This window comes from Piliocolobus tephrosceles, chromosome 21, assembly GCF_002776525.5.
Source record: "Piliocolobus tephrosceles isolate RC106 chromosome 21, ASM277652v3, whole genome shotgun sequence".
NCBI classification, from domain to species: domain Eukaryota; kingdom Metazoa; phylum Chordata; class Mammalia; order Primates; family Cercopithecidae; genus Piliocolobus; species Piliocolobus tephrosceles.
The window spans coordinates 19912500-20040526 of record NC_045454.1 but is presented as its reverse complement, the minus strand read 5'-3'; the positions used below and the strand labels follow the sequence as shown (position 1 = coordinate 20040526).

Here is a 128027-nt window from a genome sequence, read left to right as displayed (position 1 = left end):
AAAAAAAAAAAAAAAAAAAAAAGAAAAGAAATAGATACATGAAAAAATAAATAAATTATTGTTGGTACATGTTGATTGCTTCCAGTTGTTTTACTTTTGTAAGCAAAGGTGAGATGAACATCCTTGTACCTTTAGTTTTTATTTTAGTGAGACGAATTAGTTCCTAGAGACACATTATTGGATGTTGAAGAGTGGTTTAATGAGTGTGCACTCTAAAAATTCTGATAGGGCCGGGCGTGGTGGCTCACGCCTGTAATCCCAGCACTTTGGGAGGCCGAGGTGGGTGGATCATGAGGTTAGGAGATTAAGACCATCCTGACTAATGCAGTGAAACCCGGTCTCTACTAAAAATTAAAAAAAATTAGCCGGGCGTGGTGGCAGGCGCATGTAGTCCCAGCTACTGAGGAGGCTGAGGCAGGAGAATGGTGTGAACCTGGGAGGCGGAGCTTGCAGTGATCCCAGATCTCGCCACTGCACTCCAGCCTGGGCGACAGAGTGAGACTCTGTCTCAGAAAAAAAAAAAAAAAATTATGGTATAAATTCCCTTCAGAAAGCTGTAATATCCTACCCTCCTACCAGCAGTGTAAGAGATATGACTTCCATCTTTACCAATCTTGTAAGCCAAAAAGACCATTTTAATCATCTTATGGAAAAGACTTTTACTGAAAATACTACCAGAAGCAGAAACTATAAGGGGAAAAAATCAACAAGTTGACTATTAAAAATAACCAATAAAACTTGTTTGGTATTTGGAAACTAATAAACCCAAGTTTAAGGACAAATAACAAATAAGGACAAATGTTATCTATAAAAACATGTTTATAACAAATATAACAAAGGATTAATAGCCTCAATATATAAAAAGCACTTGTAAATTAATTTTTGCAAGTAACTCAGGAAAATCATAAGTGCATAAACAGATTGTTTACAAAAGAAATGCAAATGGCCAATAAATAGATGGAGAAAATGTCTTTCTCCATTAGAAATCAAAGGAGGGAGGCCCGGCGCGGTGGCTCAAGCCTGTAATCCCAGCACTTTGGGAGGCCGAGGCGGGCGGATCACAAGGTCAGGAGATCGAGACCATCCTGGCTAACACGGTGAAACTCCGTCTCTACTAAAAAATACAAAAAACTAGCCGGGGGAAGTGGCGGGCGCCTGTAGTCCCAGCTACTCTGGAGGCTGAGGCAGGAGAATGGCGTAAACCCGGGAGGCGGAGCTTGCAGTGAGCTGAGATCCGGCCACTGCACTCCAGCCTGGGCGACAGAGCGAGACTCCGTCTCAAAAAAAAAAAAAAAAGAAATCAAAGGAGGGTAAAATAATAAATAAATGATGGGGATATTGAGACAAAGAGAGACTAAGTAACTCATTTCAACATCACACATCAGTAAATGGCAGAGCCTGCATTTGAACCCAGGTTTTCTGGTTTTCAAGTCTGTTTGACAGCCTCTTTCTGTTTTCACAGATGAGGAAACAGGCCTAGAGAGGTAAAGTGTCTAGCCCAGATTCTCTCAGTTAGTCAGAGGAAGTGGTTGGCTTCAAACTTGTATCTGAGTCATTCCTTGGCTCCGGGAGTGACTCAGACACAAGGGTCTTTATGGCAGTTCCCCGTGCCACAGTCCCAGAGCACAGCCATCACTCAGCGATGTCTCCTGCACAGCCTCTGCAGGCTTTTCCCCCTGAGGCCCCAGGCAGTGTTTGGGGAGGGATGAGTGGATGACTTTCACCGTGGGATCTGCTTATCTTCAGGTTCTCTGGGTGCCCTGCAGACCTATGGATCCTGCCACCTTGCTGGACGTTAGGGTTCTCTAGCTCCTGCCAGCCCTTAGAGCCACAGGACCTTGGTTACAACATCTACAGAAGGCCCTACAGCTGAGTGTGAATTACTGTTGAGAGATGGAGCTGTGAGCGCCTGGGCAGGCCAGATTAAAGACCCTCTGTCCAGGAGAAGGGAACTTGGGATGAAAATTCCCCTCTGAAGGAATGACTGAGACCCCATACCTCTTTGTCAGAGCAAAGACTCCCACATAAAAGGAAATAGCTTCATCCCTGAGCCAGAAGCTGACCAACCTGAAGACGTTACTCTTTCCAGGGACTCTCCATGGCTACATGAAGGGAGGAGGGTCAGCCCAAGATCCAGGGAGACAGAGTGAAGGGAGAGGTAGGGAGGCCAGAGTCTCACTGCAGGTGCGATAGGTATCTTTCAGGAGAAGGGGACATCCATCTAGCCCAGTGCATTCTGCTATCTTGTGGTATGGGGTATAGCCCATCCGCGCCTTTATTCTTGCTGGACCTTTCTAGACTTGCTCTCCTGTCATTTTTGGCACCTCACCTTGCCTCTTGGAATGTGATGAGTTCATTCCATCCTGACTCAGAGGCAGAAAAGGCCCTGGATTCTCAGAACGGTGGTGGTGGCAGAATTTATGGGCCTACTGTATATGATTTTGTTTTGTTTTGTTTTTTGAGACGGAGTTTCACTCTTGTCACCTAGGCTGGAGTACAATGGCGCAATCTCTGAATTACAGACATGCACCACCATGCCCGGCTAGTTTTTGTATTTTTAGTAGAGACAGAGTTTTACCATGTTGACCAGGTTGTTCTCAAACTCCTGACCTCAAGTGATCCGCCCACCTCACCTCCCAAAGTGCTGGGATTACGGGCATGAATCACTGTGCATGACCAGTTTTTTTTTTTTTTTTTTTTTGAGACGGAGTTTCACTCTTGTTGCCCAGGCTGGAGTGCAATGGCGTGATCGTGGCTCACTGCAGCCTCCGCCTCCAGGGTTCAAGGGATTCTCCTGCCTCAGCCTCCCGAATAGCTGGGATTATAGGCACACATCACCACACCCGGCTAATTTTGTACTTTTAGTAGAGATGGGGTTTCACTATGTTGGTCATGCTTGTCTGGAACTCCTGACCTCAGGTTATCCACCTGCCTCAGCCTCCCAAAATGTGGGATTACAGGCATAAGCCACCGCACCCAGCCTTTTGTTTTTAACTAAACATTTTATTTGGAAATTTTTTTCCAAAAAAAAGCAAGAGTATTACTGTGGTCTCCTATGTATTCCTTACCTAGGTTCATCTATATAAAGCTATGTTTGCATGTGCTGTCTTTTTATATACAAATATATATGTATATAGATGATTATGTTATATCATAAATATATCATTCTTATTCTTTCTTTTCTTTAACTACTTAAGACTAACTTGCGGACATGATGCTTCTTTACCCTTAAGTACTTCAGGGTATATTTCCTAAGAATGAGAACATTTTCTTATATAACCGGTAGTTTTCAAAACCAGGCAATTAACACTGATTACTAAGTCAGTGTTATAATGATTTAATAATCATGATAACTAGACTAATACAGAATATAGACTAATCTAGTCTACAACCAGATGTCAACTGTCACTTTATAGCAACTTTTCTTTTTTTTTTTTTGAGACCAAGTCTCACTCTTGTCACCCAGGCTGGAGTGCAATGGCGTGATCTCGGCTCACTGCAACCTCCGCCTTCTGGGTTCAAATGATTCTCCTGCCTCAGCCTCCTGGGTAGCTGGGATTAGAGGCGCCTGCCACCACGCCTGGCTAATTTGTGTATTTTTAGTAGAGACGGGGTTTCACCACCTTGGCCAGGCTGGTCTCAAACTCCTGACCTCAGGTGATCCGCGCACCTCGGCCTCCCAAAGTGCTGGGATTACAGGCGTGAGCCACTGTGCCTGGCCCTATAGCAACTATTCTTTTTCCATCCCAGGATCCAATCCAGGATCATATGCTGCCTTCAGGTGACACATCCCTTTAGTCTCCTTTAATCAGGAGCAGTTTCTCAGTCTTCATCTTCCATGAAGTCGACATTTTTGAAGAGTATAGGTAGGTTATTTTGTATATTGTAACTCAGTATGGTTTTGTCTGATGTCTCTCTTCATTGATTAGGTTCAGGTATGCATTTGGGGTGTGAACACCTCAGAAGGGATGTTGTACCCTTCACAGTGCATTATATCAGGAGGCACATGATGTCTTATATCTCATTACTGGTCATGTTAACTGATCACTTGACTAAGCGATACTGCCAAGTTTTTCCAAGGAAAAGTTACTTCTTTTCCTTTTATAATCATTAAATGTCTTGGGGTGTGGGGCATTTAGATACTATGGCAACCATGCTTTATGGTCTACGCTTTATGACCTGTACAATATGTCAAAGTATTTCAAACAAGTAAGAGATAAAGGATATTTATTTGTTTATTTATTTAATTTTTGAGACAGGGTCTTACTCTGTCACCGAGGCCAGATTGCAGTAGTAGTAGGATCATGGCTCACTAAAGCTTTGACCTCCTAGGCTCAAGTGATCCCCCCACCTCAGCCTCCTGGATAGCTGGGACTACAGGTGTGCAACACCATGCCTGGCTAATTTTTTCTCTTTTTTTATAGAGACAGCGTTTTGCCATATTGTCCAGGCTGGTCTCTAGCTCCTGGCCTCAAATAAGGTGTGAGCCACCACACCCAGCTAAAAGCATGGATTTTTGTACAAGATTTACAAAGGAAATTTGCAATTTCCAAGACAGGCCTAGTCCCTTACACTCTGTTCTCTGTTCTCTTTCTCCATCTTCTTCCCCCCACATGTCTACAGGTGTCAGATCTTTTTCCAAGAACAGCAGAAAATGATTGAGTACCAGGTGAGTATCACATTAAGTAACCCAGTTTTCCTTCCTGGGGAAGCTATCCTAGAAAAAAAAAAAAGTATGCATTGTAAGTATGTACCGTTTGTACATACAGGCTGGGTTCTCAGGGAAGCTGACTTATAGATGGAGATTTTTCTCACCAGAGGTTTATTAGGCAGGCTCTTAGAACACCTGTAAGGCAGTGAGGGAAGCTGGATTGGGCTGAGGGAGTTGTTGAACAGAGGTCTCAGCGAATCTTATACTCTGGAGCTGGGATGGCCTTCAGCATTGTTGTGAATGGAGGCAAGGAGGCTTTTACATTCTGAAATCAACTAATCATTGATTGTAGGCTGCCTCAAGGAGGGTAGATATCCTTGGATGGTGCAGTACCCTTTGGCCAAGGATAATTCTCAGAAAGATTTTAAGCTGGCCGCTAGCGGTAGCTCACACCTGTAATCCCAGCACTTTGGGAGGCCAAGGCAGTTGGATCACCTGAGGTCAGGAGTTTGAGACCAGCCTGGCCAACATAGTGAAACCCTGTCTCTACTAAAAAAAAAAAAATACAAAAATTAGCTGGGCATGGTGGCGTGTGCCTGTAGTCCCAGCTACTGGGAAGGCTGAGGCAGGAGAATCTCTTGAGCCCAGGAGATGGAGGTTGTAGTTAGCCGAGATTGTGCCACTACACTCCAGCCTGGGCAATACAGCAAGACTCCATCTCAAAATTAATTAAGTAAGTAAGTAAGTAAAATCAACCACGGGAAGAGGCCCATGAAGCAGAGTTTAGGAGAGTTCCACACATAGAACTTCTGTCCTCTCCTAAGGGAGCCCAAAACAGTGCTAAATCCTCCCAGCGGTAACGTGTGCCAATACACATGGAGTCTTGCCAACCAGGAAAGTGCACCTAAGCCCTGGTGTCCACTTTTTATTGGTGGTTGATCATGTAGAAAGGCTTGACTGTTCCCACTGCTGACCTCAGTTTCCAGCCCTTCCAAGAGGTTAAGCTGATGCCTGTGACCCAAAGCCCTCATTATAAACCACATTATTAGACTATCTAGTGTGGCCCAAGGCCACTAGGTAAACAAGGACACTCTGAGGACATTCCAAGAGTATAGAGATTACTTCCCAGGAGCTGAGGGCAAAGGCCACACCTCTCTTTTGGCAAGGTCAAATTCTTTACCACACAGTCACTTAAAGACAGGATCACCAGGACCTTCCTAGGCTGGTACCCATGGGTCTCCCTCAGTGACTGTCCTGCTCCTTCACAACTTACGCTGGGATCTCCAGGGCTATCAGTTCTTTTTTTCTTTTTTTCTTTTTTTTTTTTCTGAGACAGAGTCTCGCTCTGTCGCCTAGGCTAGAGTGCAGTGGCGCTATCTTGGCTCACTGCAAGCTCCGCCTCCCGGGATCACGCCACTCTCCTGCCTCAGGCTCCTGAGCAGCTGGGACTATAGGCGCCCGCCACCATGCCCGGCTAATTTTTTGTATTTTTAGTAGAGATGGGGTTTCACCGTGTTAGCCAGGATGATCTTGATCTCCCGACCTCGTGATCCGCCCACCTCGGACTCCCAAAGTGCTGGGATTACAGGCGTGAGCCACCGCACCCGGCCAGCTATCAGCTCGTTAGAGAACTTTTGTTCTCTGTGCCCATAACCCGAGGCCTGCCAGGCGGTCAAGACTCCTTCTCAGACTATTCCTCCTTTGGATCCCCTGCTGAACTCATCTTCTGCTGCCTTCTTAAATATAAGTGTCCCTTGGGGCTCTGGCCTGGGTACCCTGCTCACCTCGTCTTCTTGCAAAGGGATCTCACTTCTGTGCTGATGGCTCAGCATTTTAGCTCCATTCCTGATCTTGCTCCTGACACAAAACCCATATGTCCACGTGGTCCCCAGGCAGGTCCAGCACAACAGCCTCCTCTTTGTTCCTCCTGGTTTCATCATCTCCAGGTTTGGTGCCACCATCACCCGGTTGCCTTCACGATACCTGGGTGTTATCCTGCCCCTACCCTCTTTCCCTCCCACGACCAGCTAAGGTGCAGGTTCTGCTCTCCTTTTTGTTTTGTTTTGTTGTTTTAATTTTTAAAAAATTTTTGTGGCTACATAGTAGGTGCGTGTATTTATGGCAACATGTTTTGGTACAGGCATCATGCAACGTGAAATAATCACCCCGTGCAGAATGGGGTCTGCTCTTCGTTACGGCGTTCCATCTTTCTGTAATGGTTACTGTCCTGCTTGTGAACATCACCTTTCACACAGGTTACTAGAGGGTCTTTCCTCTCACTTCCCTCCAGGTCACCCACCACACTTCTCTTTCCATCCATTGGCTTTAAAACTGCCTGAGTTTACATTGAAAATGCATCTCTTGTAGGCAGCATTTTTTTTTTTATTCAGTCTGACAATCTCTGCCTTTTTGGAGTGTTTAGTCTTTTTTGAGACAGAGTCTCGTTTTATTACCAAGGGTAGAGTGCAGTGGCACTTTCTGGGCTCACTGAAACCTCTGCCTCCCAGCTTCAAGTGATTCTTCTGCCTCAGCCTCCTGAAGTGCTTGGATTACAGTCATGAGCCACCGTGCCTGGCCTGGAGTGTTCAGTCATATATTAAATTATATTACATTTAATGTTTATTAAATTACATTATTGGTATAGTAGGATTTATATCTGTCATTTTCATGTCTGTTTTCTATTTATCCCATCTACTCTTTTGTTCCTCTATTTCTTCTTTCCTCTCTTTTGTTGTGCTATTGTGGATGAATGGAACAGTTTTCAGAATTCTGTTTATTTATATCAGGTACACCTCTCATTATGATTTAGTGGTTACTCTAGGGATACAATATTATGTCTTTAACTTTTCACAATTTAGAGTTATCATTATACCATTTCACATAGAATGCAAGAAGCTCACCTCATGCCTTCTAGAATATGCTTTCTGCATACACTTCTTCTTGGATAGGGTCTCCATTGTCCTAAAGTCCATCATTTCTTTCTTTCTTTCTTTTTTTTTTTTGAGTTGGAGTCTCGGCCTGGCCTCCAGGCTGGAGTGCAATGGCACAATCTCAGTTCACTGCAACCTCTGCTTCCCGGGTTCTAGCGATTTGCCTGCCTTAGCCTCCTGAGTAGCTGGGACTACAGGCGCCCACCACCATGTCCGGCTAATTTTTCTATTTTTAGTAGAGATGGGGTTTCACCATGTTGGCCAGGCTTGTCTTGAACACCTGACCTCAGGTGATCCACCCACCTCGGCCTCCTAAAGTGCTGGGATTACAGGGGTAAGCCACCACGCCCAGCCCTAAAGCCCATCATTTCATTGCTGGCCAACCTCTGCATGCTTTTCTCTTGTTACGAGGTAACTTGCCACCCCTAAAGTTGCCATTTTGCCCCCCAGTCTTTGTTCCCACTGCTCCCCTGCATAGAATGCAGTTTTCCGTCTTCCTGGGGAGACTTAGCTTTCCATATCCCTGGGCTCTGAAGCCTAACCGGACCCTAAAAAATTTAATAGACCATTTGCTTCTCTGTATGCCATAGCCTAGATGTCCTGCCATCACAGCTCTTGTGACACTTTTACTCTGATGGCTTTACATGTTGCTCTGTGCCAGTGAGCTTCTTGAGGTCAGGACCCATCTATGATTGTGATCCCAGCAACACACAGTAGGTCTTCAATGTTTGTTGACTCAAAGTATGAATGGCAGTGGTAGATAGCTTCCAATGTGATTTTCGTTTTCCCCACCATATATAACACAAAGCCAAGAATATAAAAGACATTCCAAATAGATAATAAGCTCTAACTTATAAACATTATGGAAATCAGCACCATCTCTTGCACAAACTTTTTTTCTTTTTTTGAGATGGAATCTTGCTCTATAGCCCAAGCTAGAGTGCAGTGGTGTGACCTCGGCTCACTGCAACCTCCGCCTCTTAGGTTCAAGTGATTCTCCCACCTCAGCCTCCCAAGTAGCTGGGATTACAAGTGTGCACCACCATGCCTGGCTAATTTTTGTATTTTTAGTATAGATGGGGTTTCACCATGTTTGCCAGGCTGGCCTTGAACTCCTGATTCTCCTGCCTTGGCCTCCCAAAGTGCTGGGATTACAGGCATGAGCCCCCATGCCTGGCCATGCACAAACATTTTTTTCTACGTGACTCAATGTCATTTTTGTTTCAACAGACACCTGTGTCATTCAAAGATGTAGTTGTGGGCTTCACCCAAGAGGAGTGGCACCGGCTGAGTCCTGCTCAAAGGGCCCTATACCGGGATGTGATGCTGGAAACCTATAGCAACCTTGTCTCAGTGGGTAAGAACACCTTCACCATACAATGCAGATTATGTTTGAATGACCACCCTTCCTTTCTCAGCTGCTAAAAGCAACTGGAGTACTTTGGGAGACCGAGGCAGATGAATCACCTGATGTCAGGAGTTTGAAACCAGCCTGGCCAACATGGTGAACCCTGTCTCTACTAAAAATACAAAAATTAGCTGGGTGTGGTAGCAGGTGCCTGTAATCCCAGCTGCTTGGGAGACTGAGGCAGGAGAATCGCTTGAACCTGGGAGGCAGAGGTTACAGTCAGCTGAGATCACACCATTGCATTCCAGCCTGGGCAACAAGAGTGAAACTCCGTCTCAAAAAAAGAAAAAAAAAAAAAGCAACTGAAGTACCTAGAACCTCTGAAATATTTATTTAATAATTATCTAGCACTTTCTATGTGCCAGAAACTGTTTTAGCCACTTTTAAAATATTAACTCATTTCATCCTCATAAAAGCCTTATGAGGTAGTTACTATTAGTACCACTTTTTTACAGATTTGGAAATTGAGGTACGGAGAGGTGATGTAACTTGCCCAGAGTCACCCAGCTAGTAGATAAAGAGTCAGGATTTGAACCTCAGTGTTCTGGCGGCACAGAATGCATTCTTTCCCTGTGCTGCTGCCTCAGTGGGTATGGCTTGAGTTTCTGTGGTCCTGGATTACTGATTCCATTTGGTTCTGGATAAAGTGTGTGTTTAGTCCCCTCCCAAGTATAACATCTGTTGTGCAGCCTTTAAAGCTGCCTGAGAGGCCCTGAAGACCAAGGAGCTCAGTCCAAGGCCTGGATCATTTCCCTGGAACAGGTTATGAAGGCACCAAACCAGATGTGATCCTCAGGCTGGAGCAGGAAGAAGCACCATGGATTGGTGAGGCAGCATGCCCGGGCTGCCACTGTTGGGGTAAGTGTAATAAATCTAGCAAAAGGGGTACTGAAGGAGGCTGGCACCTCTGGAATTTTGTTCAGCGTTCTTCTCTTAAAAGCCTTGACATTCCTCCGAGAATGCCTCTTTAACCTCCATGCAACCCCAACGCCTGAATCTGAGTGTTTTTCTCAGCTCTACTTGATTGCACCTCTGCCCTTATGTGCTCGGTCCATCTCTCTTTCTCCAGAATCTTTCACATGCAGGTATTCTTACAAATAAAAGCTTCTATGATTCTCCTGTTCCTGCTTCCTATTCTGTGTTCTGACACTTTCCAGATGAAATGCTTCAGAGCTACCTGCTTTCCCTAATTTCTGCACTCAAATTTAAATCACTCCCATAGACAGATGACTGTGGGATCAGAGAAGAGGAAGCGGTGAATTCCATGTTGGGGTGGGGAGGTGTGAAGGAAATGCCTGAGCTGGGCCCATCTTAACCACTGCTGATTAACACTCAGACTCACTGCCCCTCTCCCTTCAGCTCTGTGAGACATTCCGGCAATGCCCATGGTACCCTGAGGGGTGATGAATGGCCCACTCTTAGTGATGCCTCGGAACTTCTGCTTCTGGCGCTCTCTGGTGTGTGTTTCTCCATTAAAGTGTGCTCTTCAGCCGTCCTCAGACTGTGGTATCCTGGTTATCAGTTGCCCTGCTTTTCTTTTCTTCTCCTCATCTGAAAATTTCATAACTGCAAATTCCACAAGAATGTATCTAGTCAGCCTCTGTTTTTCCGACTGCTCTGTTATTATCTATTTCCCTGGCTCAAACCCAGCGTTTTCCTTCCAAGGAACTATATTGCATTTTCTGTTTTCCATAACTTGGTTCTCTTTCCAGTGGTGTAACCCTCTCAAAGAACTCACCCATTCTGAGGGTACATGATCCTCACAATCAGCCTCTTTGCCGTGTTGGCCCCTTTCTCCCCCTTGCTCTGCCCAGCCCCACATTTAACCAGTCTGTGGATTACACTACAGGTGTGCACTTACCCTGTTCTTTGTGTGTCAAAAACTAAAATCATCTTCATTTGTCCTTGCTACCCCTGCCACACACTCACACTCACACACACACACACACACACACACACCACTTCATCTTGCTTTTTATTCCAGAGCTTTGCTACCATGTGGTCATTTTGAATCTTCTGCCTTTACCATTCACTCTAACTGTTCCATTCATATGTGTGGTTTTGTTGATTGTTTTTCTTCTGAGAAATGGCTTTAAATCTTCCTCTCTGCCTTTTTTTTTTTTTTTTTCTTTTTGAGACAGGGTCTCACTCTGTCACCCAGGCTGGAGTGCAGTGGCATGATCATGGTTCACTGCAGCCTCGACCTCCTGGGCTCAAGCGATCCTTCCACCTCTTAACCTCCCGAGTAACTGGGATTACATTTGTGCTACTACACCTGGCTGGTTTTCATATTTTTTTGTAGAGAAGAGGTTTTGCAATGCCACTCAGGCTGGTCTCAAACTCTTGGGCTCAAGCAGTCCACCTGCTTCGGCCTCCCAAAGTGCTGGAAATACTGGCATGAGTCACCATGCCCAGTCCTTCTCCACTTTTTTTTTTTCAGATAAAATTTCGTTCTGTCGCTCAGTCTGGAGTGCAGTGGCACCATCTCAGCTAACTGCAACCTCCACCTCCTGGGTTTAAGCAATTCTCTGCCTCAGCCTCCTAAGTAGCTGGGATTACAGGCACATGCCACCACGCCCGGCTAATTTTTGTATTTCTAGTAGAGATGGGGTTTCACCATCTTGGCCAGGCTGGTCTTGATCTGACTTAATGATCCACCCGCCTTAGCCTCCCAAAGTGCTGGGATTACTGGCATGAGCCATTGCGCCTGGCCCCGCTTTTAATTTTCCACTGATATCTCCTAAAATCAGAGCCAGATTATCTCATGACTGAATATCTTTAAGTGAGGGGTTATTAATTATTTTTGTGCCATGGACTTCTTAGGCATTCTTTTGAAGGCTGTAGACCTCAACTCTATGTATAAAAATACAATAAAATTCGTAAGATTATAGAAAATAGTTATCAAAATATTTTCTTTTCTTTTTTTTTTTTTTAGATGGAGTTTCGCTCTGTTACCCATGCCGGAGTGCAATGGCCTGATCTCGGCTCACTGCAGCCTCCACCTCCTGGGTTCAAGCGTTTCTCCTGCCTCAGCCTCCTGGGTAGCTGGGACTACAGGCATGTGCCACCACACCCAGCTTATTTTGTATTTTTTTTTTTTTTTGAGACGGAGTCTCAGTCTCGCTCTGTCGCCCAGGCTGGAGTGTGGTGGCTGGTTCTCAGCTCACTGCAAGCTCCACCTCCCGGGTTCACACCATTCTCCTGCCTCAGCCTCCCGAGTGGCTGGGACTACAGGCGCCCGCCACCTCGCCCAGCTAGTTTTTTGTATTTTTTAGTAGAGACGGGGTTTCACCGTGTTAGCCAGGATGGTCTCGATCTCCTGACCTCGTGATCCGCCTGTCTCGGCCTCCCAAAGTGCTGGGATTACACGCTTGAGCCACCGCGCCCGGCCTTATTTTGTATTTTTAGTAGAGACTGGGTTTCACCATGTTGGTCAGGCTGGCCTCTGACTCCTGACCTCAGATGATCCACCTGCATTGGCCTCCCAAAGTGCCTCATACAGGCGTGAGCCACCATGCCCGGCTTCAAAATATTTTCAAAATGTGCAATATAATAGTAGATGTACTTTTTTATTTATACATTAATGAGACCCAGCATCAGGTCTAATAACTGTCATGATCTCAAAGAAGAGATGATTATAAACATAATAATGTGACATGAAAATAATATTCACAAACTAGTATCAAGTCACAGGAAGTGCTGATACTACTGTGTTTTGTTGCTTATATTCATAGTCAAAGGAAATGTTCAATTGTAGTTGGAACTCAGTGAAAACAAAAATGTAATTTCTTTTCTATCAAAGTTCACAAGCCTGCTGATTTCTGCCTACCAAGTTAAGAACTCTTGCTTAAATCCCAGTTAGCTTTGTTGATTTTATTTTTTAATCTGGTTCACCTTAGAGTGCTTTGCCATTTATATTGTAACTAATTAGCCCAACATGATACACCCTTGGATGACTGCTATACCAGTGCTTGTTAAACTCCAAGGTGTTTGGAATCACCCGGGCATCTTTTTAAAATGCAGATTCTGATTAAGTAGGTCTGGGGTGGGGCCTCAGATTCTGCACATCTAACAAGCTCCAAGTAAGGCCAAAATTGCCACTTGAAAACCCACATGCTGGATAGCAAGGTACTGTATAACATTTCACCTTCTTTCTTCTGTAACAGGGATCAGCAAACTATGGCCTGCCGATTGGCCACCTGCTTTGTGAATAAAGTTTTGTTAGAACACAGCCACATTCTTATGTTTACATATTGTCTATATTTTCATGGTATGGTGGAAGAGTTGAATCATTGTGGCAGAGACCATATGGCCCACAAAGCCTTTACTTTCTGACCCCTTAAGAATAAGTTTGCCAACCTCTGCTCTGTAATATCCTATTTTCTTTGAAATTATTGGTCTCTATACTCTATGGTACATTGTATTCCATTTGTGCCAGTGTTCAGAATCCTCTTTCCTCATAGAACACTCTTCCCTGCGTTTGTGCTTTGGGTTATGGTTCATGTTCTCTATTTGTGTGCTGTGCACTCTTTAAATTTTGAGAGCATTTCTCAAGTAGTATGAAGTTTCATAAGGATGATTCACTGTACTTTCTCCAGAAGACATCTGGCAAGTTAATATCCAGAGGAAAAGACGGCAAGACATGCTTTTGAGGCAAGGTGCAGCCATAAGCAAGAAAACACTGCCCAAGGAAAAAAGTCGTGAATATAGTAAGTTTGGGAAAATATCACTTCTGAGCACTGACCTTTTTTCTTCAATCCAGAGCCCTAACAACTGGAACCCTTGTGGAAAGAATTTGAACCGTAATTTAGACTTGATTGGTTTTAAGAGAAACTGTGCAAAAAAGCAAGATGAGTGTTATGGTTATGAGAAATTGCTTCAGCGTATACACCATGGTAGACGACCTAATGGAGAAAAGCCCTGGGGTTGCAGTCATTGTGAGAAAGCTTTCACCCAGAACCCGGCACTTACATATAAACCAGCAGTAAGCGATTCTCTCGTGTACAAACGGAAGAGGGTTCCACCTACAGAAAAACCCCACGTCTGTAGTGAGTGTGGGAAAGCCTTCTGCTACAAGTCTGAATTCATTAGGCATCAGAGAAGTCACACTGGGGAGAAGCCTTATGGCTGCACTGACTGTGGGAAAGCCTTTTCACATAAGTCAACCCTCATCAAACACCAGAGAATTCACACTGGGGTAAGACCCTTTGAATGTTTCTTTTGTGGGAAAGCCTTTACCCAGAAGTCACACCGCACAGAACATCAGAGAACACACACAGGAGAGAGACCCTTTGTCTGCAGTGAATGCGGGAAATCATTTGGTGAGAAGTCATACCTCAATGTACATCGAAAAATGCACACGGGAGAAAGACCCTATCGTTGCAGAGAATGTGGAAAATCCTTCAGCCAGAAGTCCTGCCTCAATAAACATTGGAGAACTCACACAGGAGAGAAGCCCTATGGGTGCAATGAATGTGGGAAAGCTTTCTACCAGAAGCCAAACCTCAGCAGACATCAGAAAATTCATGCTCGGAAGAATGCCTACAGGAATGAAAACTTAATAATTGTAGGAAATACTTGAGCAAAAGATCTGGTTTCATGGTATGTAGGGAATCTATCCTAAGGAGAAATCTTATCATTTTAATGAATTTGGACAGTGTATATGTGTGGTTTTTTTTTTTGTTTTTTTGTTTTTTTTTGAGTTGGATTCTTTCTCTGTTTCCTAGGCTGGAGTGCAATGGCACTATCTTGGTTCACTGCAACCTCCGCCTCCCAAGTTCAAGCAATTCTCCTGCCTCAGTCTCCCAAGTAGCTGGGATTACAGGCACCTGCCACCACACCTGGCTAATTTTTGTATTTTTAGTAGAGATAGGGTTTCACCATGTTGGCCAGGCTGGTCTCGAACTCCTGACCTCGTGATCCTCCTGCCTCGGCCTTCCAAAGTGCTGGGATTACAGATGTGAGCCACCGCACCCAACCGACACTGTTTTATCATAATGGAAATCATGATCTAATTGTGATACAAACTTTTCTGGAAAATACTTTATAAAACATAAGCATGGTCACCCTGGCATGTAAACATTTAAAAATGTATTAAATGGAATAACAACAGAATACAAAATATCTATGAAGAGACTTAAAGGCATACTCTGGTATATTCCACAGTAAGCCATACAATCAGCACTATTTGAATTTTGGAGTTGTAAATGTGAAATTAACATAAAATCTGAATAGCAGACACATGTCACACAATATATAGAATGCCATTCAGAAAACTTTTCCACTTTAAATATCATCATTGCCGGGCGCGGTGGCTCAAGCCTGTAATCCCAGCACTTTGGGAGGCCGAGACGGGTGGATCACGAGGTCAGGAGATTGAGACCATCCTGGCTAACACGGTGAAACCCCGTCTCTACTAAAAAAATACAAAAAACTAGCCGGGCGAGGTGGCGGGCGCCTGTAGTCCCAGCTACTCGGGAGGCTGAGGCAGGAGAATGGCGTGAACCCGGGAGGCGGAGCTTGCAGTGAGCTGAGATCCGGCCACTGCAAACCAGCCCGGGGGACAAAGCGAGACTCCGTCTCAAAAAAAAAAATAAAATAAATAAATAAATAAATAAATATCATCATTGTCTTTTGATGTCTTAACAATACAAAAAAATTAACAACAACGACATGGCCCACTATCTTTAAAAGAATTTATTATACCAGCTACATTTTTCCACTTTTTGTAATACACGTAAATGGCTATAGAGGTTGTTATTGTCCTCTGCAGTGTTTTTACATGTATTTTGATAATTTGGCCAAAAACTTTACCAAAATGTAGTTATTTATGTTAAAAATGCAAGCTAAGGAACAGTTTAAGAACCTGATATTGGGTAAAGGAAACACTGTAAACTATTTGACAAAATGTAGTGTCACCCTGGTATACAGTACACTGTTCATATTTTCTTAGTCTTGCTTAAAATGTCTTGTAGCAAATTAGTAGCATAGATACTCTATTCTATATACAGTTTGTATAACTCAGAAATGTTTCATGCATAGACCACTAAAGGAGAATTTCTTTTCTCTCTATTCTTCTGCAAATTAATTCAAGAATATTCATTTTTTTCATTTATATTTCCTTGCAAGTGTCCTGGACACTAAATCCCAAGGTCTTCATTATTTCAATGTTTGGAAAGAAGACTGCTTCCCTGAGTTGCCATGTCATCCATGTAAGAAAATAAATGGCCACGTGGAATCTACGTTTTTCAAGATTTGCCTCCATGTAAGACTGCCTGATCCAGAATGAGAAAGGAGACATAACCACAGATATCGATATGACTTTTTAAATGATAAAAATATAACTCATACAATTCTAATCAACATATTTTTTAAACAGAGGAGGCGGATGCTTTTCTAATAAACTTTAAATTATGAAAACTGCAATAAGAAGTAGAAAATTTGGTAGAATAATTACCATTGAAAAACTCAGAAAAAGCTATTAAAGATCTATAATGGGAAAATGCTCCAGGCTCAGAAGAGTTCATGCTTAGTTCTATCTATCTTTTAAAGAAAGAGTAGGCCGGGTGCGGTGGCTCAAGCCTGTAATCCCAGCACTTTGGGAGGCCGAGACGGGCGGATCACGAGGTCAGGAGATCGAGACCATCCTGGCTAACACGGTGAAACCCCGTCTCTACTAAAAATACAAAAAACTAGCTGGGCAAGGTGGCGGGCGCCTGTAGTCTCAGCTACTCGGGAGGCTGAGGCAGGAGAATGGCGTAAACCCGGGAGGCGGAGCTTGCAGTGAGCTGACATCCGGCCACTGCACTCCAGCCTGGGCGACAGAGCGAGACTCCGTCTCAGAAAAAAAAAAGAAAGAGTGATACCAGTGTTGTTTATTATATAGATATAATATAATCCATAAACTATACTCCTCGTTTATTTTATTAAGTCAGAATAAGTTTTAACACCAAAATCAAATACAGATAGTTGAAAAAAAAGAAAACTTCTGCCAGGTGCGGTGGCTCACGCCTGTAACCCCAGCACTTTGGGAGGCTGAGGCAGGTGGATCATGAGGTCAGGAGTTCGAGACCAGCCTGGCCAACATGGTGAAACCCCGTCTCTACTAAAAATACAACAATTAGCCAGGTGTGGTGGCATACGCCTGTAGTCCCAGCTACTTGGGAGGCTGAGGCGGGAGAATCGCTTGAACCCAGGAGGCAGAGGTTGCGGTAAGCCAAGATCGTGCCATCCAGCCTGGGCAACAAGAGCAAAACTCCGTCAAAAAAAAAAAAAGAAAAGAAAACTTCAGACCAGTCTTACTCATGAATATAGAAACAAAAATTATAATTAAAATTAAAATTAAATACTGGCAAATAGAATTCAGCTGTATACCCAAAGAATGACATAGTAAGAGTCATCCCAAGAATGTCAAGCCAGTTCAGGAATAGGAAACACATCAATCAAATGAACAACTTAAAGAAGAAGAATCATATGAACTTTCAACAGATACTGAGAAGGCATTTCATGGAATGTGTTAATATGTAATAGATGGTAACCACTTAAAGAGGTTTTTCTTAAAAAAAAAAAAAAAATTAACCCAAACCCCAAAGCATGTATTATGCCAAAGCCATCTTTAAAAATCAGGAATTCAACATTGTCTTAGAGATTCCAGTGAAGGCAATAAAAAGAAATGAATTGGTATAAACAGCAGAAAAGGTAAAACTATCCATTTTTTACTGGTGATATGGTTGTACACCAATAAAAGAAAAGACTAATTATTTTTTGAGTTAACTTTTTATGAAGGCAGGATACCAAAATCAAGAGCCTTTCTCCATACTGACAAGAAACATGTAATAATTTATATGTACTTCTTTTGGAATTAGACTAAATCTCAATGATTTTTTTTGAGAATCATTGAGAAAAAAATAGGAAAAAAGTCATGCCATGTATCAAAACATCTCATGTACCCAATAAATATATATAACAATTATATATCCATAATAATTTAAAAATTTTTAAATGCCATGCTAGATACCAGAAGACAACATGAAGTCATTCGAATGAAATTAATATTGTATTGGCAAAGGAACAGGTAAATACATCATTAGAACACAGTAGAAAATTCAGAAATAGACTTTGATATATATGAACTTTTTCATATGTGAAAAAGGTAGAATCTCAAACCATAGGGGAAAAGAGTAGTTTACTTAAAAAGAATTCTGGAACAAGAACCTTTTAATATTAAAGGAAGATAATTTGGATTAACAGCACAAAAATAAATTCTGGGTGGATTTAAGACGTAACATTTTAAAGCAACAGAATTCTTAAAATCAAAGGAGCCTACATGTACAATCTAGGAGTTGGGAGAGATTACCAACACAGGACACTCAGAAGCTATTTAGAAATAAACATTTGAAGTCTGAGCGTGGTGGCTCACGCCTGTAATCCCAACACTTTGGGAGGCTGAGGCAGGCGGATCACCTGAGGTTAGGAGTTCAAGACTAGTCTTGTGAACATGGTGAAACCCCATCTCCACTAAAAATACAAAAATTAGCTGGGTGTGGTGGCACATGCCTGTAGTCCCAGCTATGTGGGAGGCTGAGGCTGGAGAATCACTTGAACCCAGAAGGCAGGGGTTGAAGTGAGCTAAGATTGTGCCACTGCACTCCAGCCTGGGCAACACAGCAAGACGCCATCTCAAAAAAAAAAAAAGAAAAAAGGAAACAAACATTTGACTACATAAAAGGTACAATCTTTTGGGTGACAAAAGATGGCATCAACAAACTCAAGAGATAATAGATTCTGGGGAAATATTTGCAGAGCTGATCAGAGAGAAGGTAGTCACCAAATGGACAGGGAAAAACCCAATAGCAAAACGTGGCAAAGAATATGAGGCAACAATTGTGAGAAGAGTAAATCTAAGTGGCCGTTGGACCTGTCCAAAAATGTTTATCCTCAGTAGTCATTGGGGGATGCAGATTTAAAGTTAAAATCAAATAACACTATGTAACAGCATTTTTAGCTGTCAGAACAAAAGATGTTTTACACTGCTGGTGGAGAAATAAATTCTGAAAAACAATGCAAGTTACTCTTTTGGAAAGAAATCTGGTAATATTTAGGCTGGGCGTGGTGGCTCAAGCCTGTAATCCTAGCACTTTGGGAGGCTGAGGCAGGCAGATTGCCTGAGGTCGGGAGTTCAAGAACAGCCTGGCCAGCATGGTGAAACCCCTTCTCTACTAAAAATACAAAAATTAGCCGGGCATGGTGGCAGGCGCCTGTGATCCCAGCTACTCGGGAGGCTGAGGCAGGAGAATCACTTGAACCCGGGAGGCAGAGGTTGCAGTGAGCCAAGATTGTGCCATTGCACTCCAACCTGGGCAATAGAGCACGATTCCATCTCAAAAACAAACAAACAAACAAAAATAAATCTGTTAATATTATTAAATATTATTAAAATACTTATGTCACTTTGGAAAATCTTCCCTTAGAAGTAAAAGCCCCAATACATAAAAGACAGATGAACATGTGAACATGGACGTTTATTGTAAAGTTGTTTCTAATGGCAAAAAAAAACACCCAAAACCAAAGCAAACACTAGAATCAAAGTAAATACCCATCAATTGGGAAACTGGAGAAAGGAAAGAACTATAGTATATCCATTCCATAGAATGTTAATATAGCCACAAATTAAAACTATGCTAGTGGACTTGAGTGGAATTCCACAATGTTCTCCTGAGTAAAAAATGCAAGGTAGATATTAAGTGTGTTAAATATGACTCCATTTTTGTAAATCATTAACAAAATGTCTCTAGGTGTTTATCAGCAATAAGCAGTATCTATATATGTTTATTTGATTTTATGTGCATGAAGAAAAGTGTAGAAGAGTATGCATTGACTTGGAGGGAGGTGGGTAATGCAGGTAGGATATGGGGGAGTCAGGGGTGTAGGGAAAAGGAAAACCAAAAAAGACAAATACATAAATGACTGAATCACTTGTGATACCACAAATGTGTGAGTTAGTAAATTTGGCTGGGGATGGGGGAGCTAGAATTTTGCTAATTTGTGGGGATGTTCATGGTATATATTGTTAAGTGAAAAGGGAAAATTTCATAATAATGTATACAATTCTATTTTTTAAAAAAGTAAAAACTCCTGTGTGTGTGTATATATATGCATGTGGATGTTTATATGAACGCAGAAACATGTAGAAAAATACACACGAAGGTGTTAACATTCATTGGTTACCTTGGTGGAGAAGGGTAATAAGTTGTCTAAATACCTTTGCATTGTCTTGTTCACATATATTGCTTTTGTAATTTGAAAAACATAAAATAAAGGGGGAAAACATTTCAAACCAAATGAAGCCTTGAAAACGTTTCCATTTTCTGACAAGATGGCACCCTGGCTTGGTCTAGGGTTGAGTTAGGGCTATGGAAATGAAGTCTTGTCACCTTTGCTGCATTCTATTAGAAACAAGTCATAGGTCCCAGCCATACTCAAAGAGAAGGAATTACACATGAGAGTAATTTCCCTCTCCAGACCACCAGGCAGCAGAGATCATTGGGGGCCATCTTGGAGTCCACCCACCTCATCAGGGAAACACTTATTTAAAAGTAGGGAGGAGTGAGGATGGCAACTGTGTTGGAACAATAATTTAAGTAAGCCACATAGTTGCTGCTGGGCACCATGAGTGCACAGATTCTAGATGTGCTTGCTGGAAGTTCTCCACTAAACAGAAGTATTCATTTATCCACAAGTATACACTGCGTGCTAACTATGAACTGGACACTGCTCTAGGATCTGGGGATAAAGCAGTAAACAGAAAGAGAAATGCTGATAATTGTCAGGAAGCAAAATGAAATAGGAGGGGAATTAAATTTTATATGCAGTAACCAGGAAAGCCCTCAAAATGATCTCTGCATAAAGACCTAAAGGAAATGAGAGATATAATAATGCAACTGTCTAGAAAATTGTATTCTAGGCAGAGGGAACAGGAAATGCAAAAATGCAAACACCCTAAGGGAATGTGTCTGGAGTGTTGGAGACCAGAAAGGAAGGTGTATTCTTGTTGAATAACAAATTGTCCCCCAAACTTAGTGACCTAAAACAACAATAAACGTCTCACACGCTGTCTCTGGGTCAGGAATTTTGAAAGTGCCATTGGATTCACACTCCCCTTAGCTGTGGCTTCTTCCCTCTCACTCTGCCCTTCCCAAGTCTTTGTCCAAGCTATCTCTCTTTCCAGACCAGCACACAGCAGAGCCAGTGCCATTCGCGCTTGTGGGAAGGAAGGAGTCCCCTCTGCCATGGCGTTTCTGGGTTCCTCCACCCAGCAGTGGAATCTAAGCTGTTCAGCACCTTCTCCAAAATAGTGGCGCCCAGTATACCCTACTATTCACCAGTGAGAGCAGGTTGCAGACCACTACTGTCTTTGTTTTCTTTTCTTTTTTTGAGACAGAGTCTCACTCACTCCAGCCCAGGGTGGAGTGCAGTGGCGCGATCTTGGCTCACTGCAACCTCCACCTCCTGGGTTTCAGCGATTCTCCTGCCCCAGCCTCCCAAAGTGCTGGGATTACAGGCATGAGCCACCACACCCAGCTAATTTTTGTATTCTTAGTAGAGACAGGGTTTCACCATGTTGGTCAGGCTGGTCTTGAACTCCTGACCTCAAGCAATTCACCCGCCTCGGCCTCCCAAAGTGCTGGAATTACAGGCGTGAGCCACTGTGCCCGGCCTACTGTCTTTCTTAGAACTAGCACTGTATTGATTGAGAGGAGATGCCGACAGCGATTTCCTGCAGAAGTGACAGCCTCAGAGTGGGGTTCCCACAAAAAGGATGGTAGCAGGTCAGTGTAAACTGTGTAATCCCTACCTAGAACAACCAAGACCTCAGGGTCAGAAAAAGATAGTTTGTGGGTACTGTAGGACACATCTTTGAAAACTGTCATCCCCAGGGAGAAACAGCTAAATGGGTGCAGCTACCTGGTTTCACCACATAAACGCAATTAATTACTCAGCATCTCATATTCTAATGGGGCGCCCTGGGCATTTGGCTACACAGCAGAAAGCCACACTTATTAAGCGTGTGTGGCAGCCTTGGGGCGGAGTGGAGAGGGTTTGTAGCAGCGGCCCTGCAGCCACAGAAGGAGAGATGTCCTTTGAGGAAACCATGGCAATGTGTGGTCTTGTGGAGAGATGGGGTTTAGAAATTGGATGCAATTGACTGAAAATGGGAAGTGGGTGGCAGGAATTGGGTTTAGGAGTTGGGGGAGGAGAATCAGTTCTGGAATATAGTGATAAAGAGGTCCAAGGAATGACTGGATGCAGATACTTGGTTTTCAATGATTCAGGAGTCCAGAGAACGCTATGACTGGTATGGGTGTCCCAGCAGGTCAGCTATCTGAGGTCTTGGAATTTGGGAGAGTGATAGTCTCTGGGACATGGGGTGTGGGGAGTCTAAGGAGTCAATAAGGGATCTAGAGTGTTGGTGATAGGTGACTTTTTTTTATCATGATAAAATACACAAATATAAAATTTACCATTTAAACCACTTTAAAGTGTGTAATTCAGTGACATTTAGTACATTCACAATGCTGTGTAAGCATCACTACAATCTAGTTCCAGAAAATTTTCATCACCCCAAAAAGAAACCATGTATCCATTAAGCAGTTACTTCCCATTCTTCCCACCCCTTCCCCAAACTCCTGGCATCCACTAATCTGCTTACTGTCTCTAGTCTCTAATGATTTACCTATTCTGGATATTTCCTATAAATAGAATTACACAGTATATAGCATATTAACATGATGTCCTCAAAGTTCCTTCATGTTGTAGCATGCCTCAGTACTTCATTCCTTTTTATGGCTGAATAATATTCCATTGCATGGGTAATACCATCAGTTGGTGGACATTTGAGTTGTTGCCACCTTTTGGGTATTGTGAAATGTACTGCTATGAACATTCTTGTATAAGTTTATGTTTAAACACCTTATTCAGTTATTTTGGGTGTACACCTAGAAGTGAAATTGCTGGGTTATATGGTAATTCTATGATTAACTTACTAAGAAATAACCAAACTGTTTTTTTTTTGTTTTTTTTTTTTTTTTACAGTGGCTGTACCTTTTTATATTCCAACCAGCAATGCACAAGGGTTCCAGTTTCTTCACCACCTCGCCATCCATCGTTTGTTATAATCATATGCCACATAATGATGTTTTGGTCAGTGAGGGACCACATATACAGTAGTGGTCCCATAAGGTTATAGCAGAGCTGAAAATTTTCTTTTTATAAAATTGTATTATTATTATTTTTTCTTCCAACTCTTATGGAGCTGAAAAATTTCTACTGCCTAATGACATTTTGGTGATCCTGACACTGCGTGTACCTATGCTAATATGTTTGTGTCTTTGTTTTTAACAAAAAAGTTTTTAAGAAATAGAAAATTTCTGGAGGCTGAGGAAAGAGAATTGCTTGAACCCAGGAAGCAGAGGTTGCAGTGAGTTGAGATCACACCACTGCACTCCAGCCTGGGGGAGAGAGTAAGACTCTGTCTCAAAATAAAATAAAATAAAAATTTTTTAAAATTAAAACAAAATTTTTTAAGTAGAAGATTATAGAATAATGATATAAAGAAAATATTTTGGCTCAAGCCTGTAATCCCAGCACTTTGGAAGGCCAAGACAGGCGGATCACGAGGTCAGGCGATCGAGACCATCCTGGCTAACACGGTGAAACCCCGTCTCTACTAAAAAAATACAAAAAACTAGCCGGGCGAGGTGGCGGGCGCCAGTAGTCCCAGCTACTTGGGAGGCTGAGGCAGGAGAATGGCATAAACCCAGGAGGCGGAGCTTGCAGTGAGCTGAGATCCGGCCACTGCACTCCAGCCTGGGCGACAGAGCCAGACTCCGTCTCAAACAAAAAAAAAAAGAAAAAGAAAAAGAAAATATTTGTGTACAGCTATACAATGTGTTTGTCTGAAGGTAATTTCTTACAAGAGAGTCAAAACATTTTTAAAAATTAAAAAGGTTTATAAAGTAAAGAGGTTAGAGTAAGCTAAGGTTAATTTATTACCTAAGAAAAAATACAAATAAATTTAGTGTAGCCTAAGCATACAGTACATATAAAGTCTACAGTAGTATACAGTACTGTCCTAGCCTTCACATTCATTCGCTGACTCACCCGGAATAGCTTCCAGTCTTGCAAGCTCCATTCATGGTAAGTGCCGTATGCAGGTATATCATTTCTTATCTTTTATACCCTATTTTTACTGTACCCTTTCTATGTTTAGACATGTTTAGATACACGAATACCATTGAGTAGAATCACCTACGGTATCCAGGCAATTTGGATTTGTAGCCTAGAAGTGATAGGCTGTACCATATAGCATAGGTGTGTGCCAGGCTACATCATCTAGGTTTGTGTATGTACATTCTCTAATGTTCACATAATGATGAAGTCACCTAACCATGCATTACTCAGAAAGTATCCACAGCATTACACAATGCATGACCACGTTTACATTCTGCTTTTTAAAAATCTTAAATTAGGCTGGATGTGGTGGTTCATGCCTGCAATCCCAACACTTTGAGACACCAAGGCAGGCAGATCACCTGAGCCCAGGAGTTCGAGCCAGCCTGGGCAACATGGCAAAACCCCATCCCAACAAAAAAATACAAAAAAATTACCTGGGTGTGGTGATGTACACCTGTGGTCCCAGCTACTGGGGAGTCTCAGGCAGGAAGATTATCTGGGCCTGGAGAGGTGGAGGCTGCAGTGAGCCACAGCACTCCAGCCTGTGTGACAGAATGGGACCCTGTCTCGAAAAAAAGTCTTAAATTTATGTATCTTAAGAATATACATTAATATAGACTAAAGAGTTTAAATATCAAATAAAGAAGGTTTTTTTTCCAGTTGAAACAATGTATCAGGGGATAAAAAAACCCATATTTGTTTAAATGTAAAGGATTTGTTTAATCTGCCCTATTGAAATTTTCACAGTTAACTAGTACTATTTTTTATTTAAATAATAGTATGTATGTAACAGAAAAGTAAATATGTGAAGTGTTGATGCTGTTTTTCAGCAGCAGAAACTGGAAAACATGCAGCCTCATGATTGTCATACTCTTTCGCCAGATCATTGCGTTGTTTGCCCAGGCACCCCTCATCCCATCTCCGTCCATCCCTTTTCTTACCTTTTCGTTTTCCTTGTCTTGTCATTAGAGCATTTACCAATGTCTGAAAGTAGAATGTTGTTGTTGATTGACTCTCTCTTCAACTAGAACGTAAGCTATGAGCGGCCCAGCCTTTGTCCCACACACTGCAGTGTGCCCCACTTCTAGGAAAGTGTCCAGCACACAGTAGGAACTCAGTCAGCATTTCTTGAATGAATTAAGTGATGTATACAGGCCACATTCTGAGCTGCTGGAGAAGCCAGTAGTTGATTACCAAACTCTAGTCCTTTATCTTGGTGTCCTAATGTCCTGACTGATACACTCAGTTTGTAGGCAAATAGCTGGTGGGGTTTAGTAGTATGGGGCAGAATAAAGGGAGATGTAGTTGGGACCCTCTCTCCACATTATCTGCCCCCATGAAAAGCTAGTTCCAGGCGTTGCCATCTCTGCCCCACACGGGCCTTGCCTTAGTCCTCGTTCCCGCCTTTTCCAGACAGCAGTGCAGAGAAGCAGGAGCCCCTGAGCTGGAGACGCAGGAATCCTGAGCCCTGGGAGGCCCAGATGGAAGGGAGGCAGTCAGCTCATGGAGCCGGGAATGTTCTGCTGGAACCACCCCTCCGCGAGGGTATCCGGTATGTTTCTGGGCACCAGCGACCCCTCCACACCTCACCAGACTGGATCCCCAGGCCCGCGGGACTCGATTCCGGCCTACACCCTCCAATCCAGAACCAAATAAGAAGAGCAGTCCCGAGTGCCCGCCTCACGGTCTGAAGCACCCCCTCCTACACCCGGACCCGAACACGAGGTCGGCTCAAGGAGGCACTGACGTCAGGACAGTCAGCGCAGATCCTGCGCTGGTTGTCGCATGCAGTCTCCTTCCCCGAACCGCCGCCTGCACGGCCTCCACTGTTTTCCTACTGGGCTGCAGCCTGAGAGGCCTGACTGCTGCCCACAAACCTGGAACGCGAAAGCGCATGCGCCAGGCGCGATCGCCAGGCGCCAGCGCTGAGGCGGAGGCGGAGGCGGAGGCGGGAGCTCACGTCACAGTGACCGCCGCCGTTGCCGGGGGACTGGCCCCAGCGGCTTGGCTGGGCAGCAGTCGTCTGTGGCAGTGCGTCCGCTCTCCGCCGGATAGTCGCCATGGTCACTGCGATCCTAGTAGTCGAGCAGGGCCGAACCTGGCTGAAGAAACCTCAAGCGGAGATTCAAGGAAGCACCACGTGATCCCTACGGATCCCTAGGATGCGTCGGGTATGCCTAGATGGTGTGGGGGTGTGTCTTCTTGACAGCTGTCCGCGCGGGGATTTCGAGGTAGGGCCTGTGTTCCCCAGGGCTGTTCTCTTCCGGGAGGGGCTTCCTGGCAGGGAGCAGAACTGCGCAGCCTCAGGAGCTGCCTGGCTGTGTGTGTTTCTGCGGGAGTGTTGGATGTCTCTGTGTGTGTCTTTGTGTGTGTGTCTTTTTGTGTGAGTGTGTGTGGTGTCCCGTGAAAGGAATGTGGCTCTAGCAGTGGAGCGCGGTTTCTCTGTAGTGCGCCTACTCTCTGATGCGCCCCTCTCTTTGGCCGGGCTTGGGTTGCGGGGCCAAGCGTTCTTCGTTTTGCTCTTGGTTCCTAAAGCCTCGGTGAAGTGGGGGGGCTGGCTGAGACCCACAGGCGTCCAAATCACCTCCCCACCCCAAGGGGGCCACTCTTCCAGAAAGAAGACGTGTACACCACACCCAAGAACAAATTCCTCCGGGGGGTCCATGGTCCTGTGGCACACCCAAGGCTGAACAGACCCTAGCTCTCCTGTCCTCAGGACCCCCCTTGAGCCCGCTTCTAATTCGGTGGCCGGGGGAGCCGGAGCTTCAGGACGAGAGACGGGCACTCCTTCATCCTCTTCGGATTTCATTCTGGGTCAAAGGATGTGTGCAGAAAAAAGGTCAGATGGGGTTGAGGATACAATCCGCTGAGCTGTGGAGGGGGTCCGGCACCTTCACCTGCAGAACAGGTGCAGAAAGATGTCAAAGAAACTGCTTTCAACGCCATCCCCTTTTCCTCTTCAGTGTACAGCCTTGTCCACACTATGGTGCTGTGCTGGCAACAGAAGACACAAACTTTCAGAGATCCTTTAGACAGCAAACTGTGGCCTTTCTTGCCAGGTCCCCTGTTGGACCCTGGTTCCCCCAGCCACAAGGGAGTGGGATGGATTGATCCTGCCGGGGCTGCGGCCTCTACTCTGTTCTCCCTCTTTTCTTGCCTTCCCTGATTCTCGTGGGCCCAGGTTTTCCTTGGTCTGGCTTACAGTCCTCCAGAACGTCCTCCACAGCAAAAGTTTCGTCCAGGACCACCTTGGTGGGGATGTACGTGATGAGTGTTTCCTTCTCAACACTCACATTTCTTAATGACTAGGTAGCTGTGATGCTCCTGGAACCATGGGTGCCTGTAGCTTCCACCAACAAAGAAACTCTTGGTCTCCCTATTGCGTCAGTTGGCTGCATGATTCACATAGGATGAGAGGTAGCCAGCCGTAGCTTGCCTTTGCCTTCTCATCAAGGCTATGTTTCATGCGCGAATGCGCATGCGCCAGGGGCGCGTCACCAGGCGCGATCGCCGAGCTTGCGTCACAGTGACCATCACCGTTGCCTGGGGACGGGCCGCAGCAGCTTGGCGGAGCAGGAGCCCTCAGTGGCAGTACATTGGCGCTGGGCTGTGGCCCCTCCTCTCCGGGGGATCGTCGCCTTGGTCCCCCGGCCCTAGGAGTCGGGCAGAGCCAAACCAGGCTAAAGAAACCTCCAGCAGAGCTTCAAGGATGCACCGCGTGATCCCTATCGGATCTCCCCGATGCATCAGGCCTGCCCAGACAGTGTTGAGGGCGCGTCTCCTTGAATGCTGTCCCGCCTGGGATTGCAAGGTACCGCCTGCCTGTGTGTCCCGTGGCTGCTCTCTCCTGGGAGGAGCTTCCTGGCAGGGAGCAGAACCGAGCAGCCTCAGGAGCTGCCTGGCTGTGTGTGTTTCTGTGCGAGTGCTGCATGTCTGTGTGTGTGTTCTTCTGTGTGAGTGTGTGTGGTGTCTGGTGAAAGGAATGTGTCTAGTGCAGTGGAGCGCGGTTTCTCTGTAGTCCGCCTACTTTCTTACGCGCCCCCTTGTAGGTTCCAGGTGTGCTTTCCTTGTTTTTCGCTTTCTTGGGGGTCATTGATTTCAGCTCTAAGCTTAATTCCTTTTTTGAGTCTCACCTGTTTTGTTTAAGAGGGAACTTAAATCATTGATGTGTATTTAAAAGCATACATTTCCCTCAAAGTGCTGCTTTAGTTGCATTCCACACAATTTTATATGCTGTTTTCATTTTTGACTGCAAGTATGTATAATTTTTTACTTGTCCCATAGTTTACTTAAATGTGTGTTGCTTAATTTGCAAACATTTTTGGATTTTGACATTAATTTCTGGCTTAATTCTACTGTGGTTAGAAAACAGATTTTCTGATTTCAATCCTTTTCAATATATTGACAATTTATGGCTCACAATATAAACAAGCTTGCTAAATGTTCTTTGTATAAGTGAAAACACTGCTTTCTGCTGCTCTTAGGTGGACTGTCTATAAATATCAGTTACAACAAGTTATTAGCACTGTTCAAGTATCTTATATATTTACAGATTTTCTCTATACTTTTAAAAATTAATGAGACTAGTATTAAAATCTCAAAATATAATTTTGAGTTTGTCTATTTATTTTTATTTGTAGCAGTTTTTCATTTATCGTTTAGTTCTGGTACTAGGCACAAATACTTGTATGATTGCTTTGTCTTCTTGGTCAATACACTTCTATAGTATTGTAAAATATGCCTTTTTATAAGAAAATATCTGGTAATATTCCTTGTTTCAAAGACAATTTGTTGTGAGGGCTGGGTGCGGTGGGTCACGCCTGTAATCCTAGCACTTTGGGAAGCTGAGTTGGTCGGATCACTTGGCATCAGGAGTTTAAGATGAGTCTGGCCAATATGGTGAAACCCAATCTCTATCAAAAATACAAAATTAACCGGGTATGGTGGTGTGCGTCGTCTGTAGTCCCAGCTACTCGGGAGGGTGAGGTAGGACAATCGCTTGAACTCGGGAGGTGGAGGTTGCAGTGAGCCGAGATGGCGCCACTGCACTCCAGCCTGGGCAACAGGGTGAGACTGTCTCGAAAAAAAAAAAGGCAATTTGTTTTATATTCACATAGCCATTTTGGTATAATTAGTGTTTGCATGTTTTTTTTTTTTTTTTTTTAACTTTTAACCTATTTGAGTTGGTATATACTTTTGGCTTTTTAACCTGAGTCTTCATATTTTAATCTTTTTTTACATAACCTAACATCTTTTTTTTTTGAGACAGAGTCTTGCCCTTTTCACCCAGGCTGGAGTGGAGTGGCATGATCTCAGCTCACTGCAACCTCTGCCTCCGGGCACCTGCCACTACGCCTGGCTAACTTTTGTGTTTTTAGTAGAGATGGGGTTTCACCATGTTGGCCAGGCTGGTCTCAAACCCCTGACTTCAGGTGATCCGCCCACCTTGGCCTCCCAAAGTGCTGGTGAGATTACAGGCATGAGCCACTGCACCCGGCTTTCTTCTGTGTTTTTTACTGAAGTATTCAGGCCATTACCATTGTTTGTAATTATTGATATATTTGGGTTTGTAACAATCAACTTGCTCTTTATTCTGTTTATCTATCCTTCATTTTTTTTCTAATTTTCTGCCTATTTTCGTAGTTTTTAAAATTATATTCTATTTTACTTCTACTGGCTCACTGATTATAGCACTTTTTAGAATTTTGCATGCTTTTTTTCATAGAGCCTTTCAACATTCATTTTTAGCTTTCAATGTCCAGTTTTATGTATTATACCCTATCGTATATTTTGTTGGGATTTTACACAAATAATTCCATTCCACCTTCTCACCTTTTGAGCCGTTTTCATATTTTAATTGCCACAAATATTACCGTCCTTATAATACATGATTGCTTTTGCATTAAAAACTCAATTACTTTTTCAAGAGAATATGAGGAAAACAATATTTACCCATATTTAACTTTTCTGTTAATTTCCATTTCTATGTATGAATCCACATTTCCATCTGCATCTGTTGATGAATTCTCTCACCATTCATTTCTTTTTTCATTTGAAACTATTATTTTAGGCTCAGGGAGTACACATACAGGTTTGTTACGTTGGCAAAATGCCTATCCCTGGGGTTTGGTGTACAAATGATTTTGCCACCCAGGTAGTGAGCATAGTAGCTTGACAGTTTTTTGACCCTCACATTCCTGCAGTCCTCCACTCTCAAGCAGGCCCTGGTGTTGATTGTTCCAATCTTTGTGTCCACGTGTACTCAGTGTTTAGCTTCTACTTATAAGTGAGAACATACAGTATTTGGGTTTCTGATACTGCATAAATTCACTTAATGGCCTCCAGCTGTGCCCATGTTGCTGCAAATAACACAATTTCTTTTTTCCCTGAGGCTTTAGCTTTCGTTTGTTTACAAAAGTTTTCACTTTTTTCATATTATTACCAAGCAGAAATACCAGATAGAGTTTCCCCTCTATTCCTTTCTCTGCTAGCTTGCATAGATTCTCACAAGAAGTTTATGAATCTTGTTACTTTTGTCCCCATGTATGTATCTTTTTTCCATCAGGCTGTTCTCAAGATTTTTCTTTACCACTAGTTTTCAGCAATTTGTGTTGTGTTTAGCCTTGAATTCCTTGAGCTTCTTAGATCTATGGGTGATAGGTTCCAAGAAATTTGGAGTATTTTCAACCATTGTTTTTTCTGCCTTCTCCCCACTTCTGAGACTCACATTTACATATATCTTAAACTGCTTTATATTTTCCCACAGATCACTGAGACTCTCTTACAGTGTTTTTCCCTCTGTGCTTCATTTTTCCTGGTATGTTCCAAATTCACTGATTTTTTTCTCCCAAAAATTGGTGTTTAATCTCCAATAAATTTTCTCTTCAGATATTTTTCTTTTCCAGAAGTCCCACTTTGTTCTTTTATCTTTCATTTCTCTGTGTACATGCTTAAAAAAAAAAAACCTTCAGGATGCTGCAGTTTCTTTAATATTGTTATGCTAATACCATCTCCCCTGCCTCTTGCATCTGGGCTGACATTTTTTCCTATTTGGGTCACATTTTCCCGCTTCTTTATAAAGACACGGGGCATTGTAAAATTTACAGTTAAGTGGTAGATATTGTTACACTTTTCTAACAATGTTGAACTTCATCTGTAGGCAAATACTTGTGAAGTGGCTTGATCCTTCTGAATTCTTTAAAAAGCAGTTTACAGAAGAGCTGAAGTCTTTACTTTAGAGATAGTGTAGCTCTGCTCCTAATGTGTGACCTTTCTGGGATTTCCACTGAATAGTGTGGGTGATCACTGGTCAGAATTAGAACCTTTCTTGGCCACATGTGAACTGTGGGCAGTTTCCAACTTGCAGCTCCCTGACTGCACTTAGTGCCCAGTCAGATGGAGGAACTGCACTCTACACATGTACTATTTAATATTTTCAAAAGATGCCAGAAAATCCCTTTGCACATTTCTGAAAATCTTTTCTGTTTATCTCCTTCCTCTGTGGAGCTCTGCCCTGTACCAGCTAGCATAGTCTCTCTGTTATCTTCTCAACACATAAGGACTTCACGTTGTTTGGGATCAGCTTTCTCATTATCCAGAATGTGTCTCCAAGTAGAAAGTTTGTGTGACTATTGCACAACTTCACTTTTATATATATATAGAGTTTCATTCTGTCACCCAGGCTGTAATTCAATGGCATGATCACAGCTCACTGCAACCTTCACCTCCCTAAGCTCAGGTGATTCTCCCACCTCAGTCTCCCATGTAGCTGAGAATACAGGCATACACCACCACACCTGGCTAATTTTTGTATTGTTTGTAGAAATGGGTTTTCACTATGAGTTGCCAAGGCTGGTCTCAAACTTCTATGCTCCAATGATTGCCTTGGCTTCCCAAAATGCTGGGAACACAGGCATGAGCCACCACGCCTGGCCCACATGATTCTCTTCTGTCAGGGATCACAGTCCTTATACAAACCAATTATTCCATCATGGCTCCAACAGCAGCTCATGTTTTTTGACACTGGTGATGTCACTGGAAAGAAACTCTCACACATTAGTGGTGAGAATGTAAACTGAAATTTTCTAAAGTAATTGGGCATAATCTATTAAAATTTAAAATGCACACATACTTTTTACTTGGCAGTATCATCAGTTGTAATATATTCTATATAAACAAAATCCAAGAATAAGCATATAAAGATATTATTGCACTAGTTTGCACAAACAGAAAACTCAACCTGAATACTCAGCTTACGGGGAATGGATAGAGTTATCATAGCATTGCTGTTACTAGGTTGCTACATGTAATTCTGCAGACATTTTGAAAAAGAAAAGCAAGGTGCACAAGACAAATGCCAATAAAATGTAATGTACAGACCTTATTTATATCTGGACTCAAACCAACTATTATTGTGAAAGGTTGACTTCTCTGTTCAAGATATATACTGAAAATATGTAGGGGGAAATGGTATATAGCATACTGGTTGTCTTTAATATATCCCAGTGAAAACTTATTGGGAGATAAAACAAGAAAAGCAAAAAATAGTGTGATTATTAAAGAGGTTATGGGTACATTGTACTATTTTATTTTTGCCTATGTTTAAAATTTTCTAAAGTTAAAACAAATTAAAGTGACAGATATATTTGCAGTTATCCTATTATAGTATACTGTTACCAGACTGAAATGAGGCCCATACTTGAGCACAGAAGAAAACATCAAAAAATAAACACCAAAGTTTTAACAGATGAGTGCAATAAAATGAAGGTGGTTTTTAAAAAATTTTTTAGCTGGGCGTGGTGACTCACACCTGTAATCCCTGCACTTTGGGAGGCTAAGGCGAGTGGATCACTTGAGGTCAGAAGTTTGAGACCAGCCTGGCCAACATGACAAAACCTCGTCTCTACCAAAAAATACAAAAATTAGCCGGGCATGGTGGCAGGCACCTCTAATACCAGCTACTCAGGAGGCTTAGGCAGGAGAATTGCTTGAACCCGGGCGGCAGAGATTGCAGTGAGCTGAGATTGTGCCACTGCACTCCAGCCTGGGTGACAGAGTGAGGCTCTGTCTCAAAACCAAAAAATAAAAATATAAATAAAAATAAATTTTACACTATTTCCTTGGTATAGGATAAACTTCATATGTAGCTTTGTAAGATAAATGTAATTTTTTTTTTAAGATGGAGTCTTGTTCTGTTGCCCAGGCTGGAGTGCAATGGCGCGATTTGGCTTACTGCAACCTCCCCCTCCTGGGTTCAAGCAATTCTCCTGCCTCAGCCTCCCGAGTAGCTGAGATTGCAGGCATGCACCACCACACTTGGCTAATTTTGTAATTTTAGCAGAGACAGGGTTTCACCATATTGGCCAGGCTGGTCTTGAACTCCTGACCTCATGATCCGCCAGCCTCAGCCTCCCAAAGTACTGGGATTACAGGCGTGAATGTAATGATTTTTTTAAAGAAAAACATGGATGTAAAGTAAAGCTTCATTTTAAACAGTTATGATGGTAACAAAACTCAAAGGAGCAACTAAAGCAGTGCTGCAACTACTTTTGTCTGTCTTAGTAATTCTCTGATTAGTGTACATTCCTACCCGCTCCCAATCATTTTGAGATAAATTTGTCTGAAAACATGATTTTTGAAATAAACATAAGTGCTGAAAGAGTTAACAGTTATTCAAGTTACTCCTTTTAAACAATCTTGTAACAACAGAAAAAGCCTTGGCTCAGGTATGGGGGCTCATGTCTGTAATTACAGTACTTTAGGAGGCCAAGGCAGGAGGATCACTTGAAGCCCAGGATTTGAGTCCAGCCTGGGCAACAAAACAAGATCTTGTCTCTACAAAAAAAAAAAAAAAAAAAAAAAAAAAGAAAGAAAGAAAGAAAAAATTTAAATTAGCCAGGTGTAGTAATGCAAACCTATAGTCCCAGCTACTTGGAAGGCTGAAGCAGGAGGATCACTTGAGCCCAGGAGTTTGATGCTGCAATGAGCCATGCCACTGCACTCCAGCCTGGGTGACAGAGAGCCCACCTCTAAACAAAAAAAGACAAAACCCTTATAAAATTGATCTGGACAATGATGGAGTGTAGACGACTGTAAAAACCTGAGCTACAGAAATTGCTCCTAACGCAGTCCATGACTGAAGAACAGAAAAGCACTGTATCATCCATCAAATTTAAATAACTGACATAATGCCTAAAATTTCCCCTTACCATCATTCTTTATGGTTAAAAAGGAATTCTCAAAGTGTGTTCACAAGCCAAAGATATTAATAAGCATATAGAAGAGAAAGGATTAATGGTCAGGACTGGGAAACAATGGGTTAAACAAAAAATAGTATTTTCTTTACTGCAGGTCTTCTCAACCTTTTAATTTGGTTTGTTCAAAGTGGAATTCACAATGCCAGTAAGGAAATTTGGTTCTGCACTGTATCATACGCAATGAGGTAGAACCCTCTCTGGTATTTTGGGGATTATTTCTTGAACATATTTTTGAAAAGTCTGGCTCAAGATATTGTCTGCAAATGGCAGTTAATATACAAGTATGTTTCATTGCAGAAGGGCACCTAACAGTCTACTGACATTTAACTTTTCCTTTAAATTTATAATTTTGCAATTATGTTAATCTCTCAATTGTTAATGACTGAGCAATGAGGGCATAACTTATCCAATCTGAGCAAAATGTACTTTAGAGATGAAGAATGCATGAGTGTTGTGGCATCATGGTGGTTACACTGATTATTCAGAGTTCTAATGATTCTCAGTTACCAATTTTTTTTGACAGTTTTTAAAACAGTGAATTGACATTTAGATTATAATCATACACTATATACAATCAGTGGTTTCCAGAGTGATGACAATTCAGTGGGCTGCAGTGTTTATTAAAGATAATGTAGGCCGGGTGCAGTGGCTCATGCCTGTTATAATCCCCGCACTTTGGGAGGCTGAGGCGGACAGATCACCTGAGGTCAGGAGTTTGAGAGCAGCCTGACCAACATGGAGAAACCCTGTCTCTACTAAAAATACAATAGCCAGGTGTGGTGGCACACACCTGTAATCCCAGCTACTTGGGAGGCTGAGGCCAGAGAACTGCTTGAACCCGGGGGGTGGAGATTGCAGTGAGCCGAGATTGCACCACTGCACTCCAGCCTGGGCAACATGAGTGAAACGAATAAAACAAGATAATGTATTAGAAGACAACAGATAACACTGCATATAGAAAAGGTAAGTATTTCTTGGGAACATTTGTTTTTCTATGAACAGCTTTGTACAAAGTAACTCAATTTTGAGGTCTTGAGTTCTGAGAATACTGTGCACCAGATGCTTGGAATCACAGAAGAACTGTAGGCATTGATTGCTGCTCCAATATATTATTCTCACTCACCTTCACTCACTGAACACCATTAACTTCTTCTGACGGTCATTAATTTCTGACCATCAGTCCTCATTCAACAACATTCTAATTAATAAGTTTAGATTATTTAAAGCTGTTTTTATCTGTCATTTGTATCCATTATATACTAATATATTACATTGATTGTCACTATAGTATCTGTTCCTTAAAGCATAGAAGGAAAGCATAATTCACACATTAATAGTTTTCAAAATCACTGCATGCACAAACATATCTGGTAATTAACTGTTAACTGGCTTTTGAGTGTTTTACATTATTCAGAAATCCCTGATAGAAGTCATTTAGGTGGTTTAAGTTGAATTCAAATTGAAATTGGTTAGGATTTTTTAATGAACTGAAAACATACTATTTTTCCTATGTAAAATAATGGGGCCAAATAAAAATAATACAAATAAAAAATAAAATAATGGCTCACACTTGTAATCCCAACACTTCAGGAGGCTGAGGTAGGTAGACTGCTTGAACCTAGGAGTTTAAGACCAGATGAGGCAACATAGTGAGACCCCATCTCTAAAAAAATTTTTTTTTTAACTGAGCCAGGCATGGTGATAAACAGCTATAGTGACAGCTACTTGGCAGGTTGAGGTTGGAGGATTGCTTGAGCCTAGGAGGTCAAGGCTGCAGTGAGCTGTGATTGTGCCACTGTACTCCAGCCCAAACAAGGACAGCAAGACCCTGTCTCAAAAAAAAAAAAAAAAAAAAAAAAAGCCAAAAAGCTACAAAAATGGAATGTGGGCTCTGAGATCTGGGTCTCTAAAAATTTACCATTCAGTATATCAGAAATGGGTTAGATTCAAATGAGGAAAAACTGTAGTCGGTAAATTTTGTTTATATTTCCATTTAAGGCAAATACATAAAAACAACAGCCCTAAAGCAATTTCTGCAAGTTTCTTTCTGGTATTATCTGATGCTGCAAAACTGATGTGCTCTGAAGTCCTTCATACTTTTACTACACTAGAAAGGTTTTGTTCTAAGATAAAGTATCTGTTGTTCTAAAAGGGATACATGATAAGAGAATGGTTGCATCTTTTTATTGTAATCATAAACTATTCCCACCATTTGAGTTCTCTAACAGTATGTAATGATAATAATTGCAATCATTTAAAAAATAAATATCAGATACTATCCAAAGGGAATTGTATGTATTTAATTATAATTTAGTCATTGTAATACAATTACACAAATAGAAAAAAACACACAAATAAATGTATCTGATTTCAGTTAGGATATGGTGAAATGGAGATGATGCTTAATAAAGGATATAATTCGGCATTATATTCTAGGGTTTATAGAGATGTTAATTATTTATAAGGGGTTTCTGAAATTATTCTGCATCCATGTTAATACAGGCCTTCTAAGAACGAGTAGATTCTGAGCAGAAGCAAAAGGATGTCCCACATTCAGTATAGATATGAAATAGATGATAAAGATTTTCTTATATTTAATCACATTCAAGGCTTTCTCAATTATGAAGCCTTATATGTTGAGTAAGTTGTGAAGGACGTCTAAACTCTTTACCACACTGGACACATGTATGGGGTTTCTCACCAGTGTGGATCCTTTGATGCAGAGTAAGTTCTGAGCCACGACTAAAGCCCTTCCCACATTCCTTACATTCATAGGGTTTCTCTCCAGTATGAGTTCTCAGATGTTCAGTAAGGTGTGAGCCACGAATAAAAGCCTTCCCACATTGTTTACATTCATAAGGTTTTTCACCTCTATGAATTCTCTGATGTTCACTAAGTTGTGAGCCATATATAAAGGCCTTATCACATTCCTTACATTTGTAGGGCTTTTCACCTGTATGAATTCTTTGATGATATGTAAGTTGTGTAGCACGAACAAAAGTCTTCCCACATTCCTTACATTCATAATGTTTCTCACCATGAATTTTCTCATGTTGAGTAAGATAGGCAACACGAATAAAGGCCTTTCCACATTCCTTACATTCAAAGGGCTTCTCACCTGTATGAATTCTCTGATGTTCACTAAGTTGTTTGCCACAAATAAAGGCCTTTCCACATTCCTTACATTTGTAGGGCTTCTCTCCGGTATGAATTCTTTGATGTTGAGTAAGATTCGAATTAGAAATAAAGGCTTTCCCACATTCTTTGCATTTATAGGGTCTCTCACCTGAATGAACTCTCAGGTGGTAAGTAAGTTGTGAGCCACGAAAAAAGGCTTTCCCACATTCTTTACATTCATAGGGTTTCTCACCTGTATGAATTCTCTGATGTTCATTCAGTTGGGAGGCACATAAAAAGGCTTTCCCACATTCTTTACATATGTAAGGCTTTTCACCAGTATGAACTCTCTGATGATATGTAAGGTGTGAACCAAGAATAAAGGCCTTTCCACATTCCTTACACTCATAAGGTTTCTCCCCACTATGAATTCTCTGATGGTAAGTAAGCTGAGAGCCAAGAATAAAGGCCTTCCCACAATCCTTACATTCATAGGGTTTCTCACCACTATGAATTCTCTGATGAAGAGTGTATTGTGAACAATAACTAAAGGCTTTTCCACATTTCTTACATTCATATGGTTTCTCCCCTGTATGAACTCTCTGATGTTCAGTGAGCTGTGAACCACGAATAAAAGCTTTCCCACATGCGTTACACTGATAAGGTTTTTCATTAGTATGAATTTTCTGATGTTGAATGAGATCAGAACTGCGACCAAAGGCCTTTCCACATTCCATACACTCATAAGGTTTCTCACCAGTCTGAATTCTCTGATGTTGCATATAGTTTGGCTTTTTGCTAAAGGTGTTCCTGTGTTTCTTAACTTCAGAGCATTTTTCTATATTATGATTTTTCTTATGTTGAATAAGGCATGACAGGTAGCTGAAACCTTGTCTACATTCCTTACATTTGTACAATTTTTCCTTGGTGGGAATTATCCGATGAAAAGTAGAAGAGGTTAAATGGCTTTCAGTGGCCCTTTCTTCACAGGTAATTTTGACACACATGTAAAGCCCTTCCTGACTTGCTTCTTGACCCTCTAAGTTGCCTTTGCACTCCATATTGTCTCCAAGACCATTGTATTGAAGGTGATGGTTGATAAGTTTCCCCATATTCTCCCACTGGAGTGATTCCATTTCATAAATTTCCTTTTCTGGAGATAACTCTTTGGTTGCACGACTGGATTCGAAGTCTGTAGAATAATAAGAAAACAAATTCCTGCTTTTGTTTACAAGGAGAAGTAAAAATTCTATGGTAAAAATGACAGATGAGGTGCAGCACACCAACATGGCACAAGTATACATATGTAACAAACCTGCACGTTACGCACATGTACCCTAGAACTTAAAGTATAATAAAAAAAAATGATAGATGAAAATAATTCTCATAAGAATAGAATGGCTTAAACAGTATAGAAATATTTTGTGCCATTTGCTCTTTAAAGGCACAAGGAGAGAATAAAAAGGAGAGCTTATAGGAAAGAAGGTAATTAGAAAAATAGGTTAAGTCAGTGGTTCTCAAACTTTGGAATGGCTTAGAAACACCCAGGAGGCTTATAAAATAGTAATAAAAACACCCTCTTGAAAACAGATGTCTAGCTGGATATACAATCTATCAACAAATCCTATCAGCTCTCCTGTCAAAATTAAGAATCTGACCACCTCCACTACCACCATCCTAGGCCAAGTCACCCATCTCTCATTGTCATAACCTCTTAGCTGGTTTCTCTGCTTTCATCCTTGCTTCTATGATCTATTCTTCATACAGCAGCCAGAGGAATTCTTTCAAAATGTGGTTTATATCATGATTCCCCTGCTAAAAATCTTCCCCATTAATAGTGTGCCATCTCAGGATAAAATCCAAAGTCCTTAATATGGCTCACAAGACCCTACACGAACTTGCCCGTGGCCACCATTCTTATGTCATCTCCCCACCTTGGCCACTTTTCTGATATCATCACCTACCACTCCGCTAATTATTCATTTGGCTCTGGTCATAATGGCCTCCTTGGTGTTAAAAAGTGTCAAGCATATGCTTCTCCGTTTACAGTTTTGTTTTTAGAATGCCCTTCCTCTAGATATATGCATGGCTTGCTCCCTCATTTCAGTTTTCTGCTCAGTTGTCACATTATCAAAATATCCAACACACAATTGTACCTATATTGCATTTTTCACTAATGGATGTACCATTTCTAAAGTTTGACTACTGTCTGTCTGTCCCATGCTTAATCAAAGCAGGGACTTCATTTCATATACTGCTTTATCTCGAGTGCCTAACATCATTACTTACACATTGTTGCCATTCAATATTTGTCAACAATTTTTAAAATGTAAATGTTCCTTTATTCATAAATCTCCTTAGATGCTTCTCATACAACACAAAGTTTGAGAATAGAGCTAATAATTTTTCCGTGGTTTACCCTTGTACTTGGAACAAAATCCAAATTACTATTCATGGCCTACAAGCCCCTTTTATGATCCAATTCTTTCTTAAATTTCACCAGCTTCTTCAAAATTACCTTTTAAGCCTCATTTTGAGCCACTGCTATCTTCAGGAACAGTGTTCTAATCTTATTGGCCTGATTTAAGCTCCAAGAACATGTCAAATTCTTTCCCATTTTAGATTTTCCATGTGCTGTTCCATCTGCCAAGAATGCTGTCAAAGTGGCCACATCCTTTGTGTGTGAAATGTCCTAGCTTAAATGTCAGCTGCTGAGAAAGACTGCCCTGGATCACTTTAATTAGGTCCATGCCATATATTTTCTATACCTGTAATTTATTCCTAATTCTTGTTTGAATTTTTGCAATTCTAAAATTTCATTTATTTATCTGTTGATCTTTCTAATCCTCAAACTCTACATGTGTAGGGGGAAAATGAATGTTTTATTATATAGCTAGTCCCCAGAACACAGTATACATACAATGTTTTATTTCTTTAATATAGTTTTTCACATCTTTCTTTCCACGTCTTACTTGGAAAGAAAAATGTTCTTATATTTCCCAAATGTTCTTATATTTCCCGAAGAAGTACCTCAAAATGTCCTGTAAATAGTGAAAAGTTTACACAATAAAGGTGTTATATCATTCTGAACAAAGAAGTTGGGAAACAGGTGTACTTTTCAAATGCAGAGAAACCTATCTGATGTAACTGGATCAGCAGGCACAGGGTCTCTGACCACTGTATATAGGTTGTAGAATAACAGAGACTGGTAATGGGAAGAAAAATAAATACACATCAGTAAGTTCAAATTTAAACAGTTTTAGAAATAAGCCTCTGAAACTTGAGAAAACACACTTTTGCTGAAAAGCAAAAAGAAACTGTAGAAACAAAAGCAACTACCCCCCGCCCACCTGCCATATGCACAGCACAGCTCAGTTTAATACCAATTCATGTCAGCAACATATCATGGAAAAAGACAGACCCTGCTTTTATTTCGTTTCTTTCATAGAAGAACAATATGGTTTATAAAACACTTTGAAAGAAATCAATGGGCTTATGGTGATTAAGGGAACACTATAAGGAATCAAATAAATTCAGCTGGGACCCAAAACAGCTACCTATGTGCTAGTGCCCTACTAAAAATGGGAAGAAATATAAATCTAATATGATTCTGGGGTAGGAAGCACTATGAGAACACAGGAAGGTGCTACGCAGAAATCTAGAGGAATAAAGAAAAAGTTAGGATTAGAATATGAAAGTCTCAGAACTGTACCCAGAATGAGGAGTACATATAAAAATGTGTTCAATTAACATTTAGCAGTCTTTTTCATTGTCATTAATGAAAAACTATATGGTGAAAAAAGGGAAAACTGCAAAAGGGGTGGTGAGTGAAGACAACAAAATGGAGTCTGAAAAGGAGTTATCATTTTAGGAGGTTTCTTTTATTCTAGCCCCCATCAAGTCCTACTGAATGTGTATCTCCTAAGTAGCTCTTGAATCTGTTACCTTATCACCAGCACCACTGCTGACACTCAGGAAGCCCAAAGCATCTTTATTTTTTTTTTATTTTTATTTTTTTGAGACAGAGTCTCGCTCTATCATTCAGGCTGGAGTGCAGTGGCGCCATCTCAGCTCGCTGCAACCTCTGCCTCCAGATTCAAGCAATTCTGCCTCAGCCTCCTGAGTAGCTGGGATTACAGGTGTGCACCACCATGCCTGGCTCATTTTTGTATTTTTAGTAGAGATGGGCCTTCACTATGTTGGCCAGGCTGGTCTCAAATTCCTGGTCTCAAGTGATCCACCTGCCTCGGCCTCCCAAAGTGCTGGAATTACAGGTATGAGCCACTGCGCCTGGCCCCAAAGCATCCTGAACCACAACAAAAACCTACTCAGTAATGTTACAAGACCCTTTGTTCTAATCTCCATCTGGCAGACAGAATGGAATAGTAAATATGAAAATCACATTATGTCACCATCTTAAGATTCTTCAACAGCCTGCAAAAATTTGGGGGATAAAATCTGAACTCTTCTGCAGTATTTTTCAAATTTCTTTTGACTGCAACCTCATAGTAAGAAATACATATTATGACTGAGTACACACATAAACATAAAACAAGGATATCATAAAATTCTCTTTGCTATATGTATTATATATTCATATTTTGTTATTTTATCTCCTGTTTTATTAAAAACAACAAGTGCTGCTTATAACCTTCTAGGTCATATTCACAACCTCTACCAGTTTCTGCCTGGCCTGGCTCCAGTCAGCCTCTCCAACTCCCTTGTGGCACCTCTGCCTCACTAGACTCCAGCTGTGAAGGCCTTCTCTCAATACCTCATATACACCAAGCTCCATCCTCCTATGGTCTTCAGTACACTGTTACTTCTGCTAGGAATGCTCTTCCCTCTTCTCTCCACCCTCAGTCTCCTTACCTGTTTTTCATTCTTTCAGGGCTCACCTGAAACTTCATGTACCATTGCACTTCCTGAGAAGCTGTCCCCAATCCCAGGCTCCTAGCAATGCTGTTCCAGTAATCTCTCTTCCGTTAAGACAGCCACTCCACCCACTGCAGTTTACAAGCAAAGCCTCCATAGCTCTGGGTGCTGGTAAGACCTCCACATCCTGCTATTAAGGCTGGCTTCTCCATGGAGATCTCAATTTCCATAAGCTCTTAGTGTCAAAGCCCTACTATCCTTAACTTATAAAAGGAATAACCATCCACCTTCCCCTAAAAGACCACTAGAGGCCAATCCTGTAATGCCTGATATCTCTGACTTATCTCAATACTCTTAGAAGCCTTGGTTTCCTGGGTCCTTGGTCATCCATGTCCTACTTCACTTATCCCATCCATGTCCTACTTCACTCCAAACTATGCCTTTTGGAATTCATCGTGTACTTTCTACAAAATCCTCTACAACCTCTGCCCCCACTTCGATTATTTTCTTCACCTTCTTGATCCTATTGAAACTTTGAGCACGCTACTTGGCCGGAAACAATGTTTTCCTTCATGTTTTTCCCTCTGCCTTGCTTCACCTAACCTCTCCCAAGATAGACATAATTATAGCAAGTCAACACCAACTCACCAAGGAATCAGACATACAAAAAAAATACTCAATGTTAATTTTTCTTTCTTTTTTTTTTTTTTTTTTTGAGATGGAGTCTCACTCTGTGCCCCAGGCTGGAGTGCAGTCGCCCAATCTCGGCTCACTGCAAGCTCCGCCTCCCAGGTTCACGCCATTCTCCTGCCTCAGCCTCCTGAGTAGCTGGACTACAGACGCCCGCCACCGCGCCCGGCTAGTTTTTTGTATTTTTAGTAGAGACGGGGTTTCACCGTGTTAGCCAGGATAGTCTCGATCTCCTGACCTCGTGATCCACCCGTCTCGGCCTCCCAAAGTGCTGGAATTACAGGCATGAGCCACCGCACCCGGCCGATGTTAATTTTTCTACAAATATTCCTAATCATGACATTTACCGTCATAGAACTAATTGTATTCTATGGTCTCCTTGAAGCAACTCTCATTCAAACTCTAATTGTTATTACCCAATGAGAAAGCCAAACAGAACGATTAAACACAGGACTTTCATTTCCTGTTTTATACACTGATTGGCTCTTTACCCCTACTCATATAATTAATCTATATCTAAAATACCATGGATTCATTAAATATTTTAATAACCTACTATTGAATTCAAATACTAGCAAACTCCTGAACAGTCTCCTATAAATAGAAGGCATTATAGCATTCATAGTAAAAAAAGAAAAAAACAAAAAAACCCACCCCTTTATATCCTCCATCTTTGATTACCAAAAGCATATGTAGAAACCCCGAATGCTGCACCCACAGTTCTTGCAGCCACATTACTAAAATTAATAGGCTGTGGTGTAATACAAATTACCCTAATTTTAAATCTACTAAAAGTATATAGCCTATTCATTTCTACTATCACTATGAGGAATAATTATAACAAATTCTATTTGTTCATACTAAACAGACTTAAAATCATTGTGTATTAATCTGTAGCTCATACAGCATTACCAATTATAGCGTTTCTCATCCAAATGCCATGAAGTTTTATAGGAGCCACAGCCCTAATAACTGCCCATGACCACACAACATCAAAATGATTTTGCCTTACAAATTCAAACTATGATTCTGGCACGGTGGCTCATGCCTGTAATCCCAGCACTTTGGGAGACTGAGGTGGGCGGATCACCTCAGGTCAGGGGTTTGAGACCAGCCTGGCCAACATGGTGAAACTCCGTCTCTGCTAAAAATACAAAAATTAGCTGGGGATGGTGGCAGGTGCCTGTAACTCCAGCTACTTGGGAGGCTGAGGCAAAAGAATCGCTTGAACTTGGAAAGTGGAGGTTGCAGAGAGCTGAGATCACACCACTGCACTCCAGCCTGGGTGAGAGAGCGAGACTTCATCTCAAAACAAACAAACAAAAACCAAATTCAAACTATGAACAAATCCATAGCCAAACCAGATACAAGGTTCCCCAACTTATGACACTTAGACTTATGATTTTTCAAATTTACCATGGTAAGAAAGCAATACACATTCATTATGCTTCTTGACTTACCAAGGGAGTTACATAGAATTACTTACAATATTTCTGACATTATCCAGAAGTAACCCCAACGTATATTGAGAAGCATCTGTACTATTAGCTTGCAGACTACAGACATTATTTCCTTTAACAGAAACGTGATAAGTACGGGCTAGCCTAACTGACCTAGCCTTTTGCAACAACTTTTTGGCTTCTAAGGCCAACAGATTACTTCTAACCTTTAAAAGTTCAGAAAGCCACATTGTTATATATGGAGGCCTGAGTTAGCAGTTGACAGCCTTACTAGCAACTATTAACCTGAATGGAGAATTATTTGAAATTGTATCATTATTTTTATGATCTAATTTGCCATTATCCAAATAGGACTGATGTACTAATTATGGCCATATAGTCCCTCTATCAATCACATCACAATGAGAAAAATTCACATATCACATTAATAACATCAAACCATTATTCACATGAGAAAATACTCTCATATTTATACATCTTCTACCTCTATTACTCCTGTCACTTAACTCCAAAATTATTCCAGGACCCATATATTGTAAATATAGTTTAAATAAAACATTCAGTTGTGAATCTTATATAGAAGCTTAAAACTCTTTATGGTAGTTCCCAAAGGTTTTACTTTGTGTGGTTTCAGATACTTATAGTTAACTGAGGTCCAAAATATTAAATGGAAAATACCAGAAATAAACAATTCATAAGTTTTAAACTGTGCCATTCTGAATAGCATGATGAAATCTGACACCATCCTACTCCATCTTGCTCAAGACATGAATCATCCCTTTGATGAGCATATTGTCTAATTTTGCCATTATCCAAAAAGGATCTGCCTATTAGTCACCACCCAGTAGCTATCTCCTTTATCAGATTCAAAAAACACATTATATGTATGGCTCAGTACTAGCTCTGGTTTCAGGCATCCACTGGGGGAGCCTTGGAATGTATACCCTGCAGATAAGGGCGAACTGATGATTTTGCTAAGAAAGTATGCAAGAACTGCTAACTCATGCCTCCATATATAATAATATGGCTTTCTGAACTTTTAAAAGTTAGAAGTAATCTATTGACCTTAGGAGCCAAAAAATTGGTGCAACTTTGAATAAAGTAAATTTCTTCTCTTCTTCTACCATAATTTTACTTACCAACTTATTTTTACCAATTACTATAACTATTTTTAAAAAAATACTCATTTGCCACCAGCCTATTTCCAACCCCAATATTTACTCATTCAGGGCAAGCAATAATTATTTCAAACTGATATTGAATGACTATTCAAACTTTAAAACTGACACTCAGCTTCAAGTCAGACTAATATTTGTACCAGTAGCTTCTTTCATCACGATTAATTATAGAATCTTCAATGTGATATATACTTTCAGACCAAAATATTAATCAATTACTTAAGTCCATACTTATATTCCTCACAACCATACTAATATTGGCTAATGCTACCAACTTCTTCCAACTCTTTTTTTTTCTTCCAACTCTTTATTGGATGAAAAACAATGGAAATTATATCATTTTTACTTACTAGATGATGATATGGCCTAACAGACACAAATAGAGCAGCCTCCAGGCAATTTTATATACAAGTATTGGAGATATTGGATTCCTATTATCAGCATCATGATTGTTACACTCAAACACATGAGAATTCCAAAAAATTTCCATACTCAACCCCAACCCTGACACTCTCTCATTAATTAGGCTTCTCCTGGCAGCAGCAACTGGTAAATCTGCCCAATTTGGTTTTCACCCATAACTACCATCAGTGACAGAGGGCTCAACATCAGTTTTAGCCTTACTTCATTCCAGCACAATAGTTGTAACAAGAATTTTCTTATTAATACACTTTTATCTACTAATAGAAAATAAAACACAGTGGGGTGCAGTGGTTCACAGCTGTAATGCTAGGACTTTGGGAGGCTGAGTCAGGAGGATCGCTTGGACCCAGGAGTTCAAGACCAGCCTGGGCAACACAGTAGACACAGATCTTGTGTCTACAGAAATAAATAAATAAAATAAAACAAAATAAAATAAAATCAGCCATGCGTGGTGGTGCACACCTGTAGTCCCAGCTACTCAGGATGCTAAAGTAAGAGGATCACTTGAGTCCAAGAGCGTGAGGCTGCAGTGAGCTGTGATTTTGCCACTGCACTCCAGTCTGGGCAACAGAATGAGATCCTGTTTCAAAAAAAGAAAATAACAAAACTGTTTAGGTGGTATTACCACTTCATTCACAGCAATCTGTGCCGTAACACAAAATAACATTTAAAAAAATCATTTGCCTTTTCTACCTCAAACTTAGGTCTCCTAATTGTCACTAGTGGCATTAATCAACCACATTTAGCATTTCTTCACATCTGTACGCATGTATTCCTGAAACATACTTTTTCTATGCTCTGGATCCATTATTCATACCCTGAATGATGAAAAATATTCTAGAAAACTAGGAGGCCTATTTAAAACTATACTCTTTCCCATGTCTTTACTCATTTTCAGAAGCCTACACTTAATAGGTATGCCCTTCCTTAAAGGCTTCTGCTCCAAAGATTTAACATTAAAACCGCAAACACAGTATGCCAACACCTGAGCCCTTTAAATCATGCTTATTGTCACCTCCCTAAGAGCTGTCTATAGTACTCAAATTATTTTCTTTACAATCCTGGGACAACTCTGCTTTTCAACTTTAACTCAAATCAACAAAAACAATCCCCCTCCTAGCTAGTTCAATTAAATGTCTTGCAATCTGTATTATTTTCACTAATTTTTTTTTTTTTTTTTTTTTTTTTTTTTGAGACAGTCTTGCTCTGTCACCCTGGCTGGAGTGCAGTGGTGCAATCTCAGCTCACTGCCAACTCCGCCTCCTGGGTTCACACCATTCTCCTGCCTCAGCCTCCTGAGTAGCTGGGACTACAGGCACCCCCCACCATGCCCGGCTAATTTTTTGTATTTTTTTTAGTAGAGACAGGGTTTCACCGTGTTAGCCAGTATGGTCTCGATCTCCTGACCTTGTGATCCACCCACCTCGGCCTCCCAAAGTGCTGGGATTACAGGAGTGAGCCACCATGCCCGGCCCACTGAATTTTTTTTATCTCCAAAAATATTATTCCCATAACTATTCCTCAAATGACTATGCCATTCTACCTAAAACTCTTAGCTCATGTTTTAACTACCTTAAGTTTCATTATAACATTAGAACTCAACTAATAACATAAAATTTTAAATTTGAATCCTCATATATATACAAATTTTCCAACCTTCTAGGTTCCTTCCCAACAGTTGATGGTTTATGACCACACCTAAACCTTTCAACAAATCAAAACATAGCACCAGTTTTACTAGATTTGACTAGAAAGAGTGACTCTAAAAATCATTTCTCACTTCCAAATGATAGTTTCAATAACCATCTTCTAATTAAAGCATTTTCTTCTCCTTCCTTATCTCACTTTTATTGGCTACACTCCTACCTATCTAATTTCCCAGAGTAATCTCAGTAACAATAAAGATACCAACAAATAAAGAACAACTGGCCACAACCATGAATCAGCCTTCGTAACTATATAATGCTGTTATACCTATAGAAACTTCCTGAAGAAGTCCAAACTCTTCACCCTCAAAAATTACCCAATCCTTTAAATTTTCAAAATCAAAAATCACCTCCACTTCATCATAACCCATTATTCACATAATTATAAATAACTCTATTAACAAACCTAACAATATAACACCTCAAATAACAAAACTAGAACCTCAAGTCTCGGGGTTCTAAAGCTGAAATTCCACTTAAACTGTAACCTGACTCTTGAGAAAAATTACTGTTAAATGCTATGTCAGTACTGAGAAAATAAACATAAAATCTAACTACTCTATGGATGCATTATGTGCTTTTCCTAATAATGTACTAGTACTATTATGCTTGATTGTACATTGTATATGCATGTGTAATCACACATTAAGATCCACTCCCCATGCATATAAGCATATACATGAAATTACAAACAGTGCTTAACACATTGAATGGCATACCCACATATGTCAGATTTACCAATACAAATACTGTTCAATACATTAAATCATTTATTTTACATAGGACATGAAATTATTGATTATTCACAGTACACTCAGTCAAATCAGTCCTTGACAACAAGCTTATTACCGCCAACAGGATTTCTTTAGTACTAAGCTTCAAGAAACCAGCAACTTGCTTGAGACGTGTCCCACTTCTCGTTCTGGGCCCATGAAACTTGGATGAAACTATGCCTGCCATCTGGTTCTTACTTCACAGTCACGGACTTAAGATTGCCCATTCATTCCTCTTTAATAAGACATCTCGATGGACTAATGGCTAACCAGTCCATGATCACACATCACTGTGGTGGTGTCACACACTTGGTATTTTTTAATTTAGGGAATGTTATGATCCAACATGGCTGTCCTAGACTTGATACAATAAAGCAAACTGTAGCTGAGCTGAAACTGAATAGTCTTTCTCTACAGTAAAACCGTAAAGTTTAATTACTCCACGTTCAGTGGACATAGTAAAAAACATGACACAAACATGTATACACAATTTCAGGTCAATTAACTCCACAATCTCAAGCTATTGTACTACTTGTGGATATAAGGCTTTTATTCTTGCCAAACCGCAAAACAGGAAATCTTGTATCTATTAACTACAGGTAAGGCATACATACACACACACACACACATACACATACACACACACACACACACACACACACAAGTTCATCTAGAACTAAGTTTTAGCCCAACTCCTACAGAATTTATCAAAATCCAAAAAGCAAATAAGAAATTAGGCTTTCTGGGTTAAAAGTTTGTTTTTTTACTAAATTTACTAAAAAATCCACCAATACTGACACAGCACTTAAACTTAGCCATTTTTTCTTGAGAGGGAATTTTCTACATATAAGCTAATGTAGCTTAATTCACAACGCAAGGCACTGACAATGCCTAAATGAGTTCATATAACTCTATAAACAAATAGGTTTAGTCCTGACCTCTTTATTCATTTTTAGTAACCCTTGCAACTATCTGCATTCTAGTGAGAATGTCCTCTAGATCAACAAAAACCAAAAAGAGCAGGCTTCAAGCATCCTAATTAGCAGCTCATAAAACCTTATTCTACCAATACAGTCACAGAAAACAGCAATGATAAAAATTAAGCAGTTAACCAAAGGTTGACTAAGTTATACTAATTTTCCTTAGGGTTGGTAAAATTTCATGCTTGCAGTCATGACTAACCCAAATTAATAAAACTCAGCATAAAACATGTTTAAGATTATAAACAAAGTTATACCTTAACTAGGTCATAAAAAGCTACAGCTAATATAAAAATAAACAATGAAAGTGATTTAATATATTCTGAATACATGATAGTTAAGACCCAAACTGAGAAGAAATATCCTCCTATGCATAGCCATAAACTTAATTAAATTAACAGAGTTATTCACCAGAGTACTACCAGCAACAGCTTAAAACACAAAGGACTTGGCAGTGCTTATATCCCTTTTTTGTAATCAATAAACCCCAATAAACCTCACTATCTCTTGCTAATTCAGCCTATACACCGTCATCTTCTGCAAAACCTTAAAAGGTATTAAACACAAGTATTTACATGAAAACATTAGGTCATGGTGCAGCTTAAAGACAGAAAGAAATGGGCTATATTTTCTAATTAAAGAACATTCCACCCACAACAAACTTTATGAAATTTAAGGCAAAAGGAAAATTTCATAGTAAATTAAGACCAGAGAGCTTAACTGAATAGGGCCATGAAGTACGCACACACCCATCCATCACCCTCCTCAAATATTTCAATATATCCAAATTTATAATTAATATAAATTTATATATGAGGAGATGAGTCATAACAAAGTAAACATACTATATGCTTTAATAAACCAAAGTGTTTATTAAACTCAGCCTACATCTGGAAGATTTCATATTGATTTCACCACTTTGAACCAGACCTAGCCCCAAATCAACAGAAGCTAACAATTATATTTATTTAGACCAAAACATTTACTCACAACATAAGGTATAGGAGAAAGGAATTTCTTCAGGTGCTACAGAAAAAGTACCATATTGCAAAGATGAAAGAATAATTTTAAGGACAAAAAAAGCAAAACTAATCCTTTATACCTTTTATGTAATGAACGAACAATTTTACCAAGAGAACTTTAGCTAAAAACCCAAAACTAGACAAGCTACCCACAGGCTGACTCATATATGTAGCAAAATAGGGAGATCCATGAGTAGAGGTGAAAATCTGGTGATAGCTGGCTATTCAGAACAGAATTTCAGTTCAACTTTAAATTTACTCAAATTTTAATCTTAATGTAAATTTAAATGTAACTCTAGAGGAGGCATTCAGGATGGCTGACTACAAGCAGCTAGTATGCACCACTCTCAGGGAGAGGAAACAAAGTTGCAAGTAAATACTGTATCTTTAAGTGGATCATCTAAGACACGGATCCCCCAACCCCGGGCCACAGACCCATATTGTTTGGCAGCCTGTGAGGAACCGAGCAGCATGGCAGGAGGTGAGCAGTGGGTAAGCATCACCACCTGAGCTCAGATCAGCGGCAGCTTGAGATTCTCACAGGAGCTCGAACCCTGTAGTAAACTGTGCATAGGACGGATCTAGGTTGCGGGCTCCTTATGAGAATCTAATGCCTGATGATTTGAGGTGGAACAGTTTCATCCCCAAACCTGTCTGCCCTTCCCCTCTCGCCCCGCTCCACCCGGCCGGAAGGAAATACTGTGTTCCGTGAAACCGGTCCCTGGTGCCAAAAAGGTTGGGGTAGCGCTGGTCTAAAGGACCACGTCAGGATTTACCACGGACGCCAACTGACTCCCAGAGAACAGAGAGGAGAGAAGCCAGGCAGTCACCTTCCTGGGACTGGCATGGAGTGGGTGAAGCTCCCTAACATGGTTAAACGGTGAGAGTGAGTGTCCCTGGGGGAACCACACTTCCTACATGGCCCTTTGCAATCCTGGGCACAGGAGGACCTGCCAATCCCACCCCTGGGCCACTAGACCAACACAGAAAGCTGCCTAGAGTTTTTGCAGAGGCACTGCTCAAGCCCATGTGGAGCACCACAAGCCCCGGATCCCTGGGCAGCTCGGTGCCAGCTGCCATAACCCCAGCGGAAGCTGCAGTCACAGTGCTGAAGGGCGGTCAGACTGCCCAGCCCCTCCTCGCCAGGCAAGGCTCGGCTCCACCCTGCTCCCGCCTGAGCTCTGCAGCATAGCGACCCTCTCCACAAGAACTCTGCAGGCAGGCTTTGCATTTCCCCAGGAACCTCCCAGATAGCAGACCATGCAACCCCTGCCCTACCTCCTCTGAGGCGGCTAAGGCTCACCAGCTCAGTCTTCCAGCGCAGCAACCGCACCTCTGCAGCAACCGCACCTCCGCCTAAACTCTGCGGTGGCCTGCGGTTCTGTGTTCCTCTGGGGCAAAATTCCCAGAGGTAACAGGTAACACCTCGCACCTCTGCATGCCCTCAACAGTGAAGTTCGGAGTTGTTCGGAAGGGAGGGAAATGCAAGCGCGCCACGTGCCCCGCAGCTGCCAGTCGCTATTGCAGGAGTCCTGCCCTCTTCAGTGAAAGGCCCGCAGCACAGCCGCCCTGCCCCCACCTGAACATTTCACCTGCAGCCCAGAGCCCTTCTGAAAATCCAAACCCCACATACCTTGATATTCCCTTGGGCTCCCACCACCTAAGCGTTCTGTAGGACCCTGCATGAGAGTTTGACCAGTGACCTGGAAACCAACCTGTCCCGCCTACCCGCATCAAAGCCAGCACCTGAACTCTGGGCTAGCACGACTGCAGTCCAGCCCCTTCAGGTCTCACAGGCTGTCCAGTGTGCCAGCTAGGGGCCTGGTAACTGGGGAACTACTTGCCCCATTCCAACTCTGCTGGCACCTGACCGTTTCCCCCAGGGCCTGAGGTCAGACGAACCCAACCAGCTGACACCAGCACAACACCCAATCACACAGGCCCTGTGGAGGAGGCCCCTTCTACAGGAAGCAGCAGTACTGTGACACCGGAAAACAGGTGAGCCTTAACCAATGGGGAAAGGATTCCCTATTCAATAAATGGTGCTAGGATAACTGGCTAGCCATGTGCAGAAGAACGAAACTGGACCCCTACCTTTCACCATATAAAATAACTCAAGATGGCCTGATCTAGTACATGCAGAAGCCTCTGCAGATCATACCATTTTCTCATTACATTTTGCAGGTGTTTCATCAATTTTAAGAGCTACTGATTTTAATTTTATTACAATTATAAATAAAGCCACCAGCCATATCTAATACCAGATACCACTATTAATTGCAGCTGTGCTTTTATTACTCTCTCTCCCAGTACTAGCAACCAGCATCACCATACTGCTGACAGACCATAATCTTAATACACTTTTTTTGATCTAGCTGGAGGAGGAGATCCACTTTTAGACCAATATTTATTCTGATTTTTTTGTCTATCCAAAAGTGTACATTCTTATTTTACCAGGTTTTGGAATAATATTGCTCACATATTGCTACCTATTATTCCGGAAAAAAAAAGAACCATTTGGTTACATAGAAATAATATGACCCATAATATCAATGTAGCTCATAAGCTTTATTGTATGAGACTACAATATATTTACAGCAGGAATAGACATTGATACCTGAATGTATTTTACACTAGCCACTATAATTATTGCTATTCTGACAGGAGTTAAAGTATTTAACTGACTAGCAACCCCACAGGGAGGTAATATTAAATGATCTCCAGCTATATTATGAGGTTTAGGCTTTATTTTTCTGCTGACAGTTGGAGGCCTAACAGGAACTGTTCGAACTCATCAGCAGACATCAATCCTCATGATACATACTATGCTGTAGCACATTTCTAACATGTTCTATCGATAGGTGCAGTCTTCACCATTACAGGATTTATTCACTGATTCCCATATTTTCAGGTTATACACTCAACCTCAGCCAAAATCCATTTTGTATTTGTAGGTGTTAGCCTGACTTTCTTTCCACAACATTTGATTTATCAGACATGCCATGACAATACTCTAACTATATTGATGGATATACAACATAAATACCATCTGCTATGGTTTGGATGTGGTTTGTACCCACCAAATCTCATCTTGAAATTTAGTTCCCAGTATGGCGTCTTGGGAGATGGGGTTTAGTGGGAGGTGCTTGGGTCATGGGGGCTGGCTGCCAGAGAACAGATTAATGCCCTCCCTCAAGGATGACTGAGCTCTCACTCTACTAGTTCTCAAGAGAGCTGTTTAAAAAAAAAAAGCCTGTCACCTTTCCCCTCTCTCACCATGTGATCTCTGCACACACTGGCTCCCCTTCACCTTCCATCATGAATGGAAGCGGCCTGAGGTCCTCACCAGAAGCCAAACAGACAGAGGTGCCATGCTTCTTGTACAACCTGCAGAACCACGAGCCAAATAAACCTCTGGTCTTTATAAATTACCCAGCCTAGGGTATCCTTGATAGTAACACAATATGAACTAAGACACCTATTACACTTGAATTAGTTTCACGGTAACACTTTGAAAAGTGATCAGCATGTATGTTTAAATACCAAAACTAAAAAATCCACATAATTTTTTTCAATAATTCTAGCACTGTTTACTTCAATTATAATTTTTGAAATATGCCTATTCTTAAAATCCATCACCAAAGAACACTGAAGCCTTAAAACATGAGACCCCGTTGGGAAAAAGGCAAGCCAAAATTTATTTACATCTTTCACTATTCCTACAATATTAGGACCATTTATTTATATTCTAAACATTTCATTCCCAAACATCACGTTTCCTATCCCCAATTGCCAAATCCATAATAGTCTCTTTTCAACAATGATTATCACAACTTGTACTAACATAATAATACATAACGTCAAAGGATGTTATTACCAATAACACCTCTTAAAGCATAATTTCAAGCAACCGTCCTTTTTGACCACCACCACTTAAGTTACCAGATCATTTACCTTTATACCACCCCTCCAGCTTTCTTCCTTTCTTTCTTTTCCCTCCTTTCCTTCCTTCCTTTCTCTCTCTCTCTCTTTCTTTCTTTCCCTTTCTCTCCTTTCCTTTCCCTTTTCCTTTCCTTTTTTTTTTTTTGGCATGTGCCATAATGCCCCGCTAATTTTTATTTTAAGTAGAGATGAGGTTTTGCTGTGTTGCCCAGGCTGGTCCTGAACTCCTGGGCTCAAGCAATTCACCCACCTTAGCCTCCCAAAGTGCTGGGATTACAGGCTTGAGCCATCATACCCAGCCTACCACCATTTTAAAGATTCTCCTTAGAAAACAAAACAAAACAAAATAAAACAAAAAGTTCTCCTGATTCTGTGGTTCACCCTGCAGTGGACAGGAGCTGCAGCGAACAGAAGCTGCAGGGTGAACTATAGAATCAGGAGAGTGGTAACACTTCTCAAGAGGTATGCACGCTTCCTGTCTATACCTTTTGCTTTTCTTTCTCTCCTACCACCATAATTAACATTTTGCCATATTTCCTTCCTAAATTTGTTCCATGGATTTTTGTAGTTGAAATAATACTGCATATACAAACTGTAATCACATTTCTTTCCCCTAATTATTACAGTGTTCTTAAAACCTTCTAAAATATTTGTAAACTCTATTTGTAACTTTGAGGGCTCCTCAAATGGGCTTTCAACAGTTCCTGGTGAGTTAATTCACTGTCCCACTCTAGTTTTTATTGTTGGCTTACTTCTTTCTCACTCTCTTTTAAATACTCTCCAATGAGGTTTTTGTTCCTCTCGTTTCCAAACCCACCTTGTCAGGGTCACCAACACCCTTCATCTTGCCAAATCCAATAGCCAGTTTTCAGCCTTCATCTTACTTGAACTCTTAGCGTTATCTCTCTGAGTTAACTGCTTCGTCCTTTTGTCAGTTGGCTTCCAATACACTGCATTCCTTCTTCCTAGGTCACAGGTTACTCAGGTTAGTCCTCAACTTCCTTTGCTAGATTGTTCCTGACTGAATGTTGGAACACCCCATGGTTCAGTCCTTGAACTGTACCTTGCCTTCCATCCAAACCAATTCACTCCATAATCTCATTCAGTTCCTTGGTACAGAGATTAATCCTGTATTTATCTCTTCAGTCCTGACTATTCCCTCCACCCACAGGCTTCCAAATGCTTATCTAACTTCACCACACGGATATCTAATGAGCATATCAAATACATAACTCTTGACTTCCTTCTCCAGCCTTCCAAACCCTGAAGCCTCTATTGCCAATCTTCAAAATAATTCCATTATGAAGGTATTAAATCTACCTTCAAAATATTACCTGTTTTCATCACCTCCACATATTAAACCCAATTCCAAGTCACTGTTATCTCTAGTGTGAACTTCTGAAGTAGTTCTCTCATTAGTCTTCCTGCTTTCATTCTTATCCTCACTGTCCACATAGCACTCAAGAGTGACCTTTAAACAAAGATCCTTTACTTATCTGCAAAAAAATCAGCCAGGGGCTCCTGATTGCACTTAGAATAAAATCTCACCGCTTGCAACAACCAACAAGGTCCTACATGATTTGATCTCTGCCTATTTCTCTGACCTCACCTTGAATTTCCACTTTCAGGAGCCACACTGGCCTTCTTGCTGATTCTCAAACAAGTGAAGCTCAGCTTCTCTCAGGATCTTCTCTTCCCTCTGCCTGAACACACATTTCCCTGATTTATAGCCAACTTTATTCAGGTCTCAATTCAAATGTTACCTCCCCAGAGCTATCATTCCTGGTCCTCCTAACCTATGAACACAGCAAAGTCTCAGCAGGTATGTGCTGGCTAGAGATACTTATCCAAGTTTAACTATAAAAGAGCAACTGGGAAAAAACATAATTGGAAAAATAGATAAAAGCATTGTCTCCAAAAGAGACCAGACCAAAGGTAGCTCCCTTATTAAGACAAAAATGGGATGTAAAACAGAAGAGTGGCAAATGGGAGTTGGGAGGGAGGTTCCACTGGGAACTCACAGACATAACCTTCCTGCTCTCCCTATGTCTCAAGCCTTCTTTCCATAGGCCTTTGAAGAGAGCTTCATGCAGACACGTCAAAGTGCTGCCACCTACAGATCACCTGTATTATTAGCAATAGCTGACCGTGACCAGCCCTTATTCACCTGAGCTCTGTCTTCTTGTCATGGTTCTCATCAACATCCAGGGCTCCTGTCCTTGCTCTAGTAAGGAAAATACATTTGGCTTAGGGACTACATATCCAGCTTAAAAGAAAGGAAATGGTATGGTCATGCTAGGGGATTCCCAGATTCAAATCTAGTCCATTGGCCATCAAAGAAGGGAGACACTGACAGGAAGAGACAGAGAAAGATGTGACAGTCTAAAGGATAAGAGATAAAAGGTACACAGTGGAGCTGTCCATTTCTACCTCTACTGAAACGTAAGCCTTTCCTCAGGGAATGGAGATCAGAAATTCACAATGAATGAGGCAGAAATTATGGGGAACAAATTCTGAATATTATGTAGGATGATCTTACCCAATGAAATCAGGTTGCTGTAGTTCTCCAACATCACATCCCTGTACAAGTCCCTCTGAGCAGGGTCCAGGCATTCCCATTCCTCCTGAGAGAAGTCAATGGCCACATCCCTGAAAGTCACCAACAACTGAAACAACAAATCCATTACTTGTGAAAATACAGCAATGATTCTGAAGTGAAATGAGAAGAAAATGGAGGAGGTAATTGAAGGAAGCAAGTAACACTTTTGTGTTACTTTTTTGTGTTGTTTTCAACAGGAAATTGGTTGCCTAAACCATAGTATTAACATGATTCTCTATCATTCCTATTGCCACAGATAAAACCTCCTTTGTACAATAGAACAATTCCATTATCCAGAAAGGTCTGAGAATTTAAAACGCCAGATGTCCAGATGTATGCAGTTTCTTGATTAAATAAAATACTGCATGCATTTATTTCACAGCAAATTTTAACTGCACAGCAGATTAGGCTTTCAACGCCTCAATGACTAATATGCTCTCAATGAATACAAGTTCTTGCTCTCCCTTCTGCCTTTAAAGACTTTTAAAAAGATGAATTTTTTCCAATGTTTACCAAATCCCTAGGTTAGAAAATAAAATTTGAATATAACCTAAGAATTTTTTGAAGACTCAGATTCATCAAGTTATTATGTCACAGAATAGAATGGACATATGATATTTCCATTTTATGTACAAAATGATCTGCTTATTTGGGAGTATTTGAATTAGACAAATTCTCTAATGTCTTTGAGCTCTTAGAATCTATAATTCTTGAGAGTATGCATCTGGTATTTTTTTTTTTTTTTTTTTTTTTAGACAGAGTCTCGCTTTGTCGCCCAGGCTGGAGTGAAGTGGCCGCATCTCAGCCCACTGCAAGCTCCGCCTCCCGGGTTTACGCCATTCTCCTGCCTCAGCCTCCCGAGTCGCTGGGACTACAGGCGCCCGCCACCTCGCCCGGCTGGTTTTTTGTATTTTTTAGTAGAGACGGGGTTTCAACAGGTTAGCCAGGATGGTCTCAATCTCCTGACCTCGTGATCCGCCCGTCTCGGCCTCCCAAAGTGCTGGGATTACAGGCTTGAGCCACCGCGCCCGGCCGCATCTGGTATGTTTTATTTGCTCCTATTTTCCCTGTTCCTAGGCTACAGCAAGGTACTGGATGCCAGTCCAGGCACAGAGACATCACTCTGAACTGGTACATTCCGGGAAATCCCAAGGTGAACTTGACTATGATCATCCTCTCTCATTGGTTCCTGGGCAAGAGGGTTGTGGAAGGCAGAATAAAGGTCCCCCAAACATGTCCACAACCTAATCCCTGAAACAGTAACAGTACTGACTCAATGTTAAAGAAAAGCTTGCTTGCTTAAATATAATTATTAGTTTGCTTGACTTTGTAGATTATTCAGTAAGAACAGTCTCAGGAAAACAGGACCTTCAACAGAGATAAGAGAATTAAAATAAGCAGACTAACAACTCTGGGAATGGGCTGATCGGCCTGATAAGAATAGGCTGACGGCACCTACAGAAGGCCACAAAACACTGATCAAGAAAGCAATGACCAAGAAAGCAATGAACTGAGACTGCACATTTCACAAGAATGTTTTGATCATCATTTTTCCTAATTTCCCTTAAAAACCCCTGATATGGAGACAGAACTCAGTGGTCTTTGAACACTAGTTCACTGCCTCCCCTGGGTTGCTGGCTTCCTGAATAAAGCTAACCTTCCTTTCACCAATGCTCATCTGTTGAGCTTTCAAGTGGCAAGTGGTCTGGACCTGAATTTGGTTACAAAACCTATGTATACCTTACCTTACATGGCAAAGGGGACTTTAGAAGTGCAATTAAATTAAGGATCTTGAGAGGGGGTTATCCTGGATTATCTGGTTGGGCCCAATGTATTTATAAGTGATAGAGGGAGGCAGGTGAGTAAAAGAAGGAAATGTGATGATGAAAGCAAAGGTCAAAATGTGATTGCTGGCTTTGAAAACGGATGGAAGCCACACCCCAGGGACTGTGGACGGCCTTTAGAACCAGAAAAAGATAAGGAAACAGATTATCCAGTCCTCTAGAACCTCCAGAAGGAACATGGCTCTGCTAATACTATGATATCAGCCCTTTCAGACTGATTTCAGACTTCTGACCAGCAGAAGTATAAATCATAATTATACTGATTTAAGCCACTAACTATAGTGGTTATCAGTAACAGCAGCAACAGGAAACTATATCAGGAACAAGAGCCCTTCCTTCACAGGAACCTGTTCCCATTCAATCTTCAAGGTTTCACAGAATATCTTGCCACACACTGAGACTAGGAACATCCAACAAAAAAATGCTGTCACTTTCAAGTGGAAAACGCAGGTTTGTAGAGAAGATCAAACTTTGTCATGTGTCACATTCAAACACTCATCTCTACCTCACCAAACCGTTGTACTAACGTGCACCATTCTTAAAAGGAGGTATTTCTGTTCCCTCAGAGCTCTGGGCAGAAGACTATGCCTGTGGACAATGCAGAATTATCTGCTGAATGAACATCTAAAAACTGTTTGGAGAGGGGAAAAGCACTGAGAAGAACTGGGCTCTTTGCTACTATTACTCACTAGAATGGGAGACTTTGGCAGCAGTTCCCTTAAGGGACCAAACAAGGCAGGAAATTCTGGGATAAATAAATCTGGTGTTCACATTACACAACAAAATGATTGTACTTCAAGAAGGAAAGAAACAGCAACTCACGTGGGGCATGGTTTTTTAGAACTGTCAGAACTGATGGATTTTCTGAGTTCCTTTCCTGGAGGTGTGCAAAGTCCAGAGAAGCCAGTGCTGGAGAAGGAAAAAAAGCCACAAGATTACAGTTGGCTCGCAGCCCACAAAATAAAACTACTTAGAACTACCTTTACTTCTCCTCTTTTGGGAATTTGGAAAAAATCTCAGTCCTTCCACAAACCCAATGGAAGCCAGCTACTGCAGAAGGGGTTCAGGCCAGACCCTTCCTTAATGTCCATGTTGAACAGGACCCTAGGTGCTGTTACTTTCCCATGGCATCTTCACCTCCACAGTAGAACAAGGGCATGCCCAGGGAGCCCCCCACCATCCCCCTGGACCCAAACACAAAGTGAGGTGCTTTGCTCCCAATCTTAGGAAGGCGCTTCAGAGACCAAAATGTGGCCTCCTTTCAGACATCATGAACATCAGCTAGACTCACAGACATTTTGACAGACACATCAGAGTCAACAGATCCAAAACAGTCTCATCCCACTCCCCTGAATCTAGTTCTTTCTTGCCTGTTTACTCTTCCCTATAAAAGAAAATTCCTTTATGCCTGACCTTTGCTCTGCTTGCAGATCTTACGGTTGTAGTGTTCTTCCAATTACAACACCTCTTCCCTTACTGCAATGTTTCTATGAATAAATAGTCATTCATTACCTAAGTCTGGAGTTGTTTATTTCATAGGTTGAATAACTTTTGTAGAATAATAAAACAAACTATGTTAACTATAATGTAATTCTCCAAGCCATGGCACACACAAAAGCACTGAGGGTCAAATATGAACAACATTCACATGACAGCCAGTGTGGGCGCAGCACGCCGCCTCGTGCAATATGACTTCAAGATTGAGCAAGTTCTCCAACTACAGCCATCTACTTGCCATAGTTTTGTAGCACTGATCCTTTTTTTTTTTTTTTTTGGTAGCATCGATCTTGCATACATGTATAATCCATGAACTTAACATCAGTGTTGCTTGTGTGATACCAAGAAAACCCGGTAAGAGAGCAGGTAAATAATTAAGTAAGATTTTGTTTGGTATAGTTGAGCGTTGAAGCGCCAAAAGCCACTGTACTATCTAAGATTTTGTCCTCCCCACTAACCAGTTTTCAACTCCGTTGAGGCAATATCATCTTCATTAAGGATACATGGGTTGACTGCACATGGTGGCTCATGCCTGTAATCCCAGGGAGGCCAAGGCAGGCGGATCACTTGAGGTCAGGAGTTCGAGACCAGCCTGGCCAACATGGCTACTAAAAATACAAAAATTAGCCAGGCATGGTGGCGCATGCCTGTAGTCCCAGCTACTTGGGAGGCTAAGGCAGGGGAATCACTTATACCTGGGAGGTGGAGGTTGCAGTGAGCCAAGATCACACCACTGCAATCTAGCCTGGGTGACAGAACGAGACTCCATCTCAAAAAAAAAAAAAAAAAAAAGAATCCCATGGGTTAAAATTACATCTATAAAATGATATAAAGATGTTAATCTCTGCAAGTTAATAAGATATTTGATACATGATATACAAATTAACTATGACACCAATGAAAATACAAGTATGAAAGCAGATACATTCCATTTAAATTCAACAAGCAAGAAAATTAAAAAGCAAGAATTGGAAGAAAATGCCTGATAATAAAGACAGCAGAGATTTCAAAATACCACTCCTATCATTAAAATGTTGGATACCGTAAAAAAGAACGAAATCATGTCCTCTGCAGCAACACAGATGTGGCTAGAGGCCATTATCCTAAATGAATTAACACAGAAGCAAAACCAAATACCACGTTATCCTTTATAACTGGAAGCTAAGCACTGGGTACACATGAACATAAAGATGAGAACACTGACACTGGCAACTACTACAGCAGGGAGAGGAGGAGGAGGGCAAACGATGAAACTTACCTACCTATCAGGTATCCTGCTCACTACCTGGGTGACTGGATCATATCCCAAACCTCAGCATCACACAATACACCATACAACAAACCTGTACATGTACCCCTGAATCTAAAATAAAAGTTGAAATTTTATTTTTAAAAAGTTGGATACTGCATATGAAGGGAAAGAAAAGATTAACAGAATAGAATCCCTGATCTCTGGGGAAAGGTGGATTATTCAGTAAATGTTATTGGAGAAAGGTAATATTGGAACCCCATTTTATACCACATACCAAAATTAACTCCAAATATATAAAATATCTAAATATTAAAAAATGAGGCCGGGCGCGGTGGCTCAAGCCTGTAATCCCAGCACTTTGGGAGGCCGAGACGGGCGGATCACGAGGTCAGAAGATCGAGACCATCCTGGCTAACACGGTGAAACCCCATCTCTACTAAAAAAATACAAAAAACTAGCCGGGCGAGGTGGCAGGCGCCTGTACTCCCAGCCACTCGGGAGGCTGAGGCAGGAGAATGGCGTAAACCCGGGAGGCGGAGCTTGCAGTGAGCTGAGGTCCCGCCACTGCACTCCAGCCTGGGCGACAGAGCGAGACTCTGTCTCAAAAAAAAAAAAAAAAAAAAATTAAAAAATGAAATTGGCAGGGAGTGGTAGCTCATGCCTGTAATCCCAGCACTTTGGGAGGCTGAGGCAGGTGGATCACCTGAGGTCAGGAGTTCGCAGCCAGCCTGGCCAACGTGGTAAAACCCCGTCTCTACTAAAAATACAAAAATTAGCTGGGTGTGGTGGCAGGTGCTTGTAGTCCCAGCCACTTGGGAGGCTAAGGCAAGAGAATCATTTGAACCCAGTAGGTGGAGGTTGCAGTGAGCCAAGATCATGCTACTGCACTCCAGCCTGGGCGACAAGAGCAAAACCCCGTATCAAAAAAAAAAAAAAAAAAATCATAAAAATGCTAGAAGGAAAAATAGACTGTGTCCTTCTTAACTGGGGACACAGTTAAGAGGGGAAAATTCTGTGTCTCACAATCATATGAATAAATGTTACTATATTTAAAAATTGCCTAAAAGAATACAAACACAGACAAATGACAAAATGGGAGAAAATATGCACAACTTAAATCAAAAACAGAGTGTCCTAAAATCCAAAGAGCTGTATTTTAAAAAATCAAGAGAAAACAATTAAAAGAAAGATAGAAAATCATTATTTAAAACAGGCAACAGATAATTCATAAAAAAAGAAAAGTCAATGGCCATTCAACATTTAAAATATGTTAATCCTCATTTAAATAACAGAAATTCAAATTGAAACTAAATTGAGAAGACTTCTGAATCCAATATCATTAAGATCCTATTGGATTAAATTCCTTGAAGATACACCTATCAGACCTGGACATAATACAAAAAGCAACTAACTGAAGGTGCTGGCCAATAAACTGAAGCAGTATTCCTGCAAAAAAAAAAAAAAGCAAAAATTAGCTGGGCATGGTGGCGTGCACCTGTAATTCCAGGTACTTGGGAGGCTGAGGCAAAGAATTGTTTGAACCCGGGACTCGGAGGTTACAGTGAGCCGAGATCGCGCCACTGCACTCCAGCCTGGGCAACAGAGCGAGACTCCGTCTCAAAAAAAAAAAAAAAAAAAAAAGCACACTTGAACTGAATCACAAGGAAATATCAAACACATACAAACTGAGGAACAATCTACAAAGTAACTGGCCTGTACTTTTCAAAAAAGTCAGGATCACAAAGGATCAAAGAAAAGTCCAGGAACTGTTTCCGATTAAAAGAGACTAAAGAGATGTTTTAATTAAATGAAATGTTTGATCCTAGATATGATTTTGAATTGGACGCCAGATAAGGGGCAAAAAAGGCTATAAGGGGCTGAGCGCAGTGACTCACGCCTGTAATCCCAGCACTTCGAAGGACAAGGCGGGCGGATCAAGAGGTCAGGAGATCAAGACTATCCTGGCTAACACAGTGAAACCCTGTCTCTACTCAAAAAAAAAAAAAAAACACAAGCCGGGTGCGGTGGCTCAAGCCTGTAATCCCAGCACTTTGGGAGGCCGAGACGGGCGGATCACGAGGTCAGGAGATTGAGACCATCCTGGCTAACCCGTTGAAACCCCGTCTCTACTAAAAAATACCAAAAACTAGCCAGGCGAGGTGGCGGGCGCCTGTAGTGCCAGCTACTCGGGAGGCTGAGGCAGGAGAATGGCGTGAACCCGGGAGGCAGAGCTTGCAGTGAGCCGAGATTGCACCACTGCACTCCAGCCTGGGCAACAAAGCAAGACTCCATCTCAAAAAAAAAAAAAAGAAAAAAGAAAAGTTTCCGGCCAGGCGTGGTGGCTCACACCTATAACACCAGCACTTTGGGAGGCTGAGGCAGGTGGATCACGAGGTCAGGAGAGTTTTTGTTTTTTATGTTGGTATAACAGCATTGTGGTTATTTTAAAATATAATGTCTTTTTGGTCATATATGCTTATAGGAGGATAAAATGACTTTGAAATACTACAGGAAAAAAGGGAGAAGGACTGATACAAAGGTATTTACAAATGTTTTTAATTACAGCTAGGTGTTGAACATGTTGGGGTTAGTATTATTCTCTATCCTGCTTGAAAATATCCACAATAAAGTTAAAATTGCAAAAGTCTTCAAATTTCCCTCCAGAAAGTACAGTTATTTTTCATCAAAACCTTAGACCAGGCCAGGCGCGGTGGCTCACGCCAGTAATCCCAGCACTTTGGGAGGCCGAGGTGGGCGGATCACGAGGTCAGGAGATCCAGACCATCCTGGCTAACACGGTGAAACCCCGTCTCTACTAAAAATACAAAAAATTAGCCGGGCATGGTGGCAGGCACCTGTAGTACCAGGTACTCCGGAGGCTGAGGCACGAGAATGGCGTGAACCCAGGAGGCGGAGCTTGCAGTGAGCCAAGATCGCGCCACTGCACTCCAGCCTAGGCGACACAGCCAGACTCCATCTCAAAAATAAAACAAAAAAACCTTAGACCAGAAAGGAGTGTTGTATCACTGGGTGGAAAGGAGAAATGTAGTGTGGCTAGGGAGTAGAGCTAAGCTGATGATCCCATCCCAGGAGCATCATTTATGGGGTGCCTAAGGACCAGTCACTAGAATGGCTGGTTCTTCCAGGAAAATGTTGCTGGAAGTAGAAAACGTTTCGAAAAGGAAGAAATTTGAGGTTAGAAAGAAAATAGGAACTTCACACAAGACTTTCAGAAGTGCGATACTCTTTTCCTCTGGGTGCCTCTCTTGGAAAACGCAGAACAGAGAAAAGAAAAAAGAATCATAGGCCGGGCGTGGTGGCTCAAGCCTGTAATCCCAGCACTTTGGGAGGCCGAGACGGGCGGATCACGAGGTCAGGAGATGGAGACCATCCTGGCTAACACGGTGAAACCCCAGCTACTCGGGAGGCTGAGGCAGGAGAATGGCGTAAACCCGGGAGGCGGAGCTTGCAGTGAGCTGAGATCCGGCCACTGCACTCCAGTCCGGGCGACAGAGCGAGACTCCGGCTCAAAAAAAAAAAAAAAAAAAAAAAAGAATCATAGAACATCAGAGCTCTCGGAGCAGACAAAACAATTTAGGATCACACCAACCTCTAGAAAAGGATTAGTCTTCCCCTCAGGGCTCTCAAGCTAGAATGGGACATCTTTAACAGTGGTCTTCTTCCTAAGACACTTCCTGGGTAAAGCCTCACTATCAGGGAAACTTCAAAAAGAGCCTCTTACTCTGCAAAGGAACTGCAGCAGCTGTAACCGCACGATTCTCAGCTGGCGTAACGCTGTCCGTGTGTCACACGATGAGTACTGCGGCACGGGAGGGGCCAAGGGCTAGGAGCATTACCAGGGGGCAGGAGAGCCCACCCCGCGGCCGCACAAGCGCACACGCACACGTCCAGGGCGGAGGAACACTACTAGTAACAACCGCCTCTCTCTCTAGGCTCCCTATCCCAAAGTAATGGTGCCGATTTTATCCCCGGACAGGGGCTCCAGGCGCACACTCATAAATTCGAAGCTAGGAACACAACCAACAGCACCACGCCCCCGCCGCTCCCAGAACCAAAGTGACGGTGCCGACACCCCTCCGCATCCGCAAGGCCGACTTCCATAAGTAATCAGCCTAGAGCACCGTCCCTTTCCTGTCAGCACCGAGCCCAAGTCAGGACACCGGTATTCCCAGCACCATACAAGAGCTTCTTTTACAATGCGCCAAACCAGAACCAGCGAGCGGTTCCCGGTGAGGCCGCCCACTCACCCGCCCGGCGCAGACAGGCTGCGTGCGTCAAGACGTAACAGCGTAGGTGTACGACGGGGCGCAGCGACGCAGGGGCCTTCGGGAAACGTAGTCTACAACTAGAAACGGGCCGGGTCGTGTCTGCGCAGGCCCAGCGGCTAAGATCAGGTCCAGCGCTCCAGAACAGAGCGATCCCTGAGGCTCCCTTGCTCAAACTGTGGGACTTACCCTACTATGGTCTGAGCCTACCCTATTTCATTATACTCAAGTAACGCCCCAGAAATTCCAGAGAATCTCACACAAAGAGGTTGAATCTTGCCGTGGTGCCTTCAGGTGAATGTCGTCCCGGGCTAGAACTGCAAAAGGCTGTCAGGTAAGGTCTGGATTTCTCTCTGACAGCTCTGGTCGTGATGCAGTGGCCACGATACCGGGTTGCTGCTCACCGGGGTTCGCAAGTGTGACGCATTCTTCACGGCCATGTGTGTGTGTCTGTGTCTGTGCGCTCGCGAGTCCGTGTCCGAGTGTCCTCTGTGGGGGCAGAGTGGATAGTGGCCATGCCTGTGTGATGTGCTTCAGATTATGCTTGAGACTGAGAGAGGCTATTATTGGCGCATTAGGATTGTGTGCGGAAGGGTCTTGGGAATGGTTTGATTATAGCTTTGAGGGTGATGTCTGTTTAATCAGATTCAGCCTGCGACTGAGTATCTTATATCCTGTAAGAAATTGATTTTTCTTTGCATGGTCATGAATTTAAAATACATTCCTATGAAATTATATAAATTTAGTGAATGATTCATTGAGAATTCACTTGTGACAGTGGATGTGGGGGAAGAAGTGTGTGAGCATAATATTCTGAGAATGAGCACGATGTGTGCAGCGCTGTGTTATACAGATATCTCTTGGCTTCAGTTTTCTCACCTGTAAAGTGAGGATATCAGTCGTGTAACACTTTGGAACAATGCTTTTTAACAGAAATTTCTGCAAAACTGGGTTCCATTTTGTATATCTGTGCTCTCCAATACAATAGCCACTAGCTACATATGGCTACTGAGAAATTGAAATGTGGCTGGTTTGACTGAAGAATGAATTTGTAAAATTGTGTTCAATTTTAATAAATCTAAATGTAAACAGCTATATATGGCTAGCAGTCTTCCTATTGAACAGTACAACCTGGAGCATTAATTTGCCTTCAAGATTTGAAGGGGGTAAAAACTTAATTCATTTAGCAAATATTTGAAAATGAAATTCTTAAAATTTCTTTAAATTATTTTTTCAATTTGAGATGATTGCAGATTCATATGAGGTTGTAATAAATAATAGAGACATTGTGTGTTATCCTCAACTTAGTCTTCTCCAATGATAACATCTTGCAGGACTGTAGTATAATATGACAACCAGGATGTTGACATTGATAGTCAAGACAGATCATTTCCATCACCACAAGGATCTGTTGTGTTGCCCTTTTATAGACAAATGTACTTTCTTCCCTCTTGTTTGAAGATATTCGTGTCAACATTAATGATAATGTAGGCATACCTCATTTTATTGTGCGTCATTTTATTGCACTTTGCAGATACTGTATTTGTTTGTTTTAAAGAGACAGGGTCTCACTGTCTCACCCAGGCTGGAGTGCAGTGGGGCCGTTATAGCTCACTGCAGTCTCAAACTCCTGGGTTCAAGGGATTCTCCAGCTGGCCCACAAAGCCTGAAATATTTATTATATGGTTCTTTGCAGGAAAAGTTTGCAGACTCCCAATCTATATTATTTCTGATGGCTACTTTATTTTCTATTATATGGATACACTAGAATTTATTTAACCTGTTCTTTATTGAAGTCTATTTATGTTTGTATCTAGCTTTTTCCATTTTAAGATTAGTCTATCTGCACCTGTCTGCATATATCCTAGTGAACATATATAATTATTTTCCTTAGGGTCATAGGAGTGAGATTACTGAACCATCTGGCTCACATTATTAAATTCTGCTAATATAGTTTCTTTTTTTTTTTTTTTTTTTGAGACAGAGTCTCGCTCTGTCGCCCAGGCTGGAGTGCAGTGGCGCGATCTCGGCTCACTGCAAGCTCCGCCTCCCGGGTTTATGCCATTCTTCTGCCTCAGCCTCCTGAGTAGCTGGGACTACAGGCGCCTGCCACCTTGCCCGGCTAGTTTTTTGTATTTTTTTAGTAGAGACGGGGTTTCACCGTGTTCGCCAGGATGGTCTCGATCTCCTGACCTCGTGATCCGCCCGTCTCGGCCTCCCAAAGTGCTGGGATTACAGGCTTGAGCCACTGAGCCCGGCCTGCTAATATAATTTCTAATTTACCCTCTTTAAGGTGGCACCAGTATATAACATGGTGTGAGGTCATCTATTTTACTCCAGTTCAACATGTTATTATTAGTCTTTTCAATGTTCCCGTGTTGTAAATATAAAATGCTATTTGCCACTTTAACGTATATTATCTTAATGAGTAGCAACATTTAATAGCTTTTAGTCATTAAACCCAAGTCATTATTCACGCTCGGGTTTTATTAGGCATAATAAGAAATTCTGGGTATCAGTGACAAGAGCACAGTTGAAAAAGAACTGGCTTTGTAGTTGGAGAACTGTGGATTCAGAACTCAGATGTCTTGTTTATTAACAGTGGATTTAGGTTTCTGTTTTTCTGATGTTGAAGTGGAGATAATAATGACACTGTAGAGATGTTCTAAGGATTAAATATCTATATATAAGGTATGTATCACATAAAAGTTGATTTTTTTAATTGCTTCCAGGGCCATAAACTTACTTCTCCCTCTAATTTGAGTACTGAGGGAGAAGGGAGGGTGAATGATGTCCTGCAGGGACCCTGGGGACTCTTCTGATTGAAGGAAATGGGGAGTGGTGAGCGCTGAGGATTGTGGGAGTTCTAGTTCAGGCTAGGAAAAGGGATCCCAGTGTGCAAGTATAATTTTGCAATGATAAAGGCCATCATGGATTGTCTATGCCAGGAATCAGCAACTGTTTTTCGTTTTTTTTTTTTTAGACGGAGTCTCGCTCTTGTTGCGCAGGCTGGAGTACGATGGGACGATCTCAGGTCACCACAGCCTCCACCTCCCAGATTCAAGCGATTTTCCTGCCTCAGCCTCCTGAGTAGCTGGGATTACAGGTGTGCACCACCACACCCAGCTAATTTTGTATTTTTAGTAGAGACAGGGTTTCTCCATGTTGGTCAGGCTGGTCTTGAACTCCCGACCTCAGGTGATCCGCCCGCCTCGGCCTCCCAAAGTGCTGGGATTATAGATGTGAGCCACCATGCCTGGCCAGCAAATGGTTTTTAAAGAGGGTCAAATAGGAAGTATTTTAGGCTGTGTGGCCCATACAGTCTCTATTGCAACTACTCAACTTGGCTATTGTAGCTTTCTGAAAGTAGCCATAGTCAGAAGTAAACAAATGAGCATAGCTGTGTTCTATTCCAACTTTATTTACAAAAACATGTGGGCGGGCCAGATCTGGCCCATGGGCCACAGGTTGCAAACTCCTAGTCTGTTTTGTCTTTCGTCTTTAAGTCTGGGGAAGCCAAGAAGCTCCTAAGGCCATGAAGGCAGTCTGCTTTGGACAATGTGGTCTGTCCCCTTTGGATGGTGAGAATCGAGGGAAGAGAATCTACTCTGGGCAGTTCGGAACATCCCAGCCTTGGGCCTAGATCAGTATCCTCATAGTGGGGATTGGCCCAGAACTCTCCTGCTGAAATATTAGTTGTGTGTTCTAATGCAGGAGAACCTCTGCACTGTGTTCATCCTCGTACAGCCAGGTTCCCTTGGTGTGGTGAGAGTGTGTCAGAGGGAGGTGAGGGAAGTGTAGGGGAAGTGTTTAGAAGCAACAATGGAAAATAAAAGATTATTAATTTATATCATGTTGTTACCTCTGAGGCAAACCTAGTCTCATTGCCTCATTTTTTTCTTCTCTAACTCAGGCTGCTCAGAACTTTGCTTCTCCAGCAGAATAATCCTGTGGAAGACTGAGCAGTTCTTGTGAGTCTAAAACCATGGCCCATGTAAGTTACAGTTTCTCTTTCCTTTAAATTCTTTTGTTTTTCAAGATCATGTGAACATTTTCGCTCTTTATGCTGACACTTCCTAACATAATTTTTTCTTAATCCCCACATTCCCAAGCTCCTCCCTTGTGCCCCCTCTCTTTTCTAACCAGTATCCATGTGCACATTGACCAGATCATTCAGGTTACTCAGTCTGTGTCTAGAGCAGGGATAGACAGACATGAAGTTCCTAGATGGAGGTACTTTACCATCCTTTGTCGGATCTGAGGTGTAATGAAACCAAGAATGGACTCATTTGACTACACATAGGAAAACACTGCAGTTTTCCACAGATCCTGTGTCTGTAGATAAAACGCAGTTTAATATTGATTGGCCTCAGTTTCAGTATGTGGTTGGGGCCTGCTTATAGAGAGGTCAGAGGATCTTTCCTGAGACTCTCAGAGGTGAAAACCCATAGTAAGATGCATTTTGTGGTTAAACCGAATGTGCTAGTCTTGACATGAGTATGATTCTGGTTCATTACATCAGTATTCTTAATCTCAAGAACAAAGAAGGTGTGTAGTGCTTATAAAAAAATCATCCAGATACATAAATATTAGATAATTGTATTCTCCCAGATTTGCAGTGAGGTACTATGGCCTTGAACTTCTGAGTTCACCACTGTACTCCATCCTGGGCAACAGAGCGAGATCCCCATATCAATTGATCAATCAATTGATCGATAGATAGATAAACTTAAAGGAAAAAGAGGATATAGTATTCTTTTTTCTTTAAGTTATTTATTAAGTGGTTTTCTTAAAGTATTTATTATTAAGTAATAATTTATTGAGAATTTTTGAGGTAGAAATATAGTTTATTTGCTTGTATCCACTGTTTAATTCAATTGGGAAACATTTATTTGTTTCCAGAAATGTTTTGAGTGAAGAACCCCATAATATACAGGAAATTTTGCATACATTGGCTGGATTCTTCAAGAAAATGAGGTGACTCTGCTTTAGAACACCTGGTTCCTTTCTTCTCTCTTTATCATAAGCTTTCAGCCCCAGCCTAGAGTTTAGTATAGTACCCCTTGCTGCAATGAAACCTTTTATCTCCTTTGCTTCTTTTTAAAATACTTGTTCTGTAATTTCACTAGTAATATGTTGGTTTATGGTTTCAGGCATTGGTGACGTTCAGGGATGTGGCTATAGACTTCTCTCAGAAGGAATGGGAGTACCTGGACACTACTCAGAGGAAATTGTACAGAGATGTGATGTTGGAGAATTATAGTAACTTGGTCTCACTGGGTAAGGTCACCTATGCCAAATAATGTAGACTCTGTTTTCTGAAATAGTAGCTTTCTCTTCCACAAATTTAGGAGATATTATTAAGAAACTAGCTGAATTTCTTCTGTCTTCCTCAAGGACTGGACTGAACTTTGATGGTTTGTGAATGGCACTTCCACTAAATGCTTTCATTTTCACCATACCTCCCTGAGCCTCATGAAATGTTCCTTAATCCATTCCTGTAGTTGCTTCTCCCTTAATAGTTAAGAGACTGGATTTGAATTTTGGGGCATTTACTCCAAAGCCAATGTCAATGAAATCAGGTTTCACATTGAATTTGAGTTCAGAATTGCTATGGATGCTCTGTTATTTGGTAACACGCCTGCGAGGATAACACCCCCAACCAGGGTCTACAATTTACATGCCATGGTTCAGACCAATAAAATTGACTTAAAATTAAAGTGAATGCATTCTACTTCCTAAAACAAACATTTTCCCTTACTGATTTGTGATTGAAAGTTTTACCTATTGGACATTATGCTCAGTACCTGGGTGGTAGGATCAAACGTACCTCAAACCTCAGCATCACACAATATCCCCAGGTAACAAACCTGCACATTTGGCTCTGTATCTAAAATAAAAGTTGAAATTAGTTAGAGTAAAATAAAATTTATTAACTTAGCATCTAACTTTAAATGAATATGTTAGCAAGAACCTAGAAATATCTTAGGAAGCTTCTTGTTTTGCTCTAAGTAAATTAACGACAAAAATAATAATAGCTAATAGAGTGCTTACTGTATACCGGGCACCATTCTAAGTATTAGCTATGAGATACAGAAGAAAAAAAGAAAAGAAAAGGTACTACTTTTGTTTTCATTTTATAGATGAAAAACCCGAGGCCCAAAGAATTTAACCAGTTTGTTTACAATCATTAGTCAATAGGTAGCAGAGTAGAATTTGGACCCACGTATCTGGCTTCAGAGTCTGTGCCCTCAATAACTACTGCCTCTCAATAGACCCAGTCTGTATGAGTTTTAATTCTAAAATGAATTAAAATTCTCCTGGATGAATTTTAATTCCCCTGCCCATCAAGTTTCTTTATTCTCTGGGATCCTGAGGCTACACCAAGTGGAATATTCTTTAATCCTGTCAGTTTTTTCTGAAGTCTTTATCGAAATCACATTGATCCATATGAATTTAACCAAGTCTCAAAATGTTTCTCAACGTGCAATGTTTTACTTCTATATATTCTTGTATTTCTTTCTTGGAAGCAGGATATTCTGGCTCAAAGCCAGATGTGATTACCTTATTGGAGCAAGGGAAAGAGCCCTGCGTGGCAGTGAGGGATGTGACAGGAAGACAGTACCCAGGTGAGTTGAGAGTTCATCAGGCAGATGGAAGCCCTCATTGCCAGTCACGGCCAGCTGGTGAGGGAGCATACATAGGCTTTGCATGCTGTGTAGGGAGTTCCTCTCAGAGGCCTCAGGCCTTTGGAGAAAAGGCCTAAGACAGTGAAGAAAATAGATCATCTTAGCATGAACTATCAAAAGAACGTCGCCTTGGCTCCTACTTACCACCTGTCTTTGTTTTTGTTTCCACCCGTATTACTCTCCATTTCATTAAAGAGAATGCGCTTTCCCAGTGCAATCAGTTGCTTCCTATCTTTTCTCCATTGACATGTGTGCTTGTTTCTAATGTCTAAAAGTTCAGTCTTTCACATATTCAGCATATATCAGTACCTTGGTGAATAAAGCCAAAACCTCCCCACACTAATGGAATTAACATTGCAGTAGGGGAGATACATAGTAAACTGTAAACAAATGAATATATAATATTAAATAATGATGCATGCTATGAAAGGAACCTATGAAGGGTAAGGAGATAGAGTTTGGGCAGGTTTAATTTAGGTGGGTTGCCCAGGGAAGGTTCTTCAAAGAGTGAATATATGTGCAGAGATGTGCAGTATAGGCTTAGGCCACGTGAATATCCGGAAGAAAATAATTCCAAGCACAGTGGAGAAGTGAGTTTTGTGTGTTTGAAGAACTTGAAGAAGCTCAGAGCAGATTCAGAGTGGGGAAGAGTAACTAAATATGAGTTTAGAGCTGAGCAGGGGCCAGGTCTGGTTCTGTTTATCGTAGTAAGAAATTTAGATTTTTCTTTTCCAAGAGTGATTGAAAGCCATAATCAAAAATATGTTTTTAAATGATTGCTGTAGATGCTCTGTGAAGAATATACTAAACAGGGGCAAGATTGGAAGTAGAAAGATCAGTTATCAGGCTATTTCAGAAGTCTAGGTTAGCAGTGATAGTAGCTTGGACTGGGATGGTAGTGGTGAGGGGTGGTAAGAAGATGCTGTATTCATCTTATAATTTGAAAGTAGAGCTAACAGACATGCCATGGGGTATGAGTGAACAAGAAATCATAGGTGAACCAGCAGCTACGTGTATATAATTTGCTGGGATGGACATATGGGAAAGATAGCTTGGAAGATGGAAATAGAGTCCTGATTTAGGTATATATATTTAAAATGCCTACTTGTCATCAAAATTGAGATGTTGAACAGTCAGAGAGATGGTAGGACAAGTTATATTAACTTGGGTGTCCAGCCAATGAGCTGACTGAATGAGATCACTTAGGGCTGATCTGACCTACTACCTATTTTTGTAAATAAAGTTTTATTGAAACGTAGCCACACTTAATTATTTAATGTATTGTCTACGGCAGAGTTGAGTAGTTGAGACAGAAGTCATATGGCTCACAATGCACAAGATATCGACTGTCTGGTCCTTTACAGAAAGTTTGCTGATTCCCTGCCTTTAGCGAATGAGTTTCATAGAATGAAGGGAGCCAGATAAGAAAAAGACTGAGGCCTGGGGCACTCTATTTAGAGAAGGAAGAGGAGGCAGCAAGTAGATTGAGAACAAGTAGGCCTGGAGAGTGGTACCAAAAAAGTCAAATGAAGAAAATGTTTCAAGTGAAAGGGAGTAGTTATCTGTGAGGTCCACTGAACTGTAAATTGCCTATAGGATATGGCAGGAAAGAAGCTGGTGGTGACCTTGTGTTAAGAGGACAAGGTTTCAGTGGAGTTGGAGGTGAAAAAAGCCTGCCAGATGTGACGGAAATAAAATGGGAGGTGAGGCAGTGATGACAGTGAGACAGAAAATTTTTCTAATGGGAATTCTGTTAGGAGGGAACTAGATAAGGGGTTAGTAGCTAGAAGAGGATACGGGATGTAGGGAGTCTTTTTTTTTTCTTTTTTTTTTTTTTTTTTTGAGATGGAATTTTGCTCGTCGCCCAGGCTGCAGTGCAGTGGCACGATCTCGGCTCACTGCAACCTCCACCCCCTGGGTTCAAGCAATTCCCCTGCCTCAGCCTCCCGAGTAGCTGGTATTACAGGCGCCTGCCACCACACCTGGCTAATTTTTGTATTTTTAGTAGAAATGGGGTCTCACCATGTTGGCTAGGCTGGCCTTGAACTCCTGACCTCAGGTGATCCGCCCATCTTGGCCTCCCAAAGTGCTGGGATTACAGGCATGAGCCACCGTGCCTGGCCAGGAGTCTATTTCAAGATGTGAGATTTTTAAGATGAAAATGATTCTATAGAAAGAGGAAAAATTGTAGTAGAGGGAAGGATAATTATGGAAAGTGGAGGACAAGGAGGTAGGATCCAGTGCACAAGAAAAATTTAGAGAACTATAGATACGACAATAGATATAGGTGGGTTGATTGATGTGGTATTATGTATTTCTTTTCAATGCTTCATTTTTATTAGAGGAATAAGTGAGATCATCAGCTAAGAATTGGCAGGAAGGAAGGGAGAGTTATGTTTGAAGTGAAAGATGTAAATATATTTTGAATACTGGTGTTCAGTTTACCTGCATCTCACTAGCTCGTTCACTTTTTATTTTCTATTAATCAGGAGTTAATAATAACAGTTAACATTTATTATTTACTGTATACCAGATTTAGTCATTTTACAATGTATATATTCTTCAAAATATGTTTTACAGACTAAATACATACAATTTTATCTATCAATGTAAAAAATAATGTATTTTTTAAAATATGAAGAAAAGGCTATTAAGTTCTATACAGTATATTGATTCTTCTATATCAAGCCAAATTCTGATTTGTACTTTCTTTGCAGTTTTTTTTAGTTGAAATTCTTGGGTTGTACATAATCAGATCATTTGCAAATCATGATAGTTTTTCATTCTTCCTTAAAAATGTTTACCTCTAAAATTCTTAATTCTGCTTAGTTGTTTTGCTTATCATGATTTTATATAAAGGATAACTTTTCTTTTTGCTCTTTTCTTGAGTAGCTAAACTAACTTTAAAATTATCTGTTCTATAAAACTTTTATAGACGTCTATGAAATTGCAAGGATAGGTGTTTCACAATGGAATTTCATTTGCTTAGGCTTTTTATTTCTTCTGTGGTCAATACAGGAAATTAATAGTTTCCTTAAAATTTTTTATTCTGGAATATACAGGTTATTTTGTTTAGAGCATTACATAGAGCTTTGGAAAAGAACCTTACTTTTTTTTTTCAAATCAGCTTTTGAGATATGATTTATATACAATAAAATTCATTAATTCTGTCTGTTTAATTTAGTTATTTTGGACAAATGCATGAGTCTTGTAAAATCATCACCACTTCAGTCAAGATCTAGAATATGTCCACCATGTCAACACTTTCTATTATGTTTCTTTACAGTCAGTACCCTTCCCCCATTTTCAGCACAGCCCGAGACAGGAAACTAAGTTGCCTTCTTTCCCTAATTGTGTCTTTTCTACAATTTCATATCAAATAAATCAGAGTATGCAGTATTTTGTGTCATACTTCTTCCACTTCTGATATTTATGAGATTCATCCAAGTAGTTAGAAGTCTCAGTAGTTAATTCCTTTTTCTTGCTGAATAGTATTTCATATCTACTTGTTAACAGTTTATGAACATCTAAATTGTTTCTAGTCTTTCATGAGTATGAATAAAGCTATTATGTGTGCTTGTTTACAAGTCTTTGTTTGAATGTATGCTTTGTTACCTTGGGTAAAACACCTGAGGGTGGGATTCATGGATTATATAAGTGTATATAAGAAACTGGGCCGGGCACAGTGGCTCATGCCTGTATTCCCAGCACTTTTTTTTTTTTTTGAGACGGAGTCTCCCTCTGTCGCCCAGGCTGGAGTGCAGTGGCGCGATCACGGCTCACTGCAAGCTCCGCCTCCCGGGTTCACGCCATTCTCCTGCCTCAGCCTCCAGAGTAGCTGGGACTACAGGCGCCCACCACCGCGCCCGGCTAATTTTTTGTATTTTTAGTAGAGACGGGGTTTCACCGTGGTCTCAATCTCCTGACCTCGTGATCCACCCGCCTCGGCCTCCCAAAGTGCTGGGATTACAGGCGTGAGCCACCGCGCCCGGCCAATCCCAGCACTTTTTTGGGAGGCTAAGGCAGGGGGATCGCTTGAGCCCAGGAGTTCTAGACCAGCCTGGGCAACATGGCAAACCTGTCTCTACTAAAACTACAAAAATTAGCTAGGATGGTGGTACACACCTGTAAAAACTTTATTAAAAAAAAAAAAACTGGGCTGGGTGTGGTGGCTCACGCCTATAATCCCAGCACTTTTGGAGGCCAAGGCGGGTGGATCACGAGGTCAGGAGTTCAAGACCAGCCTGGCCAACATGGTGAAACGCCGTCTCTACTAAAAATACAAAAATTAGCTGGGTGTGGTGGCGTATGCCTGTAATCCCAGCTACCCAGGAGGCTGAGGCAGGAGAATTGCTTGAAACTGGAAGGCGGTGGTTGCAGTGGGCCAAGATCATGCCACTGCACTGCACTCCAGCCTGGGCAACAAGAGCGAAACTCTCTCACCAAAAAAAAAAAAAAAAAAAAAAGAAACTGTCCAAAGTGGCTATATTTTTTGGCATTCTCAGTAGATGTCCAATAGCTCCACATTCTTGCCAGCCTGTGGTATTGTCAGTCATTTTAATCTTAGTCATTTTAGTGGATATGTAGGTGTATCTCACTGTGATTTTAATTTGCATTTAATGACTAATGTTGAACATATTTTCGTTTATTTGCCATTCCTTTATTTCCTTTAGTAAAAAGTGTCTGTTTAGAATTTTTATCCATTAAATTTTTCAGCAATTTTATTGCGGTATAATTTACATAACATAAAATGTACTCACTGTAAGTGCACATTTGGTGACTTTTAGTCAATTTATAGTTAGGCAGCCATCATGGCAATCCAGTTTTAGAATATTTCCATCACCCCCAAATGTTTCCTTATGCCCCTTTGCAGTTAATCCCTTCTTCCACCTCCGGCTTTAGGCATCTACTGACCTACCTTCCATTTTTGTCGATTTTCCTTTTCTGAATATTTCATATAAATGGGATCATGCAATGTACAGTCTTTTGAATCTGGCTTCTTTAACTTAGCATAATGTTCTGGAGGTCCATTTATGAAGCAGCATGTATTAGTAATATATTCTTTTTTATTGCCAAATATGTTCTTTTGTAGGGATATACCATATTTTACTTATCTATTTACCAGTGATGGACTTTTGGATTGTTTATCGTTTGAGACTGTTGTCAATAATGCTACTATACACATGGGTATACATATCATTGTGTGGACATATGTCTTAATTCATCTTAGTTGGATTCATAGGCATGGAACTGCTGGGTTATATGATGAATATAACTTTCACTTTATAAGAAACTGCCAAAATGTGTTCTAAACTACCTATATCGCTGTACCTTCCCAATAACAATACATGAGGGTTTCAGTTTCTCTGTCTTCTCACCAACATGTGCTATTACCTGTCTTTTTGAGAACAGCCATTCCAGTATGTGTAGTGGTATCTAATTGTGGTTGACGTTGAGCAATTGCTTATTAGCTACTGGCATAGCTTCTTTGGTGGAAATGCTGTTCAGTGTTTTGCCCATTCTTAATATTAGGTTGTTTGTGTTATTATTGAGTTGCAAGAGTTGTAAAAATATACTCTGAATAGAAGCATTTTACATATATGATCTGCAAATATTTTCTCCTAGATTGCGATGGCATGTCTTTTCATTTTCTTAATCTTATCTTTTGCAGTACAAACATTTTTCATTTTGATGAAGCCAAATGTATCTTTTTTTCTTTTATGAATTGTGCTTTTGTATCTGAGAACTCTTTTTCTCATACAAGGACACAAAAATTGCCATTAATGTTATCCATTGTGTTTATCTTCTTGATTTGTAAGAGTTCTTTATATATCTTACAATCAACCTCTTTATCAGATATATATTTTGCAATATTTTATTAGTTTAGATACTAGATATATATTTTGCAATATTTTACTAGTTTCTGGAGTAAATTTCTATTCATTAACAAACTTTATTTTTAAAATCAGTTTTAGGTTTACAGGAAAATTTCACAGAAAATACAGAATTCCTATATACTTTCTGTCCTCAAACATACACACCCTCCCCAACTACCAACATTCCATATTACAGTGGTACATTTGTTACAGTTGATAAACCTACATTGACACATCATTATCACCCAAAGTCCAGAGTCTGTATTAAGGTTCACTCTTAGTGTTATAAATTCTGTTAACTTTGAAAAATATATAATGACATGTATCCACAACTGTACTATCATACAGAGTAGTTTCACTGCTCTAAAATTTCTGTTTGGCCTAGTCATCCCTCATTCCACCCTAACCCTTAGAAACCACTGAGCCTTTTACTGTCTCCATAGTTTTGCCTTTTTCAGACTGTCATGTAGTTGGAATCATATAGTATGTAGCCTTCTAAGATTGGGGTCTTTCACTTAGTAATATGCATTTAAGTTTCCTCAACATCTTTTTGTGATGGCTTATTCTTTTAGCACTGAATAATAGTCCATTCTCTGGAAGTACCACAGCTTATCCATTCACCTACTAAAGGACATCTTGGTTGTTTTTTAAGTATTGGAAGTTTTGAATAAAGCTGCTATATGCATTTGTGTGCAGGTTTTTGTATGAACATAAGCTTTCATTTTATTTGGGTAAACACCAAGGAATATGATTGCTGAGTAGTATGGTAAGAATATGTTTAGTTTTGTAGGAAACTGCCAAAATGTTCTTCAAAGTGGCTATAATATTTTTGCATTCCCCCAGCAATGAATGAGAGTTCCTGTTGCTCCACATCCTTGTCAGCATTTGGTGTTGCCGGTGTTTTAGATTTTGGCCATTCTAACAGGTGTGAAGTGGTATCTCGTTGTTTAATTTGCAGTTCTCTGAGAGTCCTGATCTCTGGTTTAGTGTCTGACATTAATTTGGAGAAATTCTCATTCATTGTTGCTTCATTTATTGCTTCTTTTCCTTTCTCTCTTTTTCCTTCTTCTGGTATTTTCATCATGTGTATTTACACCTTTTATACTTAACACCAGAGTTCTTGGATATCTGTTCTGTTTCTTTCAGTATTTTTTTCTCTTTCTTTTCAGTGTTGGAAGTTTCTCTTGTCACATCCTCAAGTGCAGAGATTCCTCAGCTGTGTCCAGTTTACTGATGAGCACATCAAAGGCATTCTTCATTTCTGTTAGTGTTTTCGATCTTCAGCACTTCTTTTTGATTCTTTCTTAGAATATTCATCTCTCTGTTTTCATTATCCATCTGGATGTTGTCTATTTTTTCTATTAAAGCCCTTAACACATTTCTTATAGTCTTTTAAAATTCCTGGTCTGGTAATTCCAGCATTCCTGCCATATCTGACTCTAATTCTGATGCTTGTTTAGTCTCATCAAACTGTTTCTTGCCTTTTAGTTTTCCTTCTAATTTTTTGTTGGAAGGTAAACATGATGTACTGGGTAAAGGGAAACATAGTAAATAGGCCTTTAGGAATGTAGTGGTAAGGTGTAATGGGAGAGGAGTGTTCCCTAGTCCCAGAATTAGGTCTCAGCCTTTTGGTGCACCTGTGCCACTTGACGGACCTTAACCAGTGCTTCCAGTTTTTTCCCCATCGCTAGGTGTGACGGGATGGCTTAGAGGGCTGAGCTGGGTATTTTCTTTCCTCTATGTCATTAGGCTCTAATAAAACCCCAGCAGGTTATGATCTATCTACTTGAAGAGAAAATACTCCTAGCCTCAGGTGATCCACCCACCTTGGCCTCCCAAAGTGCTGGGATTACAAGCGTGAGCCACTGCACCTGGCCAGTATTTAGATTTTTTAGACTCTTGTCTTATTTAGATTGCCAACCTCCAGCTTTCATTTAACTTATCTATGTTAATAAGATTCCTTGACACTTCTAGTCTCCCAGCCATCGCCTCATACTCTTCAGTTACTGTGTTCTCCCTAAAATTGTTGAGTTTCTTTGTTCATTTTTTCCAGAAACCATTCAACATGGCACATACCTGTTACAATATCTAAAAAGATCATTTAAATACTTCTCTATCAAGTATAGGAATGGTTGGTTTTAGATGTAAGGGAACAGAAGAGATATCCTCTGAGAAAGGTTATAAAGAAAGTACAGTGGGCCGGGCGTGGTGGCTAACGCCTGTAATCCCAGCACTTTGGGAGGCCGAGGTGGGTGGATCACAAGGTCAGGGGTTTGAGACCAGCCTGGCCAATATACTGAAACCCCATCTCTACTAAAAATACCAAAAAATTAGCCAGGCGTGGTGGTGGGTGCCTGTCATCCCAGCTACTTGGGAGGCTGAGGCAAAGAGAATCACTTGAACCTGGGAGACAGAGGTTGCAGTGAGCCGAGATGGTGCCACTGCACTCCTGCCCGGGTGACTGTGTAAGACTCTGTCTCAGGGAAAAAAAAAAAAAGTAGAGTGACCGGGCGCAGTGGCTCATGCCTGGAATCCCAGCTCTTTGGGAGTCCGAGGCAGGTGGATCACCTGGGGTCAGGAGTTCGAGACCAACCTGGCCAACACAGTGAAACCCTGTCTCTACTAAAAATACAAAAATTAGCTGAGTTTGGCAGCATGCACCTGTAATTCCAGCTACTCAGGAGGCTGAGGCAGGAGAATCGCTTGAACCTGGGAGGCAGAGGTTGCAGTGAGCCGAGATAGCGCCATTGCACTCCATCCTAGGTGACAAGAGTGAGACTCTATCTCAAAAAAAAAAAGAAAAAAGAAAAACAGAGTAGAGTGAGCATCCAGTAGGTGGCTGAATAATAGTAAAACTCAGCTGTGTAAACACACATCTCTTTGCACAGGAGGCAGTGAACAACAGGGTTGGAAACATTTCTGTTTAATTGGATAGCCATTTAAAGGATGAGTAGGCAAAACAAGGGCTTTTTCATTTTATACATTTGGTTGAACTAACTTGGAGTTACTTTTGTTCTGATCTGTAAAGGAAATAAGCTAGGAAAGAGTGCATTTAATCACTGTAATAAGGTGAGAGAGATTACAGCTAGTTTGTAATTGTTAACAAAAATATAAAAATTAAGTGATTGTCCTGATATTCAGCTGTCCTATATGTGACTTATCTGTCATTCATCATCATAATTTCCTTTAAGACAATGGTTTATTGTACAGTCAATTGTTTAATGCCTGCTAATATGCTAGTGGGTAGTTATTCACTGTTGAATGAAATAAGAATTACATCTTCCTTTGGGAAGGTTTAGGGATCAGAAAATCAACAAAAGAGTAAAAAGAAAAATCAGTGGATATGCATTTGAAAATTGTGAAATGAAGAAATGAAACATGATGCTGGAATTGAGAATAAAGGACATAGACTGCCTTACAGTCAGTAGGGCAAGCCTTTCTGTGTAAGAGATATTTAACCAACCATTAAGAATGAGAAGGAGTTGGCCTTTCACAGAGTCCAGGACAGATTATTTTTAGGAGATGAAAAATCCCATAGAAAACTATATGAACTGGGAAATGCTATGACACAATCGAAGAGCTGAATAGAAGCAAATGTCATAATAAGAGGGGGTAAGGAGGACAATGTCTTTGAAAGAGGGCTTTAGGTAACCAAAGACCATATTATATTATATGGTAACATGTTTGGATTTTATTCTAAGAGTAAAGAAAAACTGTTAAAATTGTTAAGTGGAGATTCTCCAACTTTGATCAGAATCATCTAGTGGAGTTATTAAAAATTCAGATACCAAATTACTCCTATAGATTTGGTTCACTTGACTTGTGTGGTAAGTAAATAGCAGTATTTGTGATAAACTCCCAGATGATTCTCATCCACAATAAAATTTTAGAACCACTGATGTAAATAAACTAGTTGCCATATCACCACAATCTTATATAATCTCTTTTTTTTTTTTTTTTGAGATGGAGTTTAGCTCTTGTAGCCCAGGCTGGAGTGCAATGGCGTGATCTCAGCTTACTGCAACCTCCGCCTCCCGGGTTCAAGTAATTCTCCTGCCTCAGCCTCTCAAGTAGCTGGGATTACAGGCTCCTGCCACAACAATTGGCTAATTTTGTATTTTTTTAGTGGAGATGGGGTTTCACCATGTTGGTCAGGCTAGTCTTGAACTCCTGACCTCAGATGATCCACCTGCCTCGGCCTTCCAAAGTGCTGGGATTACAGGCATGAGCCACCACGCCCGGCTATAATCTCTCATTTTCGAAGCTCATGTTGCCTAATTTCAAATTACATAACTTTATTTAAATATCCTTTAAGCCATTGACTTCCAGTAAGAACTGTTTTCACTTTGTTTCCTATTTTGAAAATATAAAGTTTATGTTATGCTGGCTACAGGAAAATAATTTTTGTTTGCTTTTATGTTTTCTTTCAGGTTGGTTATCCAGGCATAAGACCAAGAAATTATCTTCAGAAAAGGACATTCATGAAATCAGTTTATCCAAAGGGAGTATAATAGAAAAAAGTAAAACTCTTCATCTGAAAGGATCCATTTTGAGAAATGAGTGGCAGAGCAAAAGTGAGTTTGAGGGTCAGCAGGGACTTGAAGAAAGATCAATCAGTCAAAAGAAAATCGTCTCTAAAAAAATGTCAACTGGTAGAAAACATCCCTCTTTTACTCTGAATCAGAGAATTCATAATAGTGAGAAAAGTTGTGACTCAAACTTGGTTCAACATGGGAAAATAGATTCTGATGTGAAACATGATTGTAAAGAACGTGGGAGTACCTTGAATAATGTCTGCCAGCTTACTCTCCATCAGAAAATTCATACTGGTGAAAAATCCTGTAAATGTGAGAAATGTGGGAAAGTTTTTAGTCATAGCTATCAACTTACTCTGCATCAGAGATTTCATACTGGTGAGAAACCCTATGAATGTCAAGAATGTGGGAAGACCTTTATTCTTTACTCACAACTTAATCGACATCAGAAAATTCACACTGGTAAAAAACCCTATATGTGTAAGAAATGTGATAAGGGCTTTTTTAGTAGATTAGAACTTACTCAACATAAAAGAATTCATACCGGTGAGAAATCTTATGAATGTAAAGAATGTGGAAAAGTTTTTCAACTTGTTTTCTACCTTAAAGAACATGAAAGAATTCATACAGGTAAGAAACCCTATGAATGTAAGGAGTGTGGGAAAGCTTTTAGTGTAGGTGGACAACTTACCCGTCATCAGAAAATTCATACTGGTGTAAAACCCTACGAATGTAAGGAATGTGGAAAGACCTTTGGACTTAGTTTTTACCTTACTGAACACAGAAGAACTCATGCAGGTAAGAAACCTTATGAATGTAAGGAGTGTGGGAAGTCATTTAATGTGCGTGGACAGCTTAATCGGCATAAAACAATTCATACTGGTATAAAACCTTTTGAATGCAAGGTGTGTGAGAAGGCTTTTAGTTATAGTGGTGACCTCAGAGTACATTCTAGAATTCATACTGGAGAGAAACCATATGAATGTAAGGAATGCGGGAAAGCCTTTATGCTTCGTTCAGTCCTTACTGAACATCAGAGACTTCACACTGGTGTGAAGCCCTATGAATGTAAGGAATGTGGGAAGACGTTTAGAGTGCGCTCTCAAATTAGTCTACATAAGAAAATTCATACTGATGTGAAGCCCTACAAATGTGTACGATGTGGGAAGACCTTTAGATTTGGTTTCTACCTTACTGAACACCAGAGAATTCATACTGGCGAAAAGCCCTATAAATGTAAAGAATGTGGAAAGGCCTTTATTCGTAGAGGGAATCTTAAAGAACATCTGAAAATTCATTCTGGTTTAAAACCCTATGACTGTAAAGAATGTGGGAAGTCCTTTAGTCGGCGTGGGCAGTTCACTGAACATCAGAAAATTCATACGGGTGTAAAACCATACAAATGTAAAGAATGTGGGAAGGCCTTTAGTCGTAGTGTAGACCTTAGAATACATCAAAGAATTCATACTGGTGAGAAACCCTATGAGTGTAAACAATGTGGGAAGGCCTTTAGACTTAATTCACACCTTACTGAACATCAGAGAATTCACACTGGTGAGAAACCCTATGAGTGTAAGGTATGTAGAAAGGCCTTTAGACAATATTCACATCTTTATCAACATCAGAAAACTCATAATGTAATTTAATATAAGAAAGGGTTTCCATGTCATGTTCTATTTATAGAATATCAAAATATTTATGACCAGAAAGAAGTTCTGTCAATGTGTTGATCTTTTTTTAGACATATTAACTTAATAAATGTATGAGTCTTAAATATCTCTTAGTTCTCATTAAATTTAGGAAAATTCACACTAGAAAATAAAGCTGTTAATGTAACAATTGTGGAAAAGTGTTCTGGCAACAGCATATACTTATCATCATTGCCTTTCCACTACTCTACTGTGTGATATTAGACAAAATATTTGCTTCTTGGTACCTCAGCTGTAAAATGAAACACACCTAAAAGTGTGGTTAATTGTTTCCAACATATATAATACAGCAACAACTATCTGGCCCATGCTGCTTTGGATTAATATTGGATATTACTGTTTTTATTATCATCAACATTATTATTAGTAGATTTCTTAACAGGAAGACACAGTGGAGATAACAAATTTGGAAAAGTCACTCATCACGTATATTTCATGAAGTACTTCTTTGATAACATCTGTGTTATGGGCTGAATGTTTGTGTTCCCGTAACGATTCCTATGTTGAAACAGGAATCACAAGGTGATGGTATTTGAAGGCAGGGCCTTTAGGAGGAAATCAGGTCATGAGGGTGGAGGCTTCATGAATGGGATCGCTGCCTTTATTAGAGGAAGCCAAAGAGCCAGCTAGCTCTTTCAACCGCATGAGGATGCAGCAGGAAGTCAGCAGTCTACAGTGCCAAAGAGGGAGGGCCTTTCCCAGAACCCAAGCATGCTGGCACCCTGATCTTGGACTTGCAGCCTCCAAAACTGTGAGAAATAAATTTCAGTTGTTTATAAGCCACTGAGTCTATGGTGTTTAGTTATGCAGCCCAGAATAACGAAGGCACTTCATTAGAATATAAAGAAAATGTAAAGATCTGAATTCAGACCTCATTGCTTAAGTTCTACCAGAAAATTAAAGATGAAGAGAAACCCTAAGGATGTAGTGAGTGGGAGGACCTTAGAATATAGCTTTTGAAGCATCAGAGAGAGGTGTGAGGGGATTTACCCACAATAATGTAGAAATTAAATGGATAGAAAAAAGAAAGCTGTCTGGCCGGGTGCCATGGCTCGCGCTTCTAATCACAGCACTGTAGGAGGCCAAGGCAGGCAGATTACCTGAGGTCAGGAGTTCGAGACCAGCCTGGCCAACATAGAGAAACCCCGTCTCTACTAAAAATACAAAAATTAGCCAGGCGTGGTGGCAGGCACCTGTAATCCCAGCTACTCGGGAGGCTGAGCTAAGAGAATCACTTGAATCTGGGAGGTGGAGGTTGCAGTGAGCTGAGATCGCACCATTGCACTCCAGCCTGGGGGACAAGAGTGAGACTTTGTCTCAAAAAAAAAAAAAAAATTGAAAAAAGAAAGCTGTGTATTTAGAAATTGTTTCCTAATTTTATTATGAAAATGCCCTGAGACACAGAAACATAGAATGCATTCTATAATGAACACCCATTTTACCCTCCACCTAGATTTGATAATGTATACTTTGCTTTGTTTTTCTATAAAATTTTTTTGCTATACCATTTGAGAGTTAAGTTATAAACATCATATCCTTTTGCCCCTAAATCAGTTTGTATCTCCTAAAAGTAATGGTAATACATATAACCAAAGTACTAAAATCACACCCTAAAAATTAACAATTCCATGGAATCTTACAATAGCCATTTCATGTTCAAATTTCCATAATTGTTCCAAGAATATATTTCATAGATATTTAACAAGGATTTACTCTCAGGATCACACATTGTAACATTTTGGTGGTTCTGTCACTTTGTTTTTTTTTTTTGCAAGGGACTTTCGGACTCTCGCTCGCTCTGTCACCAGGCTGGAATGCAGTGGCGTGATCTCGGCTCACTGCAACCTCCACCTCCTGGGTTCAAGCAATGATCTTGCCTCAGCCTCCAAAGTAGCTGAGACTACAGGTGCACACTACCACATCCAGCTATTTTTTGTATTTTTAGTAGAGACAGGGTTTCACCATGTTGGCCAGGATGGTCTCAATCTCTTGACCTTATGATCCACCCACCTTGGCCTCCCAAAGTGCTGGGATTACTTGTGTGAGCCACTGTGCCCGGCCTGTTCTGTCACTTTTAAACTGAACAGCTCCTCATCTTTATTTCATTTTATTGGCTTTTAGAAGAGTCCATCATAGTTGTCTTAGAATATCCTGGATTCTGGGTTTGTCTATTTTATTTCTGCATAATGTTGTTCCTCTTTTTCCTCTGTCTCCAAACTGAAACTTAAATAGCAGCTTGATTTGCTTCTGGTCAAACATTTTTAGGAAGAACACTTCCTAGGTATAATACATTCTGTACACACAGGAGGAATATAATGGCAGGTTGTTCTTTTATTAGTGATGCTACATTTCATCACTGGTTAAGGTAGTGACTGCCAGATCTCTCCATTGTAAAGCTATGTTATTTTCTTTGCAATTAGTAAGTAATTGGGTGATAATCTGCACCTCCTTTTGCAAATTTACAATCATCTACATGTATAATACAAGTCATGGATTAAACTGGAAATCAAAAGTTAAATATTGATTTAACAGAAAGCAATGATATTGAAATGCCTACATACTGAAATCTGTAGGATGTGGCCAAGGCTCTGCACAGTGGTTAATTAACATCCCTTAATGCATACAGAAGACCTCGATTTGGGGATAGAACATTTTGTTCTCTGTATCCTCAACGCTACTGTGATGACTTTTGCATAGTAGGCACTTGATAAAACTCGAGAAAAAAATAAGCATCCAACTCAAGAAACAAAAAGAGGTACCAAATAAAGCAGATGCTAAAAGAAGGAACTAATTGATGCAATTAAAATTAGAAATTAAGTAATAAGAATAAGCAGATTATGGACTTATTCAATTTTTCCAAATCCAGTAGAAAAAAAAAAGGTGACACAGTTAAAAGCGTCGTGAATTTAAAAAGGACATTACCAGAGATAATCGATGTCATCTTTTTAAATTATAAGAAAGTACTATCATTTCAATGTATATAAAATTCCAGAGCTAATGAAGTATTTTCTAGAAAATGTACTTCACCAAAATTCACATAACATAATCATGCTTGAGTGAACTAGTAAATAAATGGAAAACTTAAATTCAGTTTAAGCTATAGAACAAGCTAGAACAGTCTGCTAGCACAATCTGTTTTAGTTTGATAAAAACTTCAAGCATAATTCTTACCAGAATTTTCCCAGCTCATGATACATAGCTGACATAATCCAAATGATAAAACTAGAGAGAATAGTTACAAAAACCAAAATTTAAATGTGTTCTAATTAAAGAGAAAAATCAAAATGCTAAATAAAATGTCAGCAAAATGATACAATTTTTCAGTAAATATATATGAAATGTGCAGACACTGGAATATTCTGGTTCTATACATATGCAGCTTAAATTATGGAAAAAGAGAATTGCTCCAGTCCTATTCTCATCAATTCATTATCATATATATATATATATGTGGCTAACATATATATATATGTTAGCCTTACTATCACTGATACCTCCTGATTTCATCAATGCTAAAAAGCACCACCCAAATCTCATCTTGAATTATAATTCCCATGTGTTGGGGGAGGGACCCTGTGGGAGGTGACTGGATCATGGGGGTGGTACCCCCATGCTGTTCTCATGATAGTGAGTAAGTTCTCAGGAGATCTGATGGTTTAAAAGTGTTTGGCAGTTCACCACCACCCTCCCCAACTCCTACCACCATGTAAGACATGCCTTGCTTCCCCTTCACCTTCCGCTATGATTGTAAGTTTCCTGAGGCCTCCCCAGCAATGTAGAACTGTGGGTCAATTAAACCTCTTTCCTTTATAATTATCCAGTCTCAAGTAGTTCTTTATAGCAGTATAAAAATGGACTAATACAATGTCTTGTGAAAACGTTCATTGGCCGGGCGCAGTGGCTCACGCCTGTAATCCCAGCACTTTGTGAGGCTGAGGCGGGCAGATCACGAGGTCAGTAGATAGAGACCATACTGGCTAATGTGGTGAAACCCCGTCTCTACTAAAAATAAAAAAAAATCAGCCGGGTGTGGTGGCACTTGCCTGTAGTCTCAGCTACTTCAGCAGGGTGAGACAGGAGAATCGCTTGAACCAGGAAAGGGGAGGTTGCAGTGAGCTGAGATCGCGCCAGTGCACTCCAGCTTGGGCGACAGTGCAAGACTTGGTCTCAAAAAAAAAAAAAAAAAAGAAAAAGAAAGAAAGAAAGAAAACGTGCATTGATATTTTTAGTAAGATAAGCCTTGTGCCAGCATCAAAGCATTTTATATTTGATGCGATATGGTGTATGTATATATACACATGCATATACACAAACCAGACACAAAGACTTATTTGAATTTAATGTTTACAAGAATTTCCTGAAAACAACTGTCAGGGAAAGGCATTTTAATAATGTTTTCATTTAATTTTTTTTTTTTTTTTGAGATGGCTTTTCACTCTTTCACCCAGGCTGGAGCACATTGGTGCGATCTCGGCTCACTGCAACCTCTGCCTTCTGGTTTCAAGCGATTCTCCTGCCTCATCCTCCTGAGTAGCTGGGATTACAGGCGCCTGCCACCATGTCAGGCTAATTTTTGTATTTTTAGTAGAGACGGTGTTTCACCATGTTGGCCAGGCTGGTCTTGAACTCCTGAACTCGTGATCCACCTGCCTCGGCCTCCCAAAGTGCTGGGATTATAGGTGTGAGCCACCGCAGTCGGCCCTAAATTTTTATAAATGGTATCGGGACTATTACGTATACATGCATATACCACACACACACATATAAACAGCTCCTGAAAATATAAACAACTTTTGGTGAATCAGGAACAATGGAAAATACCTGAAATAGAGAAAGCACTGGTATTAGATCATCTAAGGGAACCAGAAAACAAAACACAAGAGTGTGCACTACTTTAAAAGGTGAATGTGACATAATAAGGGGGCCTGGGCCTAGGGTTTGTCACAAGGAACAAGAGTGGGGATGGTGACAGTGGCGAGATTGGTTGCTTGGGGAAGTAAAGTAATTTAACCTGTCACATCACCTTCCCTTAACCCAGTTAGCAAGCACTATTCTCTGCTTCCAGGAGGAGGAGGTGAGGCCAGTGACTAGTATTGTCCTAGGGGAAATAGGAGCATCCCGATGCCTGGGGCTAGAGGGCCAGGCATGCTGCAGCACAAAAAAACCTGCCACTCCTCTGTCTCTCTAAAAACAAGTCAGAGTGCACATCAGAGTAGCACATCCTATTCCTGCACCGAAGCAGACTACATCCAAAGTACTCTCCATTGTGAAGCTAAACACACATCAGAATTACCAAACATTTCCCAAAAAAGCTGACTCCCATATAATAGAGAAACAGTGCTGATCCAACGGGAAATACTACAAAGGCAGTACTAGAATAAACGAAATGGGAGTTTTGTTTAAGTACGGATATTAAGAGTAAGTATGAACAGCATCCTCAAAATGATATGATGGGAAATAGCAAATCTATATAACAAAATCAACTAGAGATTACAAAAATTACTTAAATGTCCTTGTGGAAATAAAATCTTTAATAGAGGGACTTCCATTTCTGGGAAAATGGAGGAGATGTCCTTTTCCCTGCTCCTGCCACTAAGTACAACTCAAAACTCTGAACATTATATATAAAACAAACACAAGATGACTCTGAAAGGTGAAGAGAAGAGAGCAGACTGGCTAGGGACCACAGGACCCAAGAAATGACATAGTCGTGAGTTCCATGGACTTTATTTATATCCCAGACTTGGAGCTAAAGAAGCTGGCAACCCTAAAATGCCAATATTCAGAGATGGAAAAAAAATTTCTAAAGAAAAGCCTACTCTCTATAGCTAAGGAAAGAGGAAAGGGAGTCTAGCAAGACAGGAAATTATTATTTTATTTTTATTTTATTTTATTTATTTTTTTGAGACAGAGTCTCCCTCTGTTGCCCAGGCTGGAGTGCAGTCATGTGATCTCAGCTCACTATAACCTCTGCCTCCTGGGCTCAAGCAATTCTCCTGCCTCAGCCTCCTGAGTAGCTGGGATTACAGGCGTGCACCACCACGCCTGGCTAATTTTTGTATTTTTAGCAGAGATGGGGTTTTGCCATGTTGGCCAGGCTGGTCTCAAACTCCTGGCCTCCAGTGATCTGCCCACCTTGGCCTCCCAAAGTGCTGGGATTATAGGCATAAGCCACCGCGCCCAGCCAAGACAGGAAACTTTTAAATAACCCCTTTACTCCAGCCAAATGCCACAGAAAAATCTGTGACCCCACCACCACCCTTAACACCAAAGGCCAAGTGGAGAGTCTAGACTTTTACCTTTACAGGCTGTTAACAAGGTGTCCAAACTTCCTGACCAAGTAGTCTTGGAAAAAGCTCAGTGTGAAACCAGGGTCTTTCATCTTCATCAGGCAGTAATGAGCCCTTTCTATATGGTGTCAATGCCAACTAAATGGAGAACCTGGACTTTCATACCTAATGGAAATAATGTTCAGGAAAGAAGGAGAAATCAAGAACATTCTCAGATGAAACAAAGCTAGGAGAATTTGTTGCCAGCAGAACTACTCTAAAGGAAAGGCTAGCTGGGCCCGGTGTGGTTCATGCCTATAATCCCTGCACTTTGGGAGGCCAAGGCAGGCCGATCACTTGTGGTCAAGAGTTCGAGCTGGCCAACATGGCGAAATCCTCGTCTCTACTAAAAATACAAAAATTAGCTGGGCATGGTGGTACACACCTGTAGTCCCAGCTACTGGGAGGGCTGAGGCAGGAGAATCGCTTGAACCCCAGAGGTGGAGGTTGCAGTGAGCCGAGATCATGCCACTGCACTCCAGCCTGGGTGACAGACAGAGACTCTGTATTTAAAAAAAAAGAAGAAGAAAAAGAAAAATGAAAAGGCTAAAGAAAATCTGAGAACAGAAATTAAATATTAAACAAGGAATCTTGGAAAATTAGGAAGGTAGAAGAAACACAGCAAAATTATGGGTTAATTCCCTTATCTTGAGTTTCCTGAATTATGTTTGACAACTAAAGCAAAAATCGTATCAGTCTTAGGTGGTTTTCAATGTATATAAAAGAAATATTTAACTTGATTATAATTTGGGATTGGTAAGGGAAGAAAGTTTCTACACCTAATTCAAACTGGAAAAATGTCAAACCTGTAGACTTTGTAAGTTATGTATATATAATGTAATATCTAGCAAAAGTGTCCAATCTTTCTAGCAAAAGTGTCCAATCTTTTGGCACCCCTGGACCACACTAGAAGAAGAATTGTCTTGGGCCACACATAAAATATGCTAACAGTAACGATAGCTGATGAGCTTAAAAAAAAAAAATCACACACAAAAAATCTCATAATGTTTTAAGAAAGTTCACAAATTTGTCTTGACCGCATTCAAAGCCTTGCTGGGCTACATGAGGCCCACAGGCTGCAAGTCAGATAAGCTTGGCTAGAGCAACTGCTAAAAAAATTGATACAAGTGATCCACCCAAAAACACTATAAATAAGAAAATGTCAGAGGAGGAAACCAACAACTCATCCCTTCACAAAAGCAATGAATAAACAAACAAAAACTGACAGAATCAACTCTTGAAAAATTTAGAATCTAGGGTAATCTACTTTTTTTTTTTTTTGGAGACAGAGTCTCACTCTGTTTCCCAGGCTGGAGTGCAGTGGTGCAATCTCGGCTCACTGAAACCTCCGCCTCCAGGGTTCAAGTGATTCTCCTGCCTCAGCCTCCCGAGTAGCTGGGACTACAGGCCTGTGCCACCACACCCAGCTAATTTTTGTATTTTTTAGTAGAGTCGGGGTTTCACCATGTTGGCCAGGCTGGTCTCAAACTTGTGACCTCAGGTGATCCACCTGCCTCGACTTCCCAAAGTGCTGGGATTACAGGCATGAGTCACCACACCCAGCCCAGATTAATCTTTTTTTTTAAATTTTTATTTTTTCTGAGACAGAGCAAGACTCTGTCTTCCATGCTGGAGTGTAGTGGTATGATCTCCACTCACTACAACCTCTGCCTCCCGGATTCAAGCAATTCTCCTGCCTCAGCCTCCCGAGTAGCTGGGATTACTGGAACCCGCCACCATGCCCGGCTAATTTTTGTATTTTTTGTAGAGACAGGGTTTCGTCATGTTGGCCAGGCTGGTCTCAAACTCCTGACCTCAGGTGATCCTCCAGCCTCGGCCTCCCAAAGTGCTGGGATTACAGGCGTGAGCCACCACACCCAGCCAGAGTAATGAAGAGCTTCAAGGTGGCTGACTAGATCCATCTATAGTACTAGCCTTTTCCAAAGAAAGGAACCAAATTAGCATATAGATGATCACACTTCAAATAGAAAATCTGAGGGAGAACGCTGGAATGCAACAGAGAAGTGATGGGAAAAACTGAAAGGAGAGGCAGCCTGCTTGGCCAGGATAGTCCGGGAGCCTGGAGAGGCTCCCTAATGCAGGGAAAGGGTAAGTGAGAGACCCCCAGTGGTCCACATCAATGGCTAATCTTCACCAAGGGAGACCCACTCTACCCTCATGAGCCCTGAGACTAACACAGGTGCCTGCCTGAAAACTGCACAAGGGCATTGCTCCGGAGAGGGAGTGCATGCTGGGTCCTACAAACCCTCGAGTCCGAAGCAGCTGCTGCATGGCACCATTTTGAGAGCCCAATCCCCACTAGAATGCATCCTGCCCTGGGGCCCAACAGGCCCTGCATCTCCACATCCCTGGAGCCCCACTGCATTTGCCACCCACAGCTGCCCCAGCAGGGATGAGGCAGGAGCCACTGGCAGTGACCCCACTTCCCACAAGCAGAGTGGTGGCTGCACATTTTCATGAGTGCTAAGGACAAATCCACTGCCTGCACTGGCCCCCACTGTAGGCTTCTGCAGGACCAAGCGGTGAGCAAAACACATTTCCCTCAGTGCCTATGGCTGCTGCCACTTGAAAGCAATGGTGACGTCCCCAGTAGCGTGGTTGTAGCACAGGTGCTACTCCCCCTCCCACTCCGTGCATGCCACTGGTGGCCTGGAGATAACCCCATCCCTGCCTACCACAGTCAGCACCTGCAAGCACCACCAGATGGCTCAAGGACAGTCCCTGGCCTGAGAATGCCATCGAGGGGTCTGGCGATCGCCCAGCCCAGTCCACAACCGTTGGCACCTGAGCACTCCTACCAGGGTCTGAGGTCAGGCCCATACAACCTGCCACTACCACCACAGCTGGCACCCACCTGCACACACCACCTGCAGACCTGGGGACTTATCTGCCCAGCCCATTGTAGCCACTACCAACACCAGCATGGACTGCATGGGTTCCAGAAGGTTGTCCCACCACTGCTACTGGCATAGGCCACACAATTCAGCTGCACAGGAGGTTAAGGACCCACCTAACCACCCAGTCCATTGCTGCCACTCTTGGAACTCAAGCAAGCCACCTGAAGGCCCAAGAATTGGCCACAGTGGCTCATGCCCGTAATCCCAACACTTCGGAAGACTGAGGTGAGAGGAGCACTTGAGCCCGGGAGTTCAAGACCAGCATAGGCAACATAGCAAGACCCCATCTGTACAAAAATAATTTTTAATTAGCTGGGTGTGATGGCTCATGCCTGTAGTGATGGCTATTCAGGAGGCTGAGGTGAGAGGACTATTTGAGCCTGGGAGTTTGAGGCTACAGTGAGCTGTGATTGCACCACTCTACTCCAGCTTGAGTCAGAATGAGATCTTGTCTAAATAATAAAAGAACTAATCTGCCTGGACCCTCTAACACCACTGCCAGCATATGCTACCCTGGGACCAAAAGACAGGCATGCTCAGCCCACTGCTGCCAACACTGGGGCCTGGAGACTGGTCCATGTGGCTGGCAACCCAGTGCTAAGTAAATCTTCACCACAGCCTACACTGACAACAGCATCCTGGGCCACTGAGGAAATCACAGAAACCATTGACACTGTTTGCAGTTGAAGCAATCATACAGAGAACACACTACTTCATGCACCTAGAATCAAAGCCAAAGTGCCTATCCAACCAACACCACAGACACATATTCAAGAAAAATTCTTCCCCTGTGAGAGCAAATTCAAAACACTGGAAGAAGCGACTATTACACCAGATTGAAGATCTCAAAGTAAGAACACAAGAAACATGAAAAAGCAAGGCAATATGACATAACCAAAGGAACACATTAATCCTCCAACAAAGATCCCAATCAAAAACAAATTTATAACATCTGAAAAAATAATTCAAAATATTTATCTTACTTTTATGTATTTATTTTGAGATGGGGTCTCATTCTGTCACCCAGGCTGGAATGCAGTGGTGTGATCATGGCTCAGTGCAGCTTCGAACTCCCAGCCTCAAGTGGTCCTCCCACCTCAGCGTCCAAAATAGCTACGACTACAGGCACACATCACCACATTCCACTTTTTTTTTTTTAATTAGAGATGAGGTTATCCTTATGTTCCCCAGGCCAGTCTTGAATTCCTGGGCTCAAGTGATTCTCTCCCCTCAGCCTCCCAAAGTGCTGGGATTACAGGTGTGAGTCACTCTACCCAACCAAAAATATTGATTTTAAATAAGATAATAATGAAAAACAAAACAAAGGAACCAGAAAAAAAATTCAGGATATTAATGAGACATTTTCAAATAGATAGATATAATTTTAAAAAGCAGAAATTCTGGAGCTGAAGAATTCACTGAATAAAATATAAAACACATTCAAAAGCTTCAGCAATACACTAGATCAAGCAGAAAAAAGAATCTCAGAACTTGAAGACAAGTCTTTTGAAAGAACCCTGTCAGATGAAAAAAAAAATATTTGAAAATGAAGAAAACCTACATGACATATTGGGACACCATCACAAGAACAAGTATTAGAATTTTAGATATTCTAGGAGGTGAAGAGAAAACAAAAGGGTTGGAAAACCTATTTAATTAAATAATAGATGAAAACATCCCAAGTCTAGCAAGAGAGATTTGAACATGCAGATTCAGGAGGCTCAGAGATCTCCAAATAGACACAATTTTAAAAGATCTTGACCAGGGACAGCAGCTCACACCTGTATTCCCAGCACTTTGAATGGCCAAGATGGGAAAAGTTCAAGACCAGCCTGGGCAACATAGCAAGACTCCATCTCTACAAAAAACAAAGTAATTAGCTGGATGTGGTGGCATATGTGAGTAGTCCTGGCTATGCAGTAGGCCGAGATGGAAGGACTGCTTGAGCCCCCATTAGTGCTCAAGGCTGCAGTGAGCTAGGATCATGCCACTGAACTGCAGCCTGCGCCACACACTGAGGCCCGGTCTCTAAAAATAAAAATTAAAAATTAAAATAAATTAATTTCAAATATAATGATACAGGTAAGTTAAAAGAGAATAGGAAAAAAGATACACCATATAAATACTAACCAAAAGAAAGCTGAGTGGCATTACTAATATCAGAAAATGCCAGTTTCAAAGAAAATCAGAACAGAGATAATAAACTTATACAAAACTGTAAAAAAGGCCTGGTGCAGTCACTCACGCCTGTCATCCTAGCACTTTGGGAGACTGAGGTGGATGATCACCTGAGGTCAGGAGTTTGAGACCAGCCTGGCCAACATGGCAAAACCCTCTCTCTACTAAAAATACAAAAATCAGCCGGGCGTGGTAGCACATACCTATAATCCCAGCTACTCAGGAGGCTGAGACAGGAGAACTGCTTGAACACAGACGGCAGAGGTTGCAGTGAGACCTCAAAAAAAAAAAAAAAAAAAACACACACACACACACACACACAAAAACAAAATTATAAAAAGATCAATTCACCAAGAAAACATACTAATCCTAAATGCTACGCCTCATATATCAGAGTTTCAAAATACATGAAGGAAAAGCTATCAGAAGGGGAAGGAGAACAGGAAACTCATTATAGTTGAGAACTTTAATACATCTCTCTCAGCAATTGGGAGTGTTCTCAAAGTTATAAAGGGTCTGAGTGGGGGGAAAAACACATCCATGGTGCTGTCATGAAAATGTAGCCTTAGGGAAAAGATGAAGCCAACGTTTATTCTTTCTGTGAAACAGCAGGGCTTCTAAGAATCTGTCGTTTTTGGGCCGGGGGTAGTGGCTCACACCTGTAATCCCAGCACTTTGGGAGGCCGAGGTGGGCGGATCACGAGGTCAGGAGATCCGGGCGCGGTGGCTCACGTCTGTAATCCCAGCACTTTGGGAGGCCGAAGTGGGTGAATCACGAGGTCAGGAAATCGAGACCATCCTGGCCAACATGGTGAAACCCCATCTCTACTAAAAATACAAAAAAATTAGCCAGGTGTGGTGGCGGGCGCCTGTAGTCCCAGCTACTTGGGAGGCTGAGGCAGGAGAATGGCGTGAACCCGGGAGGTGGAGCTTGCAGTGAGCAGAGATCATGCCACTGCACTCCAGCCTGGGCCATAGAGCGAGACTCTGTCTCCAAATAAATAAATAAAAGAATCTGTCATTTTTCCACAGTGGCCCCTTAGGGAGCACAATAAAGAGAAGAGCCTATGGTGTGTCTTTTGTTTCATTTAATGAACCCTAATAAAATTCACAGGATACACAGAATTTTCAAGAGAATTGTACTACTTGATGCACTACAAGCTTGAGCTTACAGGGGCAGAAACAGCACAAAGTGAAGAAGGATCTTTGGATTTGCAAATATCTACAAGACAAAAGTATGAGAATAGTACTCAGTTATAAACATGGGCCACTTTTTATGAGTAAAAAAAAGAAAAACCCAGCATGACTCAGAAAGCGGAACCAAAAGATCAGATCATTTCCCAGATCATTTCCAGGGAACTCTAATCAAGGAGCTGGTTATCTGCGCCCAGCCAGATTTCAGAATTGTTACGGATTAACAATTTCCTTCAACTGTTTTACCCACCAGCTTTTTGAATCTGAATGCTTATTATTCGATACCTGTTCCACCACTTGATGTGGGTGTGTCAGGGAACTGTAGATTGAAGTTAGTTCTCAATATTGTGGACTGAGAGGGCTCATACTCAAGGAGTGTATCCCAGGAACCGTATTGAGGGAGGCTTATCCACACCTGCACTTGATTTTTTTCTTTCCAAATTTAATTTTAGGTGCAGGGGGTACATGTGCAGGTATGTTACGTGGGTAAATTGTGTGTTGCTGGGGTTTGGTGCAGATTATTTCATCACCCAGGTAATAAGTGTAGTACCCAAGAGGTAGTTTTTTGATTCTCACCCTCCCACCCTCGACCCTCAAGCAGTCCCTGCTATCTATTGTTCCCTGCCTTGTGTCCATGTGTACTCAGTGTTTAGCTCCCACTTATAAGAATGTGCTGGTTTTGATTTTCTGTTCCCGTTTTAACTTGCTTAGAATAATGGCCTCCAGTTACATCCATGTTGCTGCAAAGGATATGATTTTGTTCTTTTTTATAGCTGTGTAGTATTCCATGTATGTATATATATATATATATATATACATACACACACACACACATTTTCTTTATCTAGTTCGATTTGATTTATATAAGGTCCTAGACTTCAAATTGATGCTGTAATGAGACTTTGGAAGCCTGTGGGAAGTGCATGAGTGTATTTTCATAGGGCAGGATGTGAATGGTGGCCAGGAGGCAAAATGTGGCAGACTGTATTTTTCAAAGATAGATGCAACAATATTTCCCATCCCACATGGTCTTCCACAGTATGTTCTTAGCACTTTCCCATCAAGAGGTGAACTCAAATTCCCCTTCCTTTGAATTTCGGCTGGATTTAAGTCTCACTAGTAACCATTAAAATGCAGAAGTGATGTTGTGTAATACTTCCAAAGCTAGGTCAGAAAAGGCCAGCTTCCACCTGGTTCTCTTAGAATGTTCCCTCTTGGGATGTTCATCTTGAAATAAACATTCTGTGAAAAATCTGTGACCATGTAGGTGTTCCTGCTGACAATTCTAGCTAAGATTGGTATTCAAGTCCTCCAAGTCCAAAATTCAAGCATGAGAGAGAAGCAGCCTGGAAGTGGATATTCCAGCCCTACCTGGACTAGTCATTCAAATAACCCCAGCTGAGACTCCAGACATCACGAAGCAGAGAAAAACCATCCCTGCTGTGTTCTGTCTGGATTTTTGATCCACAGAACCTATGAGCATAATCACATGGTTGTCTTATGGCACGAAGTTTCGGGTGGCTTGTTACACAATCATCAGAGCACTTAAATCCTTCTCAAGAAGAACCACTAGAAAGTTAGACCAAAGAGTAATAAAATGGTTTTTTTTAGAGGGAATTGATGGAACAGATTGTATGGGACACAAACTGATGCAAAATTTCTCTGAACACGTTTTTAACTTTAAAATCATGAAAATGTTACAGTCTTTAAAAGTTAAATTACATCAGAAAAATGGCAGTCCTTGAACACTGAAAACAGAAACAAATGAATCTAGCTGCAAATTACGTGGGTTAGAAGTAAGCATTTTCACTCTACATTGTTAGTGAATGATATTTGAAGGACAGAGAGTGATGCCAAGATATCTTCAACTTCATTCAGCATTCATTTTTGGTGGTAAAGCTCGTATTCTGCTGTAAGTATTTTATACTGCTTAAAAATCACATCACGTACTTAACTCATTGTTAAAATCCAACAAGATTTTCAGGGGAAAAGCAGAAGATGCAAGAAGAAAATTAAAGTTAAAAATAATGTGGTAGCTCTCTGGTCTCGGCTGCAGAAGCGAGATGACGAAGGGAACGTCATCGTTTGGAAAGCGTCGCAATAAGACGCACACATTGTGCCGCCGCTGTGGCTCTAAGGCCTACCACCTTCAGAAGTCGACCTGCGGCAAATGTGGCTACCCTTCCAAGCGCAAGAGAAAGTATAACTGGAGTGCCAAGGCTAGAAGACGAAATACCACCGGAACTGGTCGAATGAGGCACCTAAAAATGGTATACCACAGATTCAGGCATGGATAAGAGGGCAGCTGTTGCAGCATCCAGTTCAACTTAAGAATGTCAACGATGAGTCATGCAATAAATGTTCTGGTTTAAAAATAAAAATGTATTAAATTTGAACTGAAAGTATCAGTATGAACTCATAGTTTTTATTTTTGTTAAGTTAAAAAAACTTTTAATTGAACTATAATAAATGTACAGAAAAGTATACAAATGTACAACTCAATGAATTTTCACAAACTGAACACATCAATCAGCACCCAAATCAAGCAACAAAACATTACTAGCATCTACAGAAACCTCCCATTGCTCTTTCTATCACTATCCCTCCTGCCATGTACCCCTACCTACCCTCCTCACCCCCACCAGTATCCTGACTTCTAACTACATTAAAAAGTTCTCAATCTTTGTGTTTCATATAATCATATAGTATGTCCTCTTTTATGTCTGGCTTCTTTTGCCCAGCATTATACTTTTGAGATTTATCTGTATTGTACGTAGTCATAGGTTGTTCATTTTCATTGTAGTATAGTGTTGATTCAGAAATTTTATTTCTGCAGAAAAGCAACAGTTCAATATTCAGAAAGGTGACTTCAGAACATGATGCCACATCCAGGGAAACATACCTCACATCCACCTTCCAACACAGCTAACCACCTGGCATGAGGTCTGAACTTTCCACCTTTGCCGTCACTCGTTTCGGTTACAGAAGTTATCTGTTACAATGGGTTCGTGTCCCAAACATACTCACAGGCATTGAGAGTGAAAGTTACATGGTAAAAGGTGCTTCAGATATATTAAGTTAAATAAAATCAATTAAACTCTCATTACTTCATTATTTGGAGAAGCTTATAGTTTTATTTTCTGAAACAATTATTAATTTTAATATGCAATACTTAATATGCCCATTTAACCACAGAAAAGTATTTTTTTAAATGCCATCAAGCACTAGCGTTTCCTGGGAAATGGTTTCAAATGCTACCAAGTTTCATACTCCGTTTGAGAAATGGAATATAATGATGTAATACACTGAACATCATAGCTTCCCAATTATAGCAGCAAATACAGTTCACAATGGATGACCACGGTGAAATCACTGTAAGTCCAACTGATGTAATCATTTATAAGAACTCTGTCTTTATTAATTTTGAGAAGGAAATTTTTTTTTTGAGACGGAGTCTCGCTCTGTCGCCCAGGCTGGAGTGCAGTGGCCAGATCTCAGCTCACTGCAAGCTCCGCCTCCCGGGTTTACGCCATTCTCCTGCCTCAGCCTCCCGCGTAGCTGGGACTACAGGCGCCCGCCACCTCGCCCGGCTAGTTTTTTGTATTTTTATTTTTTTAGTAGATACGGGGTTTCACCGTGTTAGCCAGGATGGTCTCAATCTCCTGACCTCGTGATCCGCCCGTCTCGGCCTCCCAGAGTGCTGGGATTACAGGCTTGAGCCACTGCGCCCGGCCGAGAAGGTAATTTTAAGGTGTTGGGTTATACTTTCACATACACAAAATTCATTCCATTCTTAATACATAGAAAGCTAAAAAAGACAAGACAATCAGCATCAATTGGGATGATACTGGGCCAGAATCATACCTCTTTCACTATCATTACGATGTTCTGAAGGTAGAATGCCTAGAATCTAAATATATAATTAAAGCTAGAGGGATCTGGTCCAAGATATTCCACATAAATGATTTTCTATTCTATACTTAAACCATTGGATATAATTTGCCACAGAAATTAGAATTACTAGATTTCTCTTCATATGGGAAATGTCTAGATTTTGGTTTCGCCAGCCCTCCTCATCTAGTTCATATCATCAGTTTTAGGTTAGTCTTGCAGAATAGTATGTTGGAAAAATTTAGCAATTACCAATTCTTCAAATATTTTACTTGTAAAAAAAGTAGGTTCTCGGAGTCTCTCTGAGACTATTCTGGCTCGGGAGAGTAGGATTTAAAAAAAAAAAAAAGTCGGATTCCAAATGTATTCTTTTAGAAAGCATATTTTCCAACTGTCTTAATTTTTCCTTTGTTTGTTGGTCTACTCAGGCTTTCTTCAGCATGTGAAGTAAATTTTAGTATTTTTTTCCATAAAATTCTGGATTTTCAATATTTTTAAATACATGTATAGTGTGTGTATAAATGAATATACCTACACACTACACACATATACATGACATATCTATACTATAGCAACTTATAACTTTAAAAATCCATAGGTGTCACTTTTATGATTCATATAGCTGTAGCTGTTTAATCTTTCATATTTCTATTCTGTGATCAAGACTGCCAAAGTCTTGATTACATTGGTATCCTTTAAAGAAACACACAAAAACAACCAAGTCTACTTTTTATTGTTTATACCAGTGCTGACAATAGAAATATGTGAGCTACAGATATAAAATTTTCCTGTAACACATTTTTTAAAAACAAAAGTTATTCATTTTAATGTATTTTATTTGAACCAATATATCTAAAATATTATTTCTATATGTACTCAATATGAAAAACTGAGATACTTTACTTTTTAAAAACAACTAAGTCTTTAGAATCTTGTGTTTCACATTTAACACCATTTGAATTTGGACTAGCCACATTTCAGTGCTCAATAACTCAATTTCAAGTGCTCAACAGGTTGCTAGTGACTACCATATATTAGACAGTACAGGTCTAGTCCATTATTTCCCACATTTAGCAGTAGTAATTGCTTTCTTTTACTCATTCTTTAAACATATGAAGTACTGGCAGGGAGCGGTGGCTCACGCCTGTAATCACAGCACTTTGGGAGGCTTAGGCAGGTAGATCACCTGAAGTCAGGAGTTGAGACCAGCTTGGCCAACATGGTGAAACCCCATGTCTACTAAAAATACAAAAATCAGCCTGGCATGGTCGTGGGCGCCTGTAATCCCAGCTACTCAGAAGGCTGAGGGAGGAGAATGGCTTGAACCCGGGAGGCAGAGCTGCAGTGAGCCAAGATTGTGATTGTAGCACTGCACGCCAGTCTGGGCGACAGAGAGAGACTCCGTCTCAAAAAAAAAAAAAAAAAAGAGGTGTATACCATGGGTACTATAATACAGAGATAGAGAGGTGAACTAAATAAAATGTGGACCCACATTTTAACTTCCTGAATACATTATCGTTATTATAGTGTAATTAATATTCCATTCCCAATGTGTAGAGCTTTGGCAACATCCACAAGTTTTAATATGTAGAATTTTTTTTTTTTTTGAGATGGAGTTTTGCTCTTGTTGCCCAGGCTGGCGTGCAATGGCGTGATCTCGGCTCACTACAACCTCTGTCTCCTGGGTTCAAGTGATTCTCCCATCTCAGTCTCATGAGCAACTGGGATTACAGGCGCATGCTACCATGCTTGGCTAATTTTTGTATTTTTAGTGGAGATGTGGTTTCGCCATGATGGTCAGGCTGGTCTCGAACTCCTGACCTCGTGATCTGCCCACCTTGGCCTCCCAAAGTGCTGGGATTACAGGCATGAGCCACCACGCCCAGCCAGAATTTTTTTTTAATAATTCATTTTAAACTGGTTATAATTTCATGGATAATTTGATCTTTAAAAGAACATCAGGGAAAATTTTAAAAACATAAAAGTAGAGAGAATAGCAAAAACAAACAAAAACCATGTATCCAAGACTTAGATTACCATCATTTTGCCAAACTTGTTATTCATCCTAATTTTTCTATTGCATGAACATGACATTCCAGATACATCATCTCCTGTGTATAAACTTCAGAAATAATCTCTAACAAATAGACTTTTACATAACCACAATGCTATTATCACACATAACAAAAAGTTTCTTAATATTATCTAATATTGTCAATATTCCCATTCTCCCAATTATAAGTATTCTTTTTTTACATGTTTGTTCAACTCATGATCTAAGTAAAAACCACTCTTTCATTGCATTTGATTGATGTTGTCTCAAGTCTGTCAATACCTAAGAGTTCCATCTTATTTCTTAAAATGCCATTTTATTGGTTGGGAAACCAGGTGATTCCTCTTGTAGAATTACCCTTATTTTATATTTAATTGCTCCTTTTCATGTCATGTAATTTACTTTTCCATTCCTTGAATTTTCTATAAACTGGGAGTTAGATCTTGAGGCTTAAATTCAGGTTCAATATTTTTGGCAAGATGTGTTTATCTTACTGTATCACATTAGGAGGCACATAATTTTTACTGCCTTGCTTTTTGTGAAGTTAAGATGATCAGTGGGTTCAGATGTTGTCAGTCTCATCTATTCACTATAAAGTTCACAACCTTTCACTGAATAGTCTCAACCACAGAGAATCGTGCCTAAATCCATTATTTCATTATGTGTTACACAATAGTTTTTCTAATACAATTTTCTATTATTCTTTCTGCATTCATTAGCCTGGAATTTTCTAATAAAGAAGAACTTTACCTCATTAACTTCTGGTTGCCTTGAAATACAGTTTACACAGGAAATGTAGACTAAATGACTTTCCTTTCATTTGCACATTTTCAGAATGAGGTGCTTCCCTGGCAACCTCCATGTGTATACTACACAGATGGAAGAATATGGAGGTAATAATAGGTAAGATCAAAAGCTTTTCCACATTCAGTACTTTAATAAAGTTCCTTTCTAGGATGAATTTCCTATAACATGGTTTCAAAGGCGATGAAAGGTTTCCATATGTTCATCAACATATTCTTTACTTTAAATAAATCTTCCTATGCTTAGTTGTGAGCATGAAGCAAAAGGGATTCCCACGTTCAAAAACCTTTCCTCTAGAATGTACTTCCTATGCACAACATAAAATTCACAATGGAAGAGTTCTAATAACTATTAAGTTACATTATGAATTCGCTGATGGTAAGTAAGATGTGAATGTTGTCTAAATGCCTTTTTACATTCCTTACATTTGTAAGGTTTCTCACCAGAATGAATTCTCTGATGTTGAATCAGTGATGAATGAAGTCTAAAGGCCTTTCCACATTCCTTACAGTCATAGGGCTTTTCACCAGTATGAATACTTTGATGCTGAGTAAGTTGTGAAAGCAGTCTAAAAGTCTTCTCACATTCCTTACACTTATAGGGTTTCTCACCAAAATGAATACTCTGATGTTGAGTAAGCTGTGAGAACAGTCTAAATGCCTTCCCACATTCCTTACATTCGTAAGGCTTCTCTCCAATGTGAATACCCTGATGTGAAATAAGTTCTGAGTAACGACGAAAGAACTTCTGACATTCCTTACATTCATAGGGCTTCTCACCAGTATGTATTCTCTGATGGAGAGTTAGATGATAGCCACGACTAAAAGTCTTCCCACATTCCTTACAATCGTAAGGCTTCTCACCAGTGTGAATTCTCTGATGCAGAGTAAGTTGTTGCCGCACTCTAAAGGCCTTTCCACACTCCTTACATTCATAGGGTTTTTCTCCAGTATGAAGTTTGTGATGTATTCGAAGGCCTGTACTACACAGAAAGGCCTGACCACATTCCTTACACTCATAGCACTTCTCAGCAATGTTAAGTCTCTGATGTCGAGTAAGGTGTGCATACTGCCTAAAGGCCTTCCCACATTCCTTACATTCATAGGGCTTCTCACCTGTGTGAATCCTTTGATGGAGATTAAGTTGTCCTCTAACTCTAAAGGCTTTCCCACATTCTTTACATTCATACGGCTTCTCACCAATATGAATTCTCTGATGTACTCGAAGGTCTGAGCCACATGTGAAGATCTTTCCACATTTTTTACATTCATAGAGTTTGTCAGAAGTATGAATTCTCTGATGTCGACTGAGGTGGGCACACTGTCTAAAGGCTTTTCCACATTCTTTACATTCATAGGGTTTCTCACCAGTATGAATTCTTTGATGGAAAGTAAGTTGTTGTCGTACTCTAAAAGCCTTCCCACATTCCCCACATTCATAGGGTTTCTCTCTGTTATGACTCTTCTGATACAGAGGAAGAGATGTGAGTTTTCTGTAGGTAGACGTTTTTTCAGAGGTGGTTTTTGTCACTTGCCTGAAACACACTTCATGAGGACTTTCTTGTCCTTCAAGTCCACAGCTTTTAATTCTTTCCATTACCTTCCACTGAGATAAGTTCATTTCATAAATATCCCTTTCTTGAAATAACTTTTTAGTGTCATATCTGGATTCCAAATCTGAAAGAAAACAAGACCAAAACATATTTTCCTGTTCTATACAAAATAAACAAAAAACTTTATGATAGAAATCAATGACACACACAAAAAAGAAAGTCCAATTGAAGTAAATGGGCTCAAAATCTCTAAAATAGGTAACTTTAAAAAAGCTAAAAGGAAATATGAAAATGATGAGTTAAGACCAGATTATCTGGGTGCAGATCAAAGTCTGAGACTCCCCACTTAAATTTTTTAATTTCTCTTTTCAATTAGAATAAAGAGCAAATACTTTATGAGGAGTAACATGGACTCTGTTAACCACAAGGTACCAACTCAAGCCACTGATCCCTTTGTTGTCCATGTCCCTATCACACTTGCCTCCTTTCTGCTCCTAGACTGTGTCGCAATCTTTCTTATTTTTGAGACGGAGTCTCTGTCGCTCAGGTTGGAGTGCAGTGGCGTGATGTCGGCTCACTGTAACCTCTGCCTCCCGGGTTCAAGCAGTTGTCCTGCCTCAGACTCCCTAGTAGCTGGAATTACAGGAGTGCGCCACCACGCTTGGCTAACTTTTGTATTTTTAGTAGAGGCGGTGTTTCACCATGCTGGCCAGGCTGGTCTCGAACTCCTGACCTCAAGTGACCCGCCTGCCTCAGTCTCCCAAAGTGCTGGGATAACAGGCATGAGCCACTGCATCCGGCCCAATCTTTCCACTTCTTGGAGCTTTTCACTGGCTATTAAATTTCCCAGGAATCCTGATTTGGGTTTGCATAGTTGGGTTTCTTTCATCCATCAGGTTTCATCTTTAAAATCCGAAAAACAATCCCTGCTAACTTCATGTAATATATATCCTTTGTTTTCTATCCCAGTCACTTCTTCTTTTCTTCTTTTTTTTTTTTTTGAGACGGAGTCTCGCTCTGTAGTCCAGGCTGGAGTGCGGTGGCGCGATCTTGGCTCACTGCAATCTCCGCCTCCCGGGTTCACACGATTCTCCTGAGTAGCTGGGACTACAGGTGCCTGCCACCATGCCCGGCTAATGTTTTGTATTTTAGTATAGATGGGGTTTCACTATGTTAGCCAGGATGGTCTCAATCTCCTGACTTCATGATCCACCTGCCTTGGCCTCCCAAAGTGCTGGGATTACAGGCATGAACCACCGTGCCCGGCCTCTTTTTTTTTTTTTTTTTTTTTAAGACAGAGTTTCGCTCTTGTTGCCCAGGCTGGAGTGCAATGGCACAATCTCGGCTCACTGCAACCTCCGCCTTCTGAGTTCAAATGATTCTCCTGCCTCAGCCTCCCAAGTAGGTAGGATTACAGGCGCATGCCACCACTGTATTTTAGTAGAGACAGGGTTTCACCATCTTGGCAAGGCTGGTCTTGAACTCCTGACCTCGTGATCTGCCTGCCTCAGCCTCCCAAAGTGCCAAGATTATAGGTGTCAGCCACCATGCCCAGCCTACTTCTTTCCTTTTTTTTTTTTTTGGAGAGTGTCTCACTGGATCGCCCAAGCTGAAGTGCAGTGGGGCATGATCTCGGTTCAGTGCAATCTCTGCCCCAGGGTTCAAGCAATTCTCGTGTCTCAGCCTCCCAAGTAACTGGGATTACAAGCACCCGCCACCACACCTGGCTAATTTTTGTATTTTTAGTAGAGACTGAGTTTCACAATTTGGCCAGGCTGATCTCGAACTCCTGTCCTCAAGTGATCTGCCAGCCTCAGCCTCCCAAAGTGCTGGGATTACAGGTATGAGCCACCATGCCTGGCTACTTATTTCTTAACATTTTTTTCAATTGTGTTGTTATTCATTAATTTCCCCACTTATTATTATCTTTATTTTCTTACCTTAAACTTCCCCAAGGGCAGAAACAATTTTTCACTCACCAGTGAATAACAAATCCACAGTACATATTAACTGTGAATTAAATTCTCATAATTACTCAGCAATTATGGCATATGATATCCTGCCTCCAATCTTAAACTTTACTACACTGATTAAACATTCTTTTTATCACTTCCTACAGAGATGGGAAACAAGGACATCTCAGCTATCTCAGTAAGTATATAAATGGAAAACAGTGATTTATTTACACTTGATCATCTTCCAATTTGCCTCTTCATATACACTTGCAGATATCTCCACTGTAGTTCAACTCCTACTTTGCATAGTCATAAGTGAGCTTTGCCCCCACTGACGACCAAGGTAATGAGAGGCTCTAAATATTTATCTTCACTTGAGTTTACATAACTTGCACATCTATGTTACAGGTTCCCCATATCTTACCAGAAGTCCCCATAATGCTATCTGGGTACTTCCTAGAGAATATTTCAGTGATTTTCCAGGTGTAACAACAGGTTTATGCTATGGTAAAAGGCTAGTAAAATTCTGAGCAAAGAGATGTTTTTTGCAAATGTGCACGTTCTCAAAGTCTTTGCAATAGGAATTCAATACTCTTTAAAAAGGAAAAGGTATTTTAAATAATGTTGCTTCAGGGTTAGGGTTAGGGTTAGAGTTAGGGTTAAAGCAACATTATTTGCAGTCTACCCAAACTGGAAAGAATCCAAGTATTCATCAATGGAAGAACAGCTAATAAATGATGGCATATTAATACATCACAATACTATACAGCAACGAGAATTAACAATCTACAACTACACGCAAGATTAGCAAGAGCTAATCTCACAAACATAATGGTGAGTAAACAAAACTAGACATAGAACAATATATACTGTACAATTCCATTTTTATAAAGTTTAAAAATGATAATTAATAATCTATGGTAGTGTCAGGACAGTGGTTAGCCTTGGTGAGGAGGAATGACTGAAAGAAGTCAGGAGGGGCTTCTGGTATCCTAGTAAAGTTCTATTTCTGAATCTGTGTACTAATTAGATGGGTGTGGTCACTGTGCCAATTCACTAATTATCTGTATATTTTTGTGTGTATTTATATTTCAGTAAGTTTGCTTTTAAAAAGTATACACTAAAAAGATACTAAAAGGCAACAATAATTTAAATACTGTGGGTAAAATGTGACCAGGGACAGGTAAATGAATGGAACAGAAAATACTGTTATATAATCTGTGTTTCTCTCACTCTCTCTCTCTCTCTCTGTCTCCCCACCCAAAAAAAGCAATACAAAACTACGGCAATTGTCTAGAATTTTGGGGATAAAGTCCACTTATGGCCTCAATAAGACAAGTAAGATATGAGTGATATTAATAAAAGCATCATAAATAGCTAAATAATGGTAGTAAATAAGTAGTTATGAAGGTAATACAAAGGTTAAGAAATAAGATGCTCATTTCAAAGGATTTACCTGCAAATTAAAAATAAAACCAGTAATCTAAAAGGAAAGCCAGTCAAAAATCAAATTAAAGGCTAAAACATTCATAAGAAAGTGAGAAAGTGTTACTGTTCACATTAAAGTCCACACAAACTGGGCACCATGGCTCGCGCCTGTAATCCCCAACTACTTGGGGAGGCTGCAGTTGGGAGATCACTTGGGGTTGAAGGATTATTTGAGGCCAGGAGGTCAGACCAGCCTGGCCAACGTAACGAGACCCCAATCTCAAAAATTAAAAAAAAGAAATTTAAGCCCATACAAATTGGCATAAGAAACAATAAACAATGGAAACAGTAATGGAATACAGGAAGTGAGGAGACAATGCATAAAGTCAATATAAGCATAAACAAATTAGGACAAAATGTCTGTATTCACTAATAACCAAATTAGAACAGGTTGTAAAATTTGTTCTGTAAAATTTGAAGGTTTTCATAAAAAAAAAAAATAGTGCCAATGTTGATAAAGTGAACTTGAAATTGTCATATATGGCTCCCTACTTAAGTGACAAGCCAGATCAATATCTTGGCTACTTAAGTGACAAGCCAGATCAAGATGTTGGCATTTTGAACATTCTCAATTAGGAGGGTATTCTATAATATACACAGCTGAGCTGTATGTCACCAAAGAGTCAGCCATGTTCGTTCCCAAATTTGCCTATTCCAGTTCTTATTGCTGCAAGCAAATAAAATTATTAATGTTTAAAGACAATTATTTCTATGAAAACTAAGTTGGATGTTTTGGAAGTACTGGCTATACATGCACATTGCATTTTTGTCAACATAGGCATGGGTGAGAAACATAATAACAGACAGAAAACATAAAAATTCAAGGATTCTGCCCTCAGATTGCTTCACAGTGTCTTTACATTCCTGTTCTACCTCAAAGAAGTTGAAACTGGAAAGAATAGCCTATGTTTCATATGTACTTTGATCAAGACAGAATGGGCTCGACCTACACTGAAACAAAATGCTGGGCCAAACATCAAAATATTGGGCTATGAGAGACAATTTTAATGTTCTACCTCCTAAAACATGTATGTAAAATATTTTAATGTTAATATTAATATTATTTAATTATATATGTAATTTATATCAATATATTAATGTTAATAAAATTAATAAGCCAAATACTAGTTTGGATTCCACTGAATCAAAGAGTTTATTCTAGTAAACACTGCTAATGTGAAAAAATATTAGTCCATCTTAGATCAAAATGAAAGAAGTATTTCCATTTGCGAGGCATCAGCTTTAAATAAAAAGAAAATAGGGGCAGGGCGTGGTGGCTCACTGTAATACCAGCATTTTGGCAGGCCAAGGCAAAAAGATTGCATGAACCCAGGAGTTTGAGACCGGTCTGGGCAACATGGTTTCCCGTCTGAAAAAAAATTAAATAAAGTAAAATAAAATAATAAAATAAAATAGGGAGCAAATTACCTTGTCATATAATTATCCCCGGAGGTATGCTGTTTCCTGAGGTACAATGTCTCCCCCATCCCTTTTTTTCTGGCTGATACAAGATTATACAGGACACAGAATATTTATGACCAAGACAGTTCTAATTATATTAACATCAGAGATCCGAAAATGCTAAAACCCTATCACCACGCAATTGTACTTCCGAAAATTAACACTGATCTAATACTGCATAATCCATACTGAATTCCAGTGAAATACTGAATAAGCCTCAGGTTCAGATGATAATCTTACTGCCATTTCACCAAGGAACCAGAAAAAACTGAAAGAAAAATATGTATTCTCCTCTTCACCACATTCTCCAATCAATCTATGTCTGAATTCTTACCATATATGTGGTTTTCCTTCATCAATCGGTTCCACTCCTTCCCATCTACTGAAGGTCACTGCCTACAAAACTACCCTGTCTCTCTACTTCATCAATATTCCTCTCTTTGAAATCATTCTCACAGCCTATAAACATGTTAAATATATTCACATCATAATTTCACATCGTAAAATATATTCCCTGTACTCTGTGTGTCTGCTTCCCTTTATGACAAAATTCATCCAAAGAATAGTTTAACCTTATTTTCACCATTGCCTCACCACCATTTTCTTTTTGTCTCTCAATAAATAACTCTAAAGCAAACAAAAAAATGAAAAACCTTTATAACAGAGCATTTCTAACATATCAAAAAGTAGACAGAACAGCATAATAATCTCCATGTATCCAGCACCAACCATTAACCCATGCCCAATCTTGGCCTATGCACCCCCCAATCTACTTCCTTCCTATTATTTGAAGCAAATCTTAGATATTACATTGTTTCATGTGCACAAAGTATGCATCTCAAAAAGTACTTTTATACAAAACCACAATACCATTATCCAAACCTTAAAAATGAGTTATTAAATATCATCAAAAATCAGTGTCCACACTTCCATCTGGCTGATAAATTTTTTTTTTTTTTTTTTTTTGAGACGGAGTCTCGCTCTGTCGCCCAGGCTGGAGTGCAGTGGCACGAACTCAGCTCACTGCAAGCTCTGCCTCCCGGGTTTACACCATTCTCCTGCCTCAGCCTCCGGAGTAGCTGGGACTACAGGCACCCGCCACCTTGCCCGGCTAGTGTTTTGTATTTTTTAGTAGAGACGGGGTTTCACCGTGTTCACCAGGGTGGTCTCAATCTCCTGACCTCGTGATCCACCCATCTTGGCCTCCTAAAGTGCTGGGATTACAGGCTTGAGCCACTGCGCCTGACCCTGGCTGATAAAATTTTAAACCTAAGAAGAATAACTCATAATTTTAAACCTAAAAAGAATAACTCATCCAAACAAAGTTCACAGAATATAATTGTTACATGTCTTTTACATCTCTTTTAATGTACAGATTTTCCTATCATTTTTTGATTTCCCTTGTAATTTATTTGTTGAAGAACCTGTTTTTGGTCCTGTAGTTTCCCATATTCTGAATTTTGCTCACTACATTCCCAAGGTGTAGAACATAGTCCTCTATCTTCTTCCCATAAGTTGCGAATTGCCTTTAGAAGCTTGACAAGACGTAGGACCTTTTGTTGGCAAAGTTAGCTCATAGGTGATACTGTGCTTTTTCATTAGGAGAAACGTCTGATTGTCTCTATTTCTTTGATGCTATCAGCACTGATGTTCAATATCTAAATCCAATAGTTCTTATGGGCTCCAAAATGGTAATATTCTAATTCTATCATTTCCTCTTCATTTATTCACTGAATACTTTCATTAAGAGAAACATACCTCCACCCACTACCTATTCATACAACTGTTACAAGAAAGGCAGGATAAATGTTTCTTTTCCTTTAAATTTATGCTTTTTAAATGTTAGTTTCCTAGTAACTTCCAATGATGAATAATTTGCTGTTAGCATCATTAAGAATTTATAAAATTAAGTGTATTTTATGCATTGCAATACATTGCAGTCATTATGGTAATGACATTCAAATAGTCCCATCTTTGGACAACTGGAGCCTCTTCAGATTGGATCCTCTTCCCTGACCACCCCATCTAAAATTACTCCATTCACTCATTATGATTCTCCATATCCTTACCTTACTCACTTTTCTTCATAATACCTAATTACTTCAGGATATTTTAGTAATCCATTTATGGATTTACTTACTTGTTTACTGCCTGACTCCCCACTACAATTTAAACTCCATGAACTGAGGGAAATGAAAAAATGTATACATAAAAGTCAAAATATAAAAGATGCGCTAGAAAGGGATTAGATCCAAAATACAGGTAAAATGGAATCACGAGGGAAGAAAGCTTTCCCCTATAAGAAAAGGGAGAGAAACAAGACAGAAAAGAAATAAGTGATAAGTGAAAGTATGGATGAAATTTCTTTGGTGGCTCATGCTGAGAAGATCTAAATTTTCTTCCCAAGATTCAGGTCTCTTCTTCACAATTGACATCTAAGGGGTGTGTCTCCTCCTCAACCAGCAGGTCTGGCCATGCCATAATAGCTGACCTTTGCCTGATCAGCACTTACCTAGAGTCCATCTTCTTTTCTCATCCCTCACAACCATCCAGGGCTCTTTCCCTTGTTCCAATAGGGTGATCACATCTGGCTTAGAAATGGAACATCCTGCTTAAAAATAAATAATAAAATATAATAAAGAATTTATTTAAGACTTCAAAACAAAGATGACTATCAGGATTGAAAAACATTCATAGCACAGAGTTACTTTAGGATCACAAGGAAAAACAAGAACAGAGAAGTAGGGACCTGGTCTTATATTTAACTTAAACTTACACAGGCTCTGTCTCGAGAGAAAAGAATAGTTGAAAGCAACGGTTTCGGCCAGGCACGGTGGCTCAAGCCTGTAATCCCAGCACTTTGGGAGGCCGAGACGGGCGGATCACGAGGTCAGGAGATCGAGACCATCCTGGCTAACACCGTGAAACCCCGTCTCTACTAAAAATACAAAAACTAGCTGGGCGAGGTGGCGGGCGCCTGTAGTCTCAGCTACTTGGGAGGCTGAGGCAGGAGAATGGCGTAAACCCGGGAGGTGGAGCTTGCAGTGAGCTGAGATCCGGCCACTGCACTCCAGTCCCGGCGACAGAGCAAGACTCCGCCTCAAAAAAAAAAAAAAAAAAAAAAAAGAGAAAGCAATGGTTTCAAATCCTGCCTCTCTTTCCCATGTCAGTAGAGCAACTAATTCAATCTCCCTACACTGCAGTTTTCTCAGATGTGAAAAGCGGATAACAGTAATGTATATACATAGCATTGCTGTGAGATTTGATTTAATGTAAGTGTTTAGATGAGTACCTGGTACATGTTAACCATTATATATGTTCATGAGGTACTACTTTTGCTATTTTTTGATATTAATTTGTTAATAGAAAAATAAGTTTCTTACCAGGATATGCATATAATATTAAATGCAAATTCATGTATTTTAAACTTAAGCACAAAGTAGTTAAAATATGTCTGTTGTAGGAAACTGAATACTGTTCACTTGAGTTTTAACAAACTCTCGATTCAACCTAGCATCACATACACTATAAAAGCTGTTTTAATAGCTATGTAGAGCCAGACACCTCTGTCTTCCTATTTTCACTGTAAATGAGTTACAAATAACATGGACCATCCATAGCAGTATGAAATCCAATTTCTTTGACAATGGTTTTGCCATGTCATGAGTGTCTAAGAATTTATATCCAGCTGTCATTAAAGATCGGTAATAACAGAAAAGTCAAAGAAAAATGTAAAGGTCAATGAATAGGGAAAGATGAAGGTGCTTAATAGTGGTAGCTACTGTCAAACCACAAAGCAGACAGCTAGTTTTTAGAAAGACAGTCCAAAGGCAGCTCATGCCTATAATCCCAGCACTTTGGGAGGCCAAGGCGGACAGATCATGAGGTCAAGAGATCAAGACCATCCTGGCCAACATGGTGAAACCCCGTCTCTACTTAAAAGACAAAAATTAGCTGGGTGTGGTGGCACGTGCCTGTAGTCCTAGCTACTTGGGAAGTTGAGGCAGGAGAATTGCTGGAACCCAGGAGACAGAGGTTGCAGTGAGCCAAGATTGCGCCACTGCACTCCAGCCTGGTAACCAAGCGAGACTCTTAGAAAAAAAAAAAAAAAAGACAGCCCAGAAATTCAGTCCTGTGAATTTCTAAATTATTTGACACAGATATGCTATGCTTACCCAGTGACACCAAGTTGCTATAGTTCTCTAATATCACATCTCTGTACAAATTCCTCTGATATGAGTTTAGGCATTCCCACTCTTCCTGAGAAAAGTCTACAGCCACATCTCTGAACATCACCAAATCCTGAAATGATAAACGCATGTATTATTTGTAAGATAAATGAAAACATTTTGAAGATGGAAGAAAGTGTCTGGATGTAGTGGCTCAATGCCTGTAATTCCAGCTTTGGGAGCCTGAAGCAGGAGGATTGCTTGAGGCCAGAAGTTCGAGATCAGCCTAGACAACATACTAAGACCTTGTCTCTTAAAAGAAAAGGCTGGGCGCGGTGGCTCAAACCTGTAATCCCAGCACTCTGTGAGGCCGAAGTGGGCGGATCATGAGGTCAGTAGATCGAGACCATCCTGGCTAACACGGTGAAACCCCGTCTCTACTAAAAATACAAAAAATTAGCCGGGCGTGGTGGTGGGCACCTGTAGTCCCAGCTACTTGGGAGGCTGAGGCAGGAGAATGGCGTGAACCTGGGAGATGGAGCTTGCAGTGAGCCGAGATCGTGCCACTGTACTTCAGCCTGGGTGACAGAGCAACAGAGCAAGACGCCGTCTCCAAAAAAAAAGAGTGGAAGAAAGATTTGATGGGTTTTGATGATATATGTTCACTTCATACATCAAATGAATAGACTGGTGCTGGAAGCCTGTGATGTGGAAAGGTGGCAATAAAGACGTGTGACTGAAGCAGAATATATGTTCTTGAAGATTTCTATAAACAAAAGACCAGGGTTTGGCAACATTTTCTGTAAAGGGCCAATATTTTAGGCCTTGTATACCACATATGGTCTCTGTTTCACATTCTTCTTTTCTTTTGTAACAATTATTTCAAAATTTAATTAGCTTGCAGGCTGTTCTAAAACAAGCTATAGCTTGTGGGCCAAATTTGCAGGGTATCTAGTTTGCCCACCACTGCTATGGCCAAAACTTCCTATGTACTATGGAATAGAAGATAATTTTATTTATTTCCAGACATATTCGGGTAATTATCAGAATTTCTCAATTAACTGAAATAGGTTCATAGGAACAGTACTTGCAAAGGACCTAAAAAGTTCTCAATAAATGGGATTTATTCCATCTTCTTTTCCTTTAAAGATTAAAAAAAAATTAATGATGGGATTCTCCCCAAAAAATGAACTGTAAAATCTCTATTTTTAAAAAGTATATTTTGTGTAAAACTTAAAAATTTCCTCCAGATATAACTTTATCATAATGTATCATTAGCATTTTTATCATAACAGATTCTTTAATATTTATAGTTTACTACATGATACGGTAGTTCCCCCTTACTTGTGGTTTTGCTTTCCTCAATTTCAGTTACCCACGGTCAGCCATGGTCCAAAAATATTAAATGGAAAAATTCCAGAAATAAACAATTCATAAGTTTTCAACTCCATGCCATTCTCAGTAACATGATGAATCTCACACTAACCACTCCGCCCACCTCGGATGTGATATGCTTTGTCCAGCATAGCAACATCGTATTTACTACCTGATTATCAGATCAAAACAACATCATATATATAGGGTTCCATACTATCTGAGGTTTTCGGCATCCACTGGGGGTCCTGGAATGTATCCTCCTTGGGTAAGGACGGACCTGCTGTACACCATCTGATGGATATGTTACACTTAATAGTGACCATATTTAGATATAGCTTACATTACAAAAAATCTCTAAAGCTGCTGCAACGTCCAATACTCTAGTTTAGCAATATGTGGCTATCGAGCACTTGAATGGGACTAGTCCAAATCCACGTGCTGTAAATGTCAAATATATACCAGATACTGATAGTGAAGACTTTAGAAGGAAAATAACAAGGTAAAACATATTGATGATTTATATGTATTTTTTATTTTATCTTGGTTTTGAGGCAGGGTCTCACTCTGTCACCTAGGTTGGAATGGTGTGGCACAATCACAGCCCATTTATTGATTACAGCTCACTGCAGCCTCGAACTCCTGGGTTCAAGCAATTTTCCTACCTCAGCTTCCCAAATTGCTAAGACCATAGACATATGTCACCACGTCTGGCTAATTTTTCTTTGGTGGTGGTGGTTGATTTTTAGAGATGCGATCTCATTAAGTTGCTCAGGCTTATCTCAAACTCCTGGGCTCAAGCAGTCCTCCTGCCTCAGCCTTCCAATTCCAAAGTGCTGAGATTACAGTCATGAACTACCACTGTTGGGGCCTGACCATGACTTTTATATTGAATACACTTTGAAATAATATTTTGGCCATATTGGGTTAAATAAAAGACATTAAAATCAATTGCATGTGTTTCTTTTTCCTTTTTTTTAATGTGACTACTAAAGTATTTAAACTCTTTACTAAAATATGTGGCCTTGCATACATTCTATACTTTCAAAATTTGACTACTAGAAAATGTTAAATTACATATGTAGCTTGAATTACAATTATTTTAGACAGTGCTATTTTTTTTTTTTTTTTTTTTGAGATGGAGTCTTGCTCTGTCACCCAGGCTGGAGTGCAGTGGCCAGATCTCAGCTCACTGCAAGCTCTGCCTCCCGGGTTCAAGCCATTCTCCTGCCTCAGCCTCCAGAGTAGCTGGGACTACAGGTGCCCGCCACCTCGCCCGGCTAGTTTTTTTGTATTTTTTAGTAGAGACGGGGTTTCACCGTGTTAGCCAGGATGGTCTCGATCTCCTGACCTTGTGATCTGCCCGTCTCGGCCTCCCAAAGTGCTGGGATTACAGGCTTGAGCCACCGCGCCCGGCCAGACAGTGCTATTTTAATCCAGAGAATTTCAGATAAAATGCCCACTTTTAGGAACTTCATTTCTGCCCCATCTCTGCTCTAGATAGATAAGGAGCACACAGGAGATGCTGAATGATTTGGTCAATGCACACATGGATACTGATACAATCTGGCTGTGTCCCCACCCAAATCTCATCTTGAATTGTAGCTCCCATAATTCCCGTGTGTTGTGGGAGAGACCCAGTGTGAGATAACTGAATCACGGGGGCCACTCCCCCTATACTGTTTTCGTGGCAGTAAGTCTCACAGGATCTAATGATTTTATAAGGGATTTCCCTTTACTCTTGGCATTCATTCACTCTTTGCCTGTCACCATGTAAGACATGCCTTTCGTCTTCTGCCATGACTGTGAGGCCTCCCCAGCTATGTGGAACTGTGAGTCCATTAAACCTCTTTTTCTTTATAAATTACCCAGTCGCAGGAATGTCTTTATCAGCAGTGTGAAAACGGACTACTAAAGATACGCATGGAGAAGATAGGGGCACTTAGGAATCTGGCTGGCTCCATCCCTTGCTGGAATGGGGAAGACTGGGGAGCAGCTGTTGAATGGGGCTGTGTCAGAAAGTTGCAGAATAACAAATGAGAATGTTCACATAACCTGAAAAAAATGACAGAATTCCAAGTAGAGAGAAATTCCAACTTACACGAGCCATGATTTTACAATTGCAAGAACCGGGTCAATTTTCCTCAAGGTTCATTTACTTCAGAATCAGAGTCCACAGATGCCAGAGCTGGAGAAAGAACGCGTAAAATCATGAGAACAGAATTGCCTCAGAGTTTCCAAATTTTAAAAACCGATACTACTACTCCATTCCTATATGCAACTCCCACCCCCAACATACAGACAAGTTTTGATAGGGAAGAGGTAGTTTAGACAAAGATGTCCTCCCCCAAACCACAGCGAAATCAGCTCAGCTGCACAAGGAATTGCAGAGCAGAGACTCTGCAGCATCAAAGCATATGTCTAGACATTTCAGCAGGAGGGCTGCCAGTTGGTCCCCAGCTCCGACCCCAGTGCAGGCTGGTTTGGACCACAGAATGGGTTGTGCAGACCTGTCCTGAACAGATCCTTCTCCCTCCATCCCCACCTTCCCAGCTGAAAAGGGTTACACCATCTAAACCAAAACTCTCCTTCTTGGCCTTAGGAATCTGGCTGGCCTCCCCAAACACGAAGACAGAAAATAGCATAGACAAGAATTTCCCAAACTTTGCTCAAATTGGAATCACCTACTGTTGCCTGGCTCCCACCTTTAAACACACTGATTTAATTAGTGTGACGTGGGATTTAGGATTTTTTTTTTTTTAACTACCTCTTCCTCCCATGGGTGTTTATAATGGGCAGCAAAGTTTGGTAGTCAAACTTGAGTATGTATCAGAATCATCCAGAGGGCTTGTTAAAACACAACTTGCTAGGTCTCACTCCTAGAGTTTGGTATTCAGTAGGTTTGGGATTGGACTTGAGAATTTGCATTTCTAAAAAGTTTCCAGGTGATGCTGACGCTGCTGGTCCAGATGCAACACTTTGAGTACCACAGGTATAAAACACCTGTAGAAAGGCTATATGGCAGCCTTGATTATGGCAAAACCGCAGGTGGACATTGGGATCCCTTCCCCAAGGCTTAACTCAGCGCTCTCTGCTCCTTATTTTCCTATTCAGGATCAATATTGCCTGCATGATCTCAATTACCAAGCAATCTTTCTTGGTACTCAGACTTAAAGAAGTCAATTTATGAAACCTGAGCATGGATAATGTTCTAGAAGGTAGAAACAGGCTGGGTGCAGTGGCTCATGCATGTAGTCCCAGCACTTTGGGAGGCCCAGATGGGAGGATTGCTTGATGCCAGGAATTGAAAACCAGCCTGGACAACATAGTAAGATTCTGTCTCTGACAAAAAAACCTTTTTTTAATTAGCTGGGTGTGCTGGCACCTGTCTGTATCCCTAGCTACTTGGGAGGCTGAGGCAAGAGAACTGCTTGAGCCCAGGAGTTCAGGGCTGCAGTGAGCTATGATCTTTCCACTGCACTCCAGCCTGGGTGACAGAGTAAGACCCTGTCTCTTAAAAAAAAAAAAAAAGAACAAAATAGGAAAAGGAAAAAGAAATAACCTATCAGCTTATCAGTTAAAATATACTAGTAACTAGAGAGCATGCTGAAGGAACTGTATTGGCAGATTTGAAAAAGTTATGACACCTCATAATTAGTAAGCTGTTGGGGAAATGGATACTCAATGATATGATGTAGAAAGAATAAAATAATTTGTGGATAGAAAGTGTTTAAAATGGGACCAAAAAAGCTGGAAAGAACCTAAATATCCTTCAGCAATGTTAAATAAATTACCATGCATTCACACAATGGAAAATTAAAATAGCCGAGTGCAGTGGCTCATGCCTGTAATCCCAGCACTCTGGGAGGTCAAGGCAGGTGACCGCTTAATAAGTCCAGGAGTTCAAGACCAGCCTGGCCAACATGGCAAAACTCCATCTCTACAAAAAAATTAGCCGGGCATGGTGGTGCAAACCTGTGGTCCCAGCTCCCTGGGAGGCTAAGGTGAGAGGATCGCTTGAGCCCAGGAGGTCGAGGCTGTAATGAACCCTGTTCATGCCACTGAACTCCAGCCTGGGCAGCAGAGCGATACCCTGTTTTGTTTTGTTTAAAAAAAAAAAAAAAAAGAAAGAAAAGAAAAATAAACACCCATTAAAAATGAAGATAAAATTCATATTTGATGTCATGGGAAGACAGCCACTACATATTGTTGGGGCAAGAAGACAGGTTAGAAAATATGATTGTAATGTAACTGTCTTTTGGCAGGTAAACTACGTATACATGCATATATGCATATATGTATATGCATGTGTATATATGCATATGTGTATATGCATGTGTATATATGCATATGTGTATATGTATGTGTATAAAAAGATCTGTGCATTGGAATAAAATTTTACTGTTACCTCTACTTGATGGTATCCCAGTCCTAGGTGATATTTATTTGTTCTTCCCTGGAGTCTACATATTTTTTAAGGCAGGATTTTGCTCTGTCACCCAGGCTAAAGTGCAATCTCGGATCTCAGCTCACTGCAGCCTCCACTTCCAGGGATCAAGTGATCCTCCTACCTCAGCCTCTGGAGTAGCTGGGACTAAAGGCACATGCCACCACCCTGGCTAATTTTTGTATTTTTTGCCAGTTTATGTTGCCTAGCCTGTTCTCAAACTCCTGGACTCAAGTGATCCACCTGCCTCCACCTCCCAAAGTGCTGGGATTACAGGCTTGAGCCACTGCACCCGGCCTGAATTTTTTAATTAAAAATTTGTATCACTTATACCTGAATAATTCAAAACAGCTATGCAAGGAATATCACAAAAAGCTCCAACAGTTCCATCCCTGCTACTCTGGCCCTATCTTCCAAATCTAGAGGCAACAATTTTTACCTCTATTAGCTGTTCCTTTTGGTATTTAAACTCCATACATTTAAAAAACATGCTAATATTTTTACTTCTGAATTTTTAGTTGTAACCATTATATATTTCCTTACTACTATGGCTGGCACAGTTTTAGCTATCTTTTACCTACTCACCTCCCACCCACATATGCACAGTTACAGTCCCTTTGTCCTTTCAATATGATTTTTTTTTTTTTTTTTTTTTGAGACAGAGTTTCACTCTGTTCCCCCAGGCTGTAGTGCAGTGGCACAATCTCAGCTCACTGCAACCTCTGCTTCCTGGGTTCAAGTGATTCTCTGCCTGTCCCAACCTCCCAAGTAGCTGGGATTACAGGTGCACACCACCACGCTCAGCTAATTTTTGTGTTTTTTGTAGAGATGGCGTTTCACCATGTTGGCCAGGCTGGTCTCGAACTCCTGAGCTCATGTGATCCACCAGCCTCGGCCTCCCAAACTGTTGGGATTATAGGTGTGAGCCACTGCACCCAGCCTCAATATGGTTTTATTCTATTTCAGAGTAAATCAGTTTTTAAATTCAGTTTATATTATTGTGACTAAACATTGTTACCAACTGAACTATGTAGTATACTCAGGTTATTCTGCCTTCTTTGCATAAGACTTTTTTTTCTGAGATTAAAATGATCTTGTTTTTTGTAAGTTTAGTTTTCAAAGAAATTGTCATTAATTCATTTCCCCAAATCATGTAATTGAGGGATGAAGCTCCTGGTATAAAATAGCACAGTCGGCCGGGCATGGTGGCTCACGCCCGTAATCCCAGCACTTTGGGAGGCCAAGGCGGGTGGATCATGAGGTCAGGAGATCAAGATCATCCTGGCTAAAATGGTGAAACCCCGTCTCCACTAAAAATACAAAAAATTAGCCGAGCATGGTAGCACATGCCTGTAGTCCCAGCTACTGGGGAGGCTGAGGCAGGAGAATTGCTTGAACCCAGAAGGTGGAGGTTGCAGTGAACTGAGATTTCAGCATTGCACTCCAACCTGGGCAACAAAAGCGAAAACTCTGTCTCAGGAAAAAAAAAAAAGAAAGGAAAAGAAAATTGTGATTAAACAGGCCCTGCATAAATGGTGACAGCAAGGAAATCAGTGTGACTGAAAAAATAATTTCTACCAGTTCTTAAGTACTGTATGTCATCAAGACCTTGAAATAGTTCTGTGAAGGATTACAATCCTGGTTCATGTCATTTCCAAAGTGATTAAGAGCCAGTAAGAATGGCAGACAAGAACAAATGCTCATTTCACAGCAGCTACTTAATAACTTGCATTTACCCCTCCTCAGCTCCAATAAATAACTATCATTAAATACCTAGCGATTTAATATTTAAATATTACATTGTTGCAAAATAACTTAAAAATATTGTAGTATTCAAGATTCATATGTAACAACAATTTCTTGGCGATTCTTATTTACAACAATACTTCTCAATATTACATTATACTTTTTTCTTATGAATAAATATAAACACAATTCTTATTATTGCATAACATTCCATCACATGGATGGAGTGTGATTTAACCATTTCCACATTGCTAGATATTAATTTTATAAAAGAACATCCCAAAAGTCATTCCCAATTATGTCATTTCTAGACAGTGAGAATCAATGTTGTTGGAGCTTATATAATTCCGATAATACCATGCAATGACAGACTTCCTCGCTCCCCTGCAAAAATTAACCATTTACAAATACATATAACAATTCTGTATATAATCTTAAAATATCTTTGTTGCCCGGAAAGCTCATAAACAGAGTCCAAGGACTTATGTTACCAATCCCTGTTTTGGTCCACGGGAGGGTCTGGCTCATTTTCCTGCTTGCAAGCATCCATCATAATTACCTTCACATTTGCATTGCTCTTGGGAATACACAAAGCTGACAGGGAATGACTGAGCATCATCATTTTAATACCAGTGGCTAGGATGAATTAAGGACTCACTATGTGCCAGGCACTCTCCTAAGAGCTTCACAAATATTAATCCATGTCATCTTCAAAACAACACCGTGAAGTATACACTATTACAATTATCAGGAAACTGAAGCACAGATTGCTTAAACTCATTTAGCTTTAAGTGGCAGTAATGATTCAAATCCACTTAATTTAGGCTCGAAATACTTCATCACTACACTACACTACACCTCTCTCAGTCCATCCAAAGATATACCCAAAATAAACTCATGCTGTCAAACCTCAAATCACATCTGGCTGGTACCAAAAACTTCTACTCATGAATTTCCTGGAAAAAAAGACATTATCTTTCTACCCCGGAATCATTAAAACATATCTAAATCCTAGAAAACTCCTTAACAAAAACAAAGTATGAACATTAATCTCAAGCAAGGGTATTTCCATATCATCAAAATCCTTAGAAAAACAGCGCTCGCAGAGTAACTGAACATACAGCTCACAGTTAACCATGTGTCTAACTATAGAACAGCATGAAGTAGGCACTAAAAAAGGGAAATCTATTAATTAGGTCCCCTGTCGTTAACTAGGTAGGGAAATCCTAAGGCCCAAATCAATAAATAGATCATTCTCAAGCAGGATTTTAAACGGAAGGAAGTCGAATGCATTTCACAGAAACAAAGCAGCAGCACGAACTCACACGGAACCGGCTTTTAGAAGAGCAGCAGCGATTCGTTTTTCCTTCTCAGGCGCCTCCTTTGGAAACTGGCAGGGCTGGGGAAGCAGCCACAGTTCAGGACACCCCAGGCTTTTCTTGACTCAATTGGAACCCCCCTTCCACGCTTCCCTGGCCCCAGCTAACCGCCACCTGCATGCACAAATGGAAACAACAGGGCAGAGGATCCGCAGTCACCTGCGTCTGGGTTCGAAGTTCCGGGTACGCTGTAGTTCCATACCCAGTTGCCCACGCCCCGGGACCACCCACTGTGTCTTTTCGGAACTGTCCAGGTGTCCTCCCAGACCCCAGACACCCGCCGCAAATCTAGGTCCCAGCGTTTTGCAGGGGACCTTCATCCTGGGGCGTTCACCTCTTGACTTCCCTCTTGGACCTTTTCGCTACGGCGGAGCCTAAGTGGCTGAAGAACGGAAGAGGATGCGCAGGGCCTCGGTCTCCAATTGCACCGTAGGCCGCACGCACGAACCGGGCCCGGCACAATTACTGCCGTCCGGGCCTCCAGGCCTCAGGGCTGCAGGAAGCTCAGTCCCGGGAAAAAACGCACAGCGGCCTGAGGCTCCATAGGAACCTTTTCTCCACCTCCGGTCCTGCCTGCAAAACCACCCACCCCGCGCTCTTTTCTCTCAGAAAAGCAGCGGCCACAGCGGCGCCCGGCTCCCAATTCCGGCCTCACCGGACTCCGAGAATCGTCCAGCCCTGAAGTCAGCGGCGCCAGAATACAGGAGAGCGCCTGTCTCGGTCGCGAATGCGCAAGCGCGCGGGGGGCGGAGGCAAGTCCCGCGGCTGCTCCGGACCGGGAGGGGCGCGTGGGGCCGGGTCTCGGCAGGGATAGTGCGGCGGAGGAGGCGCACCCAGAGGGGTCGTAATGTCTCTAACCTCAGGCCTCTACCTGTAATGGCGGCCCCGTGACTGACCAGTGCCATTAAAGATAATCCGGGCCTGCTCCCCTGTGGATACTACGGTCCAAAATTTAAAAAACCAGTATTCCAGCTTTTTATGTTTCATTTGGTTCTCAGCTCGGCTCCAGGCGGCGGCTGCGAGCCCCGCCCCGTCCCGCCCCCAGCGACGCCTCGCTGGATCCGGAAATCGGCTTCCTCCCGGAGTGCGCAAGCGTGCGGGGCGAACCTGGCGGCTCTTCAGGGAGCGAGGGAGACTTGTGGGGCCGCATCTGCCGAGGGATCGGGAGATTTGGAGGTGGATGGAGGTTGGCTATAGGATCCCGATGGGGATGGAGTGTTCAAACCTAGGCCTGTAGCCGTGACCCTGGCGGTGAGCTGGATGGAGGAAACCCCGGTGTGGCGAGCGTGGACCAAGGCGCGGCGCGTGCTCCCTGTGGTGTTTACTGAGTGACGGCCGCCGCGTCCCCGCGTACCTGGACCCAGTGTCTGGCCGCAGGTGGAGTAGTGTTTCCGTGTACGGGGGCTGATGAGTGAGCGTGTGCCGTTCTCCAGCGGGGGATTGGGATGGTGCCGCAGAGAAAGCTGCGCGGTGGTGCCTGACTGACACCGGCTGTAAGGGTCTCCTGAGATCTGCGCGGTTTGTGTCTTCGTTTGTGACGTACCTGAGATCGGATCTGTGACTGTGGCTCTGCCTTGTCCCGTGTTATTTCCAGAATGCTTTTGCTAGGGCAGCTCTTCTGGTTCTGGTTTTCCATGGATACGGTTTGTGGGTCTCTATGAAACTGAGTGTTGGGATTTTGATGATCTGCATCTGGCCCTTGCGTGCCCTCAGGACTGTTGTGTTAGGCAAGTAAAATAATTGCAGGAAAAAAATTTGAAAGGAATAAGGTTGCTTTTACTTCCAAATGATGGACTTGTAGGACTGTGTCAGAAAATTGAAATGAATAGGACACCATGAAACGGGAGGGAGAGGCATTTTATTTTCTTTCATACCTGGACTTGGAATATTCTAACAAATGAGATTTGTTTTTTCTCCTTTGTTCCTAGATGAACTCTTGGATAAATTCAATGTCTCCAAGCATTCTGGTCTCAAACTCCTCACCTCAGGTGATCCTGAGACCATCCTGGCCAACATGGTGAAACTCTGTCTCTACTAGAAATAAAAGTAGCTGGGCGTGGTAGCGTGTGGCTGTAATCCCAGCTACTGGGGAGGCTGAGGCAGGAGAATAGCTTCAACCAGAGAGTCAGAGGTTGCAGTGAGCCAAGATCACACCACTGCACTTAAGCCTGGCGACAGGGCGAGACTCCATCAAAAAAAAAAGAAAGCAAGAATTAGCTGGGCATGGTGGCACATGCCTGTAATCCCAGCTACCCAGGAGGCTGAGATAGGAGAATCGCTTGAACCCAGGAGGCAGAGGTTACAGTGAGCCGAGATCGCAACACTGTACTCCAACCTGGGCTACAGAGCAAGACTACATCTCAAAAAAAAAAAAAAAAAGGATTGTTGACTCAAGAGTCATGGAGGTATGACCTGGCAGTCAGCATTTGGGGACTTGCAAATGTTTGGGAATGGCCGAAGTGTGGGATGCCTTTAGGGAGTGGGGAGGGGAACTACAGGGGTAAACAAGGGCTAGATTTTCAAAGACCCTGAATGAAGCACAGGAACTTGAACTTCATTCTGTAAGTAATGGGGAGCAGGAATTGAACAGGGGAGGGCTGAGTTCATATTTATGCTTCAGAAACATCACAATGATCTTGATAGAGAGAGTGTGAAGTAGAGACAGGACCACTGGGCATCTAGATCATGGTTAGCCTGGGCATGGCTATCCCTGAGAACTTATAGGCTCTTGTCAGCCTCTTTAAATAAGCATGATGGCGTCACAGTCTTTGATCTGCAGATCTCTGAGGCTGCAGCATTTCCACTGGCATGAGGCTGGAACTTCAGTATATGATCCACAGTTCAAGGTTCTCCAGCTGTATCCGTCTTTTCTTACTAAGTCCAGATGGATTCATCAGGGTTGATGATGTGAGAATTGGTCTGGCCACTTGATTTCTTCAAAGAAGTGATGTTTCCAGCACTTGAATGCAACCATAGAGAAGATCCCATTGTCCACCAGGTTCTGTTGGCTGCTGACCCTTCGCTGTTCCACTTGGCTCCTAAAGGAGAGACACGGCTGCCCACTGCCCCCTTGATGGACAGATGGGACTGGAGGTGTTCACTGATAGTGTCTGGGCTGCTTCTGTAGTCTGTCTCACCCTCACCTCACTGGGATGTTCCTTGCTCACTGGAAGGGAGAAAAGAGCAGGTGAGATTATTTGGATGGCTTTTCATAGCTGGCTGTTGTCTCCAGAGCCTCACCCTTCTGGTAATTGACCATTTAATTTATTGCCTACTGAGACACCTTTAAAAGTCAAAGGAGTCCAGGTGCAGTGACTCACACCTGTAATCCCAACACTTTGGTGGATCACTTGAGGTTAGGAGTTCGAGACCAGCCTGGCCAACGTGGTGAAACCCCATCTCTACTAAAAACACAAAAGTTAGCCAGATGTGGATTACACGCCTGTAATCCCAGCTACTCAGGAGGCTGAGGCAGGAGAATTGCTTGAACCTGGGAGGCGGAGGTTCCAGTGAGCTCAGATCAGGCCACTGCACTTCAGCCTGGGCGATAGAGTGAGACCCCCTGACCCTTAAAAAAAAAAAAAAAAAATCTCTAAGAGGCTGGGAGTGGTGGCTCATGCCTGTAATCCTAGCACTTTGGGAGGCCTAGGCAGGGGGATTGCTTGAGCTCAGGAGTTGGAGACCAGCCTGGGTAACATGAGTTCCCATCTCTACAAAAAATTTTAAAAATTAGCCAGGCATGGTGGCATGCACCTGTAGTCCCAGCTACTCAGGAGGCTGAAGTGGGAGAATGACTTGAGTCTAGGAAACTGAGGCTGCAGTGAGCTGTGGTCATGCCACTGTGCTCCAGACTGGGTAATAGAGTGAGACCCTGTCTCAGAAATAGAAAAATAAAAATAAAATAGTCTCTAAGAAAGTTTAATATGGGAATTGAATAACAATTGTTTAAGTAAAAAAAAAAAAAACTAGAAATGTGCAAAAAATAGGAAGTACACTTAGATGCATACATGTGCTTGTGTGAGGATGGGATATCTGGAATGAGATGCAAGAAAATGATTAAGTGGATTTCTGGGACTGGGGTAGAACTGAGAGACTGGTCAGAATAGGAGAGAAATCTACCTTTAATGGGACACCCTTTTTTTTTTTTTTTTTTTTTTTTT

The 128027-nt window shown here is 41.1% G+C and overlaps 4 protein-coding genes and 1 pseudogene across 21 annotated transcripts in view; 3 read left to right on the top strand and 2 right to left on the bottom strand.

The window, feature by feature from the left end:
* Positions 1-16628, top strand: part of ZNF793 (zinc finger protein 793) — a 25659-nt gene extending 9031 nt beyond the window's left edge. For 3 of the 7 annotated variants that reach the window (XM_023229433.1, XM_023229428.2, XM_023229430.2), the window contains 5 exons: positions 3751-3866; positions 4624-4669; positions 8812-8938; positions 9752-9847; positions 13588-14763. In XM_023229433.1, the coding sequence (XP_023085201.1) occupies positions 4655-4669; positions 8812-8938; positions 9752-9847; positions 13588-14570 (1221 nt within the window). In that variant the 5' untranslated portion in view covers positions 3751-3866; positions 4624-4654 and the 3' untranslated portion in view covers positions 14571-14763. Of the gene's footprint in view, positions 1-3750; positions 3867-4623; positions 4670-8811; positions 8939-9751; positions 9848-13587; positions 14764-16117 lie in introns of those variants that run through there. The other 4 variants (XM_023229431.2, XM_023229432.2, XM_023229429.3 and 1 more) reach the window with 3 other exon arrangements.
* Positions 16629-36751: 20123 nt separating this feature from the next.
* ZNF571 (zinc finger protein 571) lies at positions 36752-66148 on the bottom strand. 3 transcript variants are annotated; one of them, XM_023229209.2, is made up of 4 exons: positions 66103-66148; positions 59908-59994; positions 57182-57308; positions 36752-38785 (listed from the first exon to the last, which is right to left on the bottom strand). In XM_023229209.2, the coding sequence occupies exons 2-4, from the start codon at positions 59914-59916 to the stop codon at positions 37092-37094; spliced, it is 1830 nt and encodes a 609-aa protein (XP_023084977.1). In that variant the 5' UTR covers positions 59917-59994; positions 66103-66148; the 3' UTR covers positions 36752-37091. The 3 variants fall into 3 exon arrangements, with proteins under 3 accessions (XP_023084977.1, XP_023084976.1, XP_023084978.1); XM_023229208.1 differs by lacking the exon at positions 66103-66148 and adding an exon at positions 65577-66092; XM_023229210.2 differs by lacking the exon at positions 66103-66148 and adding an exon at positions 61041-61059.
* A 43-nt stretch (positions 66149-66191) lies between these two features.
* ZNF540 (zinc finger protein 540) lies at positions 66192-86042 on the top strand. 4 transcript variants are annotated; one of them, XM_023229202.1, is made up of 5 exons: positions 66227-66454; positions 70034-70114; positions 71274-71400; positions 72651-72749; positions 83116-86042. In XM_023229202.1, the coding sequence occupies exons 2-5, from the start codon at positions 70106-70108 to the stop codon at positions 84864-84866; spliced, it is 1986 nt and encodes a 661-aa protein (XP_023084970.1). In that variant the 5' UTR covers positions 66227-66454; positions 70034-70105; the 3' UTR covers positions 84867-86042. The 4 variants fall into 4 exon arrangements, with proteins under 4 accessions (XP_023084975.1, XP_023084970.1, XP_023084974.1 ...); XM_023229206.2 differs by having other exon boundaries at positions 72654-72749; positions 83116-85710; XM_031934773.1 differs by lacking the exon at positions 66227-66454 and adding an exon at positions 69193-69226.
* Positions 86043-99589: 13547 nt separating this feature from the next.
* Positions 99590-99845, top strand: LOC111553987 (annotated as a pseudogene). The gene has a single exon (XR_002735129.3). The product of XR_002735129.3 is annotated as a 60S ribosomal protein L37 pseudogene (transcript).
* A 1320-nt stretch (positions 99846-101165) lies between these two features.
* ZFP30 (ZFP30 zinc finger protein) lies at positions 101166-124938 on the bottom strand. Of its 6 annotated transcripts, none has more exons than XM_023229200.3 (6): positions 124764-124927; positions 123814-123981; positions 118397-118483; positions 114928-115054; positions 113265-113363; positions 101166-105972 (listed from the first exon to the last, which is right to left on the bottom strand). In XM_023229200.3, the coding sequence occupies exons 3-6, from the start codon at positions 118403-118405 to the stop codon at positions 104648-104650; spliced, it is 1560 nt and encodes a 519-aa protein (XP_023084968.1). In that variant the 5' UTR covers positions 118406-118483; positions 123814-123981; positions 124764-124927; the 3' UTR covers positions 101166-104647. The 6 variants fall into 6 exon arrangements, with proteins under 6 accessions (XP_023084968.1, XP_031790631.1, XP_023084969.1 ...); XM_031934771.1 differs by having other exon boundaries at positions 124739-124867; XM_023229201.2 differs by having other exon boundaries at positions 103241-105972; positions 113265-113360; positions 124523-124938.
* Between the last annotated feature and the right edge of the window lie 3089 nt (positions 124939-128027).

What these genes read in the sequence shown, in the direction of transcription:
- ZNF571 (XM_023229209.2), bottom strand. An exon ending in CAGCAACCTGATTTCATTGG is followed by an intron (nt 38,786 to 57,181) that starts GTAAGATCATCC and finishes ATTATTCTACAG; the next exon opens with ACTTCGAATCCAGTCGTGCA.
- ZNF540 (XM_023229202.1), top strand. An exon ending in TAGTAACTTGGTCTCACTGG is followed by an intron (nt 71,401 to 72,650) that starts GTAAGGTCACCT and finishes CTTTCTTGGAAG; the next exon opens with CAGGATATTCTGGCTCAAAG. An exon ending in GACAGGAAGACAGTACCCAG is followed by an intron (nt 72,750 to 83,115) that starts GTGAGTTGAGAG and finishes GTTTTCTTTCAG; the next exon opens with GTTGGTTATCCAGGCATAAG.
- ZFP30 (XM_023229198.1), bottom strand. Translation starts at nt 115,072, where the DNA reads ATGCGTTTATCATTTCAGGATTTGGTGATGTTCAGAGATGTGGCTGTA. An exon ending in TAGCAACTTGGTGTCACTGG is followed by an intron (nt 113,364 to 114,927) that starts GTAAGCATAGCA and finishes TTTATTTTTAAG; the next exon opens with CAGGATGTTCCATTTCTAAG. An exon ending in GAAAAGAAGATGGACTCTAG is followed by an intron (nt 105,973 to 113,264) that starts GTAAGTGCTGAT and finishes GTTTTCTTTCAG; the next exon opens with ATTTGGAATCCAGATATGAC.